This window comes from Manis pentadactyla, chromosome 6, assembly GCF_030020395.1.
Source record: "Manis pentadactyla isolate mManPen7 chromosome 6, mManPen7.hap1, whole genome shotgun sequence".
In the NCBI taxonomy this organism is placed as follows: Eukaryota; Metazoa; Chordata; class Mammalia; order Pholidota; family Manidae; genus Manis; species Manis pentadactyla.
The window spans coordinates 148796275-148940453 of NC_080024.1; positions in this window are offsets into that span (position 1 = coordinate 148796275).

Below are 144179 nucleotides of genomic sequence, written 5' to 3' on the forward strand. Positions count from 1 at the left end.
GCTGTATTATCTTGTTTGCATCTTGGAGTTATTACTTTCATTCCTTTTGTAGGCAGAAAACATATGGAAAGCATGAAATCTAAAAATAAACTAGACAAGCTCCTTAAGAATGACAATGTGGGAAGATAATTTATCTAACAATCCGGAGCTCAAGTGGTGGGGTTTGAAATTAGTTAGCAGGTTAACATCAGAGGATACATATCTGATGTTGATGAGAGTATTTGAGTTTTGAGTTTAAGACCATCCTGGTTTCTATTAAGAAAGTATTTGAAATAAAGACATTTGAAAATTAGGCAACATCAAATTGCATGTGTCTGTAGCACCAGCTCATTGAAATCTATTACTATGAACCACTGATATTTACCAGAATTAATAGACATTTATGCCTGAGGCTTCAATAAGGAGAAATGGATTCCTTATTCTTTACTGATAATGCAGTTGATCCCTAATAATGTTTATTTGTTGACTGTTTTATTATGATTTGAAAGCTATTATGTTCAAGTCACACAGTGCCAGAAAACAGTATCTATTTGATCCATTATGAGGATGACGTAATTGGAAGCTAGAATGAGAATGGGGTGTGGTATACATGCACACACACACTATATTTATATATCTATACACACACACACACACAATGTTATATATAATATGGTTGTGTGTAGAAAGCATATACATTTTTTCTGAGATTAAAGGAAGCAGTAACAAAACTCAACTTTTTAGGAAGCAACCATAAACCTTTGTCTCTCGTATGTACGTGTGCATGTGCATCTCTTTATATGTACATATAGTGATTTATGTATATATATACATATTTACCTTATAAATTTGCTGTTTTACAATACAGAATCTTTTTAATTATTGTGTATGCTGATCAGTTGCCACTTCAGCCTTTAGAATCATTGTTAGCAAAAATAATTTAACCAACTTAGTAGCTGCACGTCTAGTAAAAACTGACCTGTGCTATATTGGTGAAATGCTTTGATTTTACAGTTTTTGATATATTACCTGGATATTATTTTTAGAAATAGACACAGCAATCAATATTAATTTTTCCTTAGTCAATTTGTGGTCTTGGAGTTCCCATTCATTGAATTATTATAACAAATTATATTTAATATGAACTATCTTTTTTTTTATTATTACATGAAGAACATTATGTTTACTAGGCTCCCCCCTTCACCAAGTCCCCCCCAAAAGCCCCATCAGTCACTATCAGCGTAGTAAGATGTTATAGAATCACTGTCTTCTCTGTGTTGCATAGCTCTCCCCATGACCCCCCCCACATTATACATGCTAATCGTAATGTCCCCTTTGTTCTTCCCCGCCCTTATCCCTCCCTTCCCTCCCATTCTCCCCAGTCCCTTTCCCTTAGTTTACTCAATTAGTACCTTCTAAGAGATGATTAATGTATTTTAAAATTAACCACATATAACAAGTGTTCAATATAGTTAAGTCAAAAAACAAGTATTTTGATGAAGCTTATGTTACAGAAAGGACAGAATTAAAATACATTTAAGTCATTTTTCAGTTAAATTTTCCATTTTTACATCTGCTCTTGCATTTGACCACTGCTTTTCATAGTGTTTTTCTGTGCATCTGTTTATTTGTCTGCCTTACAAGGTAGGCTGCTTCTGATGTATGTGAAAAGAGAAATATATACCAGGGATTTGTGTCTTAGTAGGTTTTCTTCTTGTATGGTGGTTACCTACCATCATTTCTCTGCCTTTTGACCCCCAAGCATATACTCATAGCTATATCCTGATATTAACGCCAAAGTTGCCTACATCACATCTTAGAGTATTTCTTCAGAACACGAGTTTCATGGTACATGTTAGATATTCCCATGTGCTTTTTATGTTATCTACATTTGTTTCAGATTGTATCAGGTTTTTTATGAACAATTGTTCTATACTTTAACACAATTAAAAATATACAGCTCAGTGGAGTGTAACATATGTTGTCCAGCCATTACCACTCTCCATATCCATGGTATATAACACCCCAGAAGGAAACCCCATATTCATTAAGTACTCAGTCCCCCAACCCCAAGCCCCAGACAACCACTCACTTGGTTACTATGGACTCTGACTGTTTTCTAGAGTTGGACAAAGAGGATTCTGATGATTTTGCTTAATTTTGTGATGTTTGTGCAGAAGGACAGGTTCTAAGAACTGCCTACATGGCCATTTCCCCATAATTATTTGACTTTAATTTCAATATTTCACATTTCAGAAGTCATTAGAATTTAGACTTTGAGATTTGGATTTTTTTATCATTATACTAAATATTGGAGGTAATTATACATTGCATAACACAGTTAATGAAGCTAAATTCGTGAGATTGTGACTTGTCTGCAGTGGCAAACATTTAGCCAGTAGTTCCTACGTGCCATATAGTATTCTACAAGACATACATTATTTCATATACTCAAGCAATGGAATTTAAATTGATAATTTCCACTTTAGTTTTGGTATAGCTTCTTCAAGATATATTTACATAGTATTTCAGCAATGAATAGCTACAGTCTACATTCTGTAGTTGAGAAATATGCATATATGTAAGTTTATTAGATCACAAAGGCATAATGAACACTTCAAGTTAAAGTTTACCGTCTTCTAACTTCTAAACAAACGTACTTTTTACTCTACCACAGAGACTTAGCACATGCACACGTGTGCAAACGTGTACTCAACCTCCACAATTCTACCCTACACTATTAACACACTAACCAAAGTTTCTCTCCTTTATGATAACAAGGTAATTTGTCCTTGGGTTAGGATTAGGATTAGGGTTAGGATTAGGTGAAAAGTGCTGCACATTTCACAATAGCTAATTGTCATTGATTTCAGGGAGTTAGCTATGTCACCTAAATATTGAATTATTTCTAACAGAAAAAAGCATGCAGTTTGAAATACACTTTTCAAGTTTGATGGTCTTTGCAGGGTATTCTGGTCTAAACCAAAAAAAAACACCTTTTGATTTCAAGTTTGATTTTGAAGCAGTAAAAGTGTCAGCTTCATAGTGGATAATGTAGTGATGTACATGAAATGTAATAGTGGAAAGATGTTTCTTGGGCTTTTCATTATAAATATTGTATAAATGTTGACCTCTACCCAGCCCCTTGGAGATTTAGGTGTCTGTTTGAATATCCCAGACAGATTTTGTCATATCACTATATTCTCATATGTGCCTTTTGAAATTGTGCTCTTAAAAATGACACCATTTATGGAAGCCATAAAGAATATGATTTCTCTGGAGTTTTAGGTGATTCTAGTGAAATATTGAAAAGCATGAGATATTAAATATAGTAGTATTAGAACTTTTCTCTAGGCAGTTAGATAAGGGGTTTAAGAAGTATTTAAACAGCAAATCAGCTGGCCCTTTAAGCAGTTCCTGAATATACAAGTATAAGAAGTCATCTATGGAGATTTTAGCAACTTGCTTTCAAATGATTGTTATCTATTTTAAATAGATTTTAAGATAATTTTTCTAACTTTCAGTAATATTTTAGCATTTAATAAACCTGAGCATTGGTTTATATCTTTGCAACTAGCCCCCACCTCCATCCCCTTGTAAACAATAATCTTTCCCTTTTGATCTTCTATTAAGGTTATTAGTAGCATAGAATTGGGACAAGGGAATATACAGAAATATCCCAAACCAGAAAGCTATTCAAATATTACTGAAAAATCATTCCAGAATGGGAAAGTGAAACCTTGCTGAGTGGTGTCAGGGCTTCGGGGGCCATCCAGGGGTCAGCAGCATAACACAGCTTTTGTGAGGTATTTTGGTACACTTTGTGGAACCCAGTGTGCTCTTTTCCTACCTGTTTCCTTATCTAATTCCTAAGTCTTCCAGCAAATCCTGTGAGGCACCCAGTCTTCATCTAATACATTCATTCTCCAGATCAATCAGTTTATTTAGGATTCACTGGTCAGAAGATTGCTAGAAGTGATATTCAAAGAATCAGGTAAAATTTGGAAGTATATCCTTGATCTACCTGGGGCTGGACAAGTACAGACCAGTTAATACTCGAATATTGCAGACAGGTCTGCAAGAGCATGATAGCTAAATACTATCTCTTAGGGTCACCTGGAATATTCTCCACTGAAGGTAAAGCTTTGAGAACCGTCAGGAATTACACAGCTGCAGGATGAGGTGACCGAATAACCAGAAGAACCACAAACTTAAACCCTTTATTTCTTAACATAAAGAAGAGTCTAAACCATAGAGGATTCTTTTTAACTGTTGTAAAACAATTTTTTAACCTTTGCAGAGCTATAATGTTTCACGTAAATACTCATGCCAGTTTGTTCCCAAAGAAAAATGAAATGTAATTTGCAGCTTCATCAGGTCTCCTTTCTGAAAATCTGCATATTTATCAGGTAAGAGATGGAGAATAACAAAAGAGATTTTTAAGGATTTAGAGTACTCCTAGTTCCAAACCCCTAGTGATGTCTTCTTGACAACTGAGAAGCCCCTCCTCCAGCAGAAACTCTGTTCTTGCCTTGATAGAACACGCTGCAATTTCCCAACTAAATGGATTCCTTGTAATGAAAAACTAGTTGCCGTCCTGACAGCAACCCCATAGTCTATAGTTCTATAGGCTCAGATTAGGTTAAATTGTAAAAATACCCAGGGAAGCCTTTAGATGTTTTCCATCCTATGAGAGTTTCAGGGCTTCACTAATCCAAATTGCCTACAATCTAATCAATATGTGGGATTAAAAAATAACTGAATCCAGATTGAGAAGTTATCCATATGACTTTCTCTGGTAGATAGCACATTGAATTTCAAGCTAGGACCAGTTTTATTGTTTCTGAAAAGTGGTTTTGGTTATATAAATCATGGAATAAATGCTAATTATTAGAGTATCCAAAAAGCATTAGAGTATTTAAAAATTAAAATATCAAACTGTATATGTATACAATAAAGCAAATAATCTAGTAATTTATGGAGGCATATTTTCTAGTTTGAATTAATCAAGCATTACCCATACAAGGACCCATGTATGTCAGCAGTACCTCAGGATTGTAAATACACTGGTTAGGGGAACCCTCGCCTCTTTGAAAAGGACATTTTCATTGCCTAGCTTCTTTTATTTTGGCTTACTAAAAACATTGACTATTTTAGTTGCTGAGTAAAGGCAAAAGGACAAATAAAGGAGGACAGAACATAAAAGCAGCAAACCCTCATAGCCAGTTTCAGAAACAAGAGTTACAACTTCTGATTTTTCTAGGTAACATTCCATTTTTCCACATGATTGAAATTCTCTATTTCTTTCCTTTTAACACATTTGTATATTGATGTGTTGGTATTGATTAACTGTATAATTTAATGCATGAATCACAGAGACACATCATAAGAGGACGAATGTTTACCACTCAGTGGTCCTCGGCTTTCAGCTAAACAAGGTGTCAAAACTTTGGGCTGCCCATGAGGAAATACTCAATAATTCAAGGAAAAGTTGAATTAAGTGAAACTATTTTGTATTGGAAATTATATCTATAAAGATAGATACAGATAGGTAAAAAAAATAGTTATATGTTAATGCTTGCACCTACAATTGTAGATTCACTGGGCATTTACTCATTTTTGGCTACTTGGTATTTGAAAGCTATTCTATATTTAGAGTCTCCATACTGTGGTAAGTCTTGGCAAATGCCCCCATTTAGTGACTTTAAAAGACATTTGGTCCTTGATGTTTGGGAACTGGAATCACAGAAGACATGTACATTTAAGGACTGCCATAAGCCAGACACTATTCTAGACACATATGGTATATTCACGAAATTATAAGTCAAGGTCAATAAGATAAGATGCATGAACTCGACACCACATACAATGAAAAACACAAAATATCAAATTAACTTTAAGGCAAGACAAGTATCTCTTTTGTATTAACATCTAGAGGCTGAAGTTGTAAAATGCTAAGCATATTTGGAGAGTTTTATTTATGGACAGATCAAAAACTTTCAAAGTCAGAAAAGGAAATCTGACATCTCATGGGCCAATATGGAGACACTAGGATTTTTGAAGAGATGAACATTCCCTTCTGACAGCAGAGTACCTGACTGTCTGAAGGAAACTGATTAGATAGATGGAAGACAAATTATAAAGCTATGATACTTGGCAAGGAAATAAGGAATAAGAATTGTAACAGCTAATGTGAGTGGGTGTGAAAGTTATTCCACAGACAGGAAGTCATTTATAGAGAATCAAGAGGAATTGGGGGAATAGGTGGGATGGGAGATGCTGAAAACAAAAATAACTAAAAGATTTCATCAAGAATCTGAGGCTTTGGGGGTTTTTTAGATGGAAGTGCTAAAAGCGATACAATTAAATAATAAAGATTAGGTAGCCTCTGCACACTTGGGTAGAGAATGGTGCTGGTCTCTGTTCCCAGTTTCTGGGAAGTAGACTCCAAATCTTTGGGGTTTCTGAGTCATAGCAGCATCTTTTTTATTTATGGTGGGCCGTAACAATTTCTGCTAATGAGGTGATTCACAATGGCTCTAGATAATTTAAGATGCAGGTGACTTAGAATGAGAGACTCCCATGTGAGAAAAACCAGTAGTCTCTTTACAGGGTAAGGACTTGAGTGGCATGTTAGCCTAACCTCATGGAATTCAACCTCATGACCAGAAAGTCAGGTATGGCTATGTAACGAACCCACATAAAAGCTCTTAACACTGAAGCTCAAGTGAGCTTTTAGCTGCGATATGTCCTGACCTCTGGGAAAGGACAGGAGAAGCTCCCAGACCTTACACCATGCAGCTCTCATTTTGGCTTGTTCTGATTTGTATTCTCTCTGCCATAAGGAAACTACAATCGTAAGTATAGTTTCCCTGACTTCTGTGAATTATGCAACCTGAAGGGCTAGCAGGAACCCCTGACTGTATAGTCAGAACCGAGGGTGAGTCTGGGAAACCCCCAAGTTTGTGGCTGGTGTGTAAAGAGAAAGCCATCTTATGGAAGACTCTGTTCCCAGCCTGTGAAGTCTGGTGACTCACTCCAGGTTGTCAGCCTCAGAAGTCACTGTACATACCAAACAGGGACTTCTGTTTATGTAAAGTTCCCAAAGAGAATGAGTGTAAGTTGGGCTGGGAACTGCAGTATTCATGTCACAATGAAATAGAGAAATCTAAGAACAGTTAATTCTGAGTTATTTTTAATCTACATTTGAGTAATGATTACAACACTCTAAAGGAATTTACTACAATTGAACAGATTTCATTGCTTGTTTAAAAAGGAAATAAGATTCTGTCAAATCCATTTCATGTTTAAACAATTTAATCTTGGCGTTTGAGATGTAAACTCATTCTAAGAACCCAGTCATTCTGCTGTTTGTTTACAAGACTCTCAAATATTAATTCCATTAATGAATAAATAATTTGCTTACCTCCATCCAGCAGGGACGTGTAGAGCAATGATTGACTTACCGTTTGTAGCATGCTCCGCCACAAGAGCTGTTCTCCCATGAAGCCAAGACGGTTCTGTTCTTTATTCCTACTACAAATGGCCTGAAGAAACACAGCAAAATAGTTGACTTGCACTTGCAACTCTATCAAATGAAATTCAGTGCTGAAAATGACACAGTTTGGGTTTGTGTCTAGTACTGAATTCTTACCTAGTAAATAGCTGCCGCATGATACAAACTCAATAAGTTTATGATACATTGAATTGAGGATAGCTTTCCATAATCTATAATATACATAAATACATAATTAGATTTTGGGCTATTCAGTATTGCTATAGGATGCTTCCTTAAATGTTGCTACCTTTTAGTTATAATACATATACTGTCATTTAGTAACAGTTCTCTATCAATTGCACATCTCTTTCTCTATGGCTCATTTTGTAAGAGGTAACAAAAAAGTGATGTCCAGATCCCCCACGATAGTGTATTTAGCCAAGCAGAAAAGGTATTTTGCATTCTGTGTCTTTTAAAAGTTGATTTTTATTGTAAGGACAATATTTTATTAAAGCTTCCCAGTTAAAGACCTGGTCAGAATAAAGGTACTTTGCCAAGGTTTTTCTACAATAGAGCAAAAATCTCTATGCAAAATATGTAGCGGTTTACAAGTTCAAGTGTGTGTGCAGTTTTCACATCCCTGTAGGGAATGTTTGTGGTGTGAATAGATAAGGCAATATTAGTTTATACCAACGTTATTCTTCCAGGAAAAGAATGATATTCTTTATCAAAATGTATTTTAAAATATCAATTGAGCCATTATAACAGTTTCACAGCTTACTTTAATGATCAAATAATCTAAAGATGAAAAATGACAAGTAGGTTTTGTCAATATTGATAGTGTTTACTTCGATATTTTTTCTTAAACATAGCTCAAGGAAAAAGAATCTTAGAAGCCTTTTTATGTACTTATGTTTTTCAAAAATTTCGTATTATAATCCCCATTATTTTCAAAATCCCTCTAGTATTATGAAGGTATTGCCAAAAATCATATTTCACTATTTAGCAATACTATACACTCATAGAAACAAATTTGAAGAAGATTTAACTCCATAATTTAAAAAATTGGAAGTGGAAAAGAAGGCATCATCTCACAGGTTAGCATCATCAGTTGCTAAGACAACAAATTCTTGTACATGCTGCTGTATTTTCATCTCATTCTTCACTCTTTGAAGTGACAGTTAACATTCTTCCAGCATTTTTCCTGTTTAGGTTCCCTAGTAGTTAGTATTTTGCTCATTTGATTTCTCTCATATTCCTTATGTATAAAAACAGAGAAAAACTGAGGATAACAGAAAACAGTGAAGGGAATTAGGACCTCTTACATCACTGTGTTCCTCAGTCACCCAGTCCTGCAGAATCCCTCTGTCACAGCAGACCGTTGCGTCAGGGTTTCATTTGGTGTTTCCATTTCTTCCCAATGGAAACATTCCATCCAAAAAAATCCAGAAGCTGATCTGTTCATATCATCTGCAGAGTTGGACTTAATCATCACATCTGAAACACAGTTTCATTTAATCCTCACAGGCAATGAAAGATGATTTAAAATGATTGTACTGGCCACTATTAGAGATGAACTCGTACATATATTATGAACTTTGCTACACTGCTTTCAAACATCAAGTTAATAACAAATATGGACCTAATTCTAGTCTCTCCTTTGTGAGGTAACTGACTATATTTAAAATTAGTTTATAATTGCCTAGAATCCTAGGTGCCTGATACAGTTGATGGGTATGACTGGAGATGGAGGCATAATATGATTCTAGTCATGCTGCATTCTAAGAATGATAAAAATTCTAAGAATTATAAGCCTACATACAATCATGTTATATCTTCAATAGTTTCTCAACATGATTTTTAATGGAACCTCAGGAAGTCTTTTCTGTAGTAGTGTCACATGTGCAGCTATTGAACAAGTTTGTACACTAAAGGTGTGTAATATCATTGACAATTTAAAGATGGTATTGAATTGGCATAAGATGATTTTATGAACTAAGGTGTGTGACAGTTTCAGAGTTAATCAGAATGAAGACTGATAGTTTTGATGTTTTGATGATTGATTTAAAGACAATTGAATGAAAATACTCAATGACTCGTTTAATGAATGGGGATTAATTTCTCCTTCAAACTCAGCATATAATTAGTTTCATTTCAGTTATAAACCATTGAGGGAAACCTGGCAAGCTGTTGGAAATGGTAGCTGTTTCTTTAAAAAAGTGTTGAAAAACAACCTCAAAATACCTGAATAAAACTATTTGGATTTGATACAAAAAGCAAACAAGTGGGACTATATCAGACTAAAAAAAGCATCTGCACAGTAAAGGAACAAAATGAAAAGGTAATCTACCAAATGGTAGAAAATATTTGCAACTCCTATCTGATGAGGGATTAACATCCAAAATATATAAAGGATTTACACAATTTAACAACAAAAACAATTCAGTGTTGAAAATGGGCAGAGGATCTGAAAAGACATTTTCTAAAGACATATAAACAACCCATAGGCACACAAAAAGGTGTTCAATGCCACTAATCAGGGAAATGTCAATCAAAACCACAATGAGATACACCTCACACCTTTTAGAATGACGATCATCAAAAAGACTAGAAAAAAGTGTTGAAGATGTAGAGAAAAGAGCACCCTCGTGCAATGTTGGTGGGAATATAGGTTGGAGCAGCCACTATGGAAAACAATATGAAGCTTCCTCAAAAAACAAAGTTAAAAATAGACCTATGATCCAGCAACTCCACTTCTTCTGAGAATCCAAAGGAAATGAAAACACTAAATTGAACCAGATAGCTGCACCCCCATGTTCACTGCAGCATTAGTCACAATAGCCAAGACATGGAAGCAATCTGTCCATTGGTGCATGAATGGGTTTTAAAAAATGAGGCATGTACATATTAACAAAATACTGTTTTGCCTTAGAAAAGGAAATCTTCCCATTTGCAACAACATGAGACAACCTTGAGAGCATTACACTAAGTGAAATAAGAGAGAGAAATAGAATATGAAATACGATTATGTGGGATCTTAAACTCACAGGTACAGAGAACAGAGTGGTCACCAAAGTATGAGGGGGTGGCTGAGCCAAATGGCTAGAAGCAGTCATCAAAAAGGAACAGTCTTCCACTTATAATTCCTGGGGATACAGCATACAGCACGGTAAGCATGGTTAACAATACTGTACTGTATGTTTGAAAGTTGCAGAGAGTAGATCTTAAAAGTCCTCATTATAAGGAAAAATTGTAACTAAGTAGGTTGATAGCTGTTAACTAGACTTATTGGGGTGATCACTTAAGTGCTCCACCTCCACTTGAGACTAATAATGTTATGTCAACTATCTTAAAAACATGTCTTTAAAGACAAGTAGTGGAAGAATTACCAGCAGTTTCTAATTAGTGTTTTAACATCAGGAATACTAATAGTTCTTGGCCATAGGTGTTATCAATATTAGTACTGATAACTACCCCAATAACAGCAGGATGCTGGAAGTCATAAGGACAGTGATATTTTCACAACTGTAGCTAAGATTTTATGAAAAAAATCATGCTTGGTAAAAGACCACTCCTCCCATTGACAAGGTGGTGTCATGTAGATTTTCATTATACAAAGCTAAACTCCAGAATAAAGCCTGGAATCAGAAAGTTGTGATAAAAATATGGTTACCAGATTTAACAAGAATACAGGATGCCAAGTTAAGTTTAAATTTCAAAAGAAAAAACAACACCCTTTTTTAACTGTAAGATGTTCAAGTATTGTACGTGACATACTTACACTAAAATAGCATTGGTTGCTTCTCTGAAATTCAGTTTAACTTGGCATCCTGTGTTTTACCAAGCAAGCCTAGACAAAACGGAAACAAGCTGACCCCAATAAAAATGTAAAGTGAACTCTTCCTAGCATCTAAGGCAGCATCATTGCAAATCTATTTTAGATGATTGTTTCTTCTTTGTACTGGACAGTTATACAGAAACACACGAGGTCTGCAACTTACGAGATAGAATAAAACTGATCTGAGAAGAGGGTTGCAGGACGGTGGTGGAAACAGGTGTCGCTTGTGAAGAGGCAGGGAGGCAACCCCAGCAAGAGGGCACAGCTGTGAGGCTGGGGCCGTGCATTCAGTGACCTACACCGTGTACCACAGGCCCTGGGTGGTGCCCCGAAGAGCACAGCTTTGCCCACTCTCAGGGGCCTAGTGCTTTGGCACCTCCTGGAGAAACTGTGCCCACACTAGCGGGCCCTGAGTTCTGGGATAAGAGGAGCATGCTGCCCACTCTCCAAGAATATCAGAGGGCTCAGAGGTGCCTCAGAGACAGTGTGAGAAATCCCAGGGAAAGCTTCAGACGCAGGGACCATTTCTCCACCTTAAAGAGATGATAGTCAAGTGGAAAGAGCAAATTAAGTGTTCTACTCTCTTAGTTCCCCCCTTGCCACCATAACAAATTACTACAGAATTAGAGGTTTACAAACAACACAAACTTACCACCTCACAGTTCTGGGAGTCAGAAGTCCCAGTGGATGTGGTTGGGCTAAAATGAGCGTGTCCCCGCAGGGCTGCATTTTTTTCTGGAGGGTCCAAGGGAGAATCTCTTTTTTCGCTACAAGTAGCCTGTATTCTTTGTTAAATAACTTATTTTTCCAGCTTCAAAACCAGTGATCAGCTCACTCCAAACTTGGCTTCCATCATGGCACCGCCCCACATCCCGACCCCTGCAGCCCTGTCCTTCATGAAGGCCTAACTGGGCGCACCTGGGAAACGCAGACACACTCTCTCTCCTTAAAGGGACCCGTGGAATTACATCTGCCCACCTGGGTGATCAGGATAATCTCCCCATTTCAAGATTCTTAACCACTCATATCTGCAAAGTGTTGGCCAGGTCAGAGAACATATTCAGAGGTTTAGGGAATTAGGACCAGAGCATCTTGGGAGGGATGCTGCTCTGCTTACCACACTTTGATGTGTAAGGATCTAAACCAAACCGGCCACACCGAACTCATGGTCTCAATCAAGTATTTATTGGCAAATATATAGTATGTACCAGAAAGTCTTCTAAACTTATGGGTTATTAACTAATTTAAACATCACATTTATTAACACCATTTTACAGGTAAAAAAATTGAGGCTTCCACTAACTTACTCAAAATTACAGGGTTAGTAAGTGGCCTCCCTCCCTCCATGACCACCTGGTTCAACTAATCTCTGTTGTCACCAACTAATATGAACAATGGAAATGAACTACACAAAATTTACAACTGATACAATTATTCTGTAAATATAATATTAAAAATATCACATGAACACGTTATTATATAACTAGCCACTCAGAGACAGTGTAAGAAATCCCAGGGAAAACTTCAGAAGGCAGGGACCATTACTTTCTCCACTTTAAAGAGATGATAGTCAAGTGGAAAGAGTGAATTAAGCGTTCTAGTCTCTTAATGCTGGGGAAAATGGAAGTTCCTGTGGCCAGGATCATACCTGACCCTACACTACTTGATGATGTAACTGGCCTGCTGCTAGGCTACTGCTCCCGCACCCCAGGCAGGAAGCTGTTACTGACTGAGTCACTCTATAAAGAGCTCCTCCCAGTGCTCTGGGCGGGGGCAGAGACAGGTGGGTTACGGACCTGCAGGCTGCTGGGTGCCGGCGTGATCCTAGGGGTCCACCTCCAGCCATGAGAACAAAGCTGGGCATAAACTTTTTCACCCCAAGAATGTCCGATTTTCATGTTTCAGTCTCATTGAATCCATAGAGAACTTGACTAGGGCTGAAACCCTCAGGCAAGACAAAACTGTAACAAATAATGCACAAAAGACATGTCAGAGATTGCCTACTATTAAACTGAAAATAACTCCAAGGAAGCTCAGTTTACCAAAGAACAACTATTGACAGTCATTACTATAAATGATTTTGTACATCTGACTGATCTCCTTGAGCAGCTCCCCAAAGGTTAGGTCGGTGTGTACAGCTTTTAGAGGACAGTCAACAACTTTTCCTTATTTACTCTGACTGCACTGCTGATCAGGTTCCTGCACATGACGCTGTACCATAGGATAATCAGTGATTATCCTGATAAAGTCCTAACAAGAATTTTCCTATTTGAACTGAATATGTGAATATTCCCCATTTACGCAGTCATTGATTTTTAAAGATCACGAAATGTTTTTTTCCTATTTATTCAACCTCATGAAGCTTCTAGGAATTGCAATACAGAAATAGAGATAATTCAATAATTGTGAAGCAAACACTAGCTATGATGTCAGGTAACCTAGATTTGGGAAGAGACCTTTGAAGTTATTACCTATTAAGACCTTAGAAATGCTATTTAGTACTCAAAAAAATGATGGTTCAAGGAAATACCTTTTAGCAATAAGCCTGTTACACAGTAGTAATTACAGTGACTAATAGCTACAGATTGTTTACTATTTTGCCATCATACTTTACTAATATCAGTCCATTTACATATCATAGAAATGCTTTCAGGTGAATACTATTATAATCCTCATTTTACACATGAGGAAACTGAAGCATGTATTTTGTAAGTATCCTAATAGTGGTAACCTAATATCACTGGGTGATAAGGGATAGAGTCAAAATTTTGGCCCAGGAAATATGACTGCAGAACAGTAAAAAAACAAAACAAAACATCAATTTAGAGTTAGCTATGTTATCAGAATCATTGAACAGCTCTATGCAAAAGTTCTCTAGTGTTCTGTATTAATGTGCATGTTTAAAAACAACTGTGTGTTATTTAAAAGCCAGAATTAGGTTATACAATTAAAAATAAAAAACTGTTAGGATAGTTATAAAGGGCAGCAGTTTTATTTGGCAATTATCATGTAAATTAAGCATTTGTTACAAATTCAAATTCATAAATCCAAAATCAGGAAAGTATCAAACTTCAAATAGAAATATGTTCCTAAATGGAAATAATTGGGTAGATTAGTGATGCAGAGAATTCTAGAATATTCTACTGCATTATCTCTTTTGCTTTGCTGAGAGAATGCAACAGTTCAGACAAGAGTAAAAAACAGAATGAAACACAGACATTCAGAAATAGGAATCTGAGTTATGTATATACTCTGATTTCTTAGTACTCTAAAATAAAACATAAAGTTTATGATTTTATTACATGGAAGAGATGCATGAAGTAATAATAGAGACTAATTAAGCTTAGTTATTAACCAACTTAATAGTATAGGTCTTTTAATTTCTTCCTATGTTCATTTGATGCATACTATTTTAAAATAACAATAAACATTTACGTTATATTTAATACTGAAAAACCCTTAATCACATCTTCCGTCATGTAATGTAATAATCACTCTTTTGCCATATAAGGCAACATTTACAGATCCCAGGGGTTAGGATGTGGCCATAACTTTGGGGGTCACGATTTAACATTCAGCTCAATACAAGTTGACAAGCCATTAGGTAAATGACCAGAGACTTTTCCAGCTATAGATTACTTTAGTTGTGATATTAACAATATATAAAAAGCCTGCTAAATTTTGGGTGGAATTAAATTGCCAAAGAAATCACAAGCCCATTTTCTAAATTTCTATAATTCTCAAGCTTCAGGCATAGAAGGAAGCCGACTACAAGACCTACAGCGCCCAGAGGAGCCCGGTCCCACACCCTTCTCAGGCATGGCAGCAGAAGATAACGGACAAGGATGCAACTCCAAGAAAGCAAAGAAATCTGCCCGTGTGCGGAGCTCGCACTAAGCTCTTGCACTCAGCTTTGGACTTTAAATGCCCGTGTCCCCACGGCTCCCGTTTGTTTCCGGTCTCCTTTTGCTCTGGTGGGAGATTGTGCTTCCCACATGCTGTTCTTTCTTGACTGTTGCATCCTGGGCATTTTACAGTCAGATCACTTACATTTTAGACTATGAAAAATTTTGTTTTTTTCAAATGCTGTGTAGTTCACCAAGCTAGGAAGGGTCATCTCTACTTAGAGTTTTTGCTTTAGTAAGTAGCTAGGTGGGACTTTGGGGTTGTTTCTTTTAGGAAATAGTGAATGTATTTAAAGTGCACAAAGAGAAGTATGCATGGATATCTACCGGCCAAAGGGCTGTGCCCAGCAGAGATGACACCCTGTCCTTCCCTATTTGCTCTCCTTTCACTCTTTACTAATAAAATATCTGATTTACATTGGGTTCATGGCCAACGGTATGAAAATTCCCTTGCAGCTGGTGGATTTATGCCACATCTTCAATATATTCTATGTATAGTAGATAACTGTAAAAATGAAATGCATTTCCTTTTTCTTATTCCAGCTTCTGATTGAATTATCAGCACAGAGTTGTCATTTAATATGTGTTGAATTCAATTGATCTGCATTTTTCATTGTGCACAGGTGTCTTGCCAATGGGTTTCAGCCCCAGGCAAGTTTGCTACGGATTCAGTGTGACCAAAGAAAATGACAGCAAAATATTCTTGGAGTGAAAGGGTTATACCCAAGTTTATTTCCAGGTGGCAGGTCAGTCGTTAAAATCCCATTCATGTAGAGCAAGTATGCAGGCAGCAAGGTGGTCTCTGCCTCTGGGTCCCTCTGTCTGCACAGCTGTCCTCTGGGCCTCTGTCCTCAGTGCTGCCACCATTCCAGCCTCTGCTCTGCTCCCCTGCAGCCTTGCAGCCCTGCCACTGTGTCGTGCCCAGAGCCCTGGGCGGAGCTCGTTTTATAGAGTCAACAGTCATGTATTGCCCACAGGTGTGCAGTGAGCTAGTCAACCAGGGCCAGGTGAGAATCCTGGCCACAGGAACTCTCATTTTATCCACAACAGGCAGTACTGAAATATATATAACTACTGGAATACATGTTTTTCGCATTTCATACACTATTTCCTCATTGTAAACTTTTTTATTACTTATATGAAGAAATACATTCTTCACATTATACAAGATAAATTAACATTAGACAGATAAATTTACACAAGGGCACCCAGAACATGGCAGATACATACAACACACATTCTATATTAGGCAGTATGGCAAAATGTGTTGTTACTGTTGGTTTTTCTTAACAGCTTTATTGAGGTATAAGGGACACACAATAGTAAACTTACTTAAATTGCAAAATTTGATGAGTTCAGACATTTTTACACACATATGCATCCTTGAAATCATTACCATCATCCAGGTAATGCGTACCCATCACCCCCACAAATGTCCCATTGTTCCTTCATCATCTGTCCTGCAGCCACCTCCCACTCATCTGCCAACCCCAACAACAGTCTAAAATCAGCCACTGATACTTTGCCTTTTTTTTTTTTTTTTTATTCCTGAGAAGTATTTGGTTTCATCGTTGAAACACATCAGTTTGTCCATTCACCTTGGGATGGGCACTGGACTTTCCCCAGGTTTTGACTAACACAAATAAAGCTGCCTAGATCATTCGTGCTCAGGTCTTCCTGCAGACACATACTTTCATTTCTCCTGAGTAAACACAGAGGAGTGGGATGGCTGGGTTATATGGTAGGTAGTATGTTCAACTCTTCAAGATACTACCAGACTGTATCCAAAGTAGTCATGTACAGTAGAGCTATAAGAGAGTTCACTTAGCTCCATAGTCTTATGAATATATTGTATGGCCAATCTTTTTAACTCTAGCCATACTAATGGATGTGCAGTTGTTTTATTTGCATTTCTTTATTGACTAGAGATGTTAATACCTTTCCATAAGTTTATATGCTCTCCTAACATCTTTGCTGTGTCTGTTTACATCTTTCTCATTTTTTATTAGGTTATCTTCTTGTCACTGAGTAGTACAAGTTCTTTATATATCCTAGATGAGCTCCTTTACTGGGTAAACTTTCCAAATATATTCTCTTAGTTTGTCTCTTACCTTTTTGTTTTCACAAATGTCTTTTGAAAAACAATCATTTTTTATTTTGAAGGAGTTTAATTTATTAACATTTTACTACCTGGCTTCTGATGTTAAGTTCCACCACCTGCTCTCAGTTGTTCTGCTGGCCTCCTGTCTTCATTATTATCAGGTAACCCAATCTTCTAAAATCATCACCCATCAGCAGTTGCAGCCTGTATAGGACAACACTGGAATTCTCAGCAATATGAGCATGTATATGTTGCTTAGCAAATTGATGTGTCCCTCCACAGAATGTATTTTGTGGGTATCCATGGGATATAATTGGCTACTAGGTTTTCCAGCCTTATATCCCTAGCCACCCTAGCATGTTAACTTCAGTGAGAATTTTTATCTTTTTCTTCACATTTGCCATGCAAATAATAGCATTTTTTTTCACATATAGTTGGCAATAACATCCCCAAGCCCCTGAAAGCCATCTTAATGTCATGTTAGATTCTGTTTTATGAGTCAGTATTTCCCTATCAATAAACTGTCCTTTACCTAACGTTTTGCTTGACCACCCCCTCCCAATCCACCATCCTAAGGATTCTCCAGGCTCCTGTTAATATATATTGCCCAACTCCTGCAACTTCTTCCAGATATATTTTCTTTCTCCTTTCTGCAGATCCAGCACATTTCTAACAGTATGCATTGTAGCTTAATCACATTATTTGCCTTGTGATTAGGATGAGATGTGGGGCTATTTCCTAATACAGATACATGCTTTCTTGCAAGGCGGAAGTATTATCTCCAAGCAAAGGGGAAAAATAGACTTTATCAGAAAGGAGTGGGTTACCTTTCCAGGCCACAAAGTTTCATGACGTTTGAGGATTCTAGATTTTCAAGTGTATTGAAAATGACGCTCCATTCCATGCCCATGAGTCCCAGTCCTTCTCAATTAAAGCCCTGACCTTGAAATGGCAGGCTTGCCAAAGCTGAGGATTCAATATTCTCTGGAGCTCTGACACCCATTGTTAAGTCTGAGCCTGTTGCTCGTCTTTTTCTTCCCTTCAACTGCAGAAGATTAACATCTCTTTCTATGCTGCTAAAGAGGCTCCCTGGGTTTGCCTTAAATTGGTTATTAATAGACTTTGGCCTTTCAACATCTTTTCTAATGAGTCGATATTCTCCAGCACCAGTCATTTGATTCAGACTTTGATTCCCTCAAACATCTCAAAAGCTTGGTATATTACACCATCAACATGCTCTTCCGATGGTCCTTCATCCTGCTTCGCTGTCCATGAATTTTATGATGCTGTTGCCATCTTTCAAAGGCTGTCACTCCACCACTTACCACCACCAGAGATGGGGTCCTTGTTGTCACCAGCCAGCGGGTGATCTGCCTCAAAAATCCCATTTTAAAGTCTGTTCCAAGGACACCACTCTTGGTAGAGTGTTCTTGGGCAGACTGTCCATAAAATACTGTCTGGCTCAGATATTTGCACGATGGTAGTTTTGGGGAATTGTTCTCAGGAAAAAAAAAAAAAACACTAAGAGTGAGGGAAGAATAATGGGACAAAAGGAAACAATTGAATTGTAATATAATGACAACAAAGGCCTCAGCTGGTCCAATGTGATGTTTCCAGCCTGGAAGGCCCTTCAGATATATCCCACATCGAACCAGGGAGCATCCCAAATAGAACCAGGGAGCAGACAGTCTTACATACACAACAAACAGCCTGCGAATGTAGGATGCTGTTGTTTAGAGAGCGGGTCAAGACTTGAGCAAAACAGCACCGTTAAAAGGAAAGCAATCTCAGGGGACGCACTCAGCTCCAAGCCATTAGAAGGCAATGCTTCTGACAGCTTGGAGGGAAGTTCTGGGATCCTGAAAGAGATACCTGACCAGGGCTCGATAGCATCCGATCCTTCATGTTTTCATCAAGTGATAAAGCACATCCATAGCATGTGCAAAACCACCTCACCATGTATATGTATTTTTGCTCAAGTTATGTATGTTAGTAGTAGTTATTTCAGGGCAACAGAGTATCTGATATGCTTTTCACTTTATCTATGTATTTTCATTCCCTTTTAAAAATGAGCAAGCATTCTTTATATAATCAGAATACCATTTATACCTGTTTATATTGTTAAAATTTACTATTTTTATTGTTGAATTTAGTGGAAGGCAAATCCTGGTGTGGTTTTAGGTTTTAATCACTTTACTGATGTATGATTGACCTATAACAAGCTGTAGTGTATATATATATAATGTATATAATTCCATGAATTTGGGGGTGAATATACACCCCTGAAATTATTACCACCAACAAAGCCATAAATACCTCCCAATGTTTCTTCTGATCTCCTTTTTATTATTAGGTGTTTTTTTAAATAATAAGAACACTCAAGTTTTACTCTTAACAAATTTGAGATATATAGTACAGTATTCTTAGCTATAGGCAATGGGGAGGTAATGGCTAAGGGGTATAAAGTTTCAGTTATGTAAGACAAATTCCAAAAATCTACTACACAGCATAGTGCCTATAACTTTTTAACTTTAAAATTAGAAGACAAAATGAATGAGTTTATATATATTATTCAGCAAATATTTTTAATTAAAATAATTCAACTTGGACTTACTTTTATTTACATTTTAGTTCAAGTTCAATACTTGTAATCATTTTCTTGTTTATTTGTTACATCATAGTAAACCTCTCATATTTTATGAACACAATTTCAATGGGCTGGGTGTTTCTCTCACTGTTTATATTCTTTATTTCTATTTTATATCCCCTGTAGCCATCATGCACTTTGGTGTTATTTCAATTTCTAGGTGAAATTTGTATTATCTTCTGGTGATATTTTTCAAAAAATTGTTTGTAGGTCAATCTCTTGGTGTTCTCTGTGGATACTGTCATTTTCCTCCATGAGGCCTTTAACAGACCCTTTCTCCCTGAACTGCAGCTTGCAGTAAGGCTAACAGGCTTTTGAAGTTGCTTGTTAGATTTTCTTTGATATGTTTCTGAAGATTGTAGAGAACACAATCAACCCCTGGTGTGTTCATATGTGTTTTGATGTCTTTTCAAATCCAATTTTTGTTTCTAAAGTGGAGAAGTTCACAATCATATTTCTGACAGTTTTTGTCCTAAACCGACGTCTTTCAGCCTTTCACCTGGATCACTGTGATAGCATTAAATCGTTCACTTCTATTGGATTCATAGAAATGGAAAACAGAAAGATTATCACATTTAAATGGACTTGTGAGAGAACTAGATATATAGTAAGACATTTCATGGCTCTTTGCAATTTCATGATTTGATTGAAATTTGTATTCATTTGATTACAGGATATTCGGATAACATCAAAGTGGAGAAAAGGCTATAGTAATAAACAGACTCACAGATTATGGTTTGTCTTCCTAGCACCTTATTTTACTAAGGGTGAAGGAATATTTCTGACTGATTACTCCAAAAGGAGCCTTTCTGAATAATTAGGTTGCTGACAGCAACTTTTACTCTTAAAGTATAACGGACAGTTATTCCTAATGGGATTCCCCAAATCACAGCTCGATTCTAATATCCAGGAGTTCTAATAGTACAAAGAACTGTCTTCCCCCCTTCTTCTTTCATACATTGCCCTATTATCAGTCAAACATCAGTGAGAATTCACTATGGCTACCACTTAATTAGTGAGGGAGAAGCAATACAATAATATATACAATGGGTATATGTTGCAGAGAAAGAAACTGAGCGAGTGTTGCAAAAAATAGGTGCCATTAACTCAGTAACAGTTATCGGGTGAACATTAAATGACTAAATGATAATTTAGAAATGAAGTGATTTTTTTATTTGCCCTAATGCAATTCTCATTGGGTCTTAGAGGAATTGCATTAATTATGTCTTAAAAGCTCATTTATTCTTAATAGAAATGAAAGAATTGAGGGAATCCTTTCTATTTGGTGTTTCAGGACTTAGGTTTTCTCCACATAGCCCTGTGTTTGACAGCTCACGCCAACTCTCCACCTGCTCTCCCATCAAGCTTCCTCAGCTGGGGAATTAATATCAAGAAATATCATCAAGTCATAAGTAATGAGGAATCTTATTTTCTAGAAGTCTTTTTCAAACATTCCAATCTAATAAGGCTTGGCTAAACGATGCCCCACATCTAAATTCCCACCCACATACACAGTTTATTGCATTTGAATCTTTATCTTTTTTGTTTGTATGTATTTCTCCGTAAGTGGGTTGATAGTGAAGGTATGTCTTAAAATTATGGCATATTTTCATCATTTATCCCTGCTTTCTGACATATAATAGGTGAGTGATAAGTGAATGTTAGAATAATCACTGTTGCAATGTGTTCTATTAGGAACAGAATTCCTAAAATGAATATTATCTTCAAAAATTTTTTGCCAATATGAAAAATTAGCAAGCTGCCTGCTTCTTTCTTCAAAACTCAACATTGGAGAAACTATAAAGGGACTGTAAAGCTGAAATCTAAGAACTAAAAACAACAATAAACCATGAGAAACCCCTGAGATGCAGAAGCAGAGAGAAAAGGAAGAAAGAGAAAAAAAAATTCAGTGTATTTGAGAGGAATATTTGCATGGTTTTGGGGAAAAAAGCCATAATCACAAAGTAAATATTCATGAATTCTATTACATTAAACTCAGAAACTTCTGTTCATCAAAAAAATCCATTAAGAAAGTGCAAGTGCAAAGCAGGCAGTAGAATCTATTTTTTGTAACAGACATAATACACAAAGGACTTATATGCAGAATACATAGAGAATACTTGTAAATCAATAGGAAAAAGACAAGCAACCCCACCCTCAGAATAGGCATATATTTGAACACTTACTTCACTGAAGTGAATACAAAATGTTCATTAAACATATAAAAAGGAGTTCAATTTCATTAATATTCAGGGACATATAAATTAAAACTATTAGATACCACTGCACTAGAATGGATGTAAAAAAAAAAAGTCTGATGATTCAAGTGTTGTAAAGAAAGTGGAGCACTTGGAAGTCTTATACCTATTTGTTGGAAACAGTTGGGTCTTATCTACTAATACAGATCACATCCCTACAGCAATTCTACTCCTGGGTATGCTCCCAGCAGAGCTGTGTACTCCTGTACACAGTGATGTTAATAGCACAGCTATTTAAAACACCAAAATAATTGAAAACAACCAAGATTGTCATCGATGACATATGTATAAGTAAAAGGAGATGTGCTCACACAGTGGAATACCATATAGTAATGAAAATAAAAAAACTGTTGCTACATGGATGTGTCTCCCAAATGCAATGGTACGAGAAAGAAGCCAGATACAAATGAACACATACTACAGGATTTCAGAAATCCAGATAGAAAACAGCAGCCCCGGCAAGGTACCAATTGTTCCCAAGCTACAAGGGGCACTTTACAAAATAAATGGAAAAAGCTCATACTTGGTGGGTTTTCTGAGAAAAGTTAAGGTAGAAACTTATCAGGAATTAAAGTCCTTTATAATCAGAAATACATGGGCAAAGTAATTTCACTGATCTTTTAAAAATACTTTTATTACAGACTTTATAAATGAATAAATGATATTTAGGAAAATAAGTGCCATCAATTGTCTATTAATTATTTTGAAAAACTGCATGGATCAAATGCAAAATTTCTCTTTCACCCCTAAACATGTGTATTCCTCTCTGTGTTCAAGAACATCTGGCTATAACCTGGCACCTTATGTAATGTCATGATCCCTTTTTGCTTGATACATTTGTCAAGCTTGAATGATTGTTGATATTTAAATGTTATATTTAACCAGGAATATTCGCATCTTTCAAGTTTATTATGCTTTTAAGACTAAGCTAAAGTAAGCATTTTCAGTAAACTATAGGTCAAAGTAATTAATTTTTCTATTAAACTAATAGTCATTACTGTTTCTAACACATAATAATTAATTACCCAATTGCTAAACAAAGCACTACCTATAGTTCTGTCATTAATTTTATTTTTAAATGTCCTGTGCTTCACCATTTTACATGTAAAAGAAAAAATATGGTTTAAAAAATATAATTGTATTTATAAATAAATCTTAGATTATACATTAAATTTCATATATCTAACATCAATATACTTATTTACATATTAGTATTCCCCCATGTAAATATACCATAAGCTTAATTTAAGTCAAACTAATTGTAAAATTGTAATACTTACAGAGAATATTTTCTATGAACACTAGGTATTATTTATTAATGTTCAATATTTAGTGTTTGGTAAATGTTACTAAATGTTGTTGCCAATGTGTTAATGATTTTCTAGTCTAAAAAAAGCTTGCACATTATAGTTAAGATAGAGTTCCTTCTGTAAAGTAGTAGACAATGTTTTAATAATGATGAATGACTACATATACATATACATTCATATGGTAACATTATATAATTAGTATTTGTAATGTCCCTTAAAACATGAAGCATGTTGTCATGATTTCAATGTAAGTAATATTATTATCATGGAAATTTCTTTCTCACATCCATCAAGTCACTCGTCACCCATTTTAGATTCAGTTAATGTAACTATTGAACATGAGCATATCTTAATTACTAAAAACACATATCTTTACCCTTGCACAGGTATTGTGTTTGAAAACATGATTTTTAACATTTAAAAACTGCTCAGACCTTTATTAAAATGAATTTTCAGGTAAAAGAAAGTCATAAGAAATAGACAAATGAGTTTAAAGGCTTGTGAGAGCTCATATTCCCAGAAGTTTTTGAAGCAAGGGCTGTAATTTCCACCATTACAGTAAGTCATTTATTCTAAAACTGGGATGGGAGTATCTATCATTTGGGTATTTTAAAGCAGCCTCCCATAATGCACTCCTGATAAATGAACTGTTGCACGGCCAGGCTATAATGGAGTAACTGGAATCACAGAAGCCTTGTGTTACTCTATCTGTCCTAAGAAGTGCCTCTCTCGTATCATGGAATGTTTTTCTTTTGGTTTTGGAACCTCAGGGCCCCTAATGCTACTATCAAAAGTTGGTTAGGAATTCTTTCATTCCTGAAGTTATTGGTAAATATATCAGAAGAATAGCTCTTGCCCTTTTATTTTTTGAGTGTTTACCTTCAATAGTGAATGAGCTCCAAGCATTCAGGATGACACCTTTGTCCTTTACTTAGAAGAGTTCTTACTGCAATGTCAAGAATTGATAAGTAGCCCTAAAATTCCATCCTGGACAGCGTGTTACTCAGTAACTTAACTTTATTTCTTGACTGATGTGATAATTTAGTAAATGAAATAAAATATCTAATTTTAGAAAAAGAGAACTAGAAGGGCTAATGTACCCTTTTCAACATGATGGATGTAGCATTTTAGGAGATTATAAGAAACCCCAGGAAATGATGCTTTACTTTACCTTCTCTATGGGGAATTAATATGTGCTTTCTGATTTGCTTGGGTCTGGCTTTTCCAGTCAAAGTGATCAGGAAAGACAATCACGTTGTGCACGTGAAAAATTCTAAAAAGGGAAAAAGTCATGTGCCCATGACAGGTTCTGAAATTGACTTTTAAGAGAAAAGGTAAGGATATTTGAGCATTCAAACAGCATGTCTAATTGGCACAGGTATTACAGCGATAAATCATTTACAGGTCTTTTAGTTACCTCATAATGGTGTCCAACAACACGTTCTTGTGTTACTTATGTTGAATCAGAATGGCCCCGTAAAAAAATATCTTTTGTCTATCTTTTATTGGAATTGTGGCCTCAGAAATTCAGGAATTTAGAGAATTACTCTGTTTAATTAAGATTTCTTTCTCCCTAAGATAAATAGTACATTGTTCTTAGTAACTGACATAAAATTTTGAAGATGTATATGGCAAAAGGTGTTATTTTTGAGGTAGCTAAAATAGTTTTACATAAATATACTTTTTGCCAAAGAGATATAGGACCAGACACATATTTTTCATAGATTATTAGATCCCGGACCAACATTATTCATTCCTGTTTTCTAAATCATGGAAACTCACTATGGGAGTCCAGGAATAAGAGAGAGAATTTATCATAAAATCTAATAAATATAACACCAAGATAAGTGGATAAAATCTGAATCTTATAAATAAGCACATTATCAAGCTCCAGAAATATTTTAAAAATACACAGTCTTGTTTTCCACATGGTCTCATAATGCAAAATAATACAAATTAATATGTGACCACTAAACACACACTAGTCTCAGCATGGTTTCACAGGAAAACTGACTTTTAAATGAATGTCTGCATGGAATTCAATAACAAAAGCCAATACTTACTTTAATCCAGGTTCTTCTTTCAATAACTGATCAAACTTAGTACATTGTGGCAACTGGAAAGGGGACTAAGAGACTGGACAGATAGGATAGGAATAAAAAAATGGAGCATATAGAATATTGATAAGTTTTTCTTTCTTCATTATTTTACTTAAGAATGCTTGTAAACAACCCCAAATTTTTCTTGCATTGGGGAAGTTAATATTAAAATATAAAAGGAGAGGATGACCAACTTGTTAGAGAAACTGACGGGCATGCGGAGTTTTCATGGATAAATACATTCATGTTAGCATATCATGCGAATTCTCCCACTAGTTACTTAACTACAGCAATTTGCTTAGTCACTAATTTCATTATAGCTCCACGAGTACCTGGTTTTATTTCAATGAAATACTTCTGCTTTAAATATAATTAACTAGTCATGTTTTAGTGTTAAAGATCAGATTTCTTACTCTAACCTTTTTCTGACCTTGATTTTACATTGAACATAGAAGATAACTAAGTGATTTTGATTCAACTAACTTGAACTCATAGGCACAAGTCAAGAAGAAAGGTTTTAATCAATGATGTGCTAAAACTTAACCATCACTCTCAGTTAAAAAACATTAATTGAAATTCAAGCCTTTCTGTGAAGACTAAATATTAAATGTTTCTGCTTCACATACTATTTCAGAAGGCTATCATTATAAGCATGGGAATTGCCCAAATATGGTAATCATAGCCTGCCGTGATTTTTTCTTATTACTTATTAAAAAATAGAATTAATAAAGTTCAAGAAATTTGGATTACTATTGCTACTAATTTTAAAGATACAAATAATTATGTGGCTCTACAAGGAAGTAAGCCTGTTCGAGGTGTGATGGAATCCCAACAGTGGACCTTTTGAGAATGCACGCACTTACTGTTCAGAGTGTAAAGAACAGCAGAATTTAGCAGCTAGTTTAACAAATATTTCATTTTTTTCCAGGGTCACAGAGTTGGTGGAAAAGTACATTTGTTCTCTGTGCTCCTGACCCAGGTCCACCCTAGGCAAGTTGGCTTCATTAACATTTTTGAGATGGATGAAACATAGATACAGGTTTAAGTCAGGATACAAAAATAAAACTGCATATTTATTTGTTCAATAAGTAAATGATAGCGTAATATTTTAATGGCTATTGTTAAAAGACAAATTACCAAAAAAAGGAATGAGTATCATAAAGATATAAAAATGAACCCGTGTTGAAGATTTTATTTAACTCAAGGTACCACATGGATGCTATAACCAGTTCAAATGAGAAGCCATAGAAAAGGCATATTTATAGATAAGGAATATTGAAAAGAATGTGCAAATGGAGGCAATATTAGCATATTAGCTTCTTCAACACTTAAGAAGGGAAGTCACTGGAACTTCTACTGGGCAAGACAGAATTTGCACATTTATAGGCAAAAACTATCTGCCCTGCTAAAAGTTTTCTGTAATTTCAGAGTTATAGAATAACTCCCAGATAATCAGCAACAGAAAAACTTCAGGAATGTCCTCTGGACAATGAATAATTTTCTACTGAAGCACAAATTTTTTCCTATAATATTAGATCTTGGATAATTTAGTACACGTGTTAAAGAAAATTGTGATGTGTTACAGATAGAAAGACCTCTGCTATACCTGCTACTTAATGCCTATATGATCTTAGTCCCCTAATGAGTCCAAGAGCCAGCTTCTCATTTGTAAAATAAATGAAATAACTTCATATAATCCAGAGTTTTGCGGGGAAGGGTCAGGGGATTAAATAAGACAACATATGGAAGAGACCCTCAGTAAATATATAAGAGTATGTCATATAATTCTTACAATATTTGAGATAGATACTGTCACAATACCATGCTCACCATCTGTGCTTAATGTTGCTTGCCTATCTCACCCCTGAAATTAACTCTTTAGTTATATCTTCGAATTGCATTTAATATTGCTCATTCTATGTATCATTGGACCATTTTGTCCTCTCTGAAACTGAATGTGTTCTAAAATCTTCGGTGTCTAACAATTGCTCCTGCCCAGGTGGCTGGTATGATCATGGTCATCCCTGATTGCACATGCACAGATCTGGTCATTGCTCTTCGTAGCATTGGCAAGTCGATTGAATCAAAAAAGTGCTTTATTTGAATTAAACACATGAAATCATTTGTTTCAAATTGTCTTAAAAATAGCATATTGGCTCACATTGAAATGAAAAGTTACAAGATATTCATAAAATCATGGAAACAGAAAAATAATATATTCCTTATTGGAGACACACTAAAGTTATTTTGTCTAAATGAATTTTTCATATATAAAATAAAAATTCAAAGTTTTTTTCTCATAGTTTAATTGGTTGTCTATTTTTTTAGTAATGCATAAATGATGGTCCCTCTTTAAAACTGACAGCTTCCTAGATGCAATGAATTATAGCATACTAATTAATGTCATAGCAGCACTGGTAGGAAGGTAGTTTTTGCATTATGCAAATAAGAAAGCTGGTATTTAAAAAGTACTAGAATCTCAAAATCCTTACACTTAATCCAGGGCTCTTTCCACTACCCCAGCAATAATATTCAGAACCCTTTTGTTCTATGAAGTGTTCTCTTACAGCTTTAAGTGAACACACTATCTCAGAAATCACAATGTCTCGATCCATTATTTAATTCTTTAGGGACCCTTAGCTGCTCAGTCACACTCAAAAGGAAGAGTTACTGAAATAAAAACAAGTAAAATGCAACTTGATTTAAATGAAGCATAAAGAGAGTTTATTTTTCTTTGTGAATGTGGAGTACCATGTCATTTCAAAAGATAGTAAATGTTCAACCCTATGATTTTTGCTTTAGAGATGTTGCCTCTCTTAATATGATTGAAGATATATCAAAAGTAAGACACCGATATATCAATATACATTCTGGGGAACATGAGATAATGAAAGTCATACATAATATCAGATTAGACAGTCACCCACATACTGACCTCTTTAACCAATAGAGTTTCCATTTCACAACTATAAATAAAAGATCTTAAACATAATTTTTATTTTCTCCATATGATCTTCTTTCTTATTGGAATTATCTCCAGTATATTAATTCTAGTTCATTTGCATGTTTGCCAGAAAAACAAATGTACATTTCTTTCATTTCTTCAATCTTTAAAAAGACTATTTCATTTTATTTTTTGTTTCATTTACTAGACTCCCTAGAATAACTATTAGATAATGAGAATGAGGCACACATCTCTAATTTACAACTTAATTTTAACAGCTTGAGGGTTTTTTATTTAGGGTAAACACAATTGCAGTGGAATGTTTGTGTATCGTCTTTATCTTGGATGAGTAGTTTTCTACTACTATATCACTACTTTTTTTAAAACAGACATTTTTTAGAGTAGTTTAGGTTCACAGTAAAGCTAAGCAGAAAGTACAGACTTAACTCCCTGTCGCAAAACAAGCACAGACCCCCACCATCAACATCCCATACCAAATATAACCATTTGCTACAACCAAAACTACACTGACATATTATCACCCAAAGTCCATAGTTTATGAGGGTTCACTCTTGGTTTCGTACATCCCATGAGTTTTGACAAATATATAAATTATACATATCCACATTACACTGTCATAAAGAATAGTTTTACTACACTAAATACCCCCTGCTATACTTATTCATCCTTTCTTGTTCTTGATTTTAGTGGGAAAGTTTCTAGTTTCTCCTGATTACATATGATGTTAGCTGTAGGTTTTTTTGTAGATGTCCTTTACCAATCTGAGGAAGTCTCCTTCTAGTCTTAGTTTGATAAGAAATCACTAAAGATTTTTACTAGGAACACTATCTCAGCTTTATCAAGCATATTTCAGCAGTTTCCTCTTGAATTTATTTGTGTAATAAGTAATGATGAAAGCTTTACTGCTTTATTGGAATTATTATTTATCCTTTATCTTATTATTTAATCATTTTCTTTGTACATTTTAAAGGTTTTATCCAGTTTTATTTATTTTTTCCTTTATTAGTTAAGAATTATACTCTAGTTTATCCATATAATTATTAGCTATGCATCCTTCCTAAGTGCCCAGAATTAAACACATTCTTTTAAGGTCTTTTAAAAAAAAAAGAAAAGAGAGCAACTATTATAATAATAATACCTTCTTTTTCTTCCTTTTCTGCTCTACAAGATGAATGTTTTGAACATTTTCAGCCTGCCGCCCTCCTCCATGTCTGCCACTGCCCTCCATCTGTTTATTGGAGACATTTTCCTTTGTCTGACACCTGTCCCTCAATGTTGGTCTTCCTAAGGCAGCTGGTCTTTTTGTTTCTAGAATATTATCATGAATTTCTTTGTCTTTTCTACTTCAAGAATTCCTATTCAACCCTTGTATCACACATTCCTGGCATGTCTCTGAATATTCTTTCAGATAGAAGTTGATCTGTCTAGTAGTTAAAGAAGCATGACTTATCACTGACCTCTGTCCCTCTGTATCTTCTGATCTATAAATTAATGTTTGTATTAATTTGTGGCTTGGTGTAGTCCTCTCTCTCTATTACCTTGGGTGGGACACATGCGTGTCTAAATAGTTGCCTCTCCTCTAGGATCTGTCTCCCAACTTTGGATGCATGAATGCAATGATTCTTGCGGTCAGCTCTTAGTTTCTGTGCATGTCGTTCTATTATTTTCTGCCTCTTAGTTTTGCTTATGAGAAGCCCAAGATCAAATTCTTGCCATTATTCATTTGTGAGTAACTTATTCCTATTGTCCCAAGGCTTATATATTTTCCTTTTAGTGTATTTATTTTATCAAAATATGTCCACATACAGGTTTCTTCTCATCATTCCAACCTAGAATGTAGTAAAAAAATTTTTGGTCTGTAGACCTCCATCTCCCTAGCTAGCTTAGAAAAAAAACTTCTACTGTGTACTTGTCTTTCCTTCATCTTTTTCTTTTCCTCCTCCTGGAGTTCCCTTTGCTCACATAGTACACCTATTCATCTACACACTAAGTACTTTTTCCTTCCTGATTTATGCCCTTTTGTGTCTTTGCTTTAGTCTTTATTCCACTGACCTTCAGTATGGTATCCCAGGCTACAAATCTGTTTCTAAAAAATGGACATATTTTACTTCACTTTGACAACTCTTATTGTTTTTGATGCTGTTTACATGGAAAAATCATGTTTCTGTGTAGAAAATGATCTATGGGGGTAAAAGAGAGGGGGCAGGTTAGAAAGTTATTGCTGATAATCCATGAAAGGAATAATCACAGTGTGGCATGGACCTGGGTAATAGTAATGGAAATAATGAGAAGCAGACCATTTCTACAGATACGTACATTCAAGGGAGGGCAGGGAGCCGTTGCTGACAAATGGAATACGGGATGTCTTGAGAGACCCAGACTGAATGTTAGCTTTATGACCAGCAAGACTGGAAGGATGTAATCGATTAGCTGAAATGGCATAGGCTATCATAGCAGGGGGGGTCTGGTGGGAAGATCAGAAGTTTGGAGCTTGGATATTAAATCTAAGATGACTCTTAGATATCCAAATGGAGATGCTCGGTAGTCATTTGAATATGTATGACTAAAATTCAAGGAAATTATCTGAGCTGGGGATATAGAGTTATCATTCCATGTCATAGGTTTTGTGTTTAATGAAGTCAGACTGGATGAGATTAGATCACCAAGGGAGTTACTGAAGTTAGATGTGGGGTGAGAGGGAGGATAAAACATGAAGAGTTTCAAGAAGTCCAAAAATTACCTGGGTGCTATGGACTGAAAGTTTGTCCCCCCAAAATTCGTTTGTTGAAATCTTAAATGCCAATGTGATGTCATTAGGAGGTGAGGCATTTGGGAGGTGCCTAGGTTATAAATGAGAACAATGCCCTCAGACAGGAGACCCCAGAAGACCTCTGCACCCCTTTGACCATGTGAAGACAGAGGCAGAAACAGCCATCTATGCATTAGAAAGCAAGATCTCACCAGCCCCTGAATCTGCTGTAGCCTTGATCTCGGACTTTCCAGAATTCAGAGCCTTGAGAAATGAATGAGTTACCTAAGCTACCAGTCGTGGTATGTTTGTGATGCAGTCTGAGTGGACTAAGACACTGGAATGGTTAAATGTCCAGAAGCAAGACGATAGGAATGAATCTATAAAGGGGGCTGACATGGAATGGCCATTAAAGAAAACCAGGGGAGAGCAGTATGCCCTGAAAGTGACACACAGACATTCTATCAGGAACAAGGATGAAATAATCTGTCTCACAGCTTCTGATAGTTCATATGACATAAGAACTGAAAAATTTGGTTTGATAAAGAGATCACTGTGATATTGTTCAGCTAGTTCTGGCAGAGTGGGAGCATAAAAAGCTTAATAAAGGTGGGTCAAGTCAGGAGTTGCAGACAGAACTTCCTTTATTTTCGATTTTATAAAGAGATTAATTTTTATTGATTAAGAACATGACCGTATATGTACACATGAAAATATTTGGATGCTTTAAATATACGTATTTTTGTGTGACTTGTCAGTAGAGAAATGAGGCACCAGTTAATAAGGAATGGGGCCTCATATTATTTGTTCAGATTTGGAGAATTAACAATGTGTTTGTAGGCTGATGGGTTGTGCTGTGTGTGTGGTTAAGTGGAGACTTTTTCCAGCAATGTCCTTGATTAGGTACAAAGGGAAAAAAATGTATTAAAGATTTATTTAATGTATATTACATTATTGGTCATACCAGGCCTCATGGCTTGTGCATTGAGCATGAAGAAACCTGAAAACTCCTCAGGTAGATAAAACTATTTCAATTCCTTCACACATTAATTCTGATTTCATGACTTCATAATTTATTTTCGATGCTTCCTTTTTTTCTTTTGAAAATTCAATACCTACCTTCTTATTTTCAAAGTTTGTAGTTCCCTCCAGAAATAAAATTGTATGATGAATAGACTCAGGGATGATCTAAGCAAGGAATATTAATGAGTACACGCTACAGGATATTGGCTAAATGATTACTTTAAGGGAACATTGCTTAGTATATATCACAATACAGAGATGTCTTCTTATTCATCTTATTCCTGATCATTCTGTCTTCATAATGTAGTGCAACAACACGGGGCACCTCATCTTCTGCCGAGAATTAGGTGATATGGTCACCACTACATTATAAAACTCCTATGCAAAATGCTGAATTCACAAATAAAAGAGCTTCCTTTCACATTAAAACAAGGGTGTAAAGTCACATAAAATAAGGCAATGTTTAAAATACCATAAAATAAAAAAAATTTAACTAGTTGGAAATTTATTAGAAACTTACATTAAGGAGTCTAATGAATTTCATTCCTGATTATAAAAGTCTTCCTGCTCAAGGTATGCAGACTACGCACACCCAAACAGATGCCCGCATGCTTTTTCTAAAAGAATACTGCCCACAGTAATAGCACTTCTGTTACGAATTTCATGGGCCATTCTGCTGATGGTGTATTTTTGGTAAGTCCAACTAATTTTCAACATTTCCTATGACTGAAGGAGAAGAAGCATACAGTGATGAATGTTCCCCTATCTTTCAATTAGACAAACTTCCTTTAGAGGGAGCACCCCTATTAATTATCACAGCACAGAGCTCTTCTAAAATAATGACTTTGCAAAATAACGAGATTTTCAGAGGCTCTTGCCAGACTGTTTTGTGGCAATTTGCCTTCTAGCATTTCTGTTTGGGGCCCACAGTGTTCTGGTCCACCAGAAAACCTAAATCCTCTCATAAAAAATATTTATGATAATTTTATAATCTCTGATCTTGAATAAAGAAATTCCAGTTAAACAGATACAATACTTTAAGTCCCAATCCACTTCAAAACAACCCATCATTTTGCAATAACCTGTAGGTCTTGGAAAGACTTACTTAGCTGATTAGAAAGGAGTATCTTCACACTGTCCTAAGATATCTTCCCTTCCATTAGCTGGTAAAGCCTACAATCACTACTTTTTCCTAATGTAGCTCCTCTCTGTGCACACACAGATATTTACTCCCATATTAGGAGGGCTATAGGTCAGCAGGGATTTCTTTCTGTTTGTAACCACCACCATCGCCCCTGCCTTCTCAATATTACTTTTGAGAAAGACCTTCTTATAATTTATTTTCAAATAAATTGACATTTTTCATTTAATACTTCCAAATGTAAATACTGCTAGTTAAGAACATTCCAAAATATTATCTGTATGCAATGATACACGTACCTCAATTATTTTGCTTCTTTTCTGCTGTCATTACACAAGTCATCAATAAGACCAGCACATTTCATCACAACAGAACTTCTCTGTTGCCAATAAAAAACAAATCTCCCCTTACGCAGGAGAGGCTTTGTTCGAAAAGACTGTTGCAATACTGAGACTGTTAGTATTGGGAGGACACTCCAGCCACAGGACCTGTTAAGTCAGAGGTCTGGCAGAGGGGGCTGAGTGGGTCAGCAGGTGGTATGACCACACAGCTGAGCAGGAGATGATCTTTTCTGGGGTCATCTGATCCTCAGCAGGGCCGGGACGCTTGCCTGACTGCAAGGAATTCTCTGGAGGAGAAAGCCTAATTGAAGTTTGATCAAGTCAGATTATCAGGCATTTATCCAGACTGGAGGGAGGACCAATAGTTCAACTAGTCATTTATGAAACAAAATATGGGACTCTGTGTCTGTTCTTGTCATGAGAAACCAGGGGACACGTCTTACCCAGGTCATACGAGAAACGGCGGCTCTTTGCAGTGTTCCCAGGACCTTAGAGGGATGGGTTGGATTTCTCACCCCCTTTTGCTTTTCAGCAGCACAAGGCACAGATGAAGTTCAACATTGTGATTTTTAAGCAAATGATATTATACATATATGCTCTTGTTCATTTTAGGATTATTTGACGGGTCTGCTTTCTTACAAAAGAATAATGAAATAATCTATTTTCTCACAAGTTAAACACAGTAAGGCTGTTAACGGTCTCCTCTCTTCTCTCTCTTTCTCTCCATTTATAGCATTTCCCTTATGTGTAATATCCTTCTTGTCAAATTCTACTGAAATCTGGCATTATTCTAGCCTAGAAGAGCTCTTTGAACGAAATCGGATGATATGAAGTCAAGGTCAGATTTTAATTGCTGTGTACAGTAGCAGCTGCCTGCCCACAGAATGTTATTTTATACCCACAGAGTTTTAGTAATGATCATAATGGTATCCAGGTGGCAATATAAGAATCAAAACGCATTTCCTTCACGTCCATTAGGACAACAATTCAAAGGGTGTACTAATGATTAAAAATTAACTGAGCTCTTAAATTAATTATCCTCAAATACAATTCTCATTCTCAAGTTATACTGCCTGTCATTGGTAGTCATTAAGGCATAGCAATTGGTATAATATTTTGAAAAAAAATGAAATGAGATATTCTCATTTTCTTTAATTCATAATGTTGTTTACAGCCTTAGCCACTAAATCAACAGGTTCTAGTATATCATAGAAAGAGCAGTAATGGTACAATAATAAATGTACTGCTCAGTTTTTAATTGTCCATTTTGATGCTTTCTCATTTCATACTGTGATTATGATCTAATCAGTAAGGATTTTCCAGAGAAAAATAGGCTTTGTCTAATTCAAAGAGCTTTTTTTTACATGTCAGGAAGTTATCCAGTGAACCCAGAAAAGAGATTTTTCCTGAAGCATAATACCATTCATACCAGGCCCTTCCTTTTTGTTTCTTATTAAAAATATTTCAGTTTTGTTTAGGGTGACCTATACCCTGTCCCATGTGGTACCTCCTCATTGGTCTTAGCCGATCATGACAATTACTTATTTTCACAGTTCCTCAAGGGAGGTGTGTTAGGGGTGTAGGGTGTGGGCTTATTGATGACTTGCATAATGACAGCAGAAAAGAGGCAAAATAATTAGAGATACATGTACATTAGTGAACTGCATGTGATCCAGTGCAGTTCAGTAATGTATCAGGAGTAGTTTGTTGTGGACTTCTGGGAACATTTTTGGTAGTATCCAGGTAAAAAGGGAATCCTTCTGTCTCCTAATACCTCTCTTCCTTCTCTGGAATGCAGTTGTGTGTGTGAACATTTTCATAATGAGGCAATATACTTAAAGCAAAAGGTCAGTATCTAGGAAGCAGACCAGAAAGTTACTGAGCTCTTAAATTAATTAAGAAAAAATACTAGCAAGGACCAATCTAGAGAGAGTTATTATGTGAGAAAAAGAGTTTTGCTTAAGTATCTGCATAAGTCGCTGTTACATGGATTTCTACCAGAAGCAGCTTAAGACTTTCCTAATGGAGTCCTCAAGGGAAAGACCCAAAATACAGAATTCAAAGTTGTAGAGAAAAGCAAGCAAGAGCCACCTTTTATATCTCAAACTATGATTTATTCAAGAGGAAGCAACCCCCCAAAAAAAAACTTATTAAGGGAAAATACTGGTAGGATTAGAGTTCTAATTTTCTCCCATGCTATGTGTTAATTATTCTCTTCCAGACAAAGGGGTAAGAAAATTGGCAAAGACTACCTGAATGACTGGTTCCCCCTCGCTGAGGCAAGCAATTGTTTGAATCGTCCAGGGCAGAGGCTCTTAAGCTGAGAGCTAGGAGAATGGCAGGGCGCAGAAGCCAGTGAGGAAGGACATAAACAGTCATCGGTCTTGTGGACTTTATCTAGACATTTAGCTTTAAGCCTTTATGTTCACTACATGCAAATATTCAGGAATCTCCATAAATGATTGAGAAAACAATTCTGATAAAAAATCTTGAGTCTGAACAGCAAACCAATATGAGTGTCCACCTCTTAAAATGAGCCTACGCTCAAAAATCTGCTCCTTTAGGCAATTAGAAACTGAACACGATTCACATGTGGTTTCCCATCCAACTCCCGGTTCACATAGGACCGTGGAGAACAAAGCACACTCCAGGTCATCTCACATGCAAGCAACCCAGACCAGCTAAAGTGGGGGTCAGAGAAAAGATGAAAATTAATTGCAATCTCAGCACTAGTTGGACTAATGGGGCTTAGCCTGCTATAACCTCTTTACTCGGTTTTTAGAGCAAGGATTAGTGAACTTTTTCTTTGAAGAGCTATATACTGGAAATATTTTAGTCTTTATGGGTCTCTATCAAAGATTTTTCTTTCTTTTTTCCCCAGTCTTTAAATATGTAAAAGCCATTGCTCAGAGACACACAAAAACAGCTCTGTGGCTGGGTTTGGCCATGGGCCTAATTTGCTAATACTGGATTTAGATGACAACTAGGCACAACCTCAAAGAACTGAATCTTTCCTCTCTCCTCAGGGGAGAGGTCAGGATATCTTGTGTCATGGTGAAATCCCAGTCTCCTCAGAGTATATGAGTAGATCTGAATTATGCTAATGGCAGGCTGAAACAGATGCAGTTTATTCATCTGTCCAGATTCATGCATCCTTTCATTCTGGACAGAGTAGGGTTTTAACTAATAACACCCATCTTATGTTGTAGAGAGCGGGGTTTTTCCATATCTGTTGCTAATAATGAGGCTGCTCCGCTACAGTTCCTCTTAGTCTCCTGTGTCACTTGTCAGCAAACTCAGTCATGCTTCACCCACGTGCATGCATTCCACTCTCATTCCACATCTCAAGATGATCATTGGTAATCATCTTGTGTCCCTGTAAGGATCTGGCAAGAATGGGTGGTTAGCTGGGATTGATGCTGTGGTTAATTCTGCAGCAAATTCTCTAAGACATTTCCCTCTTTCCATCTCACTTCCCTGTCCCATCATTCCTGCCTCCCAGGAATTGCATTCTTCCCAGAAAATGATTAACACACGATCATTTGCCTGAGATTTTGTTTACTAGGGTATTTCAACAAAAAACACAGCCAAAAGCACCCCTAAATGATACAAAGTCATACTGGAGAGAGAAACAAGGAGAAGCTTAATAGACAGATCCAATCTCTGGAAGAGTGGAAATAGGTAGTGGGAGGGAAGAGCAAGCAATCAGATGATGACACCCTCAGTTCTTCCCATTTCCCTTCCAAATGCTTCCTAAAGTAGGAGGAAGTAGAAAAGAGCAAATTGCTTCAGAGGAAATCTAGCAAAATAGGGGCCTGAGGCTGCCACTTGTAATTTTGAAATCTCAAAAATTGCCTAGCTGATTCCTTGTGTCATAATGGGGAAATGAAAGCACAGCATGTTTGGGGAAACAGAAAAGCCCTGCAGTCGATCACTGCTCCCCATTTCTCCCATTGCTGTGCACCCTATAAAAGATAGCCAGCTGTTTCTGAACATTCATCTTCTGTGGCTGAGGGCAGCATCAGTGGTCAGCCTACAGGGTGGACAAGTTGAGGGCAACGTGGACATTATACAGGTGGCCAGGCAGCCCCAGCCAGAGGCAATAACAAAAAGGACTATGTTTACAAGGAGTACTGCTCCTCCAACACACCAAGATTATTTCTTTCACCCACTCTTCCATTTGACTGTTATATACATACATACATACAGTGAGAATGCTTTGGGAAGATCTAGGACTTAAAATGTTCCCTAATATTGGACAAATGCCAATCTGTAATATGCAATTATATTATGAATATAAATTTGCAATAATTTAAATGCATGTTTTCTATTTCTTTCAATTAAGAATTTATTTCAAAAAAATTTCAAAATACATTGTTTATTTCTATTTCCCTTACTGTGTTTTTGCATACAAAGAATTAACTTCATTCTTTTTGGTAGATTCTCAACATCATCATTTTAGATTTAGACAAAATGGATTGAGTTATCAGAGGAACATGTGACAGAACAAAAACTTCCAAAGTCAGTGAGAGACAAGTATACATTTTTGAGTTACTCATAACACAAGACAGTTTTAAAACACATAGAGGTTAAGAATGAATAAAGTATGGTCTAGGAGGTATAATAATTTTTGTAAAGTGCAGCCAAGAATGTCTCTTTCTATAATAGCTATTGAATTTACAAACACAATTAAGGAGAACTCCGAGGCTCATGCATCAATTGGACTTGAAGTCTTTACTGAAAACTCCCATTAGTGTCAAAAGCAAGAAATAAGAGCAAGTTTTAGAAACACTGTTAGATTTTCTAATGTAAGAGGGGATAGCTGTGAAACTTCGGTTGAATGTATCTATACGGTAGCTTTTAACAATTATTATAGATAAGAGCATGTCTATGATGTTCATTCATTTGGATATTCACTTATTCATACCACATCAAAGGGGGAAAATACATATGATACTCATTAGGAAAAAGTCCAAATGTAATCAACATATATTTGCTCACTTTTTCCATTCTGTTTTCATACCCAAAAACTAATTTAAATAAGTTTTTCTTTTCTTTTTTTTTTCTTTTGTTAAATCATTGGTAAACCTTTACATTCCAATATTAAATATGTAGGATGGAGTTAGACAGGAGGTAAGAGAGGTAGAGGACCAGAAAATGATAATAATAATAAGAATGTCTTAAAGGCTTAATATTTAAAGCTAACTGGGAGAAATAAATCCAAAATATAGGAAAGAAATAAACGATATAGCATGTAATGTACAATGACAGGAATGCCTTTGATTTTCCATAAGTATACACAGTATTTCAAAGTGAGACCTAAGCAATGTGAAATAACTTCCCTGCATTAACTGACTTAAATTTATTTAAATCAACTTAAAAGAAGAGTTGTATTGTGTTCTGGGAAAAGCATTCTTGCTTTCTTGTAAAACAAAAACAAAAGCAATAGTGCCTTGAGGAAGCTTCAGTACTAGCCCCAAAATAGTCGTGCTGTTGATTCAGTCAGCCGTTACTGAAAATTTGAAAAATTAACAAAAATTTACCCTCCTGCCCTAAGATTGCTCCCCTCTCTCATATTTAAGGAACTGCATTAAATAAAGGGGATCTACAATGCTATATGGCACCTATCTATGAATATTTCCCCAAATGTTCCCTGCCATCCAGCTTTGGAGTAAGGTTCCTTTCTGTGCCTGCAGACCTTTGTTCCTGAACGCGGCAGGGTGCAGTAGAAAGAACTATACGAGATTGTCAACAGTCTATCACTTTCAACCTATAAAATAGCAATTTTATATGGCTTATCTTAGTATTAATAGTATCTGGTCATGAGAAAAACTTCCCCTTACGCTTAAATAATATAAAATATTGGGAATAGAAAACTTGAAATATTTTCTTTTGAAACTGTGGATTAGTAATTGATGTTTTAAAATATTACAGTAAAGAGGTGACAACACTTTGCTTTTAATTTTTTCAGTACCTATTAATTTGTTTGGTTTATGTATTAACATATACATTTTGGTTGATGATCTAAAACAGTGGTTTTTAACATTTTTATAGCATCAGAATCCTTTCTTCATGCAAAACCTGATGAAGAAAGTCAGTGTATACAGGAAAGTGGAGTTTTTCTTGTGAAAAAAGGCTGCGTAGGATCTTCATTCCCTCAGTTTTCCCATTGCCCCAGGGCAGTAGCACTCACGTAAACCCCTTTTTACCCTAAAGTGGAATATTCAAAATTCATTTCACTGAAGTATTAACGACAATTTTAGCATGTGTGGGACACTGGTTAGGCGACAGGTGAAAACCAGAAATGAGAATTCTCTTTCAAGATATTCATGTGAGTGCTGCGCTGGGACACCAAGACTGTGTTTGCTGACTCAGCCAAGTTTGTAGAATGAAATTCCTAATTTCACAGGGTAAAATTCCCAAATCCTAAAATGTGAGTGGAATCCTTCCCTTTCTGAATACACTGGCATGCATAATCTGTTCAAAGCATATTTTAGCTTGGAACCCAAAGATAGATCTCCCTTTAAAACACACCTGGGGTGCTGATTTTTGGAAGTATTCCTGTCTTAGTTCAGACTGCCATAACAAAATACTGTAGACTGGATGGCTTTAGCACCGAACATTTACCTCTCACAGTTGTATATGCTGGAAGAGAAAGATCAAGTGTTCGGTGGAAGCCCATTTCCTGGTTTGCAAATAGCAAACCTGTGTCCTCAGGTGGTGGGCAGCAGGGAGAGGAAGCAATATCTCTTGTGTCACTTCTTATAAGGACACTAACCCCTTTCATGAAGCCTCCACCTTCAGGGTCTAATCACCTCCCAAACGTTCCATCTCTAAATACCATCCCATTGGGAGTTAGGGTTTCAACATATGAATTTGGGGGAGACACAAACATTTAGTCCATAAGTGCTCCTCATGAATCTTTATAATTATTTTAAAATTATTGGGTAAAGTCAGCCTATGTTTTTTATCCCCCACACAAAATATATTAAAAGAGTAAAGGTAGCCAGTATCTCTAGAAACATAAAGTCCTGAACATCACAAAATAACCATGTCATCAGCATTATTCTTAATTTATGTACACTAGGTGTCAATATAGGGCCCTCAGTCTAATAGCAACAAAGGGGAAAGACAGCATCTACTGAACTTTTATTACAAGAAAATATACTAGATTCTGTACAACTAACATGATCTCCAACAATGCTATAAAATTTAAAGTATTGTCTAAACTATATAGAAAAATAATTTTATTATCAAAATCATGAAGTACTTTGACAAACTTGAAATAAATAGCGGAATAGGGGTGTAATCAGAGTTTGAATTATAAAGTCCATGCTTCCCTATGACTCAAGGACATAGAAGGGTTAGCATTGAATTATAACTTTTCTATCCATTAACCTTGAGATGTTGCACAGGTCACAGCCAAATTCGTACTCTCCATGGTGTTCAAAGATTTATTCCTTCCATTAGGTATATACTCAGCAGTGAACTTCAGCTAATGTACTTTCAATAAAGAGAGATGACAAATACAAAGTATCTTATATTAGTTTAAGAAAATACCCTTCAATCATTAAAAAAGCAAAATTCCCCTCTTATTCTTTCCCCCCTTAGCTATATAATCATCTACCTGTTTAAGTAATGATGACCTAGGGTTAGTTATTTCCTGGCAGAAAAAAAAATTCCCCTGCTGGGAAAACCTTATTTAGAGGTCACTAAAATTATTAGAAACCTGTAATACACAAGGAGAAATAAAATAAAGAAAACATAAATATTATACTTTTATAGATTCCAAGATTGTTAACAGTGAGCAGAATGGAGCTGGTACATTTTTTTTCCAAGTTGAATAAAATACAGTAATGAATAATGACCATTTTATTAACACTGTTTCAAAAATACTGCTTTATCTCAGCATCTTTCTGACAATTCATCAGTGTCATGAAAATGTTGGAAAAAATCCTCATCCTGTTTCAAATGTTATTTCAGTTAAAGAGAAATTATTTACATATTTTTTCTCTCAGAAAAAAGGAAGCTAATTTTTTAAATTCATTATTAAAATCAATAATACTTTTTCTGAAAGGTTAACATTTGATTTGGGGGCATTTCATTCTTCTCAAGAACTAAATCATTTAAGGAAATACATGTATTTGTATATAGATGTGAGTGGGCGTTATGCATTATATATGCAAACATATTCTATAATCCTGACGTTGACTTTAGTAAAATGAGTTTAATTCCTAATTAGGTATATTTCATCTCCAAATGATCTGCCTATACACACAGTGAACAAAACTGTAAAAATTTTAAGCAATTAATTGAGTCATTAGGTACTAAAGACATTGAGAAACACCATCTCATAAAATTTCAAAATAATGATAATATCAGAAATTTAAAATATTCATACATTTAAAGAAACAAAAAGTGTTCCATTTGTTTCTAGTTCTCAATGTATTTTGCATGCATTTCTAATGCTATTTTGGAGTATTAACTCATCTTCAACAGAGTTTTTTAAAGTAGGTATAATTACATACCTTCCTTAAAAATTTCCCCTTGGATTATTTTTTTGGGATGTCACTTTTATATCTTGTATTGATGTGGAATTTAAGATGATTTCTGTCTATGTGACAGAGTTGTAAGGATTCCAAGTGAAAATTGCCACTCATATATGTTAAACACATATTATTATGCCTGGCACATAGTAGGTATGCAGTAAAATTTTAAAAAGAGGATACATTATGGAAAGACATCCTGAATATTATAAATTAATTTAAAATATAAGTTAGAAACAGTAGCACTGATAATATGTGAATATAAGTATGCAATTGACCACCTTTTTTTAAATGGACGGTTGTTAGATTCAAAGTAAATAAAGCATTATTATGTACTTTTAGGAAGACAGCATATTTTTTAGATTGAATGTAAAAGGAATTATTATTCTCTGTTGAAAACACTAATACTATCAACATATATTATAAACATATAATAGTATCATTTAACCAATATCAACATTATACAAATAATTTCAATTTAAATGTAATTTTGAATTGCTATAATACAATAATGCAATCCAACAATCTGTTTTCCCAACTGAATAGCCATTGATATTTCTACCCTATATATAAGGAATGTGTTATGTAATGGAGATAAAATTTTTGAAGTGACTGAATGAGGTTTTTTTCCTGGACTATTTTGTGAGTGATTTACTCCCTTCTGTTCAATCTGAAACAACTGATGTCACAGAAAATCACTGAATCATTTTAACCATGGTCTAACAGAAAATAATGTTTCAGCTCTTATTTTCCAAAACAGATTTTCAATTAGAAAACAAGATAATAGCCTTGAAATTCAGATTTTCTGCTAGGTAACTTTTTCTTTCCTATCCCGCTGTCTTACTTTTCAGTAAGCAAGGTAAAAACTCCTGCTATGATAGTAGGTGGGTAACATTTATTGGTAAAAACTTCTTAAGGATAGCAGTTATCAACGCTGGACATGAGAGAAAAAGCATATGTTTGGAAATGCTGAAATTTACCAAAATCAATAAAAAACAGGGTGGGATATGATCCTAGAAAGAGGTAAGCATACGAAGTGGGGTGACATTTTCCTGACTTTTCCTCTTTGGTCACCCCTGACGGGGCTTCCCTTGAAGCTCAAAAAATTCCTAGCAGAATGGATAGGATGTATTAAAATTTTACAAAACCAAGTATAAAGAAAATTGAAAAGCCACCAGAGAGGAAAAATATACAGTCACACTGTCCTGAATATCTGGTCTACAGAACAATGCAATAACTGAGTGGTTTTTTTTAATTGCTATATTTGTGGGACTATGTTATACAGCAATATAAATCAAGTACAAGCATTACTATATGTCAAATGTCCAGGAATAAATACAAATATTTAATATCACTACACACACACACAAATATATAATTGCTAAAATTTGTTTAAATATCCAAGTAAATAGAGGGATATAGCAATGTTTGTAACATGTATACTGAAGACCCAGTATTCTTAAGATAGTCAGTTATCCTCCAAAGAATCTAGGATTCAAAGGCATCTCAATAAAAATCCCAGCAGCTTTTTCTGTATGGACTGATTCTAAAACTTACATATATACATATATATGTATGTATGTATATATATACACACACACACACACACACACACACACACACAGTTGATTAATTTACAACTAATGCACTATTGCAATTTGTGGGGAAATAAAAGACTTCTCAAAAAACTGTCTTGGAACAACTGGATATATGAATGGAATTAAATGAACACTGACACCAACTTACGTCATAATTCAATCAGGATGAATCATAGACCTAAATGCAGAAACTGAAAGCCAAAATTGGGGTAAGTATAGGAGAAAAATCTCATAATAAGGGGACATACAGATTCTTAAGAAAGACACAAACAAAAATAATCATAAAGACAAATACTGATGAACTCGATTTCATCAAAATTAAAATCTACTCACAAAAGGTATTTTTAAAACATGAATATGCAAGGCAAAACTTATAGAGAATATTTGCAATACATATATCTGATAAAGGTTTCACATGAGAATATACACAGAACTGCTATCCAATAAAAATAGTAAGAAGACTTTACAAAGGAAGACATATTAATCAGTAAGCCCACCCCAAAAAAAATGTTGCTTAAAATCATTAATTATCAGAAAACTAAAAGAAGTAACAGCATTTATCTATCAGAATGGCTAAAATGAAATGACTGAAAATACCAGGTTTTGCAATGAGTGTGGAGCTATTGGGATTCTTACATTGCTGTCTACGTAAAACTTGACAGTTACTTTGGAGAAAAAACTATTTATACCATTTATGTTTTTATAAACGTCTATACACACACATGCCCTAGGGATTCGTAATTCTAGGTATTTATCGAGAAAAGAAGAACATGTCCCCATAAGACCATGTAACAGCTTTGTTCACAATAGTTTCAAACCAGAAACCAACCAGTTTGTCCATCAACTGGAAAATGGAGAAACTAATTACAACATCTCCATATAATGGAATTCTCCTCAGCAATGGAAGGAACAAAATACCCATACATGGAACAATATGGCTGGTCTAGTAGAAAATGACATTTAGGGACTAGTAGAAAATTACATTTAGGGACTTTCTGTAATGGTAGAAATAATGATACTCTTCAAACTGTCACCCTTAATATCTGTACATTTTAATCTCTGTCAGACTTTACCTCATCTAAAACAAATATTGAAATCTGGTGCACTAAAAACTGAGAGCTTAACTCTAATACATGAGTAATACCAACTTAAAATTATACATACAATAAATGTGCACCTAAAAGAAAAAGGTAGGGCTCCCTCGTCATGTAGGATAATCAAAGGTAAGGAGGCAAGATTTAGATATAAGCGTTTAGGCTTTTCCTTCTCGGGACTTCAGATATTGCTGGGAAGATAATGACAAGGGAAGTGGAAAACGACCAATAACTGAATGAGGAAAGCTGAGGTACACATGCTGCGTATTTCTCTGGGTCCATCTGCAGAAACCAGGCCACCTGAGAAAATGCAACCATTCAACTGCATACGCAGGAGCAGTCCGAGGAAAGCTCTCTAGTAAGGGAGGGGAAGCAGTCCCTGCCATCTCTAACCATTTCCTGGAACAGGGTTTCTGGGAGCCTGCAAGGGTGACCCAGAACATTCCCGTCTGGGTTGGTACTGTGTGGTTTCCCACGGAGCTGCCTCAGTGGGATGCAATAGGGAGTTCTGCATGGGACTGCAGAGGAGAAGGACAGGGCTGAGCCAGTCAGAGGATCAATGCAGCCCGGGCGATTGGCGAGAACAGCCCCGACTGTCACCATCCCTGGACCTCATCCCTAGAAGCCAGAGCACAGCAGGGACCGTGCTCCACAGGGGACGCCGGTGCATGTTTGTCTTCCAGCTCCTTAAAGAACTTGCCTGACGATGAGGAAGTAAGCTGTTACCATGGATCTGCTACCATTCATTACGTTTGACCTACAGAGAAAGTTCATTTTGTCATAACTGGCTACGATAGTTCATTCTAATTTCTTAGAACCTTTTTAATTCACCAAAGACGACCAGAGAAGGATATAGGTCAATATATGAGCAGAAATGAGATTTTCATGTCTCATTCCCATGGAAAGGTGTAGAAAATAAGCTGAAAATATTGTTTGAGGACAGATTGTTAGTGACAGGAATAGTAATGAAGGGAAAGAATGGAGTCAACACTTACTGTGTGCCTACTATATGCTAGGAATTATGAGGCACTTTCCATTTTATATCCTCTGCTGTATTCCACAGATAATTTAAAGTTGTTTAAAAGAGAACAAGCAATAAAATAAATGCATGAACAAAATAATAAAGTGGCAGAGTACCAACATATGGAATTAAAATAAAATGTCAGTAAGAGAGTGTCCCATCAAGATGCTTCAAAAAAGAACAAAATGTCTACACTGTGACTAACAAAACTTCCATTATCCCCAAGGAGATCACTACTTCCGTGGGAAATCATAGATGGTCTTTGATCTCAGACATAAACTGTTTTCCTCTATGTCAGGTTAAACAATATCCTAAACACTAAGTGGAGTAGAGAATTAATTAAATAAATACTGAGTGGTAGCTGAGGGCAAATCTTAGAAAAATAAAGTAAAAACAAAGTGATTGGTTCACACAGATAATGGTGGATGATTGGATGTAGCAGAGGAAGTGCAGATTTAGGACGTCGAATGACAAAAATACCAGGCGCCAACATTTATGCATGCATTCAATCATTCCTTTCTTTAATATCTATCACTTAGCAAGCATTGTAAAATGAGCCAAGAATGCAGCAATAAACACGAAATACAGACTCCATTCCTTCGTTCACTGAGCTCCTCAGCTAGTGGTGCCTAGTAGGTAGTAACCGAAGAGTGGATTAAATAGGACCACTGATCTAGAAGAGCATTAGGAATGAGGAGGCATGGTGTCAAGCCCCCAGCCCAGCGAATTAGGGTTTAATTAAAATGATAGTCCCTCAAAAAAGTTGAGATGATGGGAGGGGAACTGAGAAGCCAGGCTGAGTAGATCTGGGAAACACACTGGAGACAGAGCAACCAACCCAGATTCAAGGCCGAGAACATTCCAGTATAGCTTCTCATTTTTGTTGTGTTTAGGGAATCATGGCCCTGGTTAATCCACAACAGTCCCCATCTGAAAATGGGTTGCTATTATGTAATCATTAATAGGGTTGCTCTCAGTCTCAAAATGTTTGGAAAATAAACTATAGGATTATATGGTCAAGCACATCCTTCTGTAATTTTTCTGAATGTCTGGATTCCAGCAAAGATAAGGTAATGAAAGTCAAAGGAGTCTTTATGCAGCTGCCATTGGTCCAGATGCACGACAAGGCTGTTGGTTCACACTTGGACATAGGACTTTAAACTCTTAAAGTGGCATGGAAATATCCATGTGATTCTGGAGAGAATATATGTCAGGTTTGAATCCTCTAACATTCATGGTAACCATTGTCTCAGGGGCTTCTCTGAATGGCCTTTGCCTGGGGAGCTATTGTCAGAGGAACATGGACATGACTGTAATTCACATTCTCTCTAAATCCAACATGGAAACTGGTATCATATTTTCAGAGAACTGCTAGCACATAAACCAGTTTTCTTGAAAGGTAACACTTTCAGACATGGAACTACATTTTTCCCTACACATCTAATCCAAACACTTTTGTATATACAAGACCAAAGTTAATATATGTCTGTGTTTCTATAAATCCAGCTACAGGGAGTGCCTAAAGCCTGAGAGGCACAGCCTTTGTAGGGCTCAGCACATAAAAAGGACGGACTTCCACCCTGGACGTCCGTACAGTCTTTGCTGGCTGTGGGTCCACCATGGGACTCTGTTGACCTCAAGTCAGACAGAACCCTGAAGGGTCTGCATGTTTGGAGAAGTAAAGTTCACCCTGTGTATTGAATTATTATTTTTTAATGGTTTCTTAGGAAGATTGGAATACTTATAAATACCTGAGGAAAGGAACATTTTACTCAAAGTCTGTAGAGCCCACATCAAGTATAGCTGAGCTGAGGGGAGGGGGTTCCTACTGTTGGGGCAGGTAGTCAAACTCTAAGAGGCACAAATTGGATCGGTGCCAAACCACACAACTGCTACTGCTTCTGAATTTACATGAGATTATTGACAGCAGTAGTTCTGTTGACATAAGAAATTAGCCTGAAGTTCAATAAAAAGAGAAACTGACTAGTAGTAGTATACTGATGAACAAGTTAAAAATATATGTAAATATTTCCATATTTAGTCATGACCACTTTGTCCTTGAATACAACTCATTATCCCAGGGATTAGAAAACCATAAGTTTAACTATCCCATCTTAAACATTAATTCCAGAAAACTATGGAAACAAAGGCAATAAAGAGATGGGTAGTTCCTTGGATAGATGATAGGTAGGCAGGTAGATGATAGATAGTAGATAGATAGGGAGGGATATAGATCAGATAGATATGTAGATAGATGGAATAAGAATTCATTGATAACTCTTTTCTATCTTTTGAGTTTCATATTTTTTTAGAAATATATTTAAAAGCATCAATTTTTTAATGAAAGTTTTAAAATATCTTAACAGAAAACTAATAAAATCTGTATATATATATATATATTATGACTGGCCTAATAATATGAGCATTTGTGGCTTGTTTTCACTTCATAGCTCTTGTTGATGGAGAGACTGCTGAGCACAATTTTGAAAGGAGGAAATTGATGAGCCCAGAACACAGGCAGTTTCTATTTTTCTTTCTTTGACATTTATAAGGTAACAAGACCCGGAAATGCATGAGCATTTTAAATGTGATATATCAAATAATAGAAAATTAATCTCTCTTATTTTATCTTGGCATCCTTTGTCCTCCTATGCCTCCTCCAGGCTTTATTTAGAGGAAAAATCAGGTTCATTCATTCTCACTGATGATAAAGTAACCCAGTTTGGAAAAGCTATTTTTCCTACATTCATTGGAAATGAAATCTTATTTGAAGTTGACTGCATTCACATTTATTATGCTTATAGAGGATCTGATTTAAAAGATTAGGAAATGCTTTGTGTATCGTGCATTATGAATATGCACTAGAAACACTGCCAGGAAATAATTTAATTCACCTTGGTAGTGACATATGACAGTGAGGTTCATACAATATGAACACATGTTATATGAATCAGAGATAAATAAAATAACAATAAGAAGACAGAAAGAATGAATTCTCCCCTGAGCAAGAAAAATTATGCCACAGGTTAATCTTTCATAAATATAAATTGTTCTAAGGCAGAAAACATGTTCCTTTTTGTGACCAATATCATAATTGTGCCATAAATATTCATAAAATGTCAAGTAAATCAGTATTACTGAAAAAGTATGTTTGTTCTTTTCAGAGAGGGACTGAAATAGACACTCATTTGGGCCTTGATAATATTTCCTTTTGTTTAATTTAGCAGAATATTTTCTGGAGAGCTCAGTGAATATCACACAGGAGCATTAAAACCACATACATAGAAAGCATTATGCCTAGATACTGTCAAGCAGCTATGGTACATGTGATGTCCCTGAAGAATCGATTTTACGGTCTTGTTACGCTTGTATGAAATGATCTTGGTTGCAGTGGTGATGGCTCATTTACATTTTAATGTGGATAGTACCATTTTGGATGCCACTAGACCCTGTTTTGAGAAGTTCAAGGACACTCCTCAGGGGTCTTTCAACGTATTGCGAGTTAGGTTTGTAGTGAATATAGCTGCACATGAAATGAAGGCGAAATGGTTGACATCTTAAAATGTAAATGTGAAGAAATCAGTAGATCTTACTACTTTATCACAATATCTAAAGCAACAGGTATGAGCATGAATACAGATTGATGTGAAGTGCCTTTAACCCAACAGATTAAAAAATACAAAGTCTGTTTCTTTAATGTCAGTATTGTTTTGCTTTACCTGGTTAGAGGAAACTTGGTGATTTTTTTAAACCTTTACAAAGCAAAACAAATAAACAAGAAACTACAAATAGGAATATGCCCTAGAATAGTCTGTCATGAACACAAACTATTGAGAGTAAGTTTATTATGTTTACAAATCCTCTCTGTTGGACACTATACAGAATTTACTGGAATATACTATGTGATTCACATATTCTCCTTTTTGAATTTTTTGTATATTATGCTTTTAAAAGCCAATAATAAAGTAGTTAAGTATTCTTCCATATATATAAATAAAATAGTTTTACATTCATCAATTTAGAAGGAATAAAGTACACCTAGTGCTTTGTAAACTGTATCTCTATGGTAGCTACAAATATCAGGAAGAGCATTAGTGATAGTGATAGATATGATGTTATTTCTTAAGAGAAATCATTTCCAGCTTAAGCAAGATGTCCTTTGGACCTTTGCTTTGAGACCGTATTTTAATTCTACTGAGATAAAATTCTTGGATGAAGCATTTCCTTTTTTAAAACAACATTTTATAAACAGGCAGAGTTATACTTGATCACAACTGCATTAGATACCTACATGTTCTTATTGAAATCTGCTCTTTTGTCTTCATATATAAATAGTACAATTAGAGAAAAAAATCTTCAATACAGTTAGAATATACTCATATTCTTAATTTTATATAGCAATTTTTAACATTCAGGAAAAATATGTATGTATACATATACAGCTTGAACAATATGGGGGTTAGGGATGCTTAACCCCATGCAGTTGAAAATCCACCTATAACTTTTGACTCCTCCAAAACTGAATTACTAATTGCCTACTGTTGACCAGAAGCTTTGTTGATAACATTAACAGTCAATAACAGCTTATGGGATGGGGGGGTAAAATCGCAGTATTTCCAGATTCTCTCACCTGACCTTAGTACATCTCCATATCAACAGGTGTTTCCAAGGGGTGGAGAGAAGTAGTCAGTCTACATATCAATTGGTGATTACAAGGGAGAGCAAGGGCTTATCTGGACGGGAGAGGTTGGGTGGGGTCCCTTTTTGCAAACAGGTTGTGAGAGACTTGTGAGAGCGAAGTGGAGGACTGCTTGCAAGCAATAAACGGATTTCTCCCACTTTATTTTTCCCTTTGATTGATTTCAGTTTCAAAGGTAATATTTTCCCCCAGAGTTACAGTGTGTTATATGTATTATATATTATATACTGTACTTTTACAATAAGGATAAATTATCTGGAGAAAATGTTTTTTGAAAACAGTCACAAATTTCCAAAAAAATTTTTCCAATATATTAATTGAAAAAAACCTGTGTGTCAGTAGACCTATGCAGTTCAAACTCATGTTGTTCATGGGTCAACTGCATCTGCATATACATACATCATATGTACTATATATACAACATATAAAAGCATTATTTACATATACACACGTGTGTGTATATTTAGTTAGTTAGTTAGTTAGTTAGCTAGTTAGTTAGTTAGTTAGTTAGTTATTCTGCATCTTAAAGATTGCTAACATGAGAAATCTCCAGATATTTATGTGGTACATTTATGTTAAGTCAGCTAGCATTATGTTTTTCTATTGAGAAATATCCATTCATGTAAGTTTATGGAAGAGGTACATGGAATGAAGATACACTGAACTAGAAAGAGTGGGTTAAGATCCCGGGGCAAAATACTTTTAAAACTGAAATCAGTCAAAGCAAGAAATAAAGTTTAAAACCCATTTATTGCTTACAAACTGCAGTCCAGGGCTGTTTCTCTCTCCTGCCCCAGCAGAAGCCAACCAGCCCTCCCCTTAACTTCTCAGGTTCTGGTAAACCCTCGGTTGCCCAGGTAGTTACCCATTGATATGGAGATGAACTTTTCTCCACCCTTGAGGAATGCCTATTGATATGCAAATGTACTAAAGCCATACTTCTCTCCACCCCTGAGGATGCAGATGCACTAAGTCCATGCAAGAAATTCTGGAAATATTACAATTTTACCCACCAAACAAGTTGCTGGATTCATCTTTAATTTCTGAATCATTTACTAACTTAGCATATACAGATAACTATCATATAATTGGAATGTCACTATTTGAGGTATAAAAATAACCATAGTTAGCATCTTACTAAGCTGATGGTCAGTGACTGTAATGGGGTATATGGTGGGGACTTGATAATGGGGGGAATCTAGTAAACACTCTGTTGCGCATGCAATTGTATATTAATGATACCAAAAAAAAATAAAATAAAATAATAGTCATCCTTATTTCCCCTTCATATTCTCCTGTCATAACCCTCATTCCATCCTCATTATTCTGTTCCTTTTTCATTTGCATTGTTTAACATCATTTTTCTATGTTAGATTATAAGATTCTTGAGGATAGCTTCCTACCAGTTTGTCCACTGCTCTAGCCTCAGTCACATACACATTGTCTCATATAAAAAGAAATTTGTATGTGTTCAATATATGAGCAAAGAATGGCTTTACCATTCAGTAAGACAATAGCTGCAGACAATGAAAACGATATTCCTGATCCCATCTCCACCCCACCATCTCGGATGCTTAGTACTCTCTTTGTTGTCAATCATTTAAAGCTCATTGTGCATTTATATTACATTCATCAACATTTCAGTACAAGTTTATTACTATACATAGATCATAAGATAATGTATGTGAATTAAATGCATGAAAACCTATTATTGAAATACATTTATTTTCATACATATGTGTGCCATATTTATTATAAAAATAATTTTATTTATACTTCATTCTTTTAAGATTATGTGCCATTATACCTTAACTACCAGATAACTTCTATATAATTACAATGCTCAGATCTTTTTAAACCAATTTTAATTCCTTCCCACTCTCCCTTATGTGTAATTTTGTTTCCTTTTGCCTTTATTTTCTAATTAACATGATACATATTTATAGATAGATTTAGATGTAAACCTATGCTTTTATGATAAATTACCACAAATACAATTTGAGAGTAGATAAGCTGATTGAAATTATAAAATGGAATTAGAAAGGAACTGATTTTTCACATTATTAGGCCAAGAATGACATATATGCAAATTATATGCCTTCTCAAAGGCATAGTAATTGATGTCTGCATTATTTGCTAATATTTCTGCAACTGAACCAAGTATAGGTAATTAGCATACATAAGGTAGCATGTATATGTCTATGTTGTATATTAACATTTTCATAATTGCAATATGTGAAAAGACAATTTTCACATTGGGACATAATACAAAAATAACTATTGTTATAAAAAGTCAATATACACTTAAGGAACTAAAAACTTACCAGGATAAAGTGTAAATAAAAAACAAGATTTTGTAAGTATATTTTCTCAGTGGGAAACATGAAACATTCTAAATGACATCTGCTTCAAAAGCTGAATTGTACAGTGTAAGACTGAATTGTTTACAAAAACAAAACCAGTGAAACAAAAGAAAACGCATATTTAAAAAATTAATAGGGGAAATACTGAATGTCTTGGGTTGCAAACAACTAAAGTAACTGGTGGAAATTTAAGATCTTTAAAAATGCACTGCAATAAATTTATGCCCATTGTGGCTTTTCAAAATTGTTTCATGTTAAATATATATATATGCCTCATATACTTCCATTTATTATTGAAAACTGACATACACGTGCAAAAACACAATCATACAATTAACTTCTTGCTACATTTGAAATGATTACATATAATAGCTCAAAACTGTGATAAAATCAAAGGAATCCTGAATTATTAATAGGCTTTTTTTTTAGTAAATTAGTTACTAAAAAAATCACAATAATATGTCCTGTTTAGTTACTAATTCTCATGTATGCGTGCATATGATTTAATAAGTTATGAAAACGGCTTTGCTGTTATCTGGGAGAAAATTTTGTCAGTCATACTACAAATGAGGAGGTATGGTACTGGCCCTTTGTTTTTTCTTTTTAGATAGTTCTGACATTTTATATGCATCTTCTGATCATGAATATGCTAATCGAAGAGTTACTTTAATGAAATTCCTTGATGACTGCCACATTTTCTGTAAGAGATATTTCTAATAGGAAATAGCAATACCCAAATGATCATGAAAGCAGTGCTATATTGAAGCTGTCAGATTCATTGATCAGGTTTATGTAGAAATTCTTCACCCATTTTTGTAAGTCTACAGTCTTAAAAAAACAACATCAAACTGTCTGATTTAGGGCTTAAAAATAAAAATACTGTTTATCATAAAACACAGGAGGACTTTATGGAATACTCCTTAAAATATGAAGATCAGACTATTCATTCCCTTCAGGTTGTGTGTTGCTTAGGTAAAAAATATTTGGAAAAATAATCTTAAAGAGGAAAACTGTGCCTTTGTATCTCATTTTGAACAGTATCCACAATTTGACTTTGTAATTGAGAATGAGCTCATGGCTAATAATTTATGCATAGAATGGACAGGTGGAGAACATTGTTTCCACGTACAAAATATATTTAGAAGATAATTTATACTAAGTTTGTAAATAAACAGCATTTCAAATGCAAAAGGTGCGAGAAAATAATTACAATATATTAAATAAAAAAAGCATAAATAAAAATAGACTACTTACACAGAAAAACATATAATATGTTCTCTATATATTGTATCAATTATATCAATTTATTATATTAATTACTCAGGTAGCCTCTTGGCCCAAGCAGTTTTTTACCTGAAATTCTCCAGGCATCTCCTAGCTGGTTATTTTGATTCTACATTTAACTCCCAACAGTCTATTCTGAACATAATGTCTCAGATGCTTCTTTCAAACTAAACTAGCTCATGCCAATCATGTATTTAAAACCTTGCAAAGTTATCTCTCAAGGTTAAAGCAAAACCCTTTATAACAGCTTGCAAAGTTCTTCCGGTTTGGACACCTGTTAACTCCTGTCCTCTTCCCAGGACTCTGCACACCAGACTCGATGCAAATCCTCAGTTATGTCTAAAGAAAATCCTATGAAAGTAGTGATCTTTATCAGTTTTGTTCATTGATAAATTTCAAATAGATCACTGAGTGGCAAATAGTAGGTCATCAAAACTTATTTGTTGAAATACTGAATGAAAAGGGAAAGGGGAAAAAAAATAAAGATAGGGTAAAAGGAAGAAAGTAAATAATGGAAATGAAAGAAGATGGAACGTAGTATTCAGATTTTCTGATGAATAAATTTTTATTGTCACAAAAAATAAAAGATCATCCATCCAGACAAGAAAAAGAGCATAAATATACTTGAGTGAGAAAGTCACATGTAATACTTAGTTGTGAAATTGCTGATAAGAGCAGTTTAGAGATGATTTTCCTCATAAGAGGAGATGACTTAAAAATATACCAGGTCAGGTTGTGGAGGGTTTTAAAATGATTTTGAGCTTTGCACTGTAGGCAGGAGGCTCTTAGATCAATAAAACAAAGCACATTTTTAGAGCAAATAGCTACATAGATATGTACATAAATAAATGTAGATAGAGGATATATAAATATGCAGATGAAGACAGACACATAGGTAGACCATAACACCCAGTGTAGAGGAGGAAAAAACCAATCACTCAATTGTAAGAAACTAATGTTCTTATTTTTGGCATGAAATATCAAAAACACAACTATTTAATTATCTGTGTATACTATTTACTAAATTAATATGATTTTTATTTTTATTTTTGGAAAGTATCATTGCCACAGGTAAACAAGGTATCTCCCATGATGGAAATCCTAAGGTAATGATAATCAAACATAAAATGGAAGTTTAAGCAGAGGAAAAAAATTGAATAATAAATGTTGATTATGGACAAAAACATTTCTATAAAAGTAATAAACCCAGGACTTGAATGTGTGCTGTTCTGGCATATCACATCCTTAGAAATGTTTTGAGTTTTTTGTTTGTTTTGCATGTAACAGTAAGAAACGAAACTTCTCTGAGGATTTGATTTTCCATTTCATTGCTGTTGTACCTCACTATTTCAGTGTGGTTTTGACATCCCAATGGAGATCATTAGAAATCTAACTGAGTGTTCACCATATGTCCAAGACTGATTTTCATTATTGTTCATCTATGATCAGTATTTACACAATTTGCACGTTTTCACTTCTTATATTAAACAAAAGTTGTATCATAGTTCAAGTTCTTTGATAACTGTAAGCAAATGAAAAGAAGAATAAGACACAAGTATCATAGAGAAAAATAGCACTGAATTGAAGCTTAGTAGAATCAGATTTTAATTTCATTTCAAGCTAATTAGGGTCTTTTAGGTCAGGTTCTTAATTTCTAGGCTTCATTTATCATTTTTAGAATGAGGGAGTCTATGATCTCTAAGGAAACATCTGGATATGCTATTAGATAAGGTATGCACAAAAAAGAATCAAAATCAATATGTTACTGGAGTCCTATTTAAATTTCATTCATTCATCCCATCAGATATTTATTGAGTGCTTATTATGATTCAGACAGTTTTCTTGGTGTTGGAGATAACATTAACATCATGAATAAGATTCACAGGATACTTTCCTTTTGTGCTCCCAGGTATACACGTTATTGGTGCATATAGCTAAAAAGAAAAGAAAAGACATGATGATATTTTCAGGTAGCAAAAATGGTGAAAACTAAATGAAGTAATAGTGAGAATGCCTGGGTAGTTTTGAGTAGTAGATATGAGTAGTCAGGAAAGCCTGAGAGAGATAAGTTTGAATACACAACTGATTAGGGAGGAAAATACAAGAAGGAGAAGGAGGGGGGAGAGGGGGAAACAGAAGGAAAATGGGGAAGAAGGAGCTTGAGTTGGGGGAGGGGAGAAGAGAAAGAGAGAAAAAGGAGAAGTCCAGAGGGCAAAATCTGAGGAGAAAGGGCTCCCGTGAAGAGAAAGAGCAAGTACGATGTCCTACTTCCCGCCAGAACTTGGCATGTTGACAACAGCAAGAGGGGCAGGAGACCGTGTCCAAGGGGGAGGACGAGGCTTGCTCTTTAAAGGCCTTTTCAGCCATGGAGGGAAGTTGGGGTTTTATTCTTCAGACAGAGCAGAGCCACTGGAGAGCTTTCATGCAAGTCAGTGGTGTGAGGAGGTTTCTTTTCAGTTCATTTCTCCCTAGCTGTTCTGTCAGAGGGTCTTAGGGGTGAAACTTTAAATGTAAGTGAATCCAGATACAACGTCTTGCAGTTTTCTAGGCCACAGGTGATAGCAAATTGGAAATGGCTGTAAACCCTAGAAAATGACAGCAGCGAACATATTTAGACTTGAGCAAAAGTAAAAACATGGAAGGCAAGGAAAGGTGGAAATATTTGGTACTTCTATTTTTTTGTTTTTTGTGGAACCTCCATACTGCTTTCCACAGTGGTTGCATCAATTTACATCCCCACCAACAGTGTAGGAGGATTCCCATTTCCCCAAGTCCTTGTCAATACGTGCTATTTCTTGTCTTTTGGACATTGGCCATTCTGAGTGGTGTGAGGTAATGTCTCATTGTGGTTCTCATTTGTATTTCTCTTATGTTTGGTGAGGTGGAACATCTTTCATGTGTCTGTTGGCCACCTTTATGTCTTCTTTGGAAATTTTCTATTCAGGTCTTCTGTCCATTTTTTAATTGGGTCATTTTCTTTTTGGTGTTGAGTCATCTAAGTTCTTTATGGATTTTGGATATTAGTCCCTTTTTGGATATATCATTTGTAGATGTATTCACCCATACTGTAGATTGCCTTTTTTTGTTTTGTTGATGGTGTCCTTTGCTTTTCAGTTTGATGTAGTCCCACTTGTTTATTTTTGCTTTTGTTTCCCTTGCCCCAGGAAACATATACAGAAAAAAATTATTCAGGCATATGTTCAAGGTATTTTTAACTATGTTTCCTTCAAAGAGTTTTATGGCTTCATGTCTTATATTTAAGTTGTTAATCCATTTCAAATTTACATTTAAGTATGGTGTTAAACAGTAATCCAGATTCATGCTCTTGCATATAGCTGTCCAGCTTTGCTAACACCATTTATTAAAGAGACTGCATTCAAGTTTACATTTAAGTATGGTGTTAGACAATAACCTAGATTCATGCTCTTGCATGTAGCTGTCCAGTTTTGCTAACACCATTTATTAAAGACACTGTATTTTCCCTGTTGTGTATTCTTGCCTCCTTTGTCATATATTAATTGACCATATATGAATGGTTTTTTTTCTGGGCTCTATATTCTCTTCCATTGATCTGTGTCTGTTCTGGGCCAGTACCATACTGTTTTAAATACTGTAGCTTTATGGTATAGCAGGAAGCAAGAGGCGTGATATCCTCACCTTTCTTTTTTCTCAGATTGTTTTGGCTCTTTGGGGTATTTTGTGGTTTCATATAAGTTTTAGGATTATTTACAATAGTTTATTGAAAAATTCCATTGGTATTTTGATAGGTATTGCACTGAATCTGTAGATTGCTTTTGAGTAATATTTTGACAATATTAGTTATTCCTATCCATGAGCATGGGATAGATTTCCACTTATATGTGTCTTTTTCAATTTCTTTCAACAGTGTCTTTTGGTTCCAGTGAAAGTACAGGTCGTTCACTTCATTGGTTAGACTTATTCCTAGGTATTTTATTCTCTTTGATGTAATTATAAATAGAATTGTATTCTTGATTTCTCTTTCTATTAGTTATTTATATATAGAACTACAACAGATTTGTGCATACTGATTTTGAATTTTCCAACTTTATGGTATTTATTTATTCTAATACTTTACTGGTGGAGGCTTTAGGGTTTCCATATATAGCATCATGCCATCTGCAGTGCCAGTTTTACTTCTTCCCTACCAATTTGGATGCCTTTTATTTATTTTCCCTGTCTTATTGCCATGGCTAGTACTTCCAATACTATGTGGAATAAAAGTGGTGAGGGCGGGCATCTTTGCCTTGTTCTTGATCTTAAAGAAAAAGCTTTCAGCTTTTCATCATTGAGTATGATGTTAGCTGTGGGTTTGTCATATGGTTTTTATTATGTTAAGGTATGTTTTCCCTATACCCATTTTTTTGAGAATTTTTATCATGAATGGTTGTTGAATTTTGTCAAATTCTCTTTTAGCATCTATTGAGATCATAATATGTTTTTTATCCTTCCTTTGTATGTGTCATGTATCATATTGATTTGTGTGTATTGAACCATTCTTGCATCCCTAGAATAAATCCTTCTTGTTCATGATGAGTGATCCTTTTGATGTATCTTTAAACTCAGTTGCACATATTTTGTTGAAGATTTTTGCATTTTTGTTCATCAGGATATTGGTCTCTAATTTTCTTTTTTTGTTGTTGTCTTTGGTTTTGGTATTAGAATTACACTATGAGTTTGGATGTATTCCTATCTTTTCTATTTTTTGGAATACTTTAAAAAGGATGGGTGTTAGCTCTTATTTAAATGTTTGGTAGAATTCACCTGTGAAGCCACCTGGTTATGGACTTTTGTTTATCAGGATTTTTTTATTACCAATTTAGTTTCATTACTGGTAATCACTCTGATCAGATTTTCTGTTTCTTCCTGGACCAGCCTTGGAAAATTGTACATTTCTATGAATTTTTCCATTCTTCTTGGTTATACTATTTATTGGCATATAATTTTTCATAGAATTCTCTTATAATTCTTTGAATTTCTGTGATGTCAGTTGTAACTTCTTTTTCATTTCTGATTTTATTTGTGTCTTTCTCTTTTTTCTTCAGAAGTCTGGCCAGAGGTTTGTCTATTTTGCTTACCCTCTTGAAGAACCAGCTCTTGGTTTCATTTATTTTTTTCTATTGTTTTCTTATTCTCTTATTTACTTCTGCTCTGTTCTTTATTGTGTACTTCCTTCTACTAACTTTGGGACTTATTTGGTTTCCTTTTTCTAGTTTCTTTAGCTGTGAGGTTAGATTGTTTGTTTGGGATTGTTTTTGTTTCTTGAGGTAGACCTGTATTGCTACGTACTTCCCTCTTAGTAAAAATTTATTATTTAATTGCCAGCTATCTATCACTGTGTGTATACTTTACATGCATTATCTTACTTAATCTTACTTAATCCTCTTAGTCTTAAAATAAAGTTTATGAGGTAGTATAATCACATTCCCACAGCAAAAGGCTCATATCTGCAGATGTTCAGGAATTTGTTCTAATTACAAAGCAAGTGATAGGTGGTGCTGAGTGAGGCATCCTTTATAATAGTCACATTAGAGAATAAGTAGACAAATTTTCCTCCTTAAGAGGAGACATAGAGTGCAACCTCCATAGTTTTAGAATGTTACCTTATGTTGATATGCTTGCAGAACTTCTAATGATACCCTATCACCAGTCTCCTAGCCTAAGTCCTAAATTTCTACTATTTGCTTTATATCATAATCCTGGAATCTGAAATACATGCCATCTTGTACCAAACACACATTACTTGTCTTCTATTCCAAACCTTTGGTGATTATTGTAGAACTAATATTGGAATCTCTTTAATTCACAGTAGCTACAAGTGTTTCTCATATTTATCAAGCCATATCAAAGTGTCAGTCTTTTCTTACATTTCCATACCCACTCAACCAACCCCTTCTTGTGGAGCTAAGACTTTAACATATGCCTTGACACCCACTCCTGAGCTATTTATTATTCCAAACTGCTATAGAAATGCATTTATAAAATCCAGAGAACATACACACACTTGTGTTTCTGTGCATGTGTTAAAGCTGACTAATTGTTTTACTACTGATTTTCAGTGCACCCTACTCTGCGATGCTTCAGAAAAGTTCTCCCTTTCCCTTGTTACTTGATAATACAGCAAATTGTCTAGTGCTGTTACAAATTCTTATATGTAAGTCTTAAATTCTTTCCTATTCCTGTGCTCTTATTACTGGAGTCCATTTCACATAATTAAGGTATAAATGTCTTGAGTACAGGGATCAATTCTTCTGCTAAAAGTACCTGAAATAATGCTGACTGAACAGCAAGTGGTAAATAATGCTTTTTGGTGGAGACATCAGAGAAATAATGAAGACCAGAATATGCAAAAGATTGTTTTCTTCCTCACTTTGGCATCAGAAATACTGTAATTTTATATGTATAAATTAAGGCTTATCATTTCTAATATTTTCCTGAATGTTGATAAAACATACCTTTTTAAAACATGAATATCTTGTAACCATACTTATTCTATCTTCTGGACTTTTTTTTCTATTTTATATAACTATTTCTTCTAAATGAAATTTCACCAATTAAATGAAGTAAATAAGGAATTGAAATGCAACTCCTAAGGATGGGGTTTTTGGTAGAAAATCATTATCTTGCTTGCCCAGAACACAAAGGATTATTATAACACTGGTACCTTGGTTTAGGGAAATAAATTTGACCTCTTAGCCTATTATTTTGGACAGGAATTATATCCAATCCATCAATTCTAATGTCAAAATGATAACTTCTTGCCAGCAGTAGACTGAGAAAAATCATTTGCTTTTTCCACTGTCAGTTCCTCTGTAATTCTAAATATTTCGATGACATTTCCAAAAACAATACAAATGTGTGCTTAATGTGCATGACAACTGCTAGCTAAATCCACTGGAAATTTGAATAAACTGTAAGAGGAAAATAAGCCTGTTTGTTTTGAATGTCAACATACTAATGAATTAATTCAAAACTACTTCAGCATTGAAAGATAACATGCTTTCATTACCATTTTCAATCTGTAATTTCTTCTGGGACTTCTGAAAGAGCAAAATAGTAACTCCTGTGAAGAACAGGCCCAGAAAACTGTTTTGGGGGCATTGACCATGGTTTTATTAAGTTCATGTATTTTTTCTTGGTTAAAAGGGATGGTGGCAGTACAGTGTGTCTTTGCTTTCTGATAATCTCATTTCCAGTATGCCATATCCAAGTCAGCTCACACACTTACTCAAAATGAAAAGGCAGACCTAACACACTGACTCCCTGAAAATCTTCCCATTCTCTGTCATGTCAAACAGACTAATTTGTACTTCTTATGGTAGGGGTTTTGTGTGCCTGTACCTTCTTCCTTATCCTCAACTGGGTGACAGGTTACGTGAACTGATCCTTCAAACTCCAGCCTGAATGTCCTTGCATACCTGTCACCCAATTGAGGCTTCATCCCATTGTTACGTCGCCTCCTGACACTATTGAATTTTCATTCATATCACTTTCCATGAATATAATTATTCATTACTTTTTATGCTGTGTTTAATGTTCACTTCTCTCATAGATGATTAAATTCCAGGCTGGCAGGGGCCCTTACTCACTTCTTCCTTCTGTCATGTGTCTTCAGCACAACAGACGCACAAGAGCATGAAACTCTTATTGCATGAATAAATGAATGAAACCCTCTTGTTCTCTGTGTATCTTCTCCAAACTGGATATAGGAGAGAAACCTAATGCGTTTTATTTTGAACGGAAAGTAAGTTATTTTGACCTAATTAAGAATTAGAATCAAACACTCTTAGTGAGCACTTACCATTTATAATTAAGTCCAACTATATGTTTCATAAAGATAATTCTCTGAGAGGAGAAGCAGTGTTAGTCATTAATGTATATGCGATAAAATTATCCCTTAATGCACAAATAAAAAAGTTACCTTTTTGCTAATGTCTGAACTGTCGCAGAATATGCCACCTGAAAATATAACACTATAGTATATTATTTATTTTGAGCTGAAGGCACTTAAAATTGGTAAAAGTGGAAGAGGGTTTCTCAGAACTCTCCTTATCAGCTCAATAACAGATCCTCCAAAAGGAACTAAATCATCATAAATCACCTCACAAGCAGTTTCCCTGACAACAAAAAAGTGTCTCTTATCACAGGAAAAGAGATTAGAAGTTAACATCACACCAAAACTTTCTCACAAACAATTGTTAAATTGATTAAACAAAGAAAATATGAGACTGATATGTCTCTAATGCCACATCAGTCTATATCTAAGTGAACCAAAATCTAAGCCTGTAAATACCCAAAAGTTATGAAATCAAGATGCAAAGGACAACCAACTAGCCAAGAAATAGCCAACTCACATACATGACCTATCTTTCAATAACTTTTTGTGACTATCTGGTACTTCTCTATTACTCTGAATGTATTATACTAATATCTACTACAAAACTCTCTTTTTGTATATAAATAAACACACACACACACTTTTGACTTAGCGGCAGTTTATTCAAACACTGCAGAAATTTTGGGGAAAATACACTTAATTTTTTTTAGTGGGTGCTATGCAGAAACTTCTAAAATAATTAGGAATGCCTTTAAATTCTGTATCTGTCCTCTTTCTACAAGTTTTCCTCTGAGTTTTTCAAATAATTGAGCTTATGCTAATGATCTGTGATTCAAAATAGATGTGAGAGATATTAGTAATGCACTGTGAGAAAAAATTGTAATTTTAGCCTTCATGAGCAACCACTACAGCACTCTCAACACCACTGTTGAGAACATGACAGATCGGTGAGTTGGCTGTGTTACAGTGTTCTTAAAATGCTCTTTCCATTGTCACTGGAAATTAACGAGAGAGTGGTTGGGGAGATAAACAATATATTATTTGGTCTTAAGCTTCAACAATGTCTTGGCAGCTATGCTACATTAATTAAACTCTTAAGTACAAAATGCAATTAAAGTATTCACTAATAATAAAAAAAAGTCCACAAAATCAAAGTTCAGGACCAGATAGCTTCACAGATTAATTCTACTAAACATTTAAATAAGAGATCATGCCTACCCTTCTTTAGTATCCCAAAAAGTAGAAGATGAGGGAATACTGTCGCTCATTTTTACGAGGTTAGCATTACCCTAATACCAAAATCAGACACACACTACAAAAAAAAAAAAAGAAAATTACAGAGCAGTATCCCTGATAAACAAAAATGCAGAAATCTTCAAAAATATCCACAAAGTGAGTTTAAAGATACATCAAAAGGATCACTCATCACGAACCAAGTGGGATTTATTCTATGGGTGCAAGGATGGTTCAATACACGCTAATCAATATGATAAAACACATTAACAAAGAAAGGATAAAAAAGATATTATGATCTCAAAAGATGCTGAAAGAGCATTTGACAAAATTCAACATTCATTCATGATAAGAACTCTCAACAAAATGGAAATAGAGGGAATATGCCTCAACATAATAAAAGTAATATATGACAAATCCACAGCTAACATCATACTCAATGATGAGAATTTGAAATCTTCTCTTCTAAGGTCGGTAACAAGACAAAGTTGCTCACTCTCACCACTTTTATTCAACATAGTATTGGAAGTACTAGCCATGGCAATCAGACAAGAGCAAGAAATAAAATGCATCCAAATTGGTAAGGAAGAAGTAAAACTGTCACTGTTTGTAGATGACATGACGCTATATATAGAAGCCCTCAAGACTCCACCAGTAAATTAGTAGAATAAATAAATTCCATAAAGTTGGAAAATTCAAAATTAGTATGCAGAAATCTATTGTAGTTCTATATATAAATAACTAATAGAAAGAGAAATCAAGAATACAATTCTATTTATAATTACATCAAAGAGAATAAAATACCTAAGAAAAAGTCTAAACAAGGAGGTTAAAGTCCTGTACTCTAAAAACTATACAACACTGGTGAAAGAAATTGAAGACACAAATTAATGGAAATCTATCCCATCCTCATAAATAGGAAGAATTAATATTATCAAAATGCCATCTTTCCCAAAGCAGTCTACAGATTCAATGCAATCCCTATTGAAATACCAATGCATTTTTCAATGAACTAGAGTAAATAATCCTAAAATTTACATGGAACCACAAAATACCCCAAAGAACCAAAGCAATCTTGAGAAATAAGAACAAAGTGGGGGGTATCTTCACCTGATTTCAAGTTATACTACAAAGTCACAGTGATTAAAACAGTATGGTACTGGAAGAGAATAGATAAATGGATCATTGGAACAGAATAAAGAACCCAGAAATAAACCCACACATTTCTGTTCAGTTAGTATATGATAAAGAAGGTAAGAATATACAATGGAGTAAAGACAGTCTTTTCAATAAGTAGTGTTGGTAACACTGGTCAGCTACATGCAAGAGAATGAAACTGGATCACTGTCTTACACCATGCACAAAAACAAATTCAAAGTTGATTTAAGACCTAAATGTAAGACATGAAACGATACGGTGTGAGCCAGTGCATACTCCCAACATTAATGTTTGAGAATTCAAGTTGTGAGAGAATTGGCGACTTGTATTCTCTGTACTGTGCTTTCTTCCCTGTGACTACTTTGCATTGTGATTGAGTTTTTTTATTTCCAATTCTTTAATTTCCAGAATTTTTATTTGAATCTTTCTTAATATTTCCTTCTTTCTGATGAAATTCTCCATCTGACCTCTTTTGCACTAGACACTTTAATATTTTAGTGATGATTAAAGTCCTTGTCTGATAGTTGTAATATCTTGATTATTTCTGAGTCTGGTTTGTTGTTTACTTTATCTCTTGATGTGGGATTTAGTTTTTCATTTTAGTATGGTCACAAATTTTAACTGAATGCCAGTTATTGCAGTAGAATGATAGAAACTATGGTAAGTACTGTTGATGGTTGGTATGGTGCACAGGTATTCTGTCAGGCCATTAGAGAGGGTGGTTAAGCCAATATGGCCTGGCATTTGCTGGTTTGTTATAGTTATTATGGTTTGGGTGCTATTATTGCTAGAGCTGTGTTCCAAATGTCATAGGTTTGAAATAGCTACAGTGGTAGGCTGAATGTTCACAGTAATGGGTGCATTGGTGGGAAGTTTTTCTCAGAGTTAGTGACCCATCCTCAGCTCTCAGGCATCCCTGAGTGTCTGTGGAGCAGAGGAAACTCTTTATGCATTTACCCTCCCTGGCAATAGATTATGTTACACTTGATATTGGTGGGGGTGAGATTCACTAGTTTTTCTGGTCCAGGTTCCTGTTTTCTCAGTCTTATGATGGCTCTCTGCACCTGAGCTTTAAGGTATGTCTTTCTCAGCATTCCTATGTCCCCATACTTGTGTAGGTCAAACTCAGTCTTATATCTGTAGTTCATGTTGGGTGGAGATTTCCCATACCACCTGCAGATGTGGGAAACCACATCAATATAGAACCTATCATATAGATCATAAGACAGTATGTTAATCAGGAGATGGATTCTTGCCTCTCCCTCTGTTGCAGAGAATTCCTTTTTGACTTTCCTTCATCCACAGTTTTTACCTCTGCCTTGCAGAGGAGTGGCTTTGATGCCCCTCCCAGCAATTTAAGATTTATTTTTATGGACTATCATTGTAGGGGAAATGACCACTGACCACTGTGTCATCTTCACAGGTGCTACCATCTCCTTTGAGTCTGGCCCTGCCTTTGGTATGGTTTGCTCCACAGTAATGAAGCACGGGGATAATTGGCAGGGTTTTGTGTTCATCTCCCCTGCAGCAAGTGATAACCCTTGGAACTCTACATAAGTAGAGTGCTTTCTTCCCAGCCCTCAGTGATGGAGCCCTTTAGCCTTATACAAGAACAAGTGTGGGGAAGAGGCGGTGTGTTCTTTGTGTCTTGTCTAAAATCTGTGATTAACTCCTTTGAGTTCTGTAGGTAAAAGGTTTTGCTATTCCTATCCCAAAAGATTAAGATACTTGCTTTATAACAAGAAGGAACCCAGAAAGTATGAGATGTATCATGCCTGACCCCCAGTGGTTGTCAATCACCCCATGTACATCTGAGCCATTTGGGTTTGAACTGAGCCACTCCAGTCATTTGCCCTGCCCTCAATTTCTCCTCTGAGCATGTGGGAATGAGATTTCAGGTGAGGGCAAGTGCTAAGTGCCCCCAACAACTTTAGATTCATTAGCTCCCATTTGACTTTTAGCCAAGTTAAATTTTACCTGCTTCTATTGTAGCCAGAACAGCTCCAGATTCTTGTGTGCTTTGTTACAAATGAGAAAATGTGTTTGTCCTTCACTGTTCAGAAGAATTTAAACCTCTTTGTCTTTTAGGTTTTTCTATCATCTTCTAACTTCAGCTTTCTAATGGGAAAAAGAAATGCTATGAAATTATAGATTTTTTTTCATTGTTAAACTAGAAGCAACATTTTTAAAAGCATGCTTTATTCTACGGAGATGGGAAAATCCATCCACAAATTGTGATATGTTCATTGTTCACTTTCATTCAGTTTGAAATATTTTTAAATCTCCCTATGATGCCTTTTTTGAGGTTACTTAGGAGTATATTGCTTTATTTACAGACACTTGTAGATATCTTCACATTTTATTTTTTATCAATTTCTAATTTCATATAATTATGGTCAGAAAGTAAACTCTGGATTATTTCAAATTTCAACATTTATTAATATTTGTGACTCAAAGTAATGATTTGTAAATATTGCAAGTACACTTGAAACATATATTATGTAGTTGTTGTCTGTGGCCTATTATAAATACTAATTAGATCAATTCAGTTGACAGTGTACAAATCTATAACTTCACTGACTTTTCTCTACTTTTCTGCTTTTTCAGATTTCTTTATTTTTTGTACTTGATTCTACAATTTGACAATAACATTTCTGAAAATTTCCAACTATGTTTGTGATTTTTTATACTCTTCCTTTAGTCAACTCAGTTATTGTTTTATTTTGAAACACCCCCGTTTAGGTCCATAAAACTTTAGGTGCATAAAAATTTTATGTCTTCGTGATGAACAACTTCATTAAAAAATTACAACATGTGTTTCTCAATATTTGATAATATTCTTTCTCTTGCAATCTACTTTTTTTGTTTAAAGCACAACCACATCAGCATCCCTAAGGTTTGCAGTATGTATTTTTTTAAACATTTTTACTTTAAAATAATCTAGTTTGGTACATGTAACTATTATTTATTATTTTAATAAACATATATCCACATTGTTTTTAACTAATTCAGTAATTGTGGCATTTAGTTGGATGATTTTGTCCACTTACATATATACACATATAGTACATATGCATAAATATCTATATATACAGTTTTTTTGTTTTTGTTTTTTTACTTTTAACACAGCTACTCACCCTTTCTTATTTCTTTCCTGGAATTTGTGATTCCATTTGATATCATTAATTTGCTTTTAAAAGTTTCTTTTAGAATTCCTAATAGTATGTGTTCTGGTAGAGATAATCTTAGTTTTGTCTGTCTTAGAATGCACTTCTTTTACCTTAATGTTTAACTCATTAGTAGTGTTGTATCTTTTTTCCCTCATACTTGGAATTAATTTTTAATCTCTTTATCTATCTCTTTATTTGCAGCATTTCTATATAGCTCTGCTTTAAATGTGTTTCTTGAAAGTTGCAACATGTATAGTCAGTTTTAACCATCCCTAACATTCTAGACAGTGGTAAAATCAAATCTACTCACATAAAGTATATATCTGACATACTTGATTTAATTCCTTCTGACTGCCTTAATTTATTATTTATTTTACTTTGTTAACTCCTTTGTTTTGCCTCATTTTTGCTGCTCTAGTCAAACTGCTGTTTGTTACTTTTTGTTCCATTGTTAATTTTATAATTCTGCATTGGTTTTCCATTCAGTCAATAGTTACCTTCCCTTTCAAGATCCTCCTAGGTATCCATTATATGAAAACAAGGTACATATTATTTCTCTCACAAAGACATTTTATGCACACATTTGTATCATGTATTGTCCTTCCCCAATTAGAATAATCTTTTAGAATACTCATGACCTGTCATTCCAAACTTCTGTCCATTGACATATATGTTACTGGTTCCTTTTTCCAAGTTTTCTGTTTGAGTACACTACTTATTTTAACAACAAATATCATTAGAAGCCTCTTTGAAGCAAGTCCCTTTCACACTTATTGAGCAATTTTTACACATTCCAACAGACTACACTGTCCATATTAATATACACGTATATTAATATGGACATATATACATATACCTTTCAGTTTGTTTATTTCATATATATGTATGCATGCATGAATGTGTGTACATATATATATAATCTACATACACACCATTTTCATTTCTCATTAATAATTCTTCATCTTATCATTGTTTACTTTGTCATATAAATTTAATTCTATGGTTAAATAGTGGGCTTTAGTAACCACCAGCCATTTTATTTTACCTTTATTTCTAAGCCACATGTTTTGCTCCATTTTTTTTACTAAAACTTTTTTCAAGGAAACCTCATGAGTAATAGAATATCTAAATTAATTCATTACTGAGAATGACTCTGTAGCTTTGATTTTTTACAAGGAAACTTCTGTATATGTATATACAGACTACATTTTATTTCTCTAAAGTCTTTGAAGATGACAATCTTCACTCTATTTTGTAGCATGAAGGATTGCTATGAAAATGTCTGAGAACAAAATTATTTTGCCTTCCTTGTACATTATTTTCCCCCCTTTTTATATTAAGATTAGAAACATATAATATAAAACCAAAATAGACCCCTTTAGCAAGGTGGATGTGAACCTCTCTAATATAGAAAGAAGGGTGAAAGGTACCTGGGATCAGGTTTGGGTTGTCATTAGATACCAAATTCCTCCTGTCTTTCTATTGTACCAACATTGGTGCATGACTTCGAAATTCAATTTTACCTTAAAGTTCAGAATGGCTAACAAAACCAGCTATCACATTAGAATTCTACATAGGAAAAAAGAATAAGAGAGGATTGGGCAAAAGTGACCACATGCAACTGAATTTTGTTATTTATATTTCTCTATGTTAAAACAAAGTCACACTAAATGATAACAAGCACGTACGGACAAACCAGGCCTCTGCTCCACTAACTTTAGTGCGTGGTTAAAAAAATGTCTGCTGGAATTCTCACACTAAATCCACTGTGTTGGCAGGAGGAAGAGGAAATGCGAGAAGAGTGAAGGAGAGTGGCTGCCGGCTGAGTTACTTCTCTCTACATTGTCTTCCCAGAAGCCCACCCAGCATCTCTGACTTCTATTAATTAATCATCTCTAGCTGCCAGCAAGGATTAGAAATGAAATCCTTTAGCTGTGCTCCTTGCCACACAGAGTAAAACTGAGGTCTATTATTAAGAAAGCAGAAGCCCCAGAAAACTATGTGTTTCTAACACATCTGCATATTCTACATGAGTGACTTTATGATATCCTTTTAATCGCTGGATTTCAAATCTTTATAAGGATTTATTCATTCGAAAATGTAGTAAATACTGAAGTGTATATTTTGTTAACTTTCTATGAAAAATAACACAGCTAAATGCTTTACCTGCCATAGTTTTTGAACTTGTATTAACTGGTCATCAGCTCTGCCAGCTCCCCTCTCTCTCACCTCAGCAGTGACAGTCTTGAGGCGATCTGAGCAACTGGCCATCTTTGCCAGTAAATTCACTGCCTCTGCATGGCAGGGCACCAGGATTATTTCCCATCTGCTATTTCACAACTACTACTCATAACTGATTCTATATATATTATAGAAGCAATTGTCTTTTTCACCCTGAAAGTGTTCCAAATCGCATATTCCCTGGCAACTTGATTTTTAAGTCTGAAAATGTTCCAAATTACATACTCCCTGGCAACTTGCTTTTTAAGCCACAGGCAGAGAGCTTCTCTCTTGGCAAAGTGGCGTTTCCTTCTATCTCTGTTAGTAGATTGGGAAGTTCCAGACACCATTTATTTCTCACTGATAGGGTTTTGTTGACAGCATCAAGACGGAGCTACCATACACTAACATTCTGAATTGTTCATACATTTCCCATAATATATCAGCTTCAGGAATCAAAATTCTTCCTTCCAAAATATTGAAGGTAACAGCTTGACCTACTGTTTTGCCACTAAAGAATGATGCTCACCATCTTTCCAGCCTGCAAAATTGCATCCCTTATCATGCACAGTCTCAGTTCTTCCAGTTAGCCAATTGCACAGTGTGTTCTGTTACTGGCAGGACATCACAATTGGTACTCAGTTTAGTATGGGATTCAACCGCATTGGACAGAAACCCCCAAAGGTGGTTTAAACCAGTAGAGTCCCAATTCTTTCTCAGGCAAACAAAGACCAGCCTAGGTAGCCTACCTAGAACAAATATTAGCTTTCTTTTTGATCATAATTTGTGCATGGCTTCCATTCTCGAAATGCTACCCTTTTGTCCAAGAAGGATAGTAGTTTCCAGCTCAAAATCTGGGTATCTAGAAAGCAGAAGAAAGGGTTACAAGAAGAAGAGCGTATGTGCCAGCTCATCCAACAAATTCAGAGACATACCAGCCATGCCCACTGCACTGGAGAGGTCACAATAGTGACAAAGGAGTCTGCAAAAAGCAATCTTTTTACTAAGTGAACCACTAACTAGAATACATGCAGCTCTTTTTAGGAGAAAAATGAGAGAGGCATCCCTACAGGAAAAGGTCTATGGCTCTCCTCTGCTTGCTTGTGAATGAGACTGAGATTCTTTTATACTTGGAGAGCAATCGCTTTGTGAGAATATGCAATTATATTATGTTTAATCAAATTTTCCTGATACGGCAAACCCTTTTGTACCTTCATATTAAAATACTATTTTTCATTTCATTTTCATTGAATTTTATTTCTATTTACATCTTTCAAGACTTTTTCCTTTGCTAGCAGCAGAATATGCATTCCACATTTTCTCCGGTCTTTAACAGATTATCTACAATAATTTTTTTAATTTTTCAAATTTTTGGACTGGTTATTTAGTAAGCATGGACATCATATCCTTGATTTTATTTTCATTCATGATTTTTTCTTTTAATATACTTTTCCTTCATGTCTCAATGTTTTTTTCACCCTACACTATTCTGAGATTTTCCAATTAACTTTTAATTTTTATTTTTTGGCACCTATTGTTTTGAAAGCTCCTAGAATTCCTCGTAATCTTTTCCAATTTTCTTTTTTTCCCCTATTTTTCTATTATTTTTGGTTAGAGATACTGTTCTCTCTGATCTCCCTGTGGCTCTAAGGAGCTAATTTTTCAAAAATGATTTCTTCCTCTGTTTCTTTGTTTCATTTGTGTTTTGATGCATGTTTTCATTCTCCTTCTGTTGATATATTTTGCCCATTTTCAAGTGCTTAATTCACAGGTTGGTCACTTTCTGATTATTATTCAGCTGAAATCTAATTGAATAATAGGAAAGCGAGAGAAGTAGTCTCTCTACTGAACCAGGTTTGTCTTTAAAAATCCTGTTCTTCACCATATTGGTCATTTCCTTTAAATCAAAGCCAAGTCTTTCCTTACTTTTTTATTATTCTATAATTCATTGTGGGTCGCAATTTAGCTATTTTAGCTAAAGAATATCCCTCATTATCTTGGAATAATTTTCTTTCCAGAAAATTCCTAGTATGGAAGTTCACATACATTTTATAATATCATGAATTCCTGTGTATCAAATCGGGTCTTAGGACAGTCACTTCTGCATGACTTTTATTCCTACTGCATTAAGACAGGGGTATTACTAATACCCCTGTATTAGTGCACTTTATAAAATTATATTTGAGATTTGTTGAGGTATAATTACCTACAATGCAGCCATTTACAGTGTACAATTCAATAGTTTAAAAAAATATTTTAGAGTTGTGAAAACATTACCATAATCACTCAAAATTTTTATTACCACTAAAAGACACCAAGTACATGTTAGTCATGACCCCACAATCATCCAATATCACTTCCCTCCCAGCCATAGATTGCTACTAATTTAATTCCTTTGTCTACAGAATTGCCTATGATGGACATTTCATATAAATGAAATCATCTGATACGTAGAGACAGATAGATACAGTTTGTTTAGGTCTTGCTTCTTCTGCTTAGCCTAATGGTTTCGAGATTCATCAGTGTTGTAGAATGCATCAGCATGCCATTCCATTTTATTGCTGACTAACATTTCACTGGATATACCACTTTTTTTTTTTATCCATTTCTCAGTTGATAAACATGCAGGATTTTCCTACTTTTTAGCTATTATGAGTAAATGCTGCTATGAATATTCACATGCAAGTTTATATGAACATATGTTTTCAATTCCCCTGGATATATACCAAGGAATGGAATTGCTGGGCCATATGGTAAATCTATGTTTAACTTTTTGAGACTCTGCCAGATGTATTTCCAAAGTAGCTGCTCCATTTTACATTTCCACTAGCAGTGTGTGAGTGGTCCACTTTCTCTACATCCTTGTAAACACTTATTACTATCAATTGTTTTCAATATAGTTAGCATAGAGGTGAAATGAATTCTTACTGTTGTTTTGATATGCATTTCCTTGATGGCTCATGATTTAAAAAATTGTATGTGATTTTGGCCATTTATTTATCTTTTATGGCAACTGTTTATTTAGATATTTTGCCCATTTACTGTGTATTCATCATTTTATTACTTAAACAGGTCTCTTATTAGGTATATGATTTGCCAATGTTTTCCCCAATTAACAGGTCATCTTTTCCCTATTTTGATGATAGTGTCCTTTGAAGCACAGTAGTTATTAGTTTTGTCGAATTCTAACTTACCTACTTTTTCCTCAGTTACTTGTGATTTTGGTAAAATATTTAAGAAACCACTGCTGAATAAAAAATAAAAGTCACGGAGATCTGCATTTGTTTCCTAAGAATTTTATAGTTTTATCTTTTCTATGTAGGCCTTTCCTTTAAACCATTTTGAGTTAATGTGTGTATATGATATGAGCAGTTCAAATTTATTCTTTTGCATGTGGCCATTTGGTTGTTCTGGCATTGTTTGAGACTATTCCTTCACCATTAAATAGTATCATCATCCTTGTCAAAAACAAATGGACTGTAAATGAGGGTTTATTTCTGGATCCTCAGTCTATTCTGTTCATCTAGATCCCATTTTCATATAAGTAGCAGCTAAAACTTGAGGGAAGTCATTTTTTTCTCTTGCTATAAGGTATCTAAGGCAGTGGTGGGGAAGAAAACTATGAAAAGTAGAAACATTTTGAAACAAATTCACTCAGTTTTCTTATTTACTTAGATTACCTATTAATGCCTTTGCCTGAAATGTGAAAGATTTAGGTAATTTGTCTAAAAAGCAAATTTTGTGTCTTAACAGAATCATTTTTGTATTTTATGTTTGACTATCATGTTGTTTATACTAAAAAAAGCAACATTTCTCTACTTGTGAAAGTTGTAAGTTTTCTTAAAAACATGTTACCTTTCTCTATATCTACTTAAACATGCTTATTATCACTTTGATCAAAAGTGTAAATATATGTATTCAGGCCCCCTGATTCCACCTTAATCAAGTGACTGAAACTCCTCTAAAAATTATTTTGATTTTGCCTCACAAAAATCAAATCTTAAACTTACAAAAAAATTAAATATTCAGAACATATTTTACATCTAAAACTATTTTTAAACTTTACAGAGGGTCCCTGAAAGCAGTAACAAAGTTTTATTCTTTTACCATTTAAAAGGAGTGGTGCCACAAATAACTAGATTTGTTTGATATACTCCATGTTTCTTAAAAAGCTCAACATTCTTTTAAGAGTTGCATGGGAAGAGCTGTCAAATGAAATTATTCTCAGGCTTCCTTAGGTTAAGTTTATGTAGGTAAAATAAGTAAAATGATTACAATATAAATGTAGATATATATACAATTTATATATTATTTTAATTTATATAATTTATATTTATATGTTGTATGTATAAATTTATATCATTTGATTTGATTATATATTTATATATAAATACATATATAAACATACATTTTAATATATACATGTATATAATTTAATTTATATAATCAATTTATGTAATTAAATTTATAATTTATATAAATTTCAGTATAAATGTGCTTAATACAAATTTTTCAGATAATGCAGACTTTATGAAAGGTTCTGCCAAATTGTCTGTCATCCTACCGCCCATAGTGTGTTTGTGTTTTTACCCCTCGTATCAAATAGTTACAGAATAAATTCCAATAGATGATTTCATTCTATTCCATTATGATATTGTTGGTGACTGTAATAAATTCAGGACAGTCATTAAGGATTTGTCATCCACAAATAAGTCTGTTTTATTCTGGTGCTTCCAGGAAGTTTTTGCACTGTTTAGGTCTTCAACAAACAGTCTTGCAGCCCCATGGAAAGGACTGTAATAAGCTACTTAGCTAAAGAATGGCATTTTGGGTACAGGTTTCTGATGCCTGTGTTGACAACACTGAGACCATTTCGGACCACACAAGTAGAACATGGCTAGTGGTGATTTTGCACTCTATTTTTCAATAGATATGTACGGGAATCTTTTTCTATGCCTTCTTAATCTACCTCTAGTCCTTCATTCAGTGTAGTTTTCTTTTGTAAATTGAAATAGAACATTTGAAAAATGGTGTTGATTCTTACTGATCTCGCCACCTCAGTTCAGAAACTTGTGGAAGTCAACTTAATATTTGGAGCAATGCAATTTATTTGCATTAAGTCAATAAGAAATCTGTTCTTTTTGCCAGGATATAATTAGGCAAATCCATTGTTCAACCAAGGCCATAGCTGTAGTGCCACATTTGTGGAAGATTCTTATTTAAAAAGGTGTGTCAAGCTATTAAGAAAGAAAGGTTGGCTTCATATGCATGGTCAGTACTTACAAAATCTTTCTGGAAAAACAGTGTGGAACCTCATTTACAGGATTGTGGTCTCACAGTAAAGTACATGACATCACCTCCAGTCAGGCTGGGGTCCTTAGCAGGTGTTGAGACTTGAGAAAAAAGGAATTTACCTACATTCTATACACTACAGATAAAATTTACTAAGGAGAGCTGCCTTTGTTTGATTTCTTAGCCACAGGATAGCAAATAACAGAGGCTTTTAAAAGTCCTATCTGAAATTCCTTATAAAAACTTCTGTTTATAACTAGTGCTAAGACCTTGGTAATTACTCAATATTATTGTGCAGCTATTGAGTTGAAAAGTAAACCAAGGAGACAAATCTGGTTATTCAACTCCTGCTTGGAAGGAAGTAATCAAATGTAACCTAATGAGACTTGTTATTTTGTGATTAATAATAACATTTGGTGACTATTCGTGATCACAAAGGAAAATATTATATGGAAAATGTGTCAAAGGTGTGGCAATGTGAAAAAGCAGCACACTGAATGTCCTTTCAGTAGAGTGCTGGGCATGGTATGCCGTTACACCATCTAATATGGTAGTCATTAAATTACAAAAAATGAAATAAAAAATTCAGTTACTCAGTCACACTATTTATATTGTGAGAATTTAATAGCCACATATGGATAACAGGTACCAAATGGGAGAGCACAGATATAGAACATTCCCATTATCTATTGGCTAGGGCTTAGGGATTTTCCAGTTTACCTGGAAGACATGTATTTTATCTGGCAACCTCACAAAAGGAAATAGGGATTATCAATCTGATAGTGTTTGGTGGTGGCTGATACAATATTTTTGCAGTTGTTGTGGGTTTCTATTAATGTCCTCAGGTGGCAGGTTTTTCCCTTTTCCCCTGTAAAGATTTGTTCTTCAGATTAGACACTGGAGATAAGTCTGAGAGATTTTGGAGTAGTTGTTATTTCTCTTATTTTGGCAGCAACATGGGGAAGCATTGTCAGGATTCTCCCCAATCTTCCTCTGGAGCAACAAGGGTGTTTCCTGAAGGGAAAGTGTGAAAGTGTATATTCAGTTTTGTAAGAAACCACTAAAGTATCTTCCAAAGTGGCTGCACCATTTTGCATTGTCATCAGCAATGAAGAGAGTTCCTGCTGCTCCACATCCTAGTCAACATTTGACGTTGTCAGTGTTCTGGATTTGGGTTATTCTAATAGATGTGTAGTGATATCTCACTGTTGTTTTAATTTGCATTTCCATGATGATATATGGTGTAGAGAATTTTTTTCAACATATTTATTTGCCATCTGTATATCTTCTTTGGTGAGGTGTCAAAAATCTGTGGCCCATCTTCTTATTGTGTTTTAAAAGTTCTTTATATATTTTGGATAACAATCCTTTATCATATGTATCCTTTACAAATATTTTCTTTCACTCTGTGGCTTGTCCTCTCATTCTCTTTTACAAAGGAAAACTGTTTTAATTTCAATGAAGCTTAACTTATTGTTTCTTTTATGCTCATGCCTTTGGTTTTGTATCTAAAAACTTGTCACCATATCCAAGGTCATCTAGGTTTCTCCTGTGTTATCTTCTAGGAGTTTTATAGTTTTGTGTTTTATATTTAGGCTTGTGATTCATTTTGAGTAAATTTTTGTGAAGCATGTAAGGTCTGTGTCTAGATTCATACTTTTGCATGTATATGTCCAGTTGTTCTAGCACCATTTGTTAAAGAGACTGTTAAAAACTGGAAAACCTGGACTGGATCTCTGAAGGAAGAACCAAGTGGTACGTGGAGGTCTTGGAAGGCAGAGGTCTATTTTACACTGGTGGTTTCAGAGGAAAGTGATCTCCACAGGTCTGAGCCCAGAGAGTACAGCAGGGCCATGCCTTTTATACATTTACTACAAAGCTAAGGGGGGAGTCAGAACCCAGAAACAGTTCCAGTAGGAGCTATTAGGTCACTATAGGTGTATTGAGGATGCTAGTTATACTTTAATCCATTTCTGTAAAGGTTACCCGGTAACCATATTATAAACTAATGGGCTTCCATGACTATGATTAACAAGCTGTTCCATACCACTGAGTACCAATGTGGGGGGAATACACTGTTTCATTGTTTCAATCCCAAGCACCTTGTGATTCCTCTATATTTCTGGAAGCCTTAACAGAAACTTTGTTTCCTTGACTTTCTTAGCTTTCCTGGCTTCCTACCAAACCCAGAGGGGAGAGGGATTTAAAATCTTTCTGTATATTTCCTCATCAAGATCATCTTTGCTCCATTGTATTGCCCTTACTCATCTGTCAAAGATCAGATGACTATATTTGTGCCGGTACATTTCAGAGCTCTCTATTCTGTTCTATTGATTTATTTGTTTATTCTTTTGCCAGTACCACTCTGTCTTGATTACTGTAGCTCTATAATAACTCTTGAAGACAAATAGTGTCAGTCCTTAAACATTGTTCTTAATATTGTTTTGGCTATTCTGGGTCTTTTGCCTCTCCATATCAACATTTGAAACTATCTGTCAATGGTTACAAAATAACTTGCAGGGATTTTTACTGGGATTGCCTTGAATCTATAGATCAAGGTGGGAAAAATGGACATATTGACAATATGGAGTCCTCCTAGCCATACATATGGAATATCTGTCCATTAATTTAGTTCTTTGATTTCATTCATCAGAGTTTTCTTCATAGAGATATATATTTTTGGCTTGATTTATACCTAAATACATTTTTATGCTAATCTGATTGAATTGGGATTGGTGTTAGTGGCTGTGCATATAAGGAGTAGATTAAAGTTTATAGGGTGGGGGCTGAATGGTGACTGGGTTAAGGGGTCTGTGGTATTCTGTGTTTTATTTTAGATTTCCCTTGTTCTTGTCAGCCATGTTTAAGCTTTTGGCATGCTATCCTGATTCTATTTCATAGTATACCTATTGATCATCCCAGCTGCCATTTTTTTATCCCTCTGACTTCTAAATTTTCTAAGTTCATCTGATTTATATTCATCTGTACTCCTAAACCTAATGGTCTGAGGTTCTTTATTTTTACATATGCTTAAGATTAAATTAGCTCATCAATATTTCACAAGAAAATAATTTTTTAGTGTCCTTTAAAATTTAACAGCACAACTACCTTTTGTGTAGAAATGAAATATGCTGATAGTGTTCACTAGTATCTATAAGAATTTTTCTTTTTTACTTAACAACCATGATTTTTTATCTTTCCTAATGATGTGCCAACATTCAGCTCATTCTAACATTTTGTGATATGAATTTTTTAGATTAAAATAAGCTTCCATCATTCTCAAAGTCCAATATAGTAACATTATTTCTTTTGAGCTGATAGGCTTTTTAATTAAAAAAAAAATTTGGAAAAAGCAATTTTCATTATTTTATGTGAACCTGGAACTATGGACTTGTAGGACCAATAATAAAAACCAAACTTCCCTTTTAAATCAGCAAAACCTTGTCAGTATGTGTGTGTGTGTGTGTGTGTGTGTGTGTGTGTGTGTGTGTGTGTGTATAATTTTCTGATTCTATTTTGTTTCATGCTTCTTTAAAGCATTTTCAAACTTTACCAACTTAAAATTTGAGGATTCAAAATGTGCTGAATGAAAGTCTTGCCCTTTATATTGAAAACCCTAGGAAATATGCCTGCAAGTGATTTTCTAACAGGAGACATTTCGAATGTCTTTCATGACTAAGTCAACTTTTGATGACCCTAGTGACCTTATCTTTTAGATTTAGTATCTATTGTAAATCAATCTAGACTCCCCAGCATTCATTTCTTAGCACATCATTTCATTGCTGTTTGAAAAAGTTAATGCAAGGAAAATGGTTGTTGAATAAGGTATAAAACTATATTTTATAAGCCCAACTTGAATGTTAACTTGCTACTGAGTTTTGTTAATTTATTTAACTAGGCTATTTTTTTCCATTCTGAGTGTATAAAAACTGTTTACAAACTATTCCATAAAATAGAAGATATGTCATATCAATAGCATAAAATTAAAAGTCACATTATCATCTCAATACATATGCAAAAAGCATTTGACAAGAATACATCTCCCTTTCAAAATAAAAACACAAAGCAATTTGGGAACAGAAAGAAAATACTATATTTCAACATGTCAAAAATCCAGAAACAGCAAAACTAAAATTATCAAATCAATAACTAGTATTTAGTAAGGGTTTATTGTGCATATAAAAACAGCTCTCAAGAACTATGAGCCTTCAACTTCAAAGACTGATGAAGCTCAGGGGCATGAAGTTTCTAAATGGCTTATAAGGTGAAAATGAGCAAGTTTATCTTTACAACGATTGGTTATTTCAGTGAGGGTTTCCAGATGGCAGGGGACTGGTTAAAAGTGATTATCTCACACCATTTTTATGAAGATAACTTAAATTTCTTTTATAACTGTCAGAAGCATTTACAAGAAATAACCTATGTTGTTTTCCTATGTTTATGGAAAAAGCTAGATTTTGTTTTGTTTATGTGGCTTAAATGGTTTTGTCTTCTCAGGGAATTCTCAAATCCAGTCTTCGTTTTGTATTTAATTTTACCAATAACACAGGCTATATATGAAAAAAACATAGCTACTATTATACTTACCAGTGAAATACTAAAAATTTTTCCTGTAAGATCGTGAAACAAACAAGGATGCCCACTTCATGGAAGTGGCATCCCTCTACAGAGTAATTAGGCTAAATAAATAAATAAATGGCACCCAAATTGGAAAGGAAAGTTTTTCATAGACAGTAACATCATGTGTAATAGCAAAAGACCAGATGTTGTTCCTCTAAGATCAGAAGCAGGACAATCAGAGAAGAAATAAAGGTAATATTGGAAAGGAAGGAATAAAACTGTTTCTGTTTTCAGATAATATAGTCTTCTAGAAAGAAAACCTTAATGAATGTAATAAAATTTAACTATTGGAATTAACAAATGAGTTTGGCAAGGTTGACGAGTGTATGATCAGTATACAAAAACCAACTGTGTTTCCATATGCTTACAATGAACAATTCACAAATGAAATTAAGAAAGCAATCCCATTTATAGTATTGTTATGAAAGTGTGGCCTGACGTGTGGTTTGCCACAAGGTTAACGCCCCTTTTGAAATACCTCTGAACTAACCGTTTTATTCAAACCCTGCATTCTACATCTCAACCATACTAAACCACTGCTAGTGCTGAACTTCTGTTTGGGTTTTGTTGCACTTACACTTAACCCTGTCTGTAACATTCTGGTGGTCCCTCTCACCCCAATGTTGTACTTAAGTATATCTACACAACAATTTTCCCTGGAAATCTTATCTTAACACTTTAGGTTTGGTCGTCTTTTTTTTCTGTGACTACAACTTTTGCTGCCGATTATTTAGTTTAATTATCTTTTACTTCTTTGCATCTTCAGCTCAACAGCACATTTCCTGAGGATTTAAATTCTCTGTATTGTTCAGCAGCATTCTATCTTCCTTGTCTAATTCATTGTCTGGCAACTAATAAGGATGTGGGGAAATGTTCTAAAATTAATTACTATGGTATATTATAATCTGTACAAATCTACCTGAGCAATTATAATATTTAACTCATTTATTGAATCTTCTAATTTACTAGGAAAAATGGGTTCTCTCCATATCAATCAATTTTATTCCCAGACCTGTTTCTGGGTCTTCTACCTACAATGTGCTCATTGTTTATTTGGTGACTATATGAATGAATGAATGAATGTCATTGGCAGCATTGTTCTCTTGATTATTGGGTAAAATTCCAAAGGTAGAATACAATTTCTGGTGGCATAAATTAGTAATTGTGTCAGTTTGTAAAAATTATTTACTTTTTTTATAACTTCATTCCAACAAAATGGATATAAATTAGTAAATTATTATGTGGATACAATGAGATCATGTGTTACATGTTTAAGACAGTGCTTAGTACCTAATTAATGTTCATTAATTATAAAATATTACCAGAAAAATCAACAATTTAAAAACAACATTTTACTAAAGGAAGAAGACAATAGCTAACATTTAATCACAAGAAAAAAATCTTCTTAATCCATGTAGAGTAAACAACTTTTAATTATTTGTGAACTTTTTGCTAGTAAGTAGGTATGATACTTGACTAATTGATTCTTCCATACACAGGTTAGATGTCTCATTAGTATGGAAAATAATCTCATTGAAAATTAATAATGTATGCAGTTTTAAAAATATGTACCTCAATACAAAATGGAAAGTCTAATTGAAAATTAGATTATTTTTTACATTTAAGGTATTATTATCATCCCAAACTGTTAGATTAATAAGACTGTAAGTATCACCAATAAGATTTGCAAATGAGGATGTCCATTAGTTTGTGATGGGATTTATTTTTTCGAGAAGAAAATGTGTAAATTTAAATTTCAATGAATTAAGGAAAATCCATGGCAATTAGGAAAAAAAAATCAATTCAATATTTCAGTTAATGAATTGAAAATAGTTTAGAGTGAGCCCAATTGACAAAGACATGTTTTTCCAATTAGTAAATGCATTACAGGTAGAAATGATTACTCAGCACAGTTTTGAATGTGGCCTGAAGCAAATGTTAGGATCATAGTTTAATGAAGAGCAATATGCGGTCTATAGTTGGAACACTTACATAATTGACCTTGATTATAATCATCCCTCTAAATCTAATATCATTTGAAAACTTTCCTAATGAATAGATAGTACTGTTAGAAAAATTAAAAATGAAAAAGCACAGCCTATTTTTAAAATGATTTTCTTTTTTTATAGTCCTTTTTATAGTTATTTATAGTCCTCAAATTGATGCTTTGTAATTTTTGACTATTAGGACTTCCTTCAGCTCTAAATTCAGGAGGGAGGCATTTATTATATTGATATTATAAATTTAGAAATTCTACGATTATGAACAATGTTATGCAGATGCCTTGTCGGACTCTCACAATTCAAATGCAATATATTTACTTTCCAAAGGCATCATATTAAAAGGATACAAAATTTGGAGGTAGAAAATTTAAAGATTAAGTCCCAGCCCCCAACCCTTCTAAGGGCAAGAGATTGAGTGACTATAATATTATTCATGATCTTATAATTTTCAAAAGTCTTGATTTCCTTTACATGAAATTGGCATGGTATTTTCATTTTATTTCTTGTGGTAAGATGTAAATAGTCAAATACATGTATAAATCATAGTATATAGAGATCATGATCAACTTTGAATGGTTCCTCTCTCACAAAACACTGAATAATGAATAATCCCCATTGTAGAGAATGCAGTCAGATATGCTAGACCATATGGTATAGGTGTAAGACCCTCTGATGAGATCTCTGAACAGTTTTAGGTGGTACCCAGGAAAACTTGGATGAAATTGTTTTTAAGACTCTAAAGAGTCTTATAAAAAGAGCAGGAAATGAGCTTTTTCTTTTTATCTACTTTTGCGATTCCATATTTCTAAACATTTTTCAGAATGTTTAGTGTATTCATATTTAATGTAAATATTGATAGGTTTAGGTTAAAGTTGATCACTTTGCTATTTATTTCCTAATTTCCTTATCTATTTCTGTTCCTTTATCCCTTCCTGCCTTCTTCTGGGTTGTGTTTTTTACTATTTCATATTATTCTTACTATTGACTTTAGAATTTTTCTGTGTTAAATTTTTAGTGGTTGCTCCAAACAAGTTTACAGTACACATTTTTGCCTTACTTCAGTGTCCTACCAAACAGTAAACAATTTTACAAACAATGTAAGGCATATGCACAACTTAAAGCTAGAAACACAGAGTTTAGAAGTATGGAAACGTGGATATATACAAGCTTCTCATAGTTACTTAAAGCTCACTGCTGCTAATTCCAATATGTGGTCTATTCGGGCATCTGTTTCTGGGGCCTGTGATTCTCTTGATGAGTCACATTTTTCAACCGCTTTCTATGTTTCACATTTTTAAGATTATATTTGGACACTGGTTATAAAGGCAGAGTAGAGTTCGAAGTAAATATTATTTACTCTTTGTCAGGGTGCTGCCAGAGGGATCAGGGGCAATCCCTTCTCTCACTGAGCTGAGTCTAAGCTTTGTTGTACCTTAACTTAGGCTCAGTCTATCCCCGGCTTCACATATTTTGAAGGCAGGATCAAGACTTTTCATGAACAGAGTGCCAGTAAATCTCCAAACATCACTTCATTCTTTATACTAATTCCCAAATAATAGCTTATGTCTCTGCTTTATAATCAAGACATACATTTCTCTCTTCCTTGTGCTGTCCCCAGACTTTAGCAAGAATTGAGGGACATCATGTCAGCTGACATTGGGCTATAGAAGTCTATGAAGAGATCAGCTGGTTTCTTTTACCTTACCTATGGAGATTTCATTCCCTCCCCCACCATTCCCTCAGTGATGAATTCAGCCCTGGAAGGGCTCATGTATTTTAAGAATTTAGTTTACTTAACTTTCTTTGTGTCTTTAACCAACTTGTTCTCACTGTTAAGGTGAAAGCTTCAGTCTCTCATTCTCTCTGTCTTAAAAAGCAGCTAGAGTGCTTCCACTTCATTTTTGGAAATATTTAAAATTAAGAAAAAAAAAATCACAAAAATTTTTAATATTGTCTTACCTATGTATTAATAGTTATTGCAAAATCAGTATGTGAACATAGTTTAAAATTAAATGATTCTAACAGAGCTCTAAAGAAATTGAGCAGTTCTCAGCCTCTTCTTCCTGCTCACTTGGACCCTCTGTCCGATACCCCAGAAGTAGGCACTTTCTGATCTTTTAGTTGCTTTTATGAACCATGCTTTTATAGGTAGGCATGTCTAAGAAATCTTTGCCTACACTCAGGTCAAAAAGTTCTTATGTTTTGTTTCAGTAAGTTTTAATGTTTGAATCTTAATTTTAGGTTTGTGACATTTTTAGAGTTAATTTTTGTGTGTGCTGTGAGATAAGGATCTAATTTGTTTTGTGTGTTTGTTCTTAAACCTGGTTATCTCATTGTCCTTAAGTCATTTGTTGTAAACAGTAACCTTCCCTATTGAATTTGTATTGGCAAAATTCATTTTTGCATGTTGATCTTATATTCTTTGACTTCCTAAACTAGCTAATTAATTCCAATACTTTTAACATCTGTTCATAATTTATTATTTTCCATGCAAAAGTTCATGTTTTCTGAAAATAGCACTCTGCTTTTTCTTTTCTAAAGCTGTATTCCCTTAAATTCATTCCTTAACTTAATTGCACTGACTACAACCTCCCACACAATGTTGAATAGAAATGACGACAACAGATGTCATTCATCTTGTCTCTAATTTTAGGGGAAAATTATTTTTGGTCATTTACTATCATGTTAGCCATTGGATATTCTCATGATGCCCTCTGATAAGTTGAAGTTCCTTTGTATTTCTAGTTTTTGTGCATTTCTATAGTAGATGTTGACTTCTGACAAATGATTTTTACTGCATTAAGGTAATCATTGTCTTAGGTCTTTATTTTATTAACATTGTGTACATGGTCTAATCTAGAGAATATCCTCTATGCACTTGAAAATAATATATGTTTACCTTTCATTTAGAATATTCTGCATATGTCAATAAGGCAAGTTGGTTAATAATGTTTTTTAGCTCTTTAATATCTTTATTTTTTTCTTAGTTGTATCAGTTATCAAGAGTGGTAATGGTATGATGCAGTGTTGAAGTTTCTAAGTATAATGTGAACTTTTTTTAAACTTTCAACTGTTTTACATCACCTATTTTGAGATTCCATTGTTAGGTACATATACATTTGTAATTTTTAAAAAATCTACTTGATATATTGAATCTTTCAATATTATGAAATTACACATTTTAACTCGGGGCATATCTCATCTTAAAATATATTTCATCTGAAATTAATACAGCTGCTCTAGTCTCTAATAGTTAATATGTGCATAATATTTTTTCTATCCTACTTATCACTTGTCTGTGTTTTTGAATTTAAGTGTGTCAATTATAAAATTTACATTTTTCTCTTTCTATAGTTTATATTTCTTTATGAATAATGTCTGCTTATTGAAATACTGGATTCAATTTTTCCTTACATCTTTATAGTTTTACTGAAGTCTTGAATATATTAATAGTAAGTATTTTGTAGCTGTTTTCTGCTAAACCCAGTATGTGGTCCCATTTAGAGTAATCTTACAATACTTTTTATTTCCTGACTATATATCACTCTTTCCTACATATTTACATATCTCCTAGCTTCTGTTCGAAACTGGGAAATTATGGAAAACCCTTACAACCCTAGCCTGAAATGAAGTACTGGTTGGATTAAGTAGCAAACTACCCCAAAATTTCATGGGGAGCTCCTACAAATGAGAACATCTTAAAAGGGTTGAAAAAGATCTTCACATATTCTCCTGATTTTTGTTGGAAACTGGGGATTTTAGGATATATATAGTCTAGCACTTCATAGTCCTCTTTTCCCTCTGAGGGTCATTTTTTATTTCCTTTCTTTATTTCCAATATATCGTCTGCACTAAAGCCCTGGGATCTATCTCCCTCGCGTTGTATAGTTGCTGTCTTTGCTTTCTTATTGTTGCTATTGTGTTTTTTGTCTGTTTTGTCTTTATCCTAGCTTCTTAGGGATTGTCTCCTTGCCTGCAAATCTTAGCGAATATCGAGGATTAGACCTGAAATTGTAAGGCTTCCACTCGCTTTCACTTCTTCTGCAAGTGAGTTGAGAACTGCATTTCACGCGCAACCAGTTCTCCGATATCACTTGTCCTTTATGCTGGGCCTTTCTGTATTTTCCCTGTGCAATCCTTTATCAGTTTGCCAGACATACGTGAAGACCTTTTTCAACCCTTTTAAGATGTTCTCATTTGTAGGAGCTCCCCATGGAATTTCTGGGCTGTCTGCTGCTTAATTCAACCAGGACTTCATCTCAGACTAGGGCTGTAGGGGCTTCTCATAATTTCCTAACATATTTGCTCTTATTATTGACAATTGTGCTGGGGAAAACTTTTACCCTTTTAGGTAACTCATCCAGCTGTGTCAACAAGCTGCTGACTGTCATGGCCATCCTTGCGAAAAACTACCATTTGCCAATTTAGCTAGTAGGAAGGCGGGATCAGGCCTGGACAAGAAAGCTGAAGATACCCGACATTTTATTTATTTATTTATTAAGGTATCATTGATATACAGTCTTATGAAGGTTTCACAAGAAAAAAAATGTGGTTATTACATTCACTCTTATTATCGAGTCCCCCCCATACCCTGTTGTAGTCACTGTCCATTAGTGTAGTAAGATGCCACAGAGTCACTATTTGTCTTTTCTGAGCTACACTGTCTTCTCCATGACCCCCCCCCACACCATGAACACCAATCATGATACCCCCACAATCCCTTTCTCCCTCCCTGCCTCCCCACCTTCCCCCACCCCTCCCCTTTGGTAACCACTAGTCCCTTCTTGGAATCTGTGAGTCTGCTGCTATTCTGTTCCTTCAGTTTTGTTTTGTTGTTATACTCCAAAAATCAGGGAAATCATTTGGTATACGTCTTTCTCTGCCTGACTTATTTCACTGAGTGTAATACCCTCTAGCTCCATGCATGTTGTTGCAAATGGTAGGATTTGTTTCTTTCTTATGGCTGAATAATATTCCATTGTGTATATGTACCACATCTTCTTTATCCATTCATCTACTGATGGACACTTAGGTTGCTTCCATATCTTGGCCATTGTAAATAGTGCTGCGATAAACATAGGGGTGCATCTGTCTTTTTGAATCTGAGAAGTTGTTTTCTTTGGGTAAATTCCTAGGAGTAGAATTCCGGGGTCAAATGGTATTTTTATTTCTAGTTTTTTGAGGAACCTTCATATTGCTTTCCACAGTGGTTGAACTAGTTTACATTCCCACTAGCAGTGCAGAAGGGTTCCCCTTTCTCTGCATCCTTGTCAGCATTTGTTGTTCCTAGTCTTTTCAATGTTGGCCATCCTAATTAGTGTGAGGTGATATTTTTGTGGTTTTAATTTGCATTTCCCTGATAATTAGTGATGTGGAGCATCTTTTCATGTGTCTGTTGGCCATCTGAATTTCTTCTTTGAAGAAGTGTCTGTTTGTATCCTCTGCCCATTTTTTAATAGGGTTATTTGCTTTTTGGATGTTGAGGTGTGAGTTCTTTATATATTTTGGATGTTAACCTTTTGTCGAATATGTCATTTACAAATATATTCTCCCATACTGAAGGATGCCTTTTTGTTCTGCTGATGGTGTCCTTTGCTATATGAAGCTTTTTAGCATGATGTAGTCCCATGTGTTCATTTTTCATTTTGTTTTCCTTGCCTGAGGAGATGTGTTCAGGAAAAAGTTGCTCATGTTTATATTCAAGAGATTTTTGCCTATGTTTTCTTCTAAGAGTTTTGTGGTTTCATGACTTACATTCAGGTCTTTGATCCATTTTGAGTTTACTTTTGTGTATGGGGTTAGACAGTAATCCATTTTCATTCTCTTGCATGTAGCTGCCCACTTTTGCCAACACTAGTTGTTCAAGAGGCTAGTTGTACAGAAGCTTTTTAGCATGATGTAGTCCCATGTGTTCACTTTTCATATGGTTTCTCTTGCCAGAGGAGATGCGTTCAGGAAAAAGTTGCTCATTTCCCCATTGTATATCAATGGCTCCTTTATCATATATTAATTGACCATATATGCTTGGGTTTATATCTGGGATCTCTGAGTCTATGGGTCTATTGATACCTGCTGTTATTAACCAAAAATGGAGACTTTTACATGAACCAATGATCCTCAATTTATTGTTTTTCCAAAACACTAATATTTTTAACAATTTTGTCAAATTTTATACTTGTTTTGGGAAGAGAATTCTGATTTACTTCTCAAATGAATTTCATTGTTGTTTTGCAAACATTTACCTGTTGTTTAATTTATCAGACACACCAATGCCACAGGGATATGTCCCTATGTCCATATGTTGCTCATTCCCATGTTGCTAATTTTAAGTCTCAGAAATATAGGATATAATTATTCCTTTGGCATAAGTCATGTTACTTTCACACAAAAATAGAAACATTTGGATATTGTTTGTTCCTTGATCTAACACTTGCTTTTTGATAAGATACTATGAAATTTTACCTGAGGTAGAAATATATCAAAGATATGAAGTGAATTATGAGTATAATTTTCATTCTTTAATGGGTTTTAGGAGATGATATTCATAACTGGTCTTCAACTTGACATATTATAAATAAGGAAACTAAAATCCATATTGATAGAGCCAACTTTTCTATTATATACAGATAATTAAATGAGTTAATATGAGTTTGCATGATTCCTAAATACCTTTTTGGGTTTTCTTTTTTCTAAAAAATGAAAATAATGATTTTTCTTAAATGTTTAAAATAAGAAAAATAAGTCAATCATTTAATAAGGAATACCTGATTATGCTAATATTTTACATTTCTTTATTAAAATTTTACTAAAATCAAATTTGTAAGGAGTACAAAAATATAATGGGATATGTTAGAGAAAGTTTCTTTCTTTTTTTAATTTTTAAAATTTTTCTACAGTTATAGGTCAAATAATATTAACATTGACCCTTTATTTAAGTAATTATTTAGATTTTAAAAAATGAATGTATCCAAAAAAATCAATCCTACTTTGAAAGTAGATATCTATAGCAAAGAACTTAATTCTGATGAGTATTTCTGTGTTAGTAAGTAAATATTTGTGTGTGTGTATAGCAATTTACCATTAATTTATTTATAAAAAATTATTTAACATATAAATTTAATAAATTGTTACTAATGATTATTTTTTGATAACAATAAATATAGTTCTCTGATACATTTAGGATAGTTTAACAACTAAACAAACATGTTCATATCCACAATGAGGAATGAAGATAGCCAATCAATTTCATTTATGTAGTTTTACTGATATATACGCCCAAATCCTCTTCAAATCAAATAGGCCCTGTCTGACTCAATGTGAGTACTTTCAGAATTACTTAACTGTCACCTTAAAAGCAAGAAAAATCCAGCAACTGTCATGTGAATGGTGTCACCATGGAAACGTTAGCATTTTATGCTGTTCAGTAGAACTGTCTAAATTGTGGCCTGGCAACTTGTGAAAAACAGATTTCAGAGTTGACAAAAACATGCTCTTTTTTTTTAATATATCAAGATAACTAGGGTTGTTTTGCTATACTACCAGTAACAAATAATAAAGGATACAATTAAGTATGCTAGAAGTTACTTTGTATACAGAGGAAGTATATGATCTTGTTACCTATATTGCAATTAAAATTCACATTTTCCTGGCACTGTGACCAATGGAGGGTTTCTTCACTTACATTTTGTATAAATCCATACTACCGTGATTGGGGAAAGGATGTTTAATTAAAGAAAGCACTGCTTCCAGCTTTCAATCTTTAAATGAAATTTATACTTAGAGCTACCTATAAATTTCAAACACAGTGTCACAATTTACTTACTTGAGTTACTTAAGAATTTCAACCAATCAAAAATTATTTTATACTAATCCTAAATTGTCAAGGATATATCAGTTCTCTCAAAGGACTTTTCACCATTGTATATTTATTATATAAATGAAAATAATACTGTGAAACATACTGGGATTCTTTTATTCAACCTCCATATTTCACAGAAGTTGAAAACATAAAAACCATTTTTCATCATCTCCCTTATTGATAAGGTTTTGGATATGAATTACTCCCCACTAATTAGATGCATTTACACAGATTTAGAAGGTAGAACTGAGGAGCAGAGATGAACCTTCCAGAACTGTTGGCAGTTGTCATTGTTTACCAAACAAATGCATTAGCAGTTTCTAATGTTCATTTTGAATAAAATTCATACCCTGAATTTGAGGGAACAGTAGCTATAGAGATAACCTCTCCATGAAGCTTGGGATCGTACCTTTGGGTGTACCTTCTGCAGCCTAGTGTCCAGAGCCTGGTGTTCAGAGGTTACACTGGCTTAGGATCTGAGAGACCTCCATGTAGTTGTGGCAGTATTCCTAAGGTACATGGACTAGCACATGATTTTCCAACTTTCAACAGTTTTTATAATCTCCATGCTCTCTGTATTAAACTTCTTTCTGACTGAGCCACCTAACCGAGTTTTATTTCCTGTATTGAATTCAGATTAACAGTATCTATTTGTAAATCATTAATTTAATAATACCTTAATGAAAACGGAAAATGTAAAAATGAACTATCCTTCAAGTTGGTAGCTGAAGATAAGATTGATTTAGAAGATTCATATGTTTTCTCTTGGAAAAAACACTTTACTTAAACTTTTATGTAAGGATAAGTTTTAGTAGCCTTTATATCATAGTGAGAATGCTTCAAACTATAGTTATAACCATTTTCATATGTTGCTACCAGGAAGAAGTCTTTACAGTTGAAAGACAGCAAGTAGGTAATTTTTCCTATTGCACTTACAGTGTCTTCAGAGGAGAATACTAAACAACAAATGTATTTTAACCATGTCCCAGTATCACTTATATTGTGATGCTTAAGGAAAAAATCAGAATTCTAATTCTAAATATCTGTCTATTCATTTACTAGTGATCCTTTCTGTCACATAATAACTGTATACAACTATTTATTTGTAAATAAGTATAAAATAGTATACTGATTTTGAAAACTACACATGAGAAAGATATAAGCTTTAGAAAAACAAACTATAATAATTTCTGTCCTTTAGATGATCAGTTTTAAGCACCAAATGTGGAATTTTGTTCTCTAGTATCATCCTACTCTTGAGCCTCCATATTTTTAAGTACATTCATGTTTTATTCTTTATTTATATTTCAGGTATCCTAGAAATGACTGTTCAGGAGCATTCAATTCTTCTCAATGCTATAGTTAAACAGGACTACAAAGATTATATCCAAAATTTTGCTATAATGTAGTTGTCTGTATTTCTTGCTAATAGGTCTTACTGCCTCGTAACATAACTGTCATCCTTTGGATGACTTTTAGGGCTTCCTCCATCTTTCACCTCAAACCATGTCATACTAGAATTCTAGGTTGGAATTTCTTTACAAATTCTATCTACTGCTTAATTTCTACAGGCTTTCCCAAATAACACACCACTGAGGAAGGCTGGCGTTTGTTTCGTAAGGCCCATTGTACCCCTGTCCCTTTTCTAGTCAGTGTGTATCAATAAAATTGGATAGTAGAATAGACATAAAGGAAGAGAAAGGATGGCATTGTGGATTCGAAGAGCATGGTCAATGATTGGCATACATCCTCGCTCTACCTTTATAGCAGTTCAATGGTCCCCAAATACCACCTGGTATTTCTAATGCTCTAATGTGAATTTCTTAAAAAGTTATACAGCCTCCTTTTAGAAAATATATTGACATATTGTGTTTTCTTACAAATCCCAAACATTAGACATGTGAGTAATAAATTTTGAACAATTCTGGCACTGTTTTCAACGTAACCATTTGCATCTACGTTCACAGTTAAGCCAAATAAAATTCTAATATTCCACTACTATTGACTAATAATATGGCATGCATATTGTTAATTTATGAATTATATGTTTATGATTTATAAGTCTGCTTATTTTCATAGCTTGCACCATTATACTGATATCACCAAGGGAAAAGGATGAGTATAATATATAGAATTTATTTTCTATAACACCTAAAGATATGAGTGCAGAAATTTTATCTTATTTATTAAACTTTATGAAATGGTCTTTGTAACATCATCCCATAAATATATGATGAATCAATAAATAAATGATAGATGTTTTTATCTTCTAATAACATACAAGCTATTTTGCTAAATTCTATGGATATACTATTAGATACAAATAGGTAGTCCCTGATCCCACAAAAGTTGAATCAAATGAGGGTAGATACTCTATTAAACTAGAAGTCCTCTATTTGTAATCCCCCCATAAATTGGGGAGTTATAAAATGATTTTGATAATTATGCTTCTGGGAAAAATACAGTAAAGTGGGTAAGTTTACACTTCGGTCTGAACAAACAAAATAAGACAATATTTTTCAATGTGGAAAACAGACAATGACAGATTAGTCCCTCAGAAATGGGGAACAAGTATGGTGATTCTATTATCACTGGAACCTGCAGTTCCAGTGGAATTTGATGGAATTTCTAGTCTAGAGAAGGGAAGTGAAACTGCCTGCATTGAGGAGAATAAGCTGATAGTGTGAGAAGCAAAGGCAGCCAGAGCTCATAGAACAAAATGCCAGAGAGGAGAAAACTGCCAGGAGGGGACCCTTCTGAGAACTGGGTGGGGTCATCCACACGTTTTTGGCAGAGTACTGACCAGTGAGTTCACAAGGAAAATACCTCAAATGGAGAAACAATCATCTGAGAGGATTAGAAATGCCCCCACTCACACAGAGCCTGGGCTAGAACCCGTTCCCACCAAGCACGCAAGAGATTCTCAGAATTCATGGGGCACTGGACTTAGTACTGAGAACTTGCCTTAGTGGTGGGGAGTAATTTAGTCCTAAGATAAGTACAACACCGGTCCAACTTGAAATTTCTTAAAGCAAGATGTAAAGGGATCAAGGGAGAAGAAATGGAGAGGGTGGCATAAAAATATTTGAGAATATAATGACCAAACATTTTTCTAATTTGATTAAAACTATGAATCTGCAGATCAAAGAAGTTCAACAGTCTGTAAGCACAAAAAGCCTGCAGAAAATTAAATAAAGTCGCATTATAATCAAGCTGCTCGACAGCTGTGAAAAAGAAAAACTTTACAGCAGAGACAAAAGACATGTTACCTATAGAAGAAAAAAAGAAAGAAGATATAGTTATTTTATTGGAAAGAATGCAAGCAAGAAGAGTGGAAAAATATATTTAAGGTGAAGAAAAAGAAATTTATCAACCAAGAAGACTGTATTTCAAAGAGTTATATATCAAAAGAAAAAGAAAAACCTGTCAGCTGAGGATTCTGTATCCAAAAATATTTAAAATTGAAGGTGTAATAAAGACATATAAGACTGATAGAATTCATTTCCAACAGATCCATATTATGAAAAGGTTATTGTCAGTCCTTTTGGCAGAAGAAAACTGATAGGATTTATCATTATGGATGGACATAAAGAGCACTGGAAAAATTAAATACATGGTTGACTATAAAATTTAAAAATTTTTAAATTTTAAAAAGATAATGACTAAATAATAACAACACATTTCTGGGATTATAGTACATATATAAATGAACTATATATTGGGCCATCATAGCATGAAGTATAAGAAGAAATTAAAATGTTTCAAAATTCTTATACCATATATGAAATGTTATATTGCTTGAAGGTGGAATATGATAAGATAAAAATGTGTATTACAAACACTAAAGCAACCACTGAAATGAAATATCTGAAAGTCAAATAAATAAAATGTAATCATAAAATATACTCAGTTCTCCAAAAATGGCAGATAATCATAATAAAGGGAACAAATAGAAAAATAATAAAATGATACACTTAAGCATAGCCACATGAATAATTACATTAAATATACTTGGTCTAACATCCCCATGTAAAAGACAGAGATGATTAGATTGGTGGGAATGAGAGTGGGGAGCAAGACTAGACCTAATTATGTGCTGCTTGTGAAAAAATATCTTGATATAAAGATATAGAAAGGTTGAATTAAAAGAATGGGAATGACATATAGTCACTTGAAAAATAAAGCTGAGTATATATTACCATGAGTCCAAGTAGATTGAGAGCAAAGACTTTGTCAGAGATAAAGAAGACAATATCATAATGATCAAGGGGCCAAATCCCTCAAGAGAAAATAATAAGCTGAAATATTCATGCATTCAAATATACTGCTTCAAAACACTGGAGCAAAAACAAATCTGCAGTGAGAAATAGACAAACTCAAATTTATAGATGAAGATTTCAATGCCTTTTTTTCAATAAATGATAGAGAAATCTCTGACAATTATAATTGGGAGCTTTTACACACCATTCTTAGAAAAAGTGAAATTTCTGGTTCTAGTGGACAAAATTCATAGACAAGATAGTTGCAAGGAGATAGACATACTGAGCATCAATGTTATCCAACTGACATTTATAGAATATTCTATGAGGTCAGCACTACTCTGATACTAAAGTCACACAAAGATATTACAGGAAAGGAAAACTAGAGTTCACTAACTGAGAGGATGTAGATACAAGAATTACAAATAACATTTTTAACTATATGCAACATTGAAAAGTACAAAGTACTGCTGAGAGAAATGAGTTAATAAATGGAATGATACACATTGTTCATGTGCTGAAAGATTTAAAAATATTAATATGCCAATTCTCTCCAAATTGTTCTTTAAGCAGAGATCGGTAAACTTTTCTGTATGTCCAGATGGTAATTATTTTGGGCTATGCATATTAGCATCTCTGTCACAATTCAACTCAGCCTCTGTGGCAAGAAAATAGCCATAGGCTATATGTAAAAGAATCTCATGGCATTGCTTGAATGAAAATTTATTTACAAAAGCAGGCTACTGAGGTCCTTTGGCTAGAGGGCCATTGTTTGTCAATAGTTGATCTATAATAGATTCAAGGAAATCCTAATTAAACTTCCAGCAGGCATTTTTGATAAAATTGACAAGCTAATTTTAAATTAATTTAGAAATGCAAAGAACCTGGAAGGGCCAAAACACTCTGAAAAACAAAAAAGATGGTGATCTATCACTACCTTCCTTCAAAACTTATGACACTGTGGTCATCAAGCTATGTGGTATTGTCAAGTTTAGACACATAGAAAAATGGAACAGTCTAGAGGTAAAAGGTTCAGTGCCCATTACAGTGTGGGTGCTGGGGCTATCTCTACACCAGCAATCCTCCAGTGCCAGCCTGGTGTCCTACAGTTGAAGCCAGACATTATCTAGAGTCTACAAGGTAAGGGCTCAGGCCCACATACTGCACCCCTCCCTGTACACACGCTTCAGTGCCTGTGCCCTTACATATAATTAATGTAAGTTTACTTTGGGACGTACTTGAAAGGCATGCAGGCAAAAAGTGGATGCAAGATTTCAGTAACCAAAACAAAGTCATTTAGTTAAATATTTACTGAATGTTCATATTGCCAAACAATGTGTGGCATATATGCTGCAAAGCATGACAGACATACTTTCTTTTGTCATGTCCCTTGGGGATTGCTATTGAATATAGCATGGCATGTAAGGTAGAAATAGTTCCTTGAGATTTTCTTTTTTCAAAGACCTAGTACTTTTCATCACTGTAATTAATCAAGTTTGGAAAAACATACATCCCTATGCAAAAGAGCTGGAGAATTTAAGACACATCATATTCTTGACTAGCCCTATGTAGAATGCAATACAACTCAGAAGATACGTTGGTGTCATGGTCAAGCACACGGCAAGTTCAAATTTCTTGTTTTTGTTGAAAATCCTTGTTTTCACGTACTTTGATGATATGTCTCAAGCTGCTCTGTAATTGCATGATTTCAGAATTTTTTACTGATGTGACCAAGTCTTTCCAAAGTAATGCTTAATTGACAGGTGAGAAGTGCCGTAGCCCTGCAATAAGATGTAGTACAAGCAGTTTACCAGAATGAGTCACCATTCCGGATGGTGAGTGGCACTGATTTTCAGTCCCTTTAAGGATTTAATTTTTTTTCCCTTTTAACTTATTTGAAAACCTTCAATAAAGAAACAGTGCTGACTATTTAACCATAAACTCTTAAGGCAAGGACATATAGAAGAAATCATTCCCCTATCTTTCTTTCAAAATATATTGGAAAAATGTGGGGCTGTAATTACAAGTAAACTTGTAATATCTTTCAAATTACATCAAGATGTTAACATATTTTAGGGCGAAATAACTTTAAATTATCTATAAATACACAGATCTATGAGTACCAAAATTAAAAAGATCTATACACAAACCATTTTCACCTGCTGTAATGTTATATTTAAATTTTGTCACTACATTCAAATGAATAAAACCAAGAAATCCATTCCACAGAATCAAAATAGGCGTCTTTCACTGACTCACCTCTAGTTTTGTTTCCTAAACGATGTCTTCTTATGGTATAAATATTCTTTATGATGAAAATATGTCTGAACATAGACATAAAAGTGATGAGCACACTCCTAGTTCTCTTGTCTGAGGGAGAGCATGATAAAACCACCTATTAATATATTTTTGATTATTATATTTAAGATTACATTTAATATTTTCTATACAACACTTGAAAATTTTTTCTTTTACATTTTACTCAAAGCAGCAGCTTATCCTTATGTGTGTGTGTGTGTGTGTGTGTGTGCATGTGTTAACACGTATATTAATTAGACAATCAGTGAATGGTAAAGTGCTTACCCTTCTTGAGCCCCTTATTAGTGTCTCCTTGAAGAAAGCTTTCATTCAATCAACAAACATTTATTGCACAGCCTAGATGCCAGGCATTATGTTAGCCACTGGTATGTTGACAAATTCAGACAAAGACAAAGACCCTTCCCCAAAAGAACTTGCTGGATGTGTTTTGTGGTGATTTTTTAAAAAATGAACTAATACTAATGTTCTTCCATAATACTTCCCTAATTCATCTGTGGGCCAGTATTGGTAACTTCACGGAAGAAAGGGGAGCATAAATAGCACATACACATTCTCACCTGTGTAATTAAATATGCCGATGATTCCCTAGTCATTATGTTGGGGGTTGACTTTGCTCTCCTTGGTCCTTGTCTCTGCTGCAACAAAGAATTAAAGGGGAGAGACAAAGTAGTGAAGCCGAAAGTTTTATTTGAATGCACTCCAAGGGAGGAGCAGGCCAGAGTCAAGGTAGATAAAGGCAGGTTTACTTGAATAAAGCAGAGAGGAATGAAAAAAAAAGTGGGGAGGAAAGCGAAGCTTATTAAACAGCTCAGCATTGGTATTTCCTTTGCCAGCGCCTAAAGCAGGGCTACCTGGCCTCCGGTGTCAACTTGAATCTGCACAGTGTGGGAACAAGCCCCTCCCACCCCAGGATTTGGGGGAGCCTCAGAGCGCTGGATAGAGTGAGATTATGATCTGAGAGCTTCCCGAAGGCAAAGAAAGGAGATTTTTCAGGCAGGCCGCTAAAGAGCATGATTGCACAGATGCAGTTCCATCCGGGTCACCCAGGCGACGGAAACTTGCAAGCTCAAGTCAGAGCTCTCCGCAGCCCCTCCCTGCATATCTGAAGTAGGACAGAGACAGGGACACACTCAAAGGGGAGTGCAGGTAACCTCAGAGAGGGGAATTAAGGATTTAGGGTCTGGGTTTTATAGAGCTTTTTGGATAATGGTCAGCATTAAGGCCTGATGTATAGACATGATTCATAACGCCTCTGAAGTTTCTTCTTAAGGATAGGGTTATTTAGGTGACTGTATTGGTTCGGACTTCAGCATTCTTTGTCCACACAGATTTATTTACTCTTCCAAGGCCTGTCTCCTGCCCTGATTACAAAGTTACTTGATTAAGGGGCTGGAAGAACAGTAGGAAGGCATATAGGTTAAGTTAAACAACAAGCCGGCCCTTTTTGCAGGCGAAGTAGATGTTACAATGGCATGATGTAGTTGGTACAATGAAGACATGGGCTGCGCTCGGATACTTTTCTTTATTTGGGGAATATCTGGACATTCCAGGTCACTCCTGGCCTTTGAAACTTTAATTAACTCATTAACTCTGTGAGTCCTTTCGGACTCTTTGGTTTTATCTGCTTAACTCTTTGAATCCCTTTTGGTGGGCTTTACCGGTTTTATTCTCTTTCAACCCACTCGTATATTTTTCTGACTAACAATTACACATCCTTCCCCTTGATCATATTTATAAGATGATTTACTGTTTCCCACCTATGTGATCTTGTTTAGCTTAAACTCTGTTTTCATTTCCTTTTTTTGAGAAACAGGGATAATAATACAAACCAGGTAAAGAATAGTTGTGAAGATTAAATAATTTAAGCAAAACATTTAGAATCTTGCCTGGTGCATATGTCATTAAAAATCAGATCTATTTTTATTTTATTACATACTAAGTATAATTTTTCAAAGTTGATAACGCAAATGCATAGGAAAATAATATCAGCTAGTGGACACTGAATTGTTTCATATTTATAAACAAACCCTAAGTAAACAGTAAATACTCAAATGCCTCTTTTATAGATTTGCCTCATATAGGATAGCATTCTTTAGTCCTCTTACTATCAAAGCATCATTTTGAAGTCCTGCAGCACTTAGCATTATACATCATAAAATTTACCTTTACATTTTGTAATAGTTTTCATTGTCACCACACCTTTTCTAGTTCTATGTCCTATGTGTCTTCTTGTGACAGTCCTTGTGACAGTAACTGGATTTTCAACTACTTCAAAGCAAGGAATGTTCTTATTCTTTACTATCTTCCTAATGTGCCTATTAACTAAGTAAACATTTCTAGGTTTTATTTTTAGTAATTTTTAACGTTAAACATTACTTGAAATAAACTATATATTCTGATGAAAACATGAGTGTTTTATAGGAGATATTTATCTTTGGTTCAGTTTGAAAAATAATGTTGATCCAATGTTTGAGTTATCTCATTTTATTTTCACAATGATCTCTAAGTTGTTTTTCTAAATTTCACATATGAGGAGCTCGAGGTTCATGGAGATAAAGTATATTGCTGCAATAGCATCGCCAACAGTGTAAGAGTACAGGGCCAAAAGGATTTCTCTAACTTCAAAGCTTAAAATGTCAATTAAAGATATCTCAAACAATGTATACCTGATTTTAATGACTTTTACAAGTCTCCATTTCCTTAAGTCTTTCTTTTTTTATTTCAAGAAATATTCTGGGGTAAAAATACTGAGAATCATTCAAATTTCATAGAAAGTAGCCATGAAACATTTATACTGTGTTTAAGTACCTTTATAATTTTACCAAGAAAAGAGTGATTCAAGCAAGCAAGCAAACAAACATATCTGAAATTCCATTAGTAAAAGGCTTTCAACAACATGAGTTCATTCAAGCTTATAATTTAATTTTTCCTACATATTCTATTTCTGATCAGAGGGTCATGTCTTCATTATATAGCCTAAAATTGACTGTGTGAAACCAAGCTCAGGCACCAGAATGTAAACATAAGATAAAAAAGAAATTAATGGGAGAATAAGTTAAAGAACAAACTTACTTCGTGTGCAGAATCTTGCTTTTTCCTGTTAGAGGAATGATTGACAGAATATTGGTCATTTAGCAGAAATGACACATGAAGTTACAAACTAGAGAATTTCCATAATTTTTCTTCTCTGTGATTTTTTTTTCTAAATTTGAAGTGGTTTTTGGAGATCTGCATCTTCAACTACTTTATAACTTGTGAATATTATCTTACATATTTCCAACATAGCACTTAGAACATACCATAATTATATAGTAGAGAATGCTCATCTTTAACTAAAATGTGAAAACCTAGATAGTAGCTGAAACCATGTGTTATTATTAAATCTCAAGTTCTTAGGTTATGGTACACTGAAGACATCAGAAGGCTGCCACCCTTACATTCTGTCTCCATCCATCACCCTTTCATGAAGTACCTCAAACATGTTTTATTTCTGATAGTCACATGTGACAAACAGTGTAATATACTAATGTTGGAGTTTTATATATGGCAATACATATCTATCTCTCTATTTTTTTATGGTGGCAAATAAAAATAGAAACTTATTATCTTCCCAGTATCTCTTGTATGTATAGTGGACTCCCATCAATACATGCTCCTACCCTTATTATTATGAAGTGATTGTCTTGCCTAATTCTTGTTACTGTTGAGTCCAAAATGCCTGCTGGCCCTGGGAGAGAGGGAGTGGTATATGACACAGGATTCACCAGCTGTTATATTACATCTTTCTGCATCATTTGCTAAAAACATGAAGCTAAAACCAAAGATTGAAGCAGGGACATAGGTGGAGAAATACTCTCTTTTTGAGGGGATTGGAAATGGGGAGGGAACAGTTGTTAAAATAGGAGTGTTAAGTTAAGAAATGGCTGCCATTTTCCTGTTACACGAAGAAGCCATGTCTATAGAATGACTTCAAGATCAGAGCTAGACACCTGACACAAAGAGAGAGATTTGGTGGCAGGTTTGTTTATTACTGGTTAAAATAAATATGAATGAACACCTTAAGCTGTATTTAATATATATTCATGCCAGGACCTTTTAAAGGTTATTTTGTAATTTGGGATACATTTAGACCTTTAACTGAGAATCTTCTGTAGGCTTAGAGATAGATCTGTTGCTCATAATTATATTCCCAGTGACTAGCTTTATTTCTGACACTAATGAATGCTTGGTAAGTGAGTGAATGAATGCAAATATATTAAGCATTATTGGGCATGCTAATTATTATAACATCAGTAGGATTATTATGCAAATAAGATTTCTCTACTTTTCTAAAAATAGCTATTATATGCCATGTTTAGAATCATATGCACCTCATAAATTAGAATGACCAGGTTTTAGTTTAAAATTGTATATACATGTCAAGAATATGACACAAATATATTATTCTTTATGTTTCTTATAGTTAAAAAGTCTGCATAAAATTGTAAGTATGTATAGTACAGAAAAGAAAGAAACTATGGAGGGATAAAGAGAAAAATTAAAGGTCAAAATGTGGTCTCTGAAGAATATATGAGAAACACTATTAATCATTGTTCTGAATTACCAAGGTTAGTAACTTCTTAGAATAATCAGAAATATGCAGAAAAAAACTATAACAGTCTTTTAACAGTCAGTTAATAAAGAATTATACCCTAGTGGTTTATATTATTTAATTTTGCTTACACTGAAATATAATTTTAACCTATAAATTGAAAACAGTAACCCTTATCACCCAAATGAATTTTGAAAAATTTATTGACAGAACAGTTCTCTGACATTTTTAGTAAACAGATAACTATATGAGTAATCGGAAAGTGCTGTATTTTGAAAAATGACATGCTAGTATTAGAATACATAGCATGATTGAAGGCTACAGTATGTTTTAATTAAAATACAAATATGTTTTATAAAAATTAACATAGGATAATGCTTTTTTTGTTATCATTAATCTACAATTACATGAAGAACATTATATTTACTAGGCTCCCTGCTTCACCATGTCCCCCCCACACACACCATTACAGTCACTATCCATAAGTGTAGTAAGATGCTGTAGAATCACTAAATGTCTTCTCTGTGTTATACAGGCCTCCCCATAACCCCTTCATTATACATGCTTCATAATACCCCCTTTCTTCTTCCCCGCCCTTATCCCTCCCTTCCCACCCATTCTCCCCAGTCTCTTTCCCTTTGGTAACTGTTAGTCCATTCTTGGGTTCTGTGATTCTGCTGCTGTTTTGTTCCTTCAGTTTTTCTTTTTTTTTTATACTCCACATATGAGTGAAATCATTTGGTACTTGTCTTTCTCCGCCTGGCTTATTTCACTGAGCATAATACCCTCTAGCTCCATCCATGTTGTTGCAAATGGTAGGATTTGTTTTCTTCTTATGGCTGAATAATATTCCACTGTGTATATGTACCACCTCTTCTTTATCCATTCATCTACTGATGGACACTTAGGTTGCTTCCATTTCTTGGCTATTGTAAATAGTGCTGCGATAAAAGAGCTCACACACCTCAACAAACAAAAAGCAAATAATCCAATTAAAAAATGGGCAGAGGAGCTGAACAGACAGTTCTCCAAAGAAGAAATTCAGATGGCCAACAGACACATGAAAAGATGCTCCACATTACTAGTCATCAGAGAAATGCAAATTAAAACTACAATGAGATTTCACCTCATACCAGTAAGGATCGCCACCAACCAAAAGACAAACAATAACAAATGTTGGCGAGGTTGTGGAGAAAGGGGAACCCTCCTACACTGCTGGTGGGAATGTAAACTAGTTCAACCATTGTGGAAAGCAGTATGGAGGTTCCTCAAAAAGCTCAAAATAGACATACCACTTGACCGAGGAATTCCAATTCTAGGAATTTACCCTAAGAATGCAGCAGCCCAGTTTGAAAAAGAGCCACCCCTATGTTTATCGCAGCACTATTTACAATAGCAGATGGTGCTGGCTAAACTGGACAGCTTCATGTAAGAGAATGAAACTGGATCACTGTCTAACCCCATACACAAAAGTAAATTCGAAATGGATCAAAGACCTGAATGTAAGTCATGAAACCATAAAACTCTTAGAAAAAAATATAGGCAAAAATCTCTTGGACATCACCATGAGCAACTTCTTCATGAACATATCTCCCTGGGCAAGGGAAACAAAAGCAAAAATGAACAAGTGGGACTATATCAAGCTGAAAAGCTTCTGTACAGCAAAGGACACCATCAATAGAACAAAAAGTTACCCTACAGTATGGGAGAATATATTCATAAATGACAGATCCAATAAAGGGATGACATCCAAAATATATAAGGATAATGCTTTTCGGTAACCTTTATTCATTTATTTAAAGCTTGCTTTATACCAGGCCATCATCACCTTATTTGTATTGAAATGCACTATATATGTATATTTCTAGGAGAGCAAGATAGACTTAATTATACTCATTAATGTGGCCCTGATAAAATTATATTACACTAGTACTTTTTTTGTCTCCAGAGACATTTTTAAAAGAATGTCTGTACTTATATATACCATTTTTTTCTGTATATTAAGAAAATGCTGATCCTTTTTGCTCAACTGATTAAAATATAAATGCCATAGTTAAAATGTAGTCACCATTTAAATAAAAAGGATGGTGTGGTGCTGTGGCGAAAAATAGGTTTTGAGGTCAACTTCTCTAGATTCAAATCCTTTAACCTCTAGTTACTACTGACCTGGTACAGAGTAATCTTTATAAGTATCATTTTCTTAATATGCAAAGTAGTAATGACAATACCCTTAGGATATATTGGTTACGGTAAATGGTGATCAATACAAAACGAATGGAATATTTTGTATTGCTGATAGATAGTTATAAAAATGGAAGTTACATTCCTACTTTTTTTTTTTTTTCAAAATGCTGTGGCAGGGCTTCTGCTTCTGGGAAGATGGAGTAGATGTACTTGTCCTTATTCCTCCATTAAATAAATTTATAACCTTGGCCATTATATATAAAACAAATGTAAGAAATGCTGAATGTTGGAAAGGAGACAGATGAGGAAAGAAGACCTTCATAAATACAAATGTAAAGATTCTTAACCAAACATTAGCAAAGAAATTTCAGTAATGTATATGAAAAAATTATACACATGACTGAGTAGAGTTTATTCCAGGCATGTAATGCTGGATCAATATTTTAAAACCAATGTAATCCAAAAGAATAAAAATCACATGACCTGATTAATCAATGCAGAAAAAAAGCTTTTGACAAAATGCAATACCCATTCAGAGTAGGGAAAAATATTTGCAAACCACCTAGCTGTCAAAGTACTAGTATCTAGAACATATTACGAAGTGTCAAAACTCAATAGTAAAAAAAATCTCAATTTGAAATTAGGGAAAATACATGAAGAGATATTTTAACAGATATATACAGATGGTAAATATAAAAAACAAAACATAAAAAGATGTTAAAAATAATTTGCAACTAGGAAAATACAATTAAAACCACCATGAGATATATTCCACACTCATCACAATGGCTAAAATTTTAAAAATAAGTGAAAACATTTATCTGGCCAGGCAAATGAGACTGCAAAGGACAGAAGTATTTAGTAAGGAAGAAGGAAAATCAGGAGAATGTGGACCTTTTGAAGCCAAGTAAATAAACTGTGTCAAAGAACAGGATTGACTGACTATGACAATTGAGACTAATAGATTAAGCTGAGGGCAAAAATAGTGTTGGATTTTACCGCAGTGAACTCATTGTTGACTTCAAGGTAATTTGGTAGAATAGTGGGTGTAGCAGTCATGCTACACCCAGAGCAACCAACCAGTAGGGTCTATAGTAAAGGATTTATTGCAAGGAATTTGCTTATGCAATAGAGGAGCCTTACTAGGTAAATCTGAAATTCACAGGGCTGGCTATTTAGGGGAACAGTCTGGAATTTTCCTGCAGGAGCTGAGCTGCAGTCCACTGGCACAATATCTTCTTCTGGGAAGTCTCAGTTCTGCTCTAAAGTCCTTTTGGCTGATTGAATCAGATCCATCCTAATAATCTAGATTTATCTTCTTTACCTAAAGTCAGCATTAACCATATCTCAAAATACCTCACAACAACACCTAGTTTTTGATTGAATAATTAGACTACAGCCTCATCAAGTTGACACATAAAACTTAGCCATTGGAGTGGATATGAAATGCATATAAGCAAAACATGGAAGAAGAGGCATTTGAGCTATCAGGTAGGTCAATTCAACAATTCCTACAGCAAAGAGGAAGAGAGAAATGTATCAGCAACAGCATATTTTTATGCTGCAGGAAATGATCCATTGGAAAAAATATGACAATTTAAGTTTTAGAATGTAAAACTACGAGAGTAATATTCTTAGACATTTGATAGGAGATTGAGTCCTGGGCATAAATTAACTGTTGGCTTTAGACAGCAGGAAGGAAAGTGTATTTCTCCTCAGAGGAGGGGGTACAGAGTATATGGGTTGAGATGCTTGGTGGTCATTAACTAGAAAGGATGGTAGAAATCTGTATAAATTCTCCTTTTTCAGGAACATAGTAAATAAGAATAGCAGTGGAGAATGGGGATGAAAGAGTCCATGATACTAAAGGTGTGAATGGGGATCAGGCAAGAAATAGCCAGCTGAGAAATGGGGACCTTAAAGTGCTCAGAAAGTGAAGCATTTCTGGCCCACCTGAAGTCCAGGGCCATGATTTTCAAGTGAGACAAGTCACTGTGGTCCTGTATTTTTCTCTAGACATGCTCAGCTACAGGTTTTGTGATGATTAGGTAGTTCAGTTTAAGTTACCAAACTAGTAAATGACGAAAGAGAGCTTAGAGTATGTGCAACAGTGAAAAACAATGACTGGCTGTGGAATTTAAGCTGGTTATTTAGGACAGTAAGAACATATATGACAAGATGTGGAATAAACACATTGTAAATGCAAGGGATTATTGGTCTTTTAGAATAGAAATGCTAGAGGGGCTACATGGAAATAGGAGTTGGTTGTCAAACTGTGGGATACACAGAGATGAATTTTTGGAAAGAGTGCTACTATTAATAGTGAAATGGTCTAGGAATTTTTGTTGGAATAAGAAGTGAACATGTGGTTGATTCCAAGATCATTTGAGGAATAGGAATGAAAAAACTAAGGATCAAGGTTATTGTATATTGACATCATGAAGAACTAAGACAGGAGGTGATCAATAAATAATTCTTAATAAAGGATAAAAGTATGAATGGGTATGATAACAGTATGAATGCTAGGTACTCAATAGTTGAATTTTGCAAAAAAAAAAAAAAATGTTGAAAGACCTAGATTCAAAAGTTAGGAAATGTGCCACAGAGAATAAGATATTTTTATAGTAAGTAAAAATTTAATAAATAGGACAAGAAGTTAAGAGAATCCCACTAGACAACATTTACAAAAAGAAGAGCAATAGACTTGACAACTTTGTAGAAAGAAGGACAATTTGCTGATGTAAAATAAGCAGGGAGGAAAGTGACATGTAATAGGCTTGGCCCAGAACAGATAATGAGTTAGAGACTTGGCTGAAGATTTTATCCAAAATGCAATAGAATATTTTAGATGGGTTTTGAAGGGAGATAACTTTCTGGAAAGGTCTAAGTTCTTAGGGATTCTGTCTCTCTGGGGTTGTACTAATCTTCTACTGACATTTATTGTTAGATGTGGAATTACTAAGAGGCAACCCAGTGAGACTCTTGAGTTACTTATGTAGCAGCCCTCTTACTGTGTGCAAGCAACGCAGTATCAGCAAATAGCATCACTGGAGCAGGCTGTTAGAATGACGCATTTTTCTGCCTGTTGCTACAGGCACAGAAGAACCTCAAATGGCCAAGTATCAGGCTCAGCATCCAATTGAATGGAACCATTGTGATTGTTAAAATTAAGTTACAAAGAAATGACATCTTAACCATAGCGTGTCTTCCAAACCACAAATACATAATACCTCTCCATTTATTTAGGTCATTATTTCATCAGTTCGGTAGTTTTTGCTAAGTCATAAGAGGGGGCTTTTATTTAGCTTCCTATATCCCAGACAGAATCTCCTTTAAACACATTTTTACACATGTTTATTTTTACAGAAACATCTTTCTGTGAATTGTCACATGGGTCTTACCTGTTTTCCCTGAAAAATGTTTTACTACTTGTAAGTATAAGATAATGACTAAAGTACGTCTTACTGTAGTTTCCAAAACTGTTGTGTAAAACGACCTGTCTATGGACCTGCACAATTAGTTCAATATCAGAGAGAAGCTTAGCAACTCAGCCTTGACTGGATCATACAGTAATACACTCTTTAATACACTCAGAGCTTATTTTGTTTTAAAATGTCACTCTTCATCAGCACAAAATAAAAATAATGAGAAGAAAGGGTCATTTCTAGGTGGTTTTTATTTTCACAGAATACCCTTTCACTGGAATAATTTATTTTAGCATTTTTAGATCTTTTTAAAACTATGTTTATTCAAATTAAACTATATTGACCAATATGACATTCCATTTGTTGTAGGCATTATTGAAAGACTACTGTTGTAGGAGAATCAATAATACTGAATGTGTACTAACACTGAAAGTAAGAGTCAGGAATAAGGTCAGATTCAAGTCTACCTTTAGATATATACCTCAGAGTTACATTTGAATTTCTACACTCCTATTGACATTTTGCTCCTTCAGTCTTCATAAATATTACTAAATCAATAATGATATTGTGAGTTTCGAAGCATAACAGTATGCAAAGTTAGAAAACTAAGTTGTTCTCCAGATAATATTTTAAATTAATCCATTGCTTTCATTTTTAAAGGACAAATAGTTTTGAATAAAGTGCCACCAACCTTTAAAGAAAAACTTCTCTGAAATTGTTGGATTTAAGGTTTCAAGTATCTCTTTGTAGATATTCAGTGATCCCATGTAGAACATTTTAAATATGAAATAGGGACGCATTTGTTTTAGTTCATTAAAATTCCAAAGGAATACTTAAATTACAATACTAATGAAAATGTAAATCTGGTACTTTTCCTCTTTTAATTTAAGCTTGAGTAACAAACAAGATGAGTTTAGTCTGCAGGTAACCTTAAAGGATGACTTTTATACAAAAATAAACTTGAAGAAAAGCTTTGAATTTATTTGACAGTCATTCACTGTTTACCTACTGTTTTTCCAGTTATGTGTATTTCATTTTGTTCTCTTTCAATTCTCAGTCATTTCTAATTCATCCTTGGCTGGTGCTGCAAATAAAATTCACCTAGTTAAATACAAACACATACACACACACCCAAAACAGAATTTGATGTGGTATTTTAAAAGTAGCATAACCAACCAAGAGACAACAAAATCATATTTTGAAATAATAACTCAGAAACTTTCTAAAAGCCTATTTGTCTAATTCTTATCCAATCCTTAACTTCTGATCAATGCAGAAGTGTATTTAAACATATTATTGGCTAAATCAACAGCTATAAGATTGGCTGACTTCTCTATTATAGGAAGACTTGATGTACCAGTTTATGAGTGATTTCATTTTGAACACTTTTAAAATTCAAGTTAAATAATGTTATCTATTCAATCAAAATATTGCTGCTATTCAAAAAGTTTGCAGGAAAATATGTAATAATGCATGTAAGGAAAAGTTTCTTGTGCTAACTGAATGCTGTTAGAACCAAATGGTAAAAACTGTATCCATTCAACAGAAATAATACTATTCAAAAAATCTGCGTAGAAACATACAGCAACCCAAACAATGAAAACATTCTTAGCACTAATTGTTTGAAAGTACTTACTAGTATACATACTGCTAATGTTAAGCAGAAAGACAGATATGAGCTTGATGAAAAGAGGATGGTATCCACCAAGAACTCAAGGAGCTAATCAGATATAGCCAGAGAGCCAGAAAGGACTCAGAGTTAACATCCTTAGCAACATGAGTTCATTCCACGTGCTCTGAATCTAGGATGACCTTGAGACTTGCTCTAGCTAATGCAGGTGAGATAGATCAGAGACATGAGACAAACATCATGATTAACTTTTCATGACTGTAATGAAAAATGCTTAGATATAAATAATATAGTAAGAACAGGAGGAGCTCCATATTAAGGTTAAGATTCTATTTTAAAAACCAGGGAGTTAGGAGGTAAGATTCCTAACATATTCTTTGGATCAGCCAACAGCCTATCTTAAGGCAGGGCAAGAAGTCTTAACTGATACATTCCCAGTGCTTGAGGGAAACCACTATCTTGGAGAAGAACCAGATCAATAAATTCCTTGTGTTAAGTTTATCTTACAGAATTTCCCAGAGGACCGACTGTGGATAGTAACATAATGTCTCTCACCAGAGACAGACATCATGAGATCACAAGTCAAGCCTATGCCCAACAACCCTGACTCCTGTCCTGTTCCTCATTCTTAAAGGCCTTAAAAGGCAGGATCCTAAGCCCTTAAGTGGGACTCCTGTCTGAGGTTGTCCATGCTCGTCTTTCTTCGAGTATGTCACTGTCACTGTCTTACTCCAGATAAGTAGGGAGGGGCTCCTGAGAGCTCTGTTCGGGCTTGAAAGTTCCCATTGCCTGGGTGACCCAAACATAACTGTGGCTATATGATCATGCTCTTTAGTAGCCTGCCTGAAAATCTCTTTTCTTTGCCTTTAGGAAGTTCTCAGAACGTAATCTCACTCCATCCAGTGCTCTACAGCTCCCCCAAATCCTGGGGTGGTAGGGACTTTGTTCCCATGCCATGCAGATTCAAGCAGACGTGGGATGCCAGGGGATCCTGGCTTTAGGAGTTGGAAGAGATTATGCCCTATGTCAAGCAGCAGTTCATTGAGCTTCCCTTTCCTCCTTCTGTTTTTCCTTCCTCTCTGCTTTATTCAAGTAGGCCTGCCTTTGTCTATCTTGACTCTGGTCCACTTCTCCCTTGGAGTGTAATTGGATGAGCCTGCCTTTATCTACCTTGACTCTAGCCCACTCCCCTTTTGGAGTGTATTCAAATAAAACTTTCATTCTGCTTCACTACTGTGTCTCTGTCCTTCAGTCCTTTGATGCAGGGACAAGAACCCAGGAGAACAAACTCAACCCTCAACCCTAACACTAGGGCAGGTTTACTCAAGCCAAACAGAATATTTTTAAAAAGCAATTATCCTATATTATTAACAATATAGATGTCTTTTTTTATTCCAAAACTTAATTCTTCCCTCTGTGCCATGCCTCTTAAATGTTAGTGGAAAATATATACATATATAATGAATAATTTTTTGCAGTAAAAGTTATGAATGCAAGATTCCTTTATATATGATAGTTGTCAGCACCTCAGAGGAATAAAAAATTAATTGTCAGGTAGATAGCAGCTACCATTTGCTGCAAAATTCATCTTTCCTTTCCTTGACAGTAACCCAAACATAATAATCCCTGTTTTAGAGAAAATGAGAAAATGTAAGTTCGGAGCTGCCAAATCATTTGGCCCACCGAAGTCATCAGGTAGTCATGTGCAAGGAAGTTGGCGATGCAGGTAAATTGTCAAGTGTTCCTTATGCCATCCTATCACGTTGGAACTTAGCCCAGTGACAATACAGAGTGCAAGGAATTTTTGTTTGTTGCATTTTGTTTTGCTTTTAAGAAGAGCAACACTATCTAATCAAGTGGAAAAAGAGCAAATAAACTCATTTTATGTATCTCTCTTAACCACATTTGTCCTTTATAAGATATATTGATTGAGATTATTATTTATATTTTTCCTACATTGATTTTTCTTGTTTCATATTTTACAACATACATGTCAGCATCTAAGGAGAGGCATATGCAGCTAAAAGTCTCCATGCAGACTCATGGCTAACCAAAGCTCCTATTCTATGGAATAAGCAAGTTACTGTGTTACTGAATAATGTCAGCAACCAGAATTTCTAAAATTTTCACCACAAATTTATGGATTTTATATATATATATTATAAAATACACTTAAATATATATATACTCTACATATTAAAAATATATAAAAACATATTATAATATACATATTACAAATATATATATTGTACAAAGGCCACCTTATTTGTAATATTGATAATCTTAAATACTGGAGGTTTTTGCAAACATGGAGGGTAATTTAGGAGTATTACCCATGGGACTGGATTGCTTTTGAGTTGGTACAGAGCATAAATTGGTAAGCATAAAGACACAGTGTGATGCTCTCTGCATTTTCAGTTAATGTGTATCAAGTAGAAAAACATTGCACTGTAAATAATGATGGCCATTTGTTGAGGACAGTATGTACCATGTAGCAAGCATTTTTTAAAATAAAAAATTTAGAGCAATTTTAGCTTCCCAGAAAATTGAGTATAAAGTACAGAGAGTTCCCATACACCCCCTGTCTGCACACATGCACAGACTCCCCCACCATCAATGTTTCCCAGAAGAGTGGGACATCTGTTACGATGAATGAACCAACACTGACAGATCATCATCACCATAGCTGACATTGCATTTGGGTTCGCTCTTAGTGTTGTGCACTCTGTCGGTTTAGACCAATGTATAGGATGTGCATCCACCACTTTAATATCACACAGAGTAGTTTCACCACTCTAAAAGTTCCTCTGTGCTCTGCCTAATTATTCCTCTCTCCCCTAACTCCAGGCAAACAGTGATCCTTTTATGTAGTTTTAGATTCTGTTGTCAGTGAGAAAAAAAAATAATGAACAGTTTGAAGCTTGTACTTAAATTAATTTCACTATGACAAGAACCAGTGGTCTGAAAATAGTGGTCTTGCTGATGAGCAAAATGCGAATGTGAGTTGTCTCTTGTTCATCCTTTCTCATTGAACTGAAGCCCAACCTTCTCAGGTTCCTTTCAGATTTGGTGAGAATCTGCATCTTTGTACATCCAGCTTAGAAGCTATAGTGGGGTTTGAGCCTGAGGAAGAAGAGGAAGTAAGGGAAAGATGTTTGTCCAATGAAGGGAGCAGACTTACGCACAATCTCAGTGCATTTATCTATTTATTTATATTCTGTGAACCTCTGTGTTTTTCAACTTTAAATGATTGCCCCTCTTTTGTTCTTGTTGATAATCAAGAATTTCTTAAATGTTGTAGAAATTAGTTCTAAACTTCTGTGGTATAAACATATTTCCAAAACTTAACTGTGTTGGGACCTAAATGATATTTTGCTGTATAAATATTTATAAATGTTTGATGTATTTGATGTAAGAAGATTTATTATCTTTTCATCTACATAACCCAGCCTTTGTGTTTTCTATGTAAGCCTAATCTTCTACAGACTGGATTGATCTTGTGTTATATTCTAATATATTTATGGTTTTACTTTTCAAAACATTTATTTTTATTTATCTGCAATATGTTTTTGTGTAAACATATTTTTCTAGGTGACTGCCCCATGCTAACCAACAAATTTCTCAGAATATGACTTTTTTTTTCTGTTTTTATTTAGATGTAAACTTTAAAATTACTTTATACACAAAAACTAAATCCCTGTTAGAACTCTAATATTGCATTGTATTAATTTGTAAAATGTTCACTTCAAGACAGATTGTATCTTCATTTATATAAAAGTTTTATTTTTTTGGAGGATGCCTCACCACATCCGGTTCGGTGCTGCCTCATTGTATCAGGTTTTTGCTCTAATAAACTTTTAATGATATAATATGCCTCAGTTTATTTTTTTAACACTATTAAACTCATACTAAAGCAGATATTGAAAATCCATCTGCTATTTTTCCCTGTATAGGTGATACTTGGGGGATGAGTGCTGGCTGTCCTTAGAATTATTTCTATATTCAAAAGGACTAAAAATCTTAATAAATGAGTGTGTTTAATCATCTGTGTCACATTTGCTTGTTCATTGTTTGTCCTTCTACTCTAAGTAATCAAGTCCCTTCTGTCAGGCAATTTTTGTTTTAAGGAATACTTTTATTATTTTTAGCATACTTGTGTTCAATTATTTTTGTAAGAATTGACAAGTTGCCTTATTTCAACTCTACTTTTGTCTGTAACAAATAACTTTCATTTTCTTCACACAATTTTAGTTGTTATCTTCCAATAAAAATTGCTTATTATTCTCATTCCTCCTATGTTTTTAAGTGTGCCTTGTTATATTTTACTGCGGTCATTTCAGTGTTGATTTTAATTTTATTCTACACTTCTGTCCTCCGGTAGGCCAGCTCACATTTTATCTTTGTTGTCTTACCTCTAATCCTTTGAAATTTTGTTTTGAGCTTTTGATTAGAAAAGAAACTTTAAAAAAAGTTTTATTCTGATTCACTTCTCTATTGGCATAGCTGTTTGGGGAAGCTTATTTTTTGCCTGCCTCGTCTTTGTGCTCTGTGCTCTGTATATGTGTTTTTGTTTACTGCAGTATTTTTTAACTCCATGCTTTTTATTTAATACTGTTACAATTCAGAATGGGATATTTTTTCTGTCAATATAACTTTCTAAAGGAATACTGTGATAGGAAAGACATCGTGGGAAGAAAGAACAGAAAGCTGCTTGAATTTTGGTATACTGTCTCCAAACATTCTTAACAACATCCTGGGGGAGCACGTTTTAACTGGATTGCAAGAGGTTTGCCTGGCTCCCAATGCTAAACTGTTTGTCACACTTTATGGGTAATAATTTGCCATTTATTTCTTTTGAGCTCTCCAGAAGTCTCTGATTTGGGTTCAGTCTAAGTTAATTTTATTTTATAAAAAGAACGCTGGAGTTGAATATAGAAGAACAAAATGAGTGCTGTAGATCCATCACAATCAGTGTTTGTAAAACAGACAAACCAGTTAATCATTTAGAGACTCCATCTGTAGTATTAAATATTGGAGAAATAAATATATTGAACATGGAGAGTTGTGATGTGACGATGATGTAGTATGACCATCTTAAAAATCAAAGTGTGTCCCTGTAATGAATGACAACACAACCACCCATTTGTTGGCTAGTCACTCTGAGTCAGTCCCAGTGCTAGACACCAATGCAAATAGATGAGACACAGTCTCTGCACACAACTGACACCCAGTGGGGCCATGGTCTGAAAGCGCGGCAGCTGCGCGGAGACCCCTTTTAAGATATACGCACCCATCCCTGAGCCATGGGGAGGTGCTGCTGACCGCTCACGGCTGAACTCAACAGGCATCATAGGGAGCCACGCCACCCAGTTTGCACCCCACTGCCCCCATCTCCCAGGGCAGTCAGCATCCAAGCACTGGTCTAGGAGAATACAAAGGTCCCGATCCGGACAATTCCTAAAAGCCATCCCACTGCAGACCTCATGGCCGGTTACCCCTGCTGCAACTATTCCTTCTGCTAAACCCCGCTGCTCATTCCTGAGAGGTTTTTTTTTCTAAGAGCTCTTACACATCAACTTCCTGCACACCCACTTCCATCCCAAAATATGTTTCTTGAGAAACTGACCTAAAACAGTTTGACATACATATAAGCAACGTTCATTATACTTGATGATACAGGGATAGGGTGAGGAGCCAGCCGTGCGCGTGCCGAGAGCAGAGCTGCTGCCCCCGCCCGGACACGGCTCGTGCACACGGCAGGATGGCTGCTGTTACATCCCATCACGGACCCCATCCACCCGTCCACCCAGAATGAAGTAAACCCCAAGCAAACTGGAAGTTTGGATTTGAGCAATTCTGCTGTTTCTCTTCCTTTTTTTTTTAGGGGTGGGCTCCGATGCACAAAAGATAATACATCATCCTTTTTGCTTCATTAAACACTATTAAAATTTGCCTTCCAGTTACCATTACCCATATTTATTCTATTTTATAATATTTATTTATTTATTTTGCTAATAGAATAGGCAGGTAAGGCCTATTGTGCAACCCAACACATTAAAGCTATCAAAGAGTTACATGGACCTAGTTACATTCTGTCAGTCTGGCAGCCAGTTGCCCTAACTTCTTCCCTAATGGAACTAATCTGCCAAATTGTGTGTGTGTGTGTGTGTGTGTGTAACTAAACAGAATATTAGTTCTACTTTTTTTTTATGTACTTAGTTTTTTTAAAACTGCCCTCAATGTAATCTTTCGTGGCTTATTTATTTTTTAAGTGAGATCCATTATGTCATAGTACAGGCCTATATTACATCCTGTTTTACTACTGAATTACTACTGTATAATATTCCATTATGTGACTATAGCATATTTGATTCACTATCTTCCATTCAATGAATATTTAACTTGTTTCCAACTTTCTCCCTTCTTTATAACCAACAGTGCCACTGGACATTCTTACATTCCTCACCTGATGTATAAATGCAGGTGTATCTCCTATGTATATTCCTAGGTTAGAAATTCTCACTTCACAAAATAATTCCAATTTGTTTTCTGAAGTTATCATATCACTTTATACTCACACCAGTGATGTATACCAATTGCTGCTGATTCACATTCTTGTAAATGCTTGGTACATCTCCTTTCAAATACTTGGTATGTCAAACTGCATGATATTTTGGCAACACAATGTATGTAAAATAGTATCTCAGTAGTTCAGTATCACTTTGATTTATATTTTCCTGCTTAAAAATTCCCTGGTTTGAGCACCTCTTCTTGCATGTATATATGTGTATATAGTTTATGTGTATACAAAAAGTATCAAATTTACATATATATATAAAATGTATATGTAATGATTTTATATATTTTATTACACATATATTTATATTATATATATATGTATGATGTAATCATTTGGTAAGACCATGCACACATACTCTCTCTCTCTCAAGATACACCAACCCATTTTTGTGCAGTGTTTAACTTCTCAGACATCTCAGATACAGGTTCAGAGAGACAATTTCTGGTTCTATTACTACAAACATGGCTTCCTCATCAGTAAAATAAGGATAACAATAATTATCTATGTTATATGGGTATGTAAGAATTAAATGATATACAACCACAAAATAGTGAACATACTGCCTAGAAGATATAAAATAATCAATGACCTTTTCTCATCAATATTGTTGATATCACCCTCTATGTTACAAGTGTCATTTATAAAAATGTATGTCATATATTGACATTTTTTCATCTCCCTCAGATTTTTAATGATTTGATGGCTTCACTTTTAAAATTAATATTTTAAATACCTGAAATTTATTCTAATACAGTTTTTAATCTGACATTTCCATGTAGATTTGAAATACTAGTAGTACATTTTATGAAGATGCATGAAATACAGCAAATGGATAGTTCTGCTTGGTGTGAAACACTAGGTTTTTTCTAAATCTAATTTTGGAAAGATTCAATTGTGGGATATAAGAGGGGAATGGAAATGGCAGAGATTTGTTTCTTTGTGTTTAAGAAACCCATATTCCCTGAGATGCAGGGGAGAATTGAGTCCATTATTCTGTAGCATTATTGAAAATCACTCCATTTCCCCTCTGGGCTTGCAGAGCAAAGAAGAATTTGAGACCATTTAGTTACCATATGGCAGTACTAATGTAATGCATTCCATTGTAACCTTTCAGTCTAAAAGAAGTGCTATGTTTTTCAGTTTCTGACTTCTTCCTGGGATCCAACCCTTAGCTTGGTCCAGGGATTTGGCATATCTGGATAGACTGTTAATGTTTTCCTTTTAAACTCTGAGTTTGTGCTATTGAGCTTGCTCAATTCTCCTTAGATAAAGCAAATAGCAAAGGATAGACATGCTGTAGCATTCTAGAGTATCTGCTCATCTCGGTGATGTATGGATGCCTTAGCATTTTAAAGAAAATGGAGAGAATTGAGTGACAACCATTAAGAAGCAATTTTAGGAAACTATTAAAATGTGTTATTCTTCTATGACCACCCTTGAAACCTCAGTTTCTCACTCTTAAATGAGTACCTCTGTATTTGTGTGGAGCCCCTATGAAGATTAAATGAAAAAAGTATGCCAAATGAATAATGAACACACAGTAAATACTAATTGTTTTGCTAATCATTAAATCCTGGCAAGGAATACATTATAAAATATGATTTATGGTCTTTAAAGGATGAGATATTATGTATGTCTACAAGGTGCTTATAACAATCCCCAACTCCTAAATCATTCTGGGTAAAAATATGGTCAGTAATATGTCCATTAAAACACATATTGGCCTTTTATTTTTAACAGTTAAGGTTTGGGAGATCCAAGGTAGAAACAGGCAGGAAGAAAAGGTGAAAGAAGACAAATCGGGTGAATGAATCAAGAGAGAAAACATGTGTCCTGTGTCTCCCCCACACATGACGGAAGGTCAGGGGTGACAAAGTGAAGAGGGGAGATACTAACATCATTAAGCTCATATGCCTATTCCCAGCACCCTAATATCTTGTCTGTCCTGCGAGGTAAATGTCAACAGCGCGAGAATCTGCCTTTTGCAAGCCCAAGGGCCGGCTGCTCTGCCTGCTCCTGTGTTCTTGCCTAGCTCAGTTCCTGGCAGGTGGGAGGTGCACAGTTTCCTGAACCGGTAAATAATTAAACGGAAGAGTAAATCAGTGAGTGACTAAGTGTGGTGAATGAGAAGACATGTGCCAGTAGAAGCAGCTCTTATTTAATTTAGTAACATTAGAAGCTCTTATCTGACCTGGTAATGTGAGCAGTTTCCTTCTGAATCTCAGTCCAGAGCCAACACGGCAAACACAATAAGGAAAAAAGAGGGCAGCAGCCTCCTGGACCACAAAAGGCCAAGTGCAAGGTTAAAACAGAGTTTTTCAAGTGAGAATAAATTCACCTCCAAGAAGGCAGTGCAGAAGTGGCTTGTGGTGTCTTTGGCTGGAACCAATTTAATGTTGTCTCTCTTCAGAGACCAGATTTCCACTCTTCTACTAAAACCACCAGATTGTTTATGCTTTGAAAAAAATAAAATATATCTTAGATAAGGGAGAAACATGTTTTAAAATCCTAAATACAATTTAGAAGAATCCTTGCCTATGTTTTACCTATAAAATGGTGTTTAAATTTCTTACTGGTTCTACTCACAATTGTACTTATTGGTTCTACATAAGAAGGGAAATAGAGAGTTGAATAAATATTGTGGGTATGTATTAAGGTTGACTGCACATAGAGAAAATGTAAAGGTATTTTTTTTCTGCACCTCAATCGCAAAATATCCCCTGAACTGTAACTGAAATGCATACCATCAATCATTCCATCTTCATTCTCTTTGATCAATGAAATATTTGAGACAATTGATAAACCTCTCTTAAGCACTATTACATATGCTGAATCATGTATGTGTCATGCAAATTGCTAATAGTTACTAAAGTAACCATCTTTAAGCTTTTGTGCCTCAGGATCTTTGCTTGCACTATTGTATTTACCTTGAATTCTCTTCCTCCATCTCTACTGTTCTACCCTACAACATGACAAGCTCCACTTAAAGCTCATCTAAAACGAGAGCTTGGCATTTGAACTCCTATTGTACTTTATTTTCCTTTCAGATGAGATTTTTAATATTTTGCCTTTATACCTGTTTAACTCTTGCTTTTCCTACTATATATAATTTTAAGAAGTATATTGGTATATTCACTTTTTTGCCTACACCCATACTCAGAAACATAGTATTTTGTTACAAGTAAATATTAAATAGGTATTTGTTGTCAGATGAATGTATCAAAGCTTATTTTCTCTATCTACTTGAATCATTATGATTTCATATTAGAAATAAATAATAGTACATGACACAATGAGTTATAGTTGGTTTGAGTAGAAGAAGAAACCTCAAAAAATATGAGATTATTAAGTCAACTGTAAGGCTGGGTAGTGATTAGTTACTTGACAAAACAGAACTTTGGAAAGAGGTGTTTGAGGATGGGAAAACATGAGGGAAAAAAATAACATGATACTCTGTAAGTTATAATTAAAGTGATAAGCAAGCAAGACTGTGCACTTAGACTGAATCATTATCATCAACCATGTCTTTTCCTGTTAGAAGACAGAGTGTTAGCTATGTATAGGAAAATAAATACCTTGGAAATATTCAGGAATGACTATATTGTTAAGATAGACAATATTCAGGGAAATCAACTGAAAGAAATGGGAGATTTCTAAAAGGTGCAACTATCACCCTTTAAATACATATTCTTTTCTACTGAATTTCTTAACTTTTTCATTTCCCTCAGTCTAGAATCTATTAAGAAAAAAATTATTTTTATCCATTTCTTTGTTTTCCCCCTTAATAATTGGTCATGTTAGTTAACAGAAGGAAGCCTTTTTAAGCTATTCAGGAGTAAAATATTTTTTATAATTCTCTCTCAGTATAAAAACTATCAAAGCAATCAGCAGGAAACCTTTCTATGGCAATTAATGAGATCCACTTGAGGAATATGCTTCTAGAAAGCACCTTTTGGGTCCCCTCTCCACCTCCATGTCTCTCCTAGATGAATTGCCATGTTGACACTTATCTAACAGAGCATGAACACAACTTACCATGAGGCAACCAAGATACAACTAAAACGAGCTAGTTTGGAATAATAGTAAAATTAGGTCACAGTTGAAATTAAAGTATTATTATTTATTCTAGGTAGCAGTTTGATGACTTAATGATGTGAATCCAACTTAGCTTTTGGACAATTTTGGAAAGTGACAGAAGCAAACATTCCACTATTAAGTGGAAATTACAGAAACAACATGTGAGGTCAAGGGCAAAACATAACTGAAAATGTGCACTGAACCTTCAGCTGCATCCTTTGAATAAAGAAACAAAAGAAATGTTAAAAGGCATGGAATTGGAAAGAGATTCAATTAGGCAGATAATAGAGTAGATTAGTTTGGAGAAATAACATGAGTGGTAGATTTTTCATTTAAAAATGTATATGGTGTTACTAATGATGATTCAGTGTCTGTGGCCGCATATGCAAAACAGCATTCCTCATATACGTGAACCATTGATTCAACCAAAGAACATCTCCCTCCTCCTATTCCCCAACCTTCTGCTAATGATATAATTTGGTGCTTTAGAGAAGTAACCAGCTCCAACGGGCTGTATTCTCCTATTTTGCAACAGGGCATCAAGTGTCACATAGACATTAGAAAACTTGGTCTGCTAACATTGTAAATGTTTTTCTTTAGAATTTATCAAAGACCACTGCTTCTTTGAAAGCTATTGCTCAGAAAAAGAGCAGAAATGTAGAAAATTGTCATCCATAACTTAATGAAGTCATTTCCTCACTCTATTTGCATAGATACATTTGGAATGATTCTATAAAATGTCAACACGTTTGGCTGAAAAAAACACACAGAATAATTGTTTTCTTATTCTCTCCTGCAAAGTAAGTGATTTCAAAGGTTGGATTGTCACAGAATAAGAACTGTTTTTTGGAAATAATTCCCAGGACAACTAGAAAACCTTAGTAATTTTTGGTTTTCATTTAGTGATGCCCAACTGGCTTTAAGAAGTTCATATGTTTGTGCAATACCAGTATTTAGACATGTTTTTAAGAGTCAAAATTTTACTGTCTTGGTGTATTTATTTGTTTGACTGATATTTTGGAGATATCATAAGGAGTCTTAGTATTTAGTGTAACATCTACTTATTGGGATTTTGAGTTGTGTATTGAATCTTTATTAGATTATGTTCAATTTTAAAAGTAGAATACAGATCATGTACTTGTTTAATATGCTCTTTAATTATAACAAAAGAATAGCCAGCTCTGTCTTAAGTCCTAAGTTAGAATGAGAGTTTACAAATTGTCAATAGCAATCCATATTTTAGCAAATCAGTTTTGAAATAAACATAGTACATGAGCCACCTAAAATTTGGTCCAGCTAGCTTTATTCCCAGATATTTTATCTTTGGGAACGATGTCATATAGAAAATAGCAATTCAGAGCTAATTAAAACTGGCCTCCACCTTAACTGATAACTTTTTTCAATTAGAATTTCAATATGTCTTTTCAAGAAACCTCTTTTGATTTTTCATTGCTTATATACCCTATAATTGAGATTCCACTCTTCCCTCCATATTATTGATTGCCTATAATGTGCCAAGTATTGTGTTATACTTTATGACTTGAAAGTCTTGCATGGAATTTAAATCTAATTCTAATTTTGATACCTGCTAAATTGGTAAGTGAAGGCCCTACTTTCCCCAATCCCAATCCTTAAACTGTCCCTTTGATTACATTACTAAAGCTCAACACCACTTTTCTGAGTGAATTTATCTTTGTAAGTTATAAGAGTTGGAAAATTTGCAGTTGGAGAATGGATAGAGCATTAACTTTATAGCTAACTTTTCTTTTAAAAAATCTGACTGCTTTTGCTGTACAAATTAATCAATGTGGATTCTGATGTGTTCAGTGTAATGCAATGGTTAACTGGTGATTTAGGATTATTATTTCAGTCACTGTCTGGCTCAAAAATTCAATTCTTTCTGGGATAGCTGCCTCAAACAACAGAAACAGCCAGAACTGGGGCTGGGGAATCTAGGAGGATTGGGGTCTAAGCTCCTTATCTGGGTAAGTCTGATAAGAGTGGGTTGCATTTCTAGGCTGTTCGTGGTGTAGGCATAGCCATTTCCCTCTCCAGCATTTTTCAACTCAAAATTAGTGTTGATCCAGGTGCCTCTCAGAGTAAAAGCACTTCTGTTTATTTTCCCACCTGTCCTCACCAATAGACAGGTACACCTTTTTAATGTCTGTCCCAGTTTTTTACCAGGGGACTTATAGACCAGCACATCAGCTTTGTCTCTACCTCAGTTAATCTGTCATTTCTTATTCACATTTACAGTGAAGTCACACTTCTTTCCAGACCCTCAGAAGCCACAAGTATCTCAGAGTTTATGCCTAACCAGGCAGCCTGATGGTGCATGCTAACTAATATTAATTTTTCCTTTTTCTTGAAAGATAACTTCACTTTGTATACATGCCAGGCTGAAATATTTTTAAATACTCTTGATGTGTTTTTCTCAGATTTATTGAGATACAATTTACAAATAAAACTGTACACATTTAAGGTACACAACATGTGCTTTGTGAAATGATTACTACAATAAGATTAGTTAACACAGACATCATTTCATACAATTCCCATCTTTTTCTGTGTGTGTGGTAAGAATGCTTAAGGTTGGCTGTCAGCAAATTTCAAATACACAAACCTACAGTAGACATACAAAAGATAGACAGGAAGCAATGTATGCCACTATGGAAAAATCAACTCACAAGGAAGAGAGTAAGAGGAGAGAATATTTATACTTCCTTTGTATAAGTATACAAATAGCCAGAAAATAATTAATAAGATGGCATTAATAAGTCCTTACCTGTCAGTAATTGCTCTAAACATGAATGGATTAATTTCTCCAATCAAAAGGCACAGAGTGGCTGAGGAGAGTAAAAACACAAGACCCAACTACATGCTGCTCCCCTCAGCTTGAAGGACACACATAGGCTCGAAGTGAAGGGATAGAAAAAGATCTTCCATGCAAATGAAGACCAAAAGAGAGCAGGGGTGACTATACTATGTCAGGCTTATTTTTTTTTTTTTTAATTAGCACATTGAGAAAGTTTCTTACTCCTTTTCTGACTTCCATTACTCCTGTGGACAAGTCTGCTGTTAGTATACATGTTTAGCTGTCATTACCATCTTCTCTTTGGCTTTTGTATTCTGATATGACACTGATCTTTCTGGATGCTTTGGCTGTCATTTTTTTACTTTTAACATGTCCTGTTGGTGTTTTGTTGAACTTTGTTAATACCAATATCAATGTGATTTTTAAAAATTAATTCTTGAATATTCTCGCTCATTATCACTTGATATATTGCCTCTACTATTCTCTTTCTTATTGTCTGGAATTTAAATAGGATAATGAATCTTATTCTTCTGATTAATCTAACTACTGCTTCTTGTCATTTTTTATCCATGTCTCCTGTGACTTTTCCTTTCTGCCTTTAAAATGACCTTCTTCAGGTTTACTTTCAGTTCACTAATTCTTTATATAGTTGTGTTTGTGTTTAATTTGCTGCTAAATAATCTAGTCAGTTTTAAGTTTCAACAATTATGTATTCATTTTTAAAAGGTTTATTTGGTTGTGTTTCAAAATGTGCTTTGTTATTGTTAATTTCTTAACTGGAAAGATTTCTGCTTTTATTTTGTTTTGCTCTCTGAAGATTCCTTTCTTGCCAGTTCAACAACGAATTAAAATATTTATCCTTAAAAAGATTTTGTGTGGTCCTTTTATTAATTTCTTTAAGTAGGGATGTTGATTAGATTATTTTGCTTCCCCAATGTTGATGAATAATTTACCTGGGTTACTCTTGCAGCTTCCTAACTCAACAAGTACGTTTCACTCGGGGACCTTCCTAGCCTCCCCGGTGTAAAGCTTACTTAGTAGGCAGCGTGGGAACTGGGACAGGGCAAGAGTTCAAAACCACTTGATATTTTCACGTCTCTTGTGTGTGTGTGCCTGATATCACCCAGGTATCCTGGTATCCTTCAGAAGTCATTTAATCTTACTCTGGGGTTCTCTGTACTGGCTGGCTTGGTGCCTCAAAGTCAGATGAGATTCAGTCAGATGGGAGAAGAGCTGTCTGGTCATCCAGCTGTACTTGAGTTCATTTTCGGACTTTCCCTTGGAAACCCTGCTATCAAAATTCCCTTTATTCTTGTTCAACAACTGAAATTTTCACATCCTTTGTGACCTGTCTACATGTCTTAATCTGAGCATATACAAAAGTTCAGTTTCCTGAAATGTACTAATTATAGAATATGTCAATGCCTCTGTGTTTTGAACAATAAGAATTAGTAAAGGAGAAAAGAAGACAGCGTTATACATGATGAGTCTGTATTGAACCAACAAAGTCTCTTGCATCTATTTCATTTGCTGCTGTTTCTCAGGCCCGGGTGGCTGCCACCTGGACTGGTAAAATCAGACACATCAATGCAGACAAAGCAATGGGCTCAGAATGCTATAACTTTTGGTCGATTTTGTCCGACAGGACAAAGTAAAAAAGAGTTGCCTTGTATCTTACTAGAATTTTACCTTGAGCTTGTAGTCCAATGTCTCTGTAAGAAAAACAGTCCTGTGTTTTCCTTTGTCTTCTAAATCTGTGTTATCCCAAAGACCTCCAGGGAAATAATTTGGCTGCTCAAGAACAGGATTTTATGGTATTGTGAATCTTGCAATTTTACCTTCTATTTTTCTGTCTCTGAATAACTGGACCCAATAGATTTTAAGAGCCATCTCACTGGAAATGCCTAGAGCTCACCTGGGGAAATCAGGGGTCGTGTCTAGCAATTTGCTTATCATGTTCTAGCCCATAAATGTCACCCCATTGATTCGGCACATGAGGCAGAGTTTTCCCTAATTTGAAATAAATAGAAAGCAGATTATAAAAATTGATCCATCAGGTAAACACCATAGAATCACAGCTAGATACAAGAAAGAATTATTTGTCAAGGTTTGTCTTCCATTTTTAATTCAGTAAATGCCCTTTTTCCCTAGGAGGCAGCTGTGCTATTACAGAGTAAGGCCTATTTTGGTAAGACGCTCAGTGCTAAATTGAAGAGAACAGGTTGAGGAGGTAGGAATGCAGAATGTCTGGTGGTCAGATTCGGGTATATAACAGTCACCTGGGAGCTTACAAAATACAATTATCTCCGGAGAATCTAGTTTAATTTTATCTTGACTGCTGATTGGGAACATCTTGAGGCATGAAAGCTGTACTATGCAGACAAAACTGAGAAAAAGTAGTATTATAATTGAGCCTCCACTGTACTTATCAATGAGTCTCCTGTCTAAGGCTCCCTGCTTGGCGTGAAGTGAGAGCTCAATAAACATGTGCTGTGAGCAAAGTGAGTAACGTAACTGTGAGATGTGTTCACTAAGTGGCAGATGCGGGTGTCAGTCTGTGGGAGCACAGAGGCCTGGGAGCCGCACCTACAAGAGGGTGCACCTTTCCCAGGCATTCTGCTGTCAGACAGAAGGAGGAAGTAGCATCAAGCCACTGCGGCCGCCTGCAGGTGTCATCCGGAGCAGCAAGCTCTATGGCTCACAGGCGTATGTGAAGGCCTGTTGCAACTTGGAAAAGGAGAGGGGAGAAAGCTTTTTCCCCCAAGACAGGGGCCAAAAGAAAAAAAAAAAAGGTAAGTCTCCTATAAATGGAGTTCCCCTTTTACAGGGGTACGGGGTGGGTCACTGGGACCCTGAAATACAGTGGCTGCCTAGGAGAAAGGATAACAGAGAAATGTCCTTCCCCATAACCGTGCTGGCAAGAAAGAAGGAATGAACACCAACAGTCTGCTGCTCAGAGAGAACTACCTGCATGGAGGTAGAAGCTGTGCAGAGGTACAGGCACACAGAGAAGGTCTAAAGCAGGGAAGAGTCATGGAAAGTTCCTTAGCAAGCTAGCCACCACCATCCTAAGGACAAGGTCACAATGGACCGTTTGAAGCCAGGTGTACTGAAACAATACTGAAACCCACACCCAATTCAATTCTTGACTAGATTGACTCAACGCCTCCCCACTAACACATTTGAAGAATATGCATACACATTTTTGGTTATAAACTGAAAGCAAAAATTCCACACTCACCTATGATCCAGGTGTTGGGACAGGAAATTTTAAATAACCATGATTAATGTGTTAAAGGTTCTCCTAGAAAAGGCATACAGCATGCAAGAGTGGCTAGGGAACATCCCAGAAAAACACGCTATGAAGGAAGAATCAAATGGAAATGCAAGAAGAATGGTAGCAGAGATGAAGCATCTGTGATGGGCTGACCAGCAGACTTGACACAGCTGCAGAAAGAATTAATGAAGGTAAGTAAGTAGAAATTATCCACACTAAAACAGCAAGGGAAAAAAGAGTGGAGAAAAAAATCAGAGTCTCTAAGAGCTCTGGAAAATTTTTGAACAATTTAACATACTTGTAAATGGAATCCTAGCCCCAGAAGAGAGAATGTATTCAAAAAAATAACTAGAGGATATAGGGTTGCGATATTTCTAAAAGCAATGAATGAAATCAGATCATGGAACCAGAAAGCTAAGTACACAAGGAGGTTAAATACCAACAACATATAAAACACACATATATATATATCATATGCACATTACTACATATTAAAGATAAAATCATGAAGGCAGCTTGAGAATCAAAAATATATTACATAAAATGGAAGAATGTTTAACTCATAAGATAATGGATTAACATCTTCAAAATGCTGAAACAAAAACAAAATTTATCACTAATGCTGAATTTTATGGATACTGAAAGTGTATTTCACCAAAAATGTAGAAATAGATTTTTTTTAGACAAACTAAAGCTGAGAGAATTCATTGCCAAGAGATGGACTACAAAAGTTTTAAAAGAATGATATTATGCTGAAGGAATAAAATATTAAACAGAGACATTAATCTCCAAAAAGAAATGATGATGCACATAAATGATTAAAATTAAGGTGAATGTAAAATACATTTTTCTCATTTTTAATCTCTCTAAATGTAAATTAAAATTGTATGTTTAAAGTTAATGAAATGCCCATGTGTATGTGAAATGCCTGAAAAGTAAAGTGATAGCAGCAATAACCCAAAAGATTGAGAGGAATAATTGGGGATAAACTGTTAAGATTTATACATACTACATTTGATGACATAAGAGATTCATTTCATTCTACACTTTGATAAATTATAGAAATATATTGTAAACTCTAGATAAAGGAACAATAAATATAATCGAGAAAAATCCATAAAAAGATGGGAAAAAATGGAATAGTATACAACTATCAAGATAGACTTTAATGCAATCATATTAAAAATTGCAGTAAGTGGGGCAGAGCCAAGATGGTGGCATGAGTAGAGCAGCGGAAATCTCCTCCCAAAACCATATATATTTTTGAAAATTCAACAAATACAACTATCCCTAAAAGAGAGACCAGAAGATACAGGACAACAGCCAGGCTACACCTATACCTGCAAGAACCCAGCGCCTCGCGAAGGGGGTAAGATACAAGCCTCGGGCCCGCGGGAGCCGAGCGCCCCTCCCCCCAGCTCCCGGCGGGAGAAGAGCAGGCAGAGCGGGAGGGAGACGGAGCCCAGGACTGCCGAACACCCAGCCCCAGCCATCCGGGCCAGAGCGCAGGCACAGGGCATGCGTGGGGTCCTGGATACTGGGGGAACAGGGCAGCAGGACTGGTGAGTGGGATCCTGGAGCCAGCGCTCCTGGGACAAAGAAAAGCGGGTGCTTTTTGAAAGACTTAAAGGAACACGGACCCCACAGCTGGAGGGAAACATCCCAGGATACTTGACTGAGCAGCTGGGAATCCTGCGGAACTCCGGGCACCCTAACCTCCTGGGCAGCAGCGTGGCTCAGAGGCCCCTCACGGAGATAAACAGCCTCCTGCCCATTTCCCCTCCAACACTGCTCCGCCATAGTGGAGCAGCAGCCTGAGGCAGCAGGGCAGAGCTTCTTCCACAGCGGCAGGGCAAGAATTAGAAATCCCATCTGCAAGCAGCTGCCCAGCACAAGCCGCTAGGGGTCGCCGTTCTCCCAGGAGAGGAGGGCCACAACAAGCAAGAAGGGACGTTCTCCCAGCCAACACACGTGCCAGCTCCCCACAACTACCTCTATTGCCATGAAAAGGCAGGAGAATTTGATACAGACCAGGCTAACCCAGACATCCTCACCTGAGAAGGAATCTGGGGAGATAGACCTAACCAATCTCCCTGAAAAAGGATTCAAAATAAAGGTCATAACCATGCTGTTGGAGCTGCAGAGAAATAAATATGCAAGAGCTAAGGGATGAAATCTGGAGGGAGATTACAGAAATGAAACAATCTCTGGAAGGATTTATAAGCAGAATGGATAAGATGCAAGAGGCCATTGATGGAATAGAAACTAGAGAAGAGAACAGGAATGCACAGAAGCTGATGCAGAGAGAGATAAAAGGATCTCCAGGAATGAATCAGTATTAAGAAAACTGTGTGACCAATCCAAAAGGAACAATATTCACATCATAGGGGTACCAGAAGAAGAAGAGAGAGGAAAGATGGATAGAAAGTGTATTTGAAGAAATAATTGCTGAAAACTTCCCCAAACTGGGGGAGGAAATAATCATCCAGACCACATCCAGGAAATACACAGAACCCCCAACAGAAAGGACCCAAGGAGGACAACACCAAGACACATAATAATTAAAATGGCAAAGATCAAGGACAAGGACAGAGTTTTCAAGGCAGCTAGAGGGAGAGAAAAGGTCACCTAAAAAGGAAAACCCATCAGGTTATAATCAGACTTCTCAACAGAAACCTTACAGGTCAGAAGAGAATGGCATGATATATTTAACGCAATGAAACAGAAAGGCCTTGAACCAAGAATACTGTATCCAGCGCGATTATCATTTAAATATGAAGGAAGGATTAAACAATTCCCAGACAAGCAAAGGTTGAGGGAATTTGCCTCCCACAGACCACCTCTACAGGGTATTTTATAGGGGCTGCTCTAGATGGGAGCACTCCTAAGACTAAAAAGATGTCACCAGAGAAAATAAAATCACAGCAAAGAAAGCAGACCAAACAAATACTAACTAAAGGCAAAAAATAAAATCAACTACCCACAAAAGCAGTTAAAGGAAACACAAAAGAGCACAGAATAAAACACCCAACATATAAAGAATGGAGGAGGAGGAATAAGAAGGGAGAGAAATGAAGAATCACCAGACAGTGTCTATAATAGCTCAATAAGTGAGATAAGTTAGGCAATAAGATACTAAAGAAGCTAACCTTGAACCTTTGGTAACCATGAATCTAAAACCTGCAATGGCAATAAGTACATATCTTTCAACAATCACCCTAAACGTAAATGGACTGAATGCACCAATCAAAAGACACAGAGTAATAGAATGGATAAAAAAGCAAGACCCATCTATACGCTGCTTACAAGAGGCCCACCTCAAATCCAAAGACATGCACAGACTAAAAGTCAAGGGATGGAAAAAGATATTCCATGCAAACAACAGGGAGAAAAAAGCAGGTGTTTCAGTACTAGCATCAGACAAAATAGACTTCAAAACAAAGAAAGTAACAAGAAATAAAGAAGGACATTACATAATGATAAAGGGCTCAGTCCAACAAGAGGATATAACCATCATAAATATATATGCACCCAAAACAGGAGCACCAGCATATGTGAAACAAATACTAACAGAACTAAAGGAGGAAATAGAATGCAATGCATTCATTTTAGGAGACTTCAACACACCACTCACCCCAAAGGACAGATCCACCAGACAGAACATAAGTAAGGACGCAGAGGCACTGAACAACACACTAGAACAGAAGGACCTAATAGACATCTATACAACTTCATACAAAAGCAACAGGATACACATTCTTCTCATTGAACACTTTCCAGAATAGACCACATACTAGGCCACAAAAAGAGCCTCAGTAAATTCAAAATGATTGAAATCCTACCAACCAACTTTTTACACCACAAAGGTATGAAACTAGAAATAAATTGTACAAAGAAAGCAAAAAGGCTCACAAACACATGGAGGCTCAACAACATGCTCCTAAATAGTCAATGGATCAATGACCAAATTAAAATGGAGATCCAGCAATATATGGAAACAAATGACAACAACAACACAAAGCCCCAACCACTGTGGGATACAGCAAAAGCAGTCTTAAAAGGTATAAAGCAATAAATACTTAAAAAGTATATAGCAATCCAGGCATATTTAAAGAAGGAAGAACAATCCCAAATGAATAGTCTAATGTCACAATTATCGAAATTGGAAAGAGAAGAACAAATGAGGCCTAAAGTCAGCAAAAGGAGGGACATAATAAAGATCAGAGAAGAAATAAATAAAATTGAGAATAAAACAATAGAAAAAATCAAAGAAACCAAGAGCTGGTTCTTTGAGAAAGTAAACAAAATAGATAAGCCTCTAGCCATACTTATTAAGAGAAAAAGAGAATCAACACACATCAACAGAATGAGAAACAAGAAAGGAAACATCATGACAGACCCTACAGAAATACAAAGAATTATTAGAGACTACTATGAAAACCTACATGCTAAGAAGCTGGAAAACCTAGAAGAAATGGACAACTTTCTTAGAAAAATACAACATTCCAAGACTGACCAAGGAAGAAACACAAAATCTAAACAAACCAATTACCAGCAAAGAAATTGAGGCAGTAATCAAGAAACTACCCAGGAACAAAACCCCTGGGCCAGATGGATTTCCTCAGAACTGTATCAGACATACAGAAAAGACATAATACCCATTCTCCTTTTAAAGTTTTCCAAAAAATAGAAGAGGAGGGGATACTCCCAAACTTATTCTATGAAGCCAACATTACCTTAATACCAAAACCAGGCAAAGACCCCACCAAAAAAGAAAATTACTGACCAATATCCCTGATGAACATAGATGCAATAATACTCAACAAAATATTAGCAAACCGAATTAAAAAATACATCAAAAAGATCAAACACCGTGACCAAGTGGGATTCCTCCCAGCGATTGAAGGATGGTACAACATTCAAAAATCCATCAACATCATCCACCACATAAACAAAAAGGACAAAAACCACATAAACATCTCCACAGATGCTGAAAAAGCATTCGACAATATTCAACATCCATTCATGATAAAAACTCTCAGCAAAATGGGCATAGAGGGCAAGTACCTCAACATAATAAAGGCCATATATGATAAGCCCACAGTCAACATCATACTGAACAGCGAGAAGCTGAAAGCTTTTCCTCTGAGATCGGGAACAAGACAGGGATGCCCACTCTCCCCACTGTTATTCAACATAGTACTGGAGGTCCTAGCCACGGCAATTAGACAAAACAAAGAAATACAAGGAATCCAAATTGGTAAAGAAGAAGTTAAACTGTCACTATTTGCAGATGACATGATACTGTACATAAAAAATCCTAAAGACTCCACCCCAAAACTACTAGAACTGATATCAGAATACAGCAAAGTTGCAGGATACAAAATCAACACACAGAAATCTATGGCTTTCCTATACACTAACAATGAACTAATAGAGAAATCAGGAAAATAATTCCATTTACAATTGCATCAAAAAGAATAAAATACCTAGGAATAAACCTAACCAAGGAAGTGAAAGACCTATACCCTGAAAACTATAAGACACTCTTAAGAGAAGTGAAAGAGGACACGAGCAAATGGAAACTCATCCCATGCTCTTGGCTAGGAAGAATTAATATCGTCAAAATGGCCATCCTGCCCAAAGCAATATACAGATTTGATGCAATCCCTATCAAATTACCAACAACATTCTTCAAGGAACTGGAACAAATAGTTCAAAAATTCATATGAAAACACCAAAGACCACAAAATACCCAAAGCAATCCTGAGAAGGAAGAATAAAGTGGGGGGATCTTGCTCCCCAACTTCAAGCTCTACTATAAAGCCACAGTAATCAAGACAATTTGGTACTGGCACAAGAATAGAGCCACAGACCAATGGAACAGAATAGAGACTCCAGACATTAACCCAGACATATATGGTCAATTAATATACAATAAAGGAGCCATAGACATACAATGGGGAAATTACAGTCTCTTCAACAGATGGTGCTGGCCAAACTGGACAGCTACATGTAGGAGAATGAAACTGGATCACTGTCTAACCCCATATACAAAAGTAAATTCGAAATGGATCAAAGACCTGAATGTAAATCATGAAACCATAAAACTCCTAGAAAAAAACATAGTCAAAAATCTCTTGGACATAAACATGAGCGACTTCTTCATGAACATATCTCCCCGGGCAAGGGAAATAAAAGCAAAAATGAACAAGTGGGACTCTATCAAGTTGAAAAGCTTTTGTACAGCAAAGAACACCATCAATAGAACAAAAAGGTACCCTACAGTATGGGAGAGTATATTCATAAATGAGAGATTCGATAAAGGGTTGACATTCAAAATATATAAAGAGCTCATGCACCTCATGAAACAAAAAGCAAATAATCCAATAAAAAATGGGCAGAGGAGCTGAACGGACAGTTCTCCAAAGGAGAAATTCAGACACATGACACATGAAAGCCAACAGACACATGAAAACATGCTCCACATTGCTAGTCATCAGAGAAATGCAAATTAAAACCACAATGAGATATCACCTCACTCCAGTAAGGATCGCCGTCATCAAAAAGACAACCAACAACAAATGTTGGCAGGTTGTGGAGAAAGGGGAACCCTCCTGCACTGCTGGTGGAATGTAAATTTGTTAAACCATTGTGGAAAGCAGTATAGAGGTTCCTCAAAATGCTCAAAATAGACTCTCCATTTGACCGAGGAATTCCACTTCTAGGAATTTACCCTAAGAATGCAGCAGCCCAGTTTGAAAAAGACAGATGCAACCATATGTTTATCGCAGCACTATTTACAGTAGCCAAGAAATAGAAGCAACCTAAGTGTCCATCAGTAGATGAATGGATAAAGAAGATGTGGTACATATACACAATGGCATATTATTCTGCCATAAGAAGAGAATAAATCCTACCATTTGCAACAACATGGATGGAGCTAGAGGGTATTATGCTCAGTGAAATAAGCCAGGCAGAGAAAGACAAGTATCAAATGATTTCACTCATATGTGGACTATAAGAATAAAGAAAAACTGAAGGAACAAATCAGCAGCAGAATCACAGAACTCAAGAATGGACTAACAGTTACCAAAGGGAAAGAGACTGGGGAGGATGGAAGGGTAGGGAGGGATAAGGGCAGGGAAAAAGAAAGTGGGTATTACAAAGCATGTATAATTAACATGCAGGGGGGGTGCATGGGGAGGGCTGTACAACACAGAGAAGACAAGTAGTGATTCTACAGCATCTTACTACACTGATGGACAGTGACTGTAATGGGGTGCAGTAGGGGGACTAGGTGAAGGGGGGAGCCTAGTAAACATAATGTTCTTCATGTAATTGTAGATTAATGACAACAAAATAATATAAATTAACTAAATAAAAATAAAAATAAATTGGTGTAAATGATCTGTTCATATCAAATTACATAAGGAAATAGGTTCCTGACTATATTCTGATTACAAGAATCACAAATTTAAATAAAATGACATGCATTGGTTGAAAGTATAATTATTGACAATATACATTGTGGAACACTATTATAAAGAAAACCTCATGTCCACATAAAGTCAGGAAAGGTAGACTCTAATAAGGAAAGGGGGAAAAGTCTATATACCTACAAAGAAAATAGCAGGTCCAGATGACTTCCTTATGAGTATTTTCAAATATTGAAGCAAAAAATAATATCCATTATTAATATAACTTTCAAAAATAGAAGAGAACACTTCCCAGCTCATTTTATGAAATCAATATTATCCTGAAACCAGACACAGACCTGTCATTGCTCAGAAAACCCATCTTTGCAGTAAGAAAAAAATCACATGGAGATTGGAAAGGAAGAAATAAAATTACTTCTATTCATAGGCCACATGATTGTCTACCAAGAAAATCTCTATCTTTTAAGATGTTACTAAATCTAACAAAGAAGTTGAGCATTTTCACAGAATATGTCAATATCCAAAATGTATTCATGTCTGTCAATGCAATTTCCTCATTCAAAACAAACTGACATCTCTTTGAAAGAAGAATGTTCCCTAAAATGAAGATGCTTTCCCCCTAACATCTGATCAATTTATTTTAAATAAAAATGAGTATAAATCAAGGTATGTTCTTATTTCATTTATATACAAATGACAATCACAGCATGCATGTGCTGTATCTGCTGCCACTCATTGAACTCTGAAATACAACCTTCATGAAGGAATTCAATGTTTGATTCATATTTAAATGTACATTAATTATACAACAGTCTGAAAAATCATGGCTTCTAAAATGTTTTGTATTCATTCAATTCTGTAAGTTATATAAAAATCCCATTCCCTGGAAAAGTTTCTTCTTCTAATTTTTATGCACTCTTAGTATATGTACTTAAACTTAACAGGTTTATATTTTTAACTCATATTATAGATGCTGATGTTTTAATTTTTCCTATAACTTCAAAATTTTCTCTACATTTTATTACTTTACTCCTTTCTGTTCCTTTGCCCTAATTTTGCAGCTCTTCATTACTTTTTTGTATACATACTTTTCTTGTGCTCTATTGAATCTTTAATATCAATCTATATTTTCAAGTTACATATTCCTGTTTAGTTTTTCTGTAAGTAACATACACCCTATCTGATTTCAGTGGGAATGTTTACATATTTCTCATTTGACAGATTTTTGGCATCAAATTCTATTGTGATGTAGTTTATTCAGTTTGATTTGTGTTATTTTTTTCATAGTAGTTGTGTTCTCATTTTTCTAGTTTTTTCTTCTCTTTTGTTCTTACTCTTCTCTGGGTAGCAATTACCATTTTGGCAAAGTATGCCCTTGGGGGGAGATGTGCTAAACTCAGGGTACCAGCCCTCCCTGGGGTGTTGAAGGGAGGTGTTCACAGGCCTGGGCTAGAGATTCCCATCTCTGCAGGCTTCTGCTCCCACGAACAGGAGACTATGACTCAGAGAAACTTCTATGTCATGCAGCATGTCTTCCACACCTTACAAATGCTTACTAAGTACTCAAATATTTAACAGGCTCCTCATATGTTTGCTTTCAATTAGTTCCATGTGCTTGTATCTTGTTTTCTGACATCTCCAGATTGTTGAACAGTGTCCAGAATATTATATATATTCAATAACATTTGATGAGTTAAATGAAGAAGTACATACATGTCTTCCATTAAATAATTAATAATCTATTCTTGCTAAATAGTACTGAAACCGACATCAATTCTTTTTTTTTTAAAGAGAGCTTTTATTGCTTCTTTATAATATCACAACTAGCTGTGAAGAATCATCTGGCATCTTATTTCCATAGCTGGGCAATTGTTTGATATTTTTCTTCAGCTTGCTGAACTGAGCCTTTCAGCCATCCAAAGTTTTCTGATAATCCCGGTTTTTAATTATGGCGGCCTGCTGAATCAAAGCATCTGAATCTGACACAAGTTCAATGTTGCTTCCTTCAAGAATTAGCTCATCCATGGGGGCTTGAGATACTGAAAAGCATGCCTGGTCTCCTCTGAACCCTGCAGATGTGTTTTTCCACTCAAGAAATTTCAGATTTGCACAAGAGACCCATTCTCCTGAGTAACGACATTGCTGGGGAGATGTGCCTAGGAAGACCTCCTCTTGTAAAGGAAGCCCACTGGAATGCTCGTGCCTGTGTTTGCACGTGATGACACATAGTGGGAACGATAGCCAGTTCCTTCCTATTTCCCCACCATTTGTCAGCCTGGAGTCTCTTTTCCTTCCAAGGAGCCTGCATTCTAACTGCTGTGATTGCAAAGCTCTGGGCAATTTCATAACAACTGTGCCTCCCTTCGGTGATGTCAGCATATTCTGGAAAGTAGATACAGTAGAGAGATCTGGATCATTTCAGAAGTCAGCTGTTACATACCAGTTGACTTCAATGTTGAGGCCCTGCCTGTAACTGCACTCTTTAATTTGCATTTGTTTATTGCAAAATACAAAACAGACAGTGCTGGGGTCGGCCCCTCAAACACCCCTTATGGAAAGGGTGGCATCTAGGTTAGGTGAGTTAGTTGGGATAATAACTCAAATTTATTCCAGAATTGTTTGGTACACCCTAAGAACTGATGCCTTCGGCAGCTGCTTTGCTGGGTATTCCTTACATGAGCTTTGGCTGTTAATAGAAAAAGTAAGATATTAATGTGGTATTAAGCCATAAAAAGCCATGGTATCTTAGGAATAGTGTAAAAATAAAATGGTCAAGGTGGTGTGAACGTACAGTGGAGAAAGATGTTAGTGTGGGATAGACGATCATAATGTAGAGCTCTGTGAAAACCTTTCCTTTCATCAGTGGTGGGCTTTTCCAATCTCACTGCCCGCCCCCCACCACCACTCTCCAGGCCTTCCCTCCCTGCTACTGAGTTAACATCTTGCTTCCGGGCACAGGTGGTCCCTTACTTTGATCCTTCCTATAAAAGCTGAAGTCTGATTAATTCAATTTAGACAGCAAAAGCCTGTGACACTTTTTAAAATACATATTATCATTGTGTGCTTTTGAAACTAAATTGAGTTTTCCTTAATCTCAATGTAATTAACTTTATTTTTTAAGCTTTTCCTGGTTTGATGATATACTTATGCTACAAACCTCTACTTTTTAAGAAATAAAGAACTTTGTTATAAGACAAAACACACTTGAGTGTAGGCTGCAAAAACATGCAGGCCCAAATGATCATATCAAAGGCATCTTTGATTAGAAGAAATGTACATTCATTTTGGAAATAATTTCTCAGTAACTCCAACTGCTAAAAGATTATTGAAAGACATGTTATATTATAAACAATAAACAGTTGTTGAAAGATGTGGTCTATGGTGTTGATAGTCTTAATAGAGTCATTTTTGCAGGCTTAACAGGCCAGGTGATACATGCACAGCTGGGAGAAGGGCGGCGGTCATGACTGTTTAGCCCATTGAATGTGGAGCGTGCCATCAGGACTTTGGTAGAAAAGAAGCTACCAAGTGTGACTAGACTTCGTCTTTTCTGCTGCTCAGAGTCTAGCTGGGGATTGGGAATTATGCCTGGTAATAAGCTCTTAAACACATTTGTAGTGTGGGATAAAGTTCTTACTGGGATGAGGTTGTTCATTCAACTAGAGCCAATTTTAAAGGAATAGATACAGGCCAGCAGATTCCTGTGACATACTCATAACCTCTCTGTAAATGCGTGCTGCCTTACTTTTTATATCAAATGAACACTGGGGTTTCAAAAGGTACTATTCATAAATAGGATATAGTTCCTCAAAGGGAAAAAGAAAAAGAAAAAGCTAGCCCATAACATACTGACCCCCTGGGAAATGAGACACCAAATCATTTCTCCTTTAACTTCAAAGGAAGCCTGTATTTTTATCAGTCACTTTTTCAGAGGAAGAAATCACTAGAGTTTTACCATCTCTCTCTCTTTCTATTAGGGTGTCAATTTGGTTTGTGTTTTCATCAGTCGTAGTAACAGCTGGAAGGCAGAGTGGTCACATCCAAACGTTCACTGGGGACGATGGGAAAAATCTATTAGATTCGACACAGGACTCTGGCCCTTCCTCAAAAAGACACTTGGCACATTTGTAATGGAAAGGCAACTTTTTGTAAAAAATGTTCACATATTTCTCACAAATGTAGGATTTAAGGTTCTATTTAATTGAAAAAGCAATCTAATTCAACAAAAGAGAAATAAAGAGCTCTATCTATATGTATTATTAATTAAGGAAGTATTATAAATTAAGGAATTTATGTGAGACCCCAAAGGAAAATGCAGTAAGATTTCAAAAATTATCAGTGCCAGAAACTAACACAGAAGAATGATTCTATATAGTAAATGATGCATATTAATCCTAGGTTTGCTGGAGAGAATGAAAGAAAAAGAGTTGGGGGATTGCTATAGCTATACCAGAAATGATGCATATTTTTAAAAGAAACAGTTGAAATAAACAAGATAAAATATTAATGTTTACTAATTTGGCTGATGGCAACCAAGGGTCTACTAAATTCATTTCTGGGTTTTTCTATGTACTTTAAATATTCTGTCATTTTTCTTTAGTACAAAATAATGAAAGATTTTGTAAGAGAAAGCAGGTCTTTGTTAATGATGACATGAAAATAAATTTTGTAAAAAAAGTGGTAATATTTGTGTGGTTAAATGTAGATCATAAATTATTTTATATTAGTTTAAACTTTCTAATAAAAACCTAATAAAATATTATACCATTACTGGTGAAGAAATAAAATAAACATATCCAGTTTAGACTTAGAACAAGGAACTGCCTATGTGAAGAATAACCAGAAAAAGGAAAATCTGTTTTACTGATTTTCAAGGAGTGTTGCATTTTTACAGATTGAGAATTTTGGTCGAATGGTGCATAAATTAATGGATTATAGTCACAGAAAGCACAATTCATAAGTTTTTAAAATATTTTATTACACAAATTCCATGTTGTTTTGGGAAAATAAAGTTCTTATGTATGAATTCTACATTGCTTTTGTTTTCGGTAGCTCCTTGAGAGATTCTTCATTGGCTACTAAGGGAAGAATCACTCCATCTCTTACCATGCAAGTGCTCATAAATTTTTAAACAGCAAATTCTGCAATTATAATTTTCTCTGTTAATAATGAAGACATTCATAGGTGTATGTTTTCTTCTACATACATGTGCGCTGTGTCCCATAAGTCAATTTCACTTCCAGGTTATTACTCCAGTTGTAGATATTCCTTGTCAATTGGTATTAGCATCATATTGTGTTTGGGGATTGTTCTCACTCTCACATCCACCAAACACTGGGTGTAGAAATCATATATTTCTCTGGCCTGATTTTAATAGGTTTAACTGCACTTCTTGAAAGAGATGTTCCAATTACTTTTCCTTTGTGACTACTCCTCAAAATTGAAATTCAGTTATCTATCATGATGCATCTGCAGAGATTTGAAACATGTTCATGAAATAGTTTCAGCAGTTATACATAATACACTACCAACTGGCTGTAATGCATCTTCTCATAGCTTTTTCTCTCAGGAATATTTCATGCATAATAGCGAAGGCTGATTCTTTTGCAACATACAGAAGCTTCTCAATACATATCTCTGCATGACAGGGTGTCACAGGCAATATTTATAATGCAGAAATAGTCAATGACTGTATTACATGGCATTCTCTTGTGGCTTCCCCTATAAACAATAAAATCAAAGCACACTGTATTTTTTAAGATGCAAAAGACAGCATTTCAATGTGTTGAAAATAACAAATAAATTACACTGTTCAACTCTTTATTAATATCCCCTATCCATGTAATGTTTTCAATACAGACCTTCAGGAGGAAAAAACAGGGTGGGCAGGCAACTAATTCTGACTGATGAAAATAGATGGAGGTTAACATTCAGAGTACAGTTTCACACTCAGGTGGAACTGTAGGTCAAGAGTGATTATATGTGGCCCAAGCTTGTGTATCGCTTTCTTGTGGATTTTCTTCAATCAGGAAGATTCAGTTTTCCTCTTTTTCAACACAGAGTCTGTTTCTATTGTCTAAACATGTTGCAGTTTTGCTACCTTTGACTAGGCGGCCGAGTCAATTTGACCCTGTGAGTCTTTAATCTATGATTGAAGAGTGGTATTCTCACCCTGTTTTGCAATACCACATACATTTGACATATACTAGAGGAACTTATGAATGTCTGAATAGAAACAAGAATAAGAGGATCCCATTGATTTCAAATGAAATTAAATAGCTGGTTTTGAACTTAAAACATGATTTTTTACTAAAAGATCATTAGATAATGTAAATATGGGTTGAAATTGATGGTTTGGAGAGGTCGAGTGGTGGCACTTTTATGCAACATAATACTGGAAGTCCTAGCCAGAGCAATTAAGCAAGAAAAATAAATAAAAGGCATCTAAACAAGAAAGACATTTGCAGACAACATGATCTTATATATAGAAACACTAGCGACTTCACCAAAATACTGTTAAAACTAATAAACAATTTCAGTAAAGTTGCAAGATAAAAAATCACTATACAAAATATCTATTGCATTTCTATACACTAACAACAAACTTATGGGAAGTGAGATTAATAAAACAATCCCATTCATAATGGGACCATAAAGAATAAAATACTTAGGGATAAATTTAACCAAGGAGGTAAAAATTCTCTTCATTGAAAACAATAAAATATTGGTGACAGAAACTGAATAGGACAGAAACAAATGCAAGATATTATGTGCTCTTGAATTGGTAGAATATTGCTCAAATTTCCCAAAGTGATGTTACCCAAAGTGATCTACAAATAATATAATCCCTTTCAGTGAATATTCCATTGAGTCATATAATCTATAGACTCAATGGAATCCCAAATCACGATGAAATTTTTCATAGAAAAAATTCTAAAATTCATATGGAACAACAAAGATGCCAAATAACAAAGCAATCCTGAGAAAGAAAAACAAAGATAGATGCTCACACTTTCTGCTTTCGAACTATATTATAAAGTTATAGTAATCAAGAGAGCATGGTGTTGGCAAAAAAAGAACAAAGAAATAAGGAAAAATAACAGACAAATAGTCCAATGGAACAGAATAGAGTCCAGAAATAAACCCAAACATATATGGTTAATTAAATTATGACAAGGAACCAAGAATGAACAATGAGGAAGGATAGTCCCTTCAAAATACGGTATTGGGAAAACTGGACAGGCACATGCAAAACAGTGAAACTTGACCACTAATTTATACCATACACAAAAATTAAGTCAAGATGAATTACAGATTTGAATGTAAGATCTGAAACTTTAAAACTCCTAGAAGATAACATAGGGGATAAGTTCTTCACATTGGCTTTGGCATTGATTTTTTGGATTTCACACCAAAAGCAAAGTCAAGAAAAGCAGAAATAAACAAATGGGACAACATAAAACTAAAAAGGCCCTCCACAACAAAGGAAACCATAATTAAATGTAAAAGCAACATATGGAATTGGAGAAAGTACTTGGAAATCACATATCTCATAAGGGTTTAATATTCAAAATGTACATAGAACTCTTACAACTCAATAGCAAAAGACCCCAATTAACCAAATTAAAAAATGGAGAATCTCAATAGACATTTTTATCCCCCAAACAACACATACAAATTGCCAACAGGTACATGAAATAGTGTTCAACATCACTGGTCATTAAGAAATGCAAATTTAAACCACTATGAGAAGTCACCTCACACATGTTAGAATGTCTATTAACATAAAGACAAGAAGTAACAAGTGTTGGTAAGGATTTGGAGAAAGGGAACCTTTGTGCACTATCAGTGTGAATGTAAATTGATACAGCCTCTATGGAAAACAGTATGGAGGAGCCTCAAGAAATTACAAAGAAAACTGCCACAAGATCTAGCAATTCCACTTCTTCATGGGCATCCAGAGGGATATCTGTACTACGACATTCATTTCAGCAGTATTCACAGTAGCCAAGGTACAGAAGCAAATTAAGAGTCCATCAACACATGAATGGCATATGTGTGTATACACAAACACGAATGGATTATTATACAGCCTTTTAAAAGGAAATCCTGCCATTTGTAATAACATGGATGAACCTGGAGAGTGTTATACTAAATAAAATAAGCCAGATAGAGAAGACAAATATGGTATGGTATTACTTATATGAGAAATCTGAAACAGATCAGAAGAGGTAGCTAGGGGCTGGGGAGTAGGGGACACAGGGAGAGGCTGGTAAAAGCGTACATACTTTCACTTATAAAATGAATAATGTTTGAGGATCTAAGGTATAACATGGTGACTATAGTTGATAATACTGTATTATGTAATTTAAGTTTGTTAAGAGAGTAGAACTTAAGTGTTTTCACCAAAAAAAAACCCAAAAAAAAACCCCATATATATGTGAGGTGATGGATGTGCTAGTGAACTTGATGAGGAGAATCCTTTCACAATGTTTGTAAGTCAAATCATCACATTATACACTTTTTATTACAATTGTGTAAATGTTATTTCAAAGCTTAAAGAATGAAAAATGTTGGATTTAAAGCAGTTATCTGACTTCAATTCTCACACTGTCTTATTTTGTCCTGTTTTATTGAGATATACCTAACAAATAAAAATTATATATATTTACAATGTATAATGTGATTATTTAGTATATGTTTATATTTTTAAATAGTTATCACAATCAAGGTAATTCACATAAGTAATTGACAAGGTAATTCATATTTCTCACCTCACATAGTCTTCTGTTTTTGCACTCTTGCTGTGAATATTCGTGAGTTTAGGAGGGAGGAACTATGTTTTAGTTCAGAAACTTAGGACAAATGATTATATATAATCTTCTGAGTGATTATAGTTCACATGTCTCTAAAGACTGGTTCTATGTCAGGAAAGCCCTTCCTCAAAAACCCCAAAAGTCAACCGAGGCTGTGCATATTTCTTTGTAACAAAAGAAAAACAACATTGAAAAGACAATCTTAAGAAACTGTCAGTTAGGAAAATAAGTGTTTCATCTAAAATATCAATGCTTAAAGTAATCTCATTTATTGGCCTTACCTAAAATCATTGCTCGTATTAGTTGGGGTATACAAGTACTATGCCAAGTAATTCCCAAGTCTCAGTAACCTAAAAAAAAATCAACCTTTATTTTTTGTCCATAATAAATTCAGTGCAAATGCTCAGCAGACCATTCATTCAGTTTTCCTTAGGATCAGATGACCTGGTTCCGTCCTCATGCATATTACCTGAAACCCGACATGCTCAGAGCTGCCCATGGGAACCTCTGTGTGTCTCCCCCAGACAGAAAAAGGGAGAGTGTGGCCCTCCCACACCCACTCTTCACCACCTCCCCTGCACATGTCATTTGTGAGCACCAGCCACTGGGAACCTCCTGAGAGAAGGGTCAGTCCATCTGTAGCTGTGCTCCCAGGGAGAAGGGGGCACCTGTGCATTTTGAGAGAATTGGCCTTCTTTCTACATTACTAGAAGAAACCAAGCAAAAATCAACCCATTAAACAATAATGAGAGTGAAAATACATAAATATTCAGGTAAAAGCAAACAAGCAAACAGTAGGAGAGAAAAGCATCCACAGGTGGTTATTGGAAGAACCACTAGAGAATGCAGGACACAAAGAAGAAAGATAGGCTCTAATCTGTTTCGGTCTATGTTAGCATAATTCAAGGTATAAAGTGGCATATATTTATACATACATATACATATATGCTGTTTTTTCTCTTTACCTTATTGTGTTATGTTTTATAATATTTTTTTCCTGAGGTTTTCCTTGATTTTTTTAAATGACGTGTTCCATTGAAGTATGAAAAAGAGCAACATTCTTTTGGTGCCACCTTGATTTTTATTTTTTGTTTCAGCTGCATATTATGAGTATTGGGATTTTAACCAGACACAATATCTTACTTGATGAAACATACCAGAAGCCTTGCCCAACATGATTTTACAATTTGTAGGATTGTATTTGTTAACTATATCCAAAGTCATAATACAGCCCTTCTTTTCTACATGAATATTTTTGTTATACTCTTATGATTTTCCCTAGATCTCCTTCTGAAAATGGACACAAATACAGAATTTTATCAGGTGATTCTTATTTTTCTAACAAGAGCTTTTCTTCACTCCAGTGTCATATGGACACTAAATCCTTATGCAAATGAAACTACCTCTTGAACTTAGGTGTCTCTAAAATGCTTCTGCCAATTGCAAGGAATATATACCTATGCCATCCACATCCATATATCATATTTCTGCATAGTTTGAAACCTTGGAGAAACATATTTAGCTTACTAAGATGAATGATTCAGCCAAAAAACCTTATGTTAGTAAATATTATGATTGATATCCTAGGCTTTCTGACTCAGTTTCCCATATATGTAATACTGCTAAAATGAGTGGACTTAGGAACCTGGGAGATCCTTGTAATCTGTAACAGAAGGGCTTGTAATGCTCCACTAAGAAGTTCAAAATTCCCAAGAAGTTCCCCCTCATCTATTTTGAGGATTCCTTGCCAATATACCATCTATTCCATATTGAAGTCTATTTAGTTGTCAACTTATTTGCACAATTATCTATTATCTAAAAATTATTCATATCTTATTTCATCAACTCCAAGTTACCACTGACTGTAATTTGTGCTAATATGTACAAGAACTGATTATGACTGTTATTGTAAGTTGTTGATTGTGAGATATTTCTCAATTACTTATATGCAAATTTTGGAAAACGTGCACCTTAAAATCAATGAAATGTTGTAACTTTAATGAGACATGTATAAAATATTTTGAATAGCCAGTCAGACAAGGTCCTTGTCTTTCGATGAAATACTTTTAAAAAATTGATTTTGCAGATAGCTTTTCAATCATTAATTTATTGTTTGTATGATGTGAAATCTAAAGCTGTACGTTCAGCTTACATAGTACATCATGCAGTTGGGACCCATGGACCAGAGTTCCAGCCATACCTGTTGTTTGACTCTTTTGGCAACACTATGGCAATAAGTGCCAAGACTTCAGGCCATTTCACTAAGCATACAGAGTCTTTAGTGGGGCTATTACAGTTAACTGGTTCATGATTTTATATTGTTAGTGTCCACTGCTGGCAAAAAAATGAATTATTACCTTTCTTTAGAAACTACAAGTACACATTTAAGGAAAGCTAAAGAGGACTTTGCACTATGATGTGTGACTGCTTGGTTGGATGGTACTGAGTACAGGGGGCCATCTCCAAGGAGCCATGAGATTCTCTCTTAAAAAAGAATGTATACAAGGGGCGGAGCCAAGATGGCAGCATGAGTAGGACAGTGGGAATCTCCTCCCAAAAACATATAAATATTTGAAAATACAACAAATACAACTAATCCTAAAAGAGAGACCAGAAGACACAGGACAACAGCCAGACTACATCCACACGTGCGAGAACCCAGCGCCTGGTGAAAGGGGTAAGATACAAGCCCCGGCCCGGCGGGACCCGAGCGTCCCTCACCCCAGCTCCCGGCGGGAGGGAGAGGAGTTGGAGCAGGAAGGGGAGGGAACCCAGGACTGCTGAACACCCAGCCCCAGCCATCCGGACCAGAGCACAGACAAAGTGCATGCGTGGAGGGCTGGAAACTAGAGAAACAGGTCAGCAAGACCTCTGAGCGGGTGCCGAAGCTGATGCCCCT